Genomic DNA, 120702 nt, shown 5'->3' with positions numbered 1-120702 from the left:
GTCAAACTCCATGGTGACTATCCGTTAACACCTGTTAAACTTCACACAATAAATAAATAAATAAAAAATAAAAAAGTTTGTTTTTGTTTTTTGAAAAATTTGGGAATGCTAAAAAATTGGAAAATTTAGGAATGCTAGGGAACTCTTTCCAGGACTAAATTTAAGGAATTTTATATCCCGGACGAAGACCCAATTTGCAAATGTCAATTGGAGTCAATTGGACGAGCCCCCAATTTCTGTTACGGGGTCCTCTGCAATCTCCTGGTCTCGGTAACCTCCGAACCCCGAGAGGAACCCCGGCAGAAAGATATATATGTTAGTCCGTGTCGCAATCAATCACTAATGAAACCATCCAGGAAACCACCAAAGGAAACAATCCAAATCAATAAGGAAATCACACCCTTGGTTGTCAATGAACAAATATTATATTAAAAGCACACAAAAAGAACCATACAACAATGGAGGCAATCAACCCTACAATCAAATCTTAAGTTGGTAACCTAGCTCAAACTCACTGCACCCCCAGGGACTGAAACAGAGCCCTTCTCAATGTCTCTAGAACACAATGGTGCTCCCGGCAAAGAGGCGATGGCGATAAGGCGGGTAAGGAGATGTAGGTAAGGCGGTGACCGTCACGTGGTCCCAGCCAACCCCAATTGGCGGTGGAAAGAGGATTCCCAAAGACGCTATCCAAACGTGCACATACACCATGCAGTCGCGAACCGCACCATATTCTTCAAAGGCCGCTGTCGCGCACACACATCCTTGGCAAACCACCGGAGGGCGGGACCAGCGGACGCGGCTAACCAAGGGTCCGCAAACGACGCGCGAGGTCCCCGAAATGGCGGTCGGTTCTTTCTCAGGTCGCAGCCTCTAGGCGAAGATTCTCCGGAATCTCACACCTGTACCTGGCTTCGCAGGCTTTTCCACGACACCAGCGATAACAACGATCGCACGAGATTCCTTTCCAGGACTCAAAGTTCACTCTCCATGGACGCTCGACCACGCTGGGTACGGAGCTTTTTACAAAACGCCTCGTTTCACCTCTGCCTCACGCGCTCTTCTTCTTTAACGCCTTTTTCGTCCGGGTCACGATCCGATTTCCTGTCTCCTTTTTACCCTGAGCGCTTTTACCCTTTTAACCACAATAACCATTTCCCTTAAACAACAATACCCATGATACTTAGAACCTACAATAATAATAATAACAGTAATAATAATAATAATAAGTGCCGAATCCGCAACAATAATGATGTAATGATTAATTAACTGGTTCGATTTGGCGTCAGAGTCTGTAACAGATTTCTGTTACCATGGAAACTTGGATAACCTGAGAACGGTTGAAGTGAACCAAGTCAAACTTGGTACAAGTGTGTATAATGATGTAAAGATAAACGGATTTGATTATGGGGTGAAGAGGTCACACTGATATAGGTCACGGCTGACTCTCCACACTGATATATGTTCATATATTGTGATATATGAACCTGTCATACATCACAGTCGCCATGCTCCACCAGTGTGAAACGTTTTTTTTTTTCAGTGTGAAACACAAACAAACCGATCGTTAAATTGACCATCAAATATGGAAAGCATCGGTGTTACGGCTCTTCAAACAATACGGTACGCATAGGCCTTAGGCCTCATGACTCACCTTCGGGTTGCTTCGGACAAATTAAGCCCAGGTTTCTTCATACAGTAGTGTATCGTTTCAGTAGTATCGTTTTCGTAATCTATATATAGACCGATCCGACGGATGGTTCAATGGACGGGGGCCCTCTTTGGACAACGCCATAGTTGGGAGGCGTCGCTTCATTCGGCTTGCTTTCCAGCGTTCCAATTACATGCAGTTACCAGGCTCAGTTCACTTTGCCGAAAGAATATCGATACAAAATATATTTGTTTGTTAGATTCATCGGAGAAGATGGAATCGTGGACGATACGACTGGTCCACCGAGCTATACGACTGGTGAGGAGCCGGTGTGGCAGCCCGCGCGAAGGTGGACTCTGAGGGAAGAATCCATGCGGGGCGGCAGTGATACACCCGCCATGACCTGGCCGTATGGAAGAGTCGATGAAGTGATAAGGAGCCGGTGAGGCGGCCTGCGCGAAGGGACGGAGACCCAGTCGGGTCTACCAGACGAGTCGCGACCCTAGTGATCAAGGAACTTGGGGCTCGGCAGCGGCCACTCGGGGCCTAGCCGTAGTTGCCAGAGGTGGCCGGCCTGGGCGGAGGTGGACTCTGAGGGAGGAATCCATGCGGGGCGGCTGTAGTACGGCCGCCAAGACCTGGCCGTATGGAGGAGTCGATGAAGGGACGGGCACCTAGTCGGATCGGTCAGAGGAGTCGTTATCGTAGTGGTCGAGAAACTCGGGGCCAAGGCGGAAGGGGGCTCGGCATGGCGTAGCATAGGGTACGCGGTTGCTAACAAAATAGGTTTGGTGCAGGTGTAAGTGGAAACCGGGTACCCCCAGGTGCCAGGTGCCTTCAGGGCGGCATGGCCGTGCGCCTACGGCGCCCGGCGATATCGCCGAAAACGGGGTTTGTATCGTGTGCCTTAAGTTGCCAGGTGTCCACGACCGCTCCACACGTATAGAGAAACACTTGAGAACAATTATCACGGACACTTTTCATGTACGATCGCGATGATAGTTGTGCTGGCGCAGCCAGCTGGAGTTGAGTTTGGATCGGGACGCCTCCCAGTAATGGCGGGCGCAAGAGCACCACCTATTGGTGAAGGGGGCACGATCATCCTTATCGGATCGTTCCATAATGGAGCAAGTGTATGTATGTATGTATATATGTAGGCTATCTATATATAATGGAGCAAGTGTTTGTTTGTATGTATGTATGTATGTATGTATGTATGTATGTATGTATGTATGTATGTCCACACTTCACCCATTGGTTGATGGCTGATGGGGGATTGTGATGGGATGGGGGAGGGGGGTAAGGTGATCATGAGTATTGTTAGCTAGGGTGACAGTTGAAGGGGGATTGTGGGGGGACGTGGAGTGGGGAAAAGGGAAGTGAGCTTCAGCCATTGGTTGGACAGCTGACCTGACTCCACCCACAAATGTAACCTGAAATACTTAACCAGAAGTACCCAGCAGACCCAAAAGACCCCCTCCCCCCATCCCACATCTCCCCCCACCAACCCCCCCCCCCCCCCCCCCACCCCCCCCCCGACGACTCAAAATACCGAGAAGTCCCTGAGAACCCAAAATACCCCAAGGACCATAAATACCCCAAAAGGCCCCGAAGACCCAAAAGACTGAAAAGAACCAAAACACCCCAAAGACCCAAAAGGCTCCAAAGACCCAAAATACCCCAAAGACTGAACAGACCCCAAAGACCAAAAAGACCCCGAATACCTAAAATATCCCGAAGACTGAAAAGACCCTGAAGACCTAAAAGACTCCAAAGACTGAAAAGACCCAAATGACCCCAAATACCCAAAATACCTAAAATACCCCAATGACCTAAAAGACCCCAAATACTAAAAGACCCTGAAGACCAAAAGACCCAAAATACCCCAAAGACCCAAAAGACCCCAAAGACTGAAAATACCCAAAAGATCCCAAAGTCCAAAAAGACCCCAAAGACCCAAAATATTGAAAGGATCCCAAAGACCCAAAATACCCCGAAGACTGAAAAGACCCAAAACACCCCAAAGACACAAAAGACCTAAAAGACTCAAAAGACCCCCAAAGATCCCAAATACCCAAAATACCCGGAAGACCTCAAAGACTGAAAGACCCCAAAGACCCAAAATACCCCAAAGACTGAAAAGACCCCAAAGATTAAAAAGACCCCAACACCAAAAAGACCCGAAGACCCTAAAGACTGAAAAGACCCCAAATACCCAAAAGGCCCCGATGACCCAAAAGACCCTGAAGACCCAAAAGACCCCGAAGACCCCAAATACCTAAAAGACCCCAAAGACTGAAAAGACCCAGAAAACTGAAAAGACCCCGAAGATCCAAAAGGCCTCGAAGACCCAAAAGACCCCAAAGACACAAAAGACCCCAAATACCCTTAAAGACCCTGAAGACCAAAAGACCAAAAAGACCCTTAAAAGGGAACCCAATTTTTATTTCTTCTGAAAACTATTGACAATCAATCACAGTCTAATTTGAAGGGGATTTTATTTTATTTGTGAATCACAAAGTGCCTAAAAAATCCCTAAAGTGTAGATTTTCGAGTTTGCCAGTGACATCACATTGTGAACTTACTGTCATCCTGCTGGCGACACTACATAGAGACAGTGCATTCCGAGGCGCTCGGATTCTGATAATGATTGGGGATGTTGGAGGGGGCGGGGTGTATGGGTTGGTCATGGGTATTGTTAGCTGGGGTGATGGTTGTTGGGGGATAGTGTGGGGTGGTCGTGAGTAGGGGGCAAAGGGGGGTTCTGGGGCACATTAAATTTAACATTGAAGTCAATGGGGAAAATTAAGGAAACTTATTGACTCACACCCCTTCTCTCATAAAATTACACCCCTTATTCTCTCATTAAATTGCACCCCTTTTTACTCTCGCCTGAGGCGGGGGTATTGCATTTGAGTCTGTTTGTCCGCACAGAATAAATATGATTTTCTCCGCAACTGTTGGTCCGATTGACAGGAAATTTTCACCCAAAAAATTGCGCCCCTTCTGGTGCAACTCCACCTGTATAATTTTTAGTAATAATTATAATGTCATCGATCACGTGGTTTGGCCGCCATATTTGTTTTAGCACAAAAACCTTTCCGCGGGTGGGATTAAACTGGATTAAACTGGATTAAACTCCATACCTGGATGACCTGGAGATTACCTTTATTGAGTTTTCCCCATTAAATTGGCTTGGGTTCTGGGGCACATTAAATTTAGAGTATACAACTGTCTCTTCATTCTTCTTGTGTTTTTTTGATTGAAGGTGTCTGGGAAAACTTTTCTTCAAGACATCCTTAGAACAGACATCACAATGTTTTGTTTCTCTCTCAAGAGGAGATAGTAGATGAAGTAGATTAAATGTGTGTTTGTGGGTTTGAAGGTGGTTTTTATAATATATATATTCATGATTACAAACGTCGCAATACTTTGTATTCACCATATTTATATAGTAAAACTTTATTTAAACTAAATATCTCGTTTCTTGTATTCAGGGATCTCGTTTCTAAAATCTCTTCTTCAACTCCTTCCTCATCCCTTGCAACCAGTGAACCATCTCCCCATTGAATATTATACATATATTCATCTGGATTTTGAGATATTCTTGTATCTGTAATTGTTTTTCTCATAATAGGATACCAATAACATTTGTTGATGATTTCTAAAAGTTTTATATTTCATAACTTTGAGAAGTTCATTTTTATTTAATATTTTAATCAAGTCTCTATTTGTGGGTTTAGCAATATCAGTATAAGGCCAGGTTTTAATTACAAAATTCCCATGTATATGTTCCAATTCATAAGGTATGTAATACCGAGCACCCTTTTCTTGTAGGTATCCCTGAATACAAAAATTATAATTCTCTTGTAGTCTTCTCCCTGTCATTTATGTATCAGAAATATATGTGAGATTAATATTATAACAGGTAATACCACCCCATCTTCCCACTACCAAATCGGTTTGTACTCCTCGGCTTTCTATATTTATCTCATTACCTTCCTTCTTTGTCATATAAACTAATGTCTCCTTATCCTCACCAAGCAGATAATATTCTTCTTTACGAGACTTAATGTGCCCCAGACTGATTAAAATTATGTCGGTCTTCTAAGTTTATTGAAAAAGACCAATTATACCCTAAATCAGGCATATCATACCCCCATTTATCGATTCGCATATTAACTATATGTCCTTCTTTAAAAAATTCAATTGTAAGCAGATAGTTAAATTTAATGAGGAAAGGTGTATGGTCTGTATAACCAGGTGTTGTGGTTGTAAATTGTACTTGTTTAACAAAACGTGCCGTTTTATTTAAAGATATATATTGCGATAAATCATTAAATCTAATTAAGTCATTAGGGGCTTGGATAATTCGGTGGGGCTTGGATAATTGATTAATTTATAAGTATTTTTCATATTAATATTTTTTGTTATATGTATTATATTTTTGTCGTTCAGCCTGTGCCTTTGTATAATAATTTGATAAATCAATATCCTGAGAGGATTCTCCAAAGATAGAACCATCTTTTCCAACATAAGTCATTTATATTAGATTAGAAATGACATCATAAAAATTTTCATTATTGTTGAGTTGAAATAACACATATAAACATAATTGACCACAACATTTAGAATTAATTTCTTGAACTTGAAATGTTTGATAAACACCATTCTGTAAGAATTGTATTACTTCAACAGGTGGTGGCATACCATAACTATCAAAATAATATTTATCCTGACTATTATGAATACAAACCCAATGAGAACCATTCTGTGTGTCTAAATTCAGAATAATATTCTTTGTATTCTTGGACAACTTTGTTAATTCATCTCTCATACAAATTACCACATTATAAATTTTTAGTTTTTTACAATACTTAGCAAGTTCTACATTTGACGTTGTATTCTTTCCAAATTGTTTAAACCATTTATCCATTTATTTATGAGAAAGATATAATCCATTACCCCGTTTAGTTAGTTTAACACCCGATTGTGCGATAGAAGAAAGCATATCTCCAACTAACAATCTCGCTTTATCAGGTAGGCTTTCAAGTTTTTCCCCCAAAATCTACAATTACACCACTTCCACAAATTTCTTTCTCCAACTCCTTATGTCTTTTGTTACGGATTCGTCACTTCCGCTGTGGTGGTTTTCACCCACTTGACGTGTTTCTGATATCATGTATTATTATTGTTCTCGAAGGGTTTAGTATTCAGGAACAGCTATCTAAAGTTAAAACGGTTAACCTAAAATGATACAGGGATCGTGACCCGGAAAAGGCAGCACGAGAAAAGTCGGAGAAGAAGGCGTGACGTCAGAGCTCCGTACCTAGCAGGGTCGAGCATACCTGGCGAGTGAACTTTGAGTCCTTGAAAGGAATCTCGTGCGATCGGTGTTATCGCTGGAGTGGTGGAAAAGCCTGCGAAGCCAGGTACAGGCATGAGGTTCCGGAGAATCTTCGCCACGAGGCCGCGGCTCGAGTGAGAGCCGTCCGCCATTTCGCCCCGTGCGCTACCTTCATCGGAAAAGGTTTTTGTCGCGTCGGCTGGGCTTATCCTCCGGTGGTTTGCCGGGGACGGCTGTGCCATAAAGCGGCGCTTGAAGATTGCACTGCGGTTCGCGGATTGAACGGTGCATGTGCACGTCTGGATCGCGTCTTTGGGAGTTCCCTTTACACAGCCCGTTTTGCTGTTGGTGTGGATCACGTGACAGTCCACACCTTGCCTACACCTCCTTACTTGCCATCGCCCCGTCGCGTCATCTCCGTTGAGTTATAGAGACATTGAGGGGTTTTTGTTCCAGTCCCCGGGAACGCAGTGAGTTATGTGACTTAATGTTGGTACCACCCTAAGATATATTGATTGTCTGGATTTGCCATCATTATTGGTTATATTATTATTCTGTGGTTTTAAAAATATATTATTGGTTTGTTATACCCATTGGTGTGGTTTCCTTATTGATTTCGACACGGAGTAGTATATATTTTTCTGCCGTGATTCCTCCCGGGGTTCGGAGGTATACCGAGACCAGGAGGTCAGGGAGGAACACGTAACAGAAATCGGGGGCTCGTCCAATTGACTCGTGGGCTCAAAATTGGGTCTGTGTCCGGGATCTAAAAATCCCCTAAATTTAGTCTGGGAAAGAATTCCCTAACATTTCCAGAATTCCCAAATTTGGAACTTGTTCCAACATTCCCAAATTTTTCCAAAAACAAACAAAAAAATATTTTGTTTTTGTAAATTTCTTGTGTGAAGGTTAACAGGTGTTAACAATAGTCACCATGGAGTTTGATGCAGAGATGTTTGCAGTGACCTCTAGTGAAGCACAGTTCAGAGCGTTAGTAAAATTGGACCTCTTGAAATTGGCCAAACATTTTAGCTTGGAGGTCCGAACTAATATGAGGAAGGCAGAGATGCAGACAGTGGTGATACAATCTATGGTGGGATTAGGAACATGGGAAGAGGTAGCCTGGGATTGGTTACCCGAGGAACCAGAAGATGTGGAGCTCCGGAAACTGAGATGCAATTACTGAGCCAGGAAAGGGAAAAAGCAGAGGAAAGGAGAGCTGCAAGAGAACTCGAAGAAAGAAAAGCAGAGGAAAGGAGAGTGGAATGAGCACTCCAAGAAAGGTTAAAAGCAGAGGAAAGGAAAGCAGAAAAGTATAGAGCAGAACAGGAAAGAGCACTCCAGGAAAGGTTAGAAGAGAAACAAGCAGAAGAAAGGAGAGTGGAAAGAGAACTCCAGGAAAAAAGAGCAGCACAGGAACGAGAACTCCAGGAAAGGTTAGAAGAGAAAAAGCAGAGGAAAGGACAGCTGCAAGGGAACTCGAAGCAGAGGAGAGAAAAGCCGACAGGGAGTTAAAGGACCGTGAAATGGCGCTTCAGCAGGAAATTAGACTCAAGGAGCTGGATGTGATGAAAGAACGGGGAGAGGTACCATCCATGCCGACTGGTTCGACACCGTGTCAGAACACCTGGGATGTTGGCAGACATGTGAGGCTGGTTCCACCCTTCAATAAAAAGGAGGTAGCCAATTTTTTTTCACACTTTGAGAAAGTGGCTCAACTGCTAAACTGGCCTGAGGAGTCCTGGACCATATTAGTGCAAAGTTTTCTGGTGGGTAAAGCTCAAGATATTTATTCGGCTTTACCGATTGACCAATGTGCAGATTATGAGATTTTGAAGAAAAACATTCTCAAAGCCAATGAATTGGTCCCAGAAGCTTACCGACAAAAATTCCGCAATGCCAGGAAGAGGGAGAGTGAGACCCATGTGGAGTTTGCCAGAATGAAAGAAACCATGTTTGATAGGTGGTGTGATTCAAAAGGGGTTGGGAAAGACTTCGAACTATTGCGACAATTGATCCTGGTGGAGGAATTCCAGCAGTGTGTCCACGAGGACATTAAAGTACATCTGGAGGAAAGGAAAGTACCAAAGTTGTATGAGGCAGCAACCATGGCAGGTGACTATGCCTTAACCCACAGGATGGGGTTCCACAAGCCTAACTTCTCGCCTAGACCTAGCCAGGGGAGCTATGGTACCTCAGGGGCGGAGAACGAAAATTCATGTGGGCGGCCTCGAGATGACTATGAGGACCACTCTGATACCACGACTTCGAGAAATCAGAAGACAACAGTTCCAAGGCAGACGTATCCTCCGGGAGGCCCGAGGCAGACCACGAGATATTCCTCCAGGCCTACTTGCGCTTTTTGCAAGAAACCTGGACATGTGATGTCCCAATGTTATGCCCTGAAAAGGGAAAATCAGGAGCGGAGTTCGACTAGTACAACTCCAAATGCAATGGCCATTGTGAGAAATCGCCCTCAAAAGGGTTACCAACCATTTATTTCAGAGGGGCTTGTGTCACTGGATGGAGCCTCGACTAAACGGAGACCTGTTAGGGTATTGAGGGACACAGGAGCACATCAATCTTTAATGCTTGAAGGCATCTTGCCATTGTCAGAGGAGACGGCAACTGGTGATAGTGTTCGTTTACAGGGGATTGGTGGCTGTGTTAGTGCTCCACTTCATGTCATCCATTTGGAGTCCGATTTGGTGTCAGGACCGGTCACCATCGGTTTACAAACCACTCTTCCTGTAGAAGGAGTATCTTTTGTTATCAGGAATGATTTGGCCGGTGGTCAAGTTTTTGGTAACCCGATGTTTGTTGAAAAGCCTAGTGTGAAGCGCCCTGAAGAGAAGAGGAAATACCCTGAAACTAAGTGTCAGCACACGCACGGCAGGGATGGAGGCAATATTAGCAAGCTCTTTGTAGGGGGACTGAACTTCAAAACAAAGGAAGATGTTCTGGAGTCTGCCTTCAGCAAATATGGACCGCCTTTGGAAGTGCTGCGGATAAAAGACAGGGAGACACAAAAGTCAAGAGGGTTTGGCTTTGTCACGTTTGAAAACTCAAAGGACGCCAGAGTTGCAGAAAAGGATCTGAATAGCAAGGAGTTGGAGGGTCGGACCATAACAGTAGGGAAGGCATTTCCTAGGTGTCGAGGGGGCTACAGAGGAGGACCACGGAGTAGTAGTGGTGGTGGCCGCAATCTATATTATTATGGAGGCTTCCAGAGTTATGGCAGCTCCCGAAGGAAGGATTATCAGAGCAGTGGCCGAGAAGGAGACCGCTATTCATGTGACTACAGTGACAAGTGGTCCAACCGTGATTGTTAGGAAAGTTAGAAAGAGTTGAAGCACTGAATGCTGCGGAGCAGCCGAGCCAAGATTCCTACACGGATTATCCGTGAACTCCACGTTCCTAAAGGCGTCCATGTTGTGAACTTTCCTACACGGACTAACCGTGAACTCCACGTTCCTAAAGGCATCCATGTAGTGAATATGTCCAGGCCTCACCACCCAACAACCATGGAACCTGGCCCTCAGCTCGGCCTCCCGGAAAAAAATGCTATCGATTTGCTTGACTTTGGATTTTTGATCAACCCCTTAACCTTCATTCAAAAGAAACTAAAAGTAAACGTCAGAGGTTGATGAGATGGAGATTGGCGTTGCAGGGGTTCCACTTGGAAATTGAACATGTAAAGGGCAGGGACAATGTCGATGCTGATGCTTTGTCCAGAGTGAATTAATGTTGGAAATCTCTGTGGGTTGTTCGAAGTTTGTTGTTTTTTTTGGGGAGATATTAATTGCTGCTCACGGGAATTGGTGATTTGGGGTTGTGAGTTTTTTGTGTTTGTTTAAAGAGTTTGCATGCAAAGAAAGTTTTCGCTGTGTTCAAACTTTCTTTCTTGAGGGGGGGAAGTGTTACGGATTCGTCACTTCCGCTGTGGTGGTTTTCACCCACTTGACATGTTTCTGATACCATGTATTATTATTGTTCTCGAAGGGTTTAGTATTCAGGAACAGCTATCTAAAGTTCAAAAGGTTAAAATAAAATGATGCAGGGATCGTGACCCGGAAGAGGCGGCGCGAGAAAAGTCGGAGAAAAAGGCGTGACGTCAGAGCTCCATACCTAGCGTGGTCGAGCGTACCTGGCGAGTGAACTTTGAGTCCTTGAAAGGAATCTCGTGTGATCGGTGTTATCGCTGGAGTGGTGGAAAAGCCTGCGAAGCCAGGTACAGGCGTGAGGTTCCAGAGAATCTTCGCCGCGAGGCCGCGGCTCGAGTGAGAGCCATCCGCCATTTCGCCCCATGCGCTACCTTCATCGGAAAAGGTTTTTGTCGCGTCGGCTGGGCTTATCCTCCGGTGGTTTGCCGAGGACGGCTGTGCCATAAAGCGGCGCTTGAAGATTGCACTGCGGTTCGCGGATTGAACGGTGCATGTGCACGTCTGGATCGCATCTTTGGGAGTTCCCTTTCCACTGCCCGTTTTGCTGGTGGTGTGGATCACGTGACAGTCCACGCCTTGCCTACACCTCCTTACTTGCCATCGCCCCGTCGCCTCATCTCCGTTGAGTTATAGAGACATTGAGGGGTTTTTGTTCCAGTCCCCGGGAACGCAGTGAGTTATGTGACTTAGGTGTTGGTACCAACCTAAGATATATTGATTGTCTGGATTTGCCATCATTATTGGTAATATTATTATTGTGTGGTTTTTAAATATATTATTGGTTTGTTATACCCATTGGTGTGGTTTCCTTATTGATTTCGACACAGAGTAGTATATATTTTTCTGCCGTGATTCCTCCCGGGATTCGGAGGTATACCGAGACCAGGAGGTCGGGGAGGAACACGTAACACTTTCCAATCCTTTTTGAGCTTTTAGTTGTGCCTTTCTTTCATTAGCAGTTTTTACCGCTGCTGAAATACCACCCGTCAATGCTCCCGCCGCACTTAAACCAGCAATTAAAGGAATTAGAAATGGGAGAAATCCTCCTCTCGTCTCTATTATTGAATATTTCTTTAACATAGGTTTTGATATTTTAAATTTAAGTGAGCCAGTATCATTTAGTGTTTTCACCTGCTCTCTTGTAAGCAAAACATCAATTCTTACTGCTCCTTTTCTTTGAATTGTATTAACATTAATAATACAAGTCTTTTGATTTTGAATACAAGACGATAGTTTATCAAGATTGATTTTATTAACATATACATCAGTTGATACTTTAGCACTCATTTATTTATTTGAAAAATCTGTGATATTAATCATAACACCATTATCTGTATTAATCTGCAATTCTGTTTCTTCCAAAAGCAAACAATATGCATCAACTTCTTCACTCTCCCCCCTTTCAATGAAAAGAGAAGTATCCACTCTATTAGACTTTATAGTTTCCTTTTGAGAACTCAGGTCAATTGCGTAGATTGTATAAAGTTTTTGAAACGCAGTCATATCCAAAATGGGCTCTTGATTACCGTTGCTTTCACACACCTTTTGGTAAGACTTGTAGGCTTCCGCATATTCTTTTTTTTCCCAATCAATTTCCAATCTATCTCGCGGGTAAAATGTGCCATCAAGAGAAACCCGGAGTTGTTTCACCTTAGCATTATCACTCAGCGCATTATTCTCATCAGTACCTTTATCTCCATCTGGTTTCTTAAAAATGAGCCATACGTATCGTGGCTTTCCTTGAAGAACACCTAAATTCCACGTGTAGGTAGTTTGGTTCAGTTTAACGTGTTGACATCTTCTTTTGAGGTATGATACATTTAGCGGTTTCTTTGAGTTAAGTCTTTTATTTAACATCTCTTCCGTTTTAAGATTAGGAGTATATTCACTAATATACCAACACAAATCATTAATAACAAATTTATTATTATCACCAAAAGCATTGGCAGTCCCAAAAAGCAATGTATTTACATTATCATTCCTTTGTAGTTGAAATCTAATTTTAAGACCATACAAAACTTTATCATAATCACAAAATCCAAATATACCTTTAAGGGGAACTGCTACGGTAAAACTATTCTCTGCTTTTGTTTCATCATTATACATTGCCTTCCTTTGACTATAACCAGGGTCTGCATTTGTACCCGTTGACATATCAGGAATAAATCCTTCAACAGCTCCCTTACCCATTCTATCCCCTAACGAATATAGTGTAAATTTCATCATTTCAGATGTAGCAGAGACATAATCAACCGCTTCAACCTCTTGTGTTCCAATATACAGGCGAACACTATCAAACATTTTCCAGAAGAAATCATTCACGAGTGTAGCATTAGTATTATTCGCAGCCTTAGTGAATTTAAATTTACACAACAAGAAACTATCAGCTAGATTCAAGTAAGTTTGTTGATTATTTATTTCAAAACTTTTTGTTCCGTTTGAATTCCAGTCTGTTCCTGTTATAGCATTTACCTTAAAATAGTCTTCCTTTTTAGTGGAGTTTGAAATGATAATCGTATCATCCAAATCATAGATACTATCAATCGCTTCCATACTTGTATTTATTTAGTAAAAAAAAAGATGCTAAAACTTTTGAAACCCTGACCCAAGTATTTGAATGATTTTTTGTCGTTCTTGTGAAGATAGTTGAGTTTTGTCTTTTTTAATTTCTTTGATTGCTTGTAATTTATGAGACTCCTTTTGAGCATCTTTTATACTCTTGAAAGCACCTGCAACTGAGCCCACGGCAGAAGTGGTTGAACCAATTAGGTCTTTATATTTAAGAATGGTTGAACCAATACCCATTAGAGTATCAATTATGCCATCTCCTTTATTTCTAAATTGATGCCCCACACCCCGTTGTCTCTTAGGTTTATAGTATCCTCTACCAAGAAACATACCTTCACCCTTATAGTATGGTGAAAGGAACATCCCCTCTCTAATCCCATCTTTCGTAATTATTTTATATTTTCCCAACTCGTGTTTCCTCACAATAACCATTATTTATTTATTGGAAAACTTCACGTAGGTGAATTCTGCTGGATAAAATTTCTTCATTAAAGGAAATCATATGATTATCTTGATCGGTTATCCTAAAATTTATTTTGTATATGGTTTTTCCTGACACAGGTAAATAGACAAGATTTTTTGGTTCCATATTGAATTTATAACCAATCGGGGTTGAGTATGCGCTGAATGAAAATATTGTATTTGTTCTTATTCCATCGTTATAAGCACCATCATTCAAATCACAATGAATTAATACCGAATTTATACCGGACGATATTTGAATGACATTATCACTGTAAAACGTCCCGTTAGTTTCAATATTTTTTGAAGAGAAACCTAATAGCTCTCTGAATGAATTTTCAATTGTGAAATCAACTTTATAATTATTTTTAAGTTTAATAGTTGATTTTGAAGTATGTTTTTGAATATCTATTACAATCTTTTTGGGTCATCACCTTGTTCTTTCATAAGGCGAGAAATTTCAGAAGATATTTGAGAAATCTCGTATGCTCCAGATGAAACTGTTATAATTTTGTATCCGCTTCCTGAATCCTAACTAAACTTGTTATTTTTATCTGTGATATTAAAAAGGGTATTGTAAGTTTCCATTGACAATAAAGAAGCCTCATATTCTTTTGTGGGGTCAAGTTGTAGTGGGTAAGGGAATGAAGCTGTGTAATCACTCGTTGTGAAATCAAAACTAAGAATTGTGCTTCTCATCTTATTTAATATGGAATTAAAATATCTTTGAATTGACATTTATTAATTATTTTCATATTCATCAACTGATCTAAAATGGCTGAGGCTTCATTAAAACAATTGTTGTTCCCAGCCTTCTTACTACCTAACAGCAATAATAGCCTATTAACTAATTGTGATGGGTCATTTGGAAGAAAGCTAACACCCGAACCCGAGGCTAAACCAAGCTTGCTTAAAGCATCAATAATATGTTTTTCCTTCTCATTCTTCTTACTTTTACCAGCAACAGAAACTCCATAATCAAGCTAGTTTAGTAAATCAATATATACCCTATCATCTTCATTTTTCATATTCAATGGTGTATCATAATATGATGATTCTGTTCGGTGCAGACCGTCTTTTGTTAGAAGAAACATTAATCTGGAGGTTAATTTAACATTTGGTTGAGCAGAACTTAAGAACATCAATTTAGCATTAAATATCAATACCTTTTCTTTAACAAGATAGAACTGTGCTGGTTCTTCTGTTGGAATGAGGCCTGCTCTGGTTTTTGAATCCGCCGAATATTCATTGAAGAGCTTCCACAATATAATTGGGAGGTTGATTTACCTCCTCAAGTTGCCGAAATAATCCTTCATCATCATATTCTAATTCTCCTATATCTCCAAGTTCTTGCTCCGTCATTTGACCAAAATCTTTGAGCATTTGGAGTTTTTTTGGAGTATATTCTATCGCAGGAACTAAAGACGAAATCATTTTTTGTTGGGAAGTTTTTTAAAGCGGTTTAAAAATTTATCTTGTTTTCTTTCAAACGCTTCTTCACCCGTTAGTTTCTGTCTGCATTTCTTCTTTATGACTTCCTGTTGTTTACAACTTTTGAAACTAACTCCTGATGTTCCTTAAACTTCTTGCTCTTTCTTGTGCATTCATTTTCTGTATTTATTTATTGAAAAATATCATGTAGTATCTCATCTTGTTTCACAAAAATATATTTATATTTTCCAATCGTGTGTTTCGTGTGAGCCTCAAATTCTTTTTTACTACATAACGTAGAACAATTGTCTCTCCAAAAATTATTTACATCTATTGAATTTAACTTGAATTAAATAAAGGTATTGGCATTGTTTCTTATTGAGCGATGAGGAAGTTGAAAGTATAATTGACTGAGATAAATACAATTACAAAAAGAATGTCTTCCTCTTGTGTAGTAGCTATCCGTAACCGTTTGCTTTCTCTCATTTACACAATCATCAAAGATAACTGGGTTCTTTTTTGATTTATCTAAATCTTGAGGTGAAGGTATATCATCCGTATTATCACTGAGAATACAAGTTATGGGATTTCGTTTCGGTTTTGATTTCTGTGTATCACAAAATAGTTGTATTATATCTTCAATGTTATAATCATTTCGTTTTTTTTGAAGTTTAAATAAACCGATTATATCTTCTTTTTGAAGGCCCGCATTAAAACCTTGTGATAGTAGTTGATACTCGGGTTGAAAACTTGACTTTGTGAAAATTATTAAATTATTATAATCTAAAAAGTTGGGTGTAAGGATCATCTTTAAAAGCAAACAGGTTTTTCCACATCTGCTCGAACCAACTATTAGACATCTTAATGAATTTGGGAGATTTTTATGGTTGTTAAATTTTATCTTGTTTTCCCAAACGGGTAAAAAATCATTCATTTATATATTTGGAAAACAAGTAATCTAACTTTTTTTGAGCTTTTTTAGAAACTCTATATTTTATCCTGAGTTCAGGTTTAATTTCAAAATAATCCATTATTTCATTTATATAGTATCTTGTATTAACATTTCCATTAAAACTATTTTGAATAATAAATATCATTAAACCCCTATACATTTCCTCAATACAAATAGCCTCTTCCCTTGTAAGAAATAGTGTATTATCATCATAATGCTTAACATTCATCTCTCTTATTAATCTTGTAAAGTAATTCATTTTTGGTTCTAATTTAAAAGAGTTATATATTTTTTATATATTTTTTATCATCATTAATTAAAAGATAATCACAGAATAAACATTGTTTATGGGCTTTTGACTCTGTATTTAATCCCACTCTATCACAAGCTGGACAATTCTCTAATTTATCATATGGAGAATTGGGGAATTCAAGAGGCTCAATATCTGGTATATCATTTGGATTTATCATTTTTATATAGTAAAAGAGTACTTAAACTAAAAATCATCTTCACTATAATCGGTGCTTTCGTAATCATCATCATCTATAAAACTACTTTCATAGCTATCGTTAGAACACAAACTCTCAGTATCATAACTGTCTTGCGAAGACAAAGTCTCACTACAACTATCATCACTTTTAAAATCAACAAAATCTTCACTTGAATAATGATTCATATTTAATTAGAAGGAAAACCATTACCGTCTATATCCATATACTTTTTTTCATAAACAGATTGAACTACAACATTTTTTATATTAAAGGTAATTTTAAAATGGTTCCTAACTACTATTGAGCGAAATGACATTTCTCCTGATATATTAACATCTTTCATTTCATCAATATTGACATCTTTGGGGTTATTAAAGAATATAGAAATTTCGCCGTGTTTAGAGCTAATAGTTTTATCCTCCTTTTCAGTAGCTTCAGTAAAAGAGTTTTCTTTTTTGATACTTTTACATCTTTCATTACCTCCTCTAGTTTATTATAAATCTCCATAAATAGTGGTGAAACTTTTGTTATAATTACTTTAATTGACGACTTCCCAAAGACAGAGAATGCTCTTCCTTTAAAAGGTATTGAGTAGCTCATATTATCCTTCATAATAGGTTTAATCCAAAAGTTATTGAAATCATCTTTGTTCAATTTTACATCAGTGCAATATATTTCAGTATCCTTTTTAAATGAGGAGATTGATGGAAATTTGTCTTTTGTGTTTTGAAACATTGTATTTATTAGACAAAAAAGTGTTTGGCAAGAGATTGAGGGGAAAATAATTTACAATAATCTCAAAATGATATGTGGCTCGGGAGGTGCTCAAACAAGAACATTAAGAGAGGTCTATCATTTCATATCAGCTCAACGGTGATACCTAAACCGAGAGTTAAATTCCAATATAACATTTGTCAATATTCTAGATGGTGATTGTTCTTCTAAGAGAATTAAATTATTACCTAAAAATGAAACACAAACATTCGTTGGGTCTCTCTGTGAGTATAATGAAAAATGGGGGGAGTTAATAAGTTAAATGCAGGGAGAAAAAGGGTGTAATTTTTCAAGCCTGGCATGCCTGGCATTTCAAGCCATGGGCAAGGATCAGGGAAAGTGGGCGGGGCTTAGTAAAAAGTGGGCGGGGCATAGGAGGGAGAAAAGGGGCGCAATTTTTTGACAGAAAGGGGGGTGTAATTTCAGTGGTTTTTAAGGCTTTTGTGTTGAAACATATGGCGGCCAAACCACGTGACCAATGATGTCATAATTATCATTTTTATATAGGTGGAGTTGCAACAAAAGGGGCGCAATTTTTTGAGTGAAAATTTCCTGTCAATCGGACCAACGGTTGCAGAGAAAATCATATTTATTCTGTGTGGGCAAACAGACAAACGGACTCAAATGCAATACACTCTCCTCAGGCAAGGGTAAAAATGGGCGCAATTTTTTGAGAGAAAAAGGGGTGTAATTTTATGAGAGAGGCGGTGTGAGTCAATAAGTTTTTCCCTTTTTCCCCATTGACTTCAATGTTAAATTTAATGTGCCTCAGAACCCAAGCCAAGTTAATGAGGAAAACTTAATAAAGGTCATCTCCAGGTCATCCAGGTATGGAGTTTAATCCAGTTTAATCCTGCCCGCAGAAAGGTTTTTGTGCTAAAACAAATATGGCGGCCAAACCACGTGACCGATGACGTATAATTTTTAATAATAATTATGACAGGTGGAGTTGCATCAGAAGGGGCGCAATTTTTTGGGTGAAAATTTCCTGTCAATCGGACCAACCGTTGCACAGAAAATCATATTTATTCTGTGCGGACAAACAGACAAACAGACTCAAATGCAATACCCCCTCCTCAGGCGAGAGTAAAAAGGGGCGCAATTTAGAGAGAAAAAGGGGTGTAATTTTATGAGAGAAGGGGTGTGAGTCAATAAGTTTCCTTAATTTTCCCCATTGACTTCAATGTTAAATTTAATGTGCCCCAGAACCCCCCTTTTCCCTCTACTGTCATGAGTATCGTTAGTTACAGAGATAGTTAATGGGGGATTGTGTAGTGGTGGTCGTGAGTATTGCTGGCTAGGGTGACGGTTGTAGGGGGATTGTGAGGGCATGGTGGAAGGGGGAGGAGGGGGGAAGAGGTGAGTGTGGTTTGGTCGTGGGTGTTGTTAGCTGGGGTGACGGTTGATATTTGTTTTGTTTTTTCTGGAAAATTGAGATGCCTCAAAAACCAAGGCCACCAACCAAAAACCACAAACCACAAACCAAGGCCACCAAGGCCACCAACCAAAAACCAAAAACCAAGGCCACCAAGGCCAAGGCCACCTAAGTTGAACAGAGATCCAGCAATATTACCAAAGGAAATAATCAAGAAATGCAAGTCAAATCAGTTGTATCAGCAGAAAATATCCTAATCCTAAATATCCTAATCCCTTTAATCCCAATAAGAGATGGCAGAAAATGTGTTGTACGCTTGGAACAAGAACGCCCATACGGTCGCCCGTAGGGCGGGTACTCTGCTAGTAGTAATAATAATATAGTAAATGTCGTGGAAATCAAGCTCAGACACGACTTGACCTCTGGGTAGGTTTAATATCATTTTAGATCGGTAATACACCCTGTGAAAATACATACATACATACAGGTATCAAATCAGAGCATTCATGAGCAGCAAAGATAGTTTCCATTTAACCATGGTTAGCGCAGCGCGGCATTTGGGGAGGGGCGTACATACCATTCAACTACTGGATAATGTCACAGTGAGTCCCGCTGAAGTGACCGCACGCCCCGGTTGTCCCGCTCTTATAGACGGCCCCTTCCGTAGCGAGCACCCTGGGTTCACCTTGGATTCCGAGCAAACATAATTTCACTACATTCTCCCCGCCGTTAAAACTATACTGCCGCTCGGCAGGTTGCCCAAGCATCAGCAATAAACGAATGGTCACGTCAATCCATGTCGATGGCAGGGTTACTGCAACCTGTAAGCCGGGATAGCATCAATCCCCAGAAATAGCAGGATTGAGGAGGATATCCCAGTCAAGAAGATATCGAACCGAGCAAGCAGTGGTCATCCCAGGGAGAAGACGATGAGCCCGTGGGTAGCAGGAGTCTTCCCGTGGGGTAGTCGGCATAGCAGCTAGATGGATAAGGTATACCTTAGCGTTACGCAACACATGGCATAAGGTGCGCCTGACGAAGAGCGACTGTCCATTCGTCGCAAGGCAACATGGCAGGAAGGTGTGTCAATGTGGAAGATGTGTAAACGTGGAAGATGTAGAAAGCAGTAGCCCCCTTAACAGTAAGTAAGAGTACTTGACAGGAGGGCGCTACAGTGAGTCATTACAGTAAGCACTACAGTAAGTCTGTACCTGCCCTGGCTCCCAAAAGTCCATACGCATTACAAAACGCAAACTCACACGCAAATCTACCGTTGGCAGCGATCGCACGAGACACGAGCAGCCTCTGAAGGCTGTCTGGACGACCGGCATGGCTAAAACGACCGAAGCCAGCGAAGCGTGCAGAACCCCCGGGATGCATATGGCAATCCTGTCCAGCGGCACAGCGCGCGCGGAGGATCGGATAAGATCGGCAGACCGAGAGAGCCTCGGCTGGACAAACCATGTTTGTCCCAGCGTTGTCCCGGGTGGATGGTCTAGATGTCGAGATGATTGTCATGTCAGATGTCCCGGATGGATTGGCCATCCCCGGATGTCCAACCGATCCATCCATTCAACGCCATCATTGCAAGGCACGGATCCAGCACGGATCCAGCCGGACCGCGGATGGATCGACCATCCACGGACGCAGTGGCACAGAGACCCAAAGTCAGCCATCTCCCCAGATGGTCTGTCCATCCACGGATGGCCGACCAAACCATCCATGCAACACCTTCATGGAATGGCTCGGATCGACCATCCATGGACTCAAAGTCACGCACAAAGACACAAAGACACAAAAGCATCCATGGACGCCATCCACAAGGGCGAGGTGGGAGTCGGTAGACCGGACGGCACCCGGGCGAGCAACAATACCCACCCGGGCCCCCACAAAGGGGCGAGGTGGCCCAATCACAGGGAGGGGCCATGTCGAGAAAAGGTCGCAGACGCAGACGCTCCATGGGTCACGGTGTACCCCAGAAGATCTATCCATTGTGCGTAGGGAGTATTCGCACGTAACCTCGAGCACATGAGTGATACCGGCGCGACCCCAAGGAAGCGCTGCAGATTAGGAATCACGGTCATATGGACATATCCACAAACCGTAAGATTATCGAGGTAGCCGAAACATCTGGTAAGGCACCCGTAAGGCACCCGACCCCACCCCCCGAGGATGCAGCAGCGCGCGGCATACCGAAGACAGACGACCTTCACAGTCTGGGTCAGGCTGAGTCACAATCAGACTGGGCCATAGGGAAACGGAATCAGACGAGGCGTCTCGCAGTCTCGAACTGTACGAGGCAAGAGCTCTGTCCGATAACAACGAGCCCAGAGTCAAGGACGAGCACGCAGTACGGTGTCCTCGTTACATGCGCAGGCGACGAGGGAGTCGGGCGCGACGCTCAATGTCACGAGGTCACCGTGTACTCCCACCGCGGTGACCCTGAGGGAGCGCCGCGGTACGTTGTACACGTCGTTACGTAAAGGACAGTTAGTACATAGAAAGGTAACGAATCCCCGATGAGACCGCGGGAAGCACGCCATTACGCAAATGACGCCGCGATGCTAACGCGTCTAAGATGCTGTAAAGCGTACGCGTGATACAGTCGATGACGTCATCAAGTAGGTCGGGCGTCATGACGAAATGCGGGCGAAATGACGCCGCGAAGCGAACGCGTCTAAGATGCTGTAAAGCGTACGCGTGATACAGTCGATGACGTCATCAAGTAGGTCGGGCGGGTTTGACGGCGAGCTCCAGCCGAACGGCATCCCCAGACGGAGCAAAGCAGCACACCGAAATCCAACGTCTCGCGCGCAGCAGCACCCGAGCGAGCCCGAGATCGGCACACAGCACACGAACCCGGCCGACGGCGAAAGCATCATCTAGGGCGCACCGCGTACGAGGGAAACCGAAAGCCGCGTCTCGGCCCGGTGATCCAGAGCGGGCGAGCCCGCCGAGCCGAGGGGCGAGCACGCCGAGTCGAGATGGCGAGCACGCCCGGCAGCGACAGACCGCACGACCCGAAGCAGCGCCCCGCCTGCCTGGCTGTCGGGTCTAAGGAGCGATCACATACGACGCCCTGAAGTAGCATCGCATATGAGGTGCATCGAGCATGAAGGATGAAGAGGAGGCCTTTCAGTCCGTCAAGCCTGCTCTACACCAACACTACATAAACGCAATATAACGCAATCCAACAGCTTATCGAAGTAAATAATTGGGTGAAACGCGGGGTGTATATAAAAAAAAAGAATGAAAGCATTCGGTCCACATACATTCCATGCACAGCATTTTCACATGGTCGCAGGTGGTTAACGCATACGCCGTTTGATCAAGTAAAACAAAGGACGAAGAAGAACGATCACTTATAGAATACACATGGTAGTCAGGTATACGATCAACCATTAGAAGCATATGCCCGTGTGTCGTGAAAGGCTATGAAGGTCCCGCTCGACGTCCATAGAATCTCGTCCGTGCTGCGACGAGTCCTCGCCAGGGCCCAAGCGAGCCTCCATTGAGGCGTTTCCGGGCGATCCCCTACTCAGTGGGGCCGGCGAGAGGAATCCAGCGAAGACGCGGCGCGCGCAACGGGCGCGTCGTGCATAGTAGGGATTCCATCCAGCGACGGTGCGGCGCGTGATGCGTGTGTAAGAGGGGATCCGACGAGCAGCGAGGAATCGCCGGCAACGCAGAGAGGGCCGCGATCAGAATCGCCGGCCTCACAGAGTGCCCGCGAGAGGAACCGCATGCAAAGGGGTCCATCCAGTGAAGAGGCGGCGCGCGCAACTGGCGCGTCGTGCATTTGTAGTGATTCCTTCCAGCGACGGTGCGGTGCCACGCGAAGGGTGCCACGTGTAGGAGGTGATCGGAATCAGGATGGGATCGCGGGCCTCCCAGAATAGTAGCACGCGATGGGAGCAGTGCACGTCGATTCGCGTGGAGGAGGTGGTTCCACCGAGTATCGAGTGGTCGGGGTGAGCCGGTCGTGAGAGGCACGGCGTGCTTCCGACGAGCAGCGCGCGTTCGCGCGGAGGAGATGGGCCACAGAGTAGCGAGTGGTCGGAGTGGAGCCGGTCGTGAGAGGCACGGCGTGATTCCGACGAGCAGCGCGCGTTCGCGCGGAGGAGATGGGCCACAGAGTAGCGAGTGGTCGGAGTGGAGCCGGTCGTGAGAGGCACGGCGTGATTCCGACGAGCAGCGCGCGTTCGCGCGGAGGAGATGGGCCACAGAGTAGCGAGTGGTCGGAGTGGAGCCGGTCGAGAGAGAGAGATGTGACTCGGAGTAGATGGGCCACTGAGTAGCGAGTGGTCGGAGTGTGCCGTCCGTGTGGAGGCATAGCCGACATGGGAGACGTCATCACTCGCGTAGGAATCTCAACTCGGGCCGAGGCACGCATATCTAGGATGAATCCCTCGGACGGAGCCGTTAGTGCTTCCGAGCTGCGATCGGACGGGTAGGCCGGCGGCTCCAAGCGGGTCCGTCGTTCCGACGGGGTTTCAACCGCAGGACGTTGCCCAGTAGCATCGTGCTCCAGGCATCGAGCCGGAGTCCGCCACGCCTGCTCTGGCGTTCGGGTCGCATGAGAGCAGGTCGCGTTTTGACGACGCGGTCCCGCAAAAAGGCTTGCGACGTCCCTTCTTTCGAGGCAGGCCGGCAGCGAGAGTAGTCGGAGCTCCGTTGCTGGAGCTAGCTCGACGGGTCCTCCGCTGGGCATTCCTCTCCGAGGCGAGCAGTGCAGGAGCGATGACAGGAGAGGGATTACGATTAAGTAATTTACGACATGGCCCCTGCGCGAAGCGATCGATCGATGCAGTCGGTTGGCTGTCTCCGCTGCGAGAGTTGACGCCGGCCGTGCACAGCGCTCCGTGTCGTTACGTAGAGGCGCTTCAGCTCGGCTGAGCGGTTGCGGTGTAAACGCCAATGAGCAAACGCCGTAGCAGATCCTTCAGCGTGTGGGTCGGCTCCGAGAATCAGCACCACGATCATCCGGTGGGCAGCCATTCGGCGAAATAAAATGATATTAAGTGTCGTGGAAATCAAGCTCAGACACGACTTGACCTCTGGGTAGGTTTAATATCATTTTAGATCGGTAATACACCCTGTGAAAATACATACATACATACAGGTATCAAATCAGAGCATTCATGAGCAGCAAAGATAGTTTCCATTTAACCATGGTTAGCGCAGCGCGGCATTTGGGGAGGGGCGTACATACCATTCAACTACTGGATAATGTCACAGTGAGTCCCGCTGAAGTGACCGCACGCCCCGGTTGTCCCGCTCTTATAGACGGCCCCTTCCGTAGCGAGCACCCTGGGTTCACCTTGGATTCCGAGCAAACATAATTTCACTACAGTAAATATGACCATAACACTTTAATCCCAATGTCGTGAATACAAAGTTTATTGATTGAAGCGGTGTATGGTTCATGAATCGATGATAAGCGGTGTATGGTTCATTGGTTCATGGATCGATGATAAGCGGTGTATGGGTCATGAATCGATGATAAGCAGTATATGGTTCATGAATCGATCAGCGGTGTATGGTTCATGAATCGATGATAAGCGGTGTATGGTTCATGAATCGATGATAAGCGGTATATGGTTCATGAATCGATGATAAGCGATGTATGGTTCATGAATCGATGATAAGCGATGTATGGTTCATGAATCGATGATAAGCGGTGTATGGTTCACGAATCGATGATAAGCGGTTTATGGTACAAACAACCGCGGAAGTAAGGAATTCGCCTCGGTTTTTTTAACAGCATGTTATTAACACAACCACTGTGGGATATATAGATTGCAGTAGATCTTCCCTCAGGTCTGTGTAAAACTTACCTCACGGATATCGGGATTCCTCCAAATTTCTTTGTTTAATGTTATAAACAACATTAGTGACTTTAAAAAGCTAATAATGTGTTTGTGGTTTATAGCCGGCGAAGCCGGTGTTGTCAATAAACGAGTACGTATTATGTTGAAAACCTGATTATGCCTTGTAATAGCCCGCGAAGCCGGTGTTGTCAATAAACGAGTACGTATTATGTTGAAAACCTGATTATGCCTTGGCTCGAGAATCCGAAGCGCAGTGGACGCAGCCATCTTGCGGATGCGGAAGTATGCATAACAAATTTAAAACGTTCATTAGGAGTTTCTTTCACCCGTCATCGTTTGATTCACAATCTTATGCACCTCCGATGTATTAATAAAATAATTTAAGACCAACATCGGCCCACACGGGCCTGGTTATCTTCAACAAAATGCGTCACCAAACACCGGACCCAATGAGAGTCGAGCATTTGCAAAAATATTTCTAAAATGAAAGCGCTCAATGGTGGGCGCCATCGACCGGATGCGGAAGTTTGCATAAAACAATTGCGAAAAAGTTCAATAGGAGTTTGTTTCACCCGTCGTTCTTCGATTCACAATCTAATGAAACCTCTAATTAGTAATTAAAATACGTTAAGACCAACCTCGTTATCTTCAACGAAAATCGTCATCAAACACCAGAACCAATGAGATTCGAGCATTTGACAAAATATTATTACGCGTTTCGGAAGGTGAAAACGGCATCAAATATTCTAACATTGACGAATAATTATTTTTTAGAAATCTCGCGGCCGTATGGGATAGTTTTTCACGGCCAGAAATATGGTATAAGCGGTTTACATATTTAGTTTAGAAATACGGATAGTTTTTCACGGCCGGAAATATCCGAAGTTGAGACGGAATTCACCGAATTAATCACTGCAAGCTAACGTCTTCTGGTGGAGGAAGATGCCGTGCCCGGAGAGTCAGAGAACCAGCCCTGGCGCCTGACAGCGACTGAAGTTAGAAGACTACACACTTACTGTGAAAACGTATGTTAAGCCCAGTTAAAAATAGGCCTTAAGCTAGCACATCGTATAGTTACTTCCTTAAGCTTCTTGTGACATTTATTGTATGCAGGTATTGCCATTGGGGAGGACTGTCTGCTCTTCTCTTTTACCAAGTCTTACCAGGTACTGTACCTACTACACCTACCAACTACCTAACCTACTGATGCCATAGTGATGGGTAAAATAGTGGCAAGAGGTTTTGGCTTCGCCGGCTCATTGCGGCTTTGCAGTCGGTACTAGTAGTCGGCGAAGCCGGTGTTGTGAATGAACGCATATGTATTATGTTGAAAAGCCAGATTTTGCAGGATCCGTTGAGAATTTTGAAGCTTTGACGCACCAAATCGCTCCATGGAGGCCGCCATCTTGCGGATGTGGAAGTATGCATAAAAAATTGCGAAAAAGTTTAATGGGAGTTTGTTTCACCCGTCTTTCTTTGATTCACAATCTTATGCACCACTAATTTGTAATTAAAATACTTTAAGACCAACCTCGTTCCTCGTTCCCGCATGCGCCCTGGTTATCTTAAACAAAAATCGTCACCAATTACCGGAACCAATGAGATTCGAGCATTTGAAAAAATATTTCAAAAAGCTTTTTACCACATTTCGGACGCTGAAAACGGCGTCAAATATTCTAAAATTGACGAAGAATTATTTTTTAGAAATCTCGCGGCCGTCGGGGGTCGTTTTTCACGGCCGGAAATGTCCGAAGTTGAGACGGAATTCACCGAATTAATCAAGAAGGAAAATTTTATAAATTTTAATCTCATCCAGAATGCAAATGGTGTCATTTTGAACTAGGTACGGTACCTACGACACCTACCTACTACCAACTACCTAACCTACTGATGCCATAGTGATGGGTAAAATAGTGGCAAGAGGCTTTGGCTTCGCCGGCTCATTGCGGCTTTGCAGTCGGGTCATATTATTTTACAAGCCGGGATACGCCGCTGTTGGACTTCCGGTCTAGGTTTCTTTCCGGTTAGGATTGATTTGTGTTGTATTAAACACAACCAGTCCCCCACCCACCCCCAACCCTCCCTTCGGGTGGAATGGTGTGGGTACAGAGGTGGAGTACAATCATTGTTTTGTATTTACGTGCGGCGGACGAAGATGGTTTTGGAACTGTGTCATGCACACAGCTGGTGGGGGATGTTTTTGCGCCCACGAAAAATCACAAATACACGAAGCACATGGTAACGAATGTAGAAGCAGGTCACATTTTACGAATTTAGAATGCACAGGATCTGTGAATGTCAGGGTTCTACAGTACTGTAAGTTTATGGGAGAACAACAATTTTTATGACTCCGCCGACGTCACTGGAGTTGCTGGAGGCATTATGTTTTCAGGATGTCCGTCCGGCTGTCCGTCCGTCCGTACGTCCATCCGTAATAGGTTTTCGTTACCACAATAACTTGAGAATGGCTTAAAGGATCTTAGTCAAACTTGGTGCAAGTATGTATAATGAGGTAAAGATGAACCGATTCGATTTTGGGGTCAGGTCAAAGGTCAAAGGTTAGAGGTCATGTCAGGTGAAAATCCTGTTACTGCAATAATTTGTCAACCAGCCATGGGATTCTGACCGAAGTTGGTAAAGTGTGGATTATAATGCAAAGATGAAATGATTGGATTTTGGGGTCAAGAGGTCAAAGATCAATGGTCAAACTCTGTAATATGTTTATAACTTAATGTCTGTAATATGTCTATAACTAATTTTTACATTTTTTCATACATGTATACAAAATCGTCGGTTAATTCGTGTCGCGTATTTTGAGGCCTAGTAGGCTACCGTGTCCTACCTTGAGGCTTTGTTTTTCTCTCAGCTGTCCATCGAATGCTGCAATTACTTTCATTCTCTGTTTTTGTCCCAGTCTTTCACCCCATACTTCCTTGTTTAAAATGGCAACTCAAAAAAAAAAAAAAAAATTAAATTCCTTCTCTGTTCTTATTCGTTTATTCGTTGTTCTTATTTGTTTGTTCATTCTTCGATCACGTGTTTCACCCCCATTTCCATTTTCCCAGATAGTTTTCACTGCTCAATTTTAAAATGTTTAAACTTTCCCTTGAAGAACTGTATTCTGTCGTATATTATAACACCTTTTTCTTCTTCTTCTATAAAAGGATGCTTTCGACTTGCTCACCAAATTTTTCATTCCAAAAAAAATTCCATCTCTTACAATTCCTCTTTTCTACATTCCCAAAACTTTCCTGCACTCCACCCCTCCTTCAGCGTCCTCAAACATATTTTTGACTCGAAGGTCACAAGAAACTCATTTTGCAATAAATGTTCGTTTCCCATTAATCGTACACTTTCTAAAATCCAATCTCACCCCTCCCCTCCAAATCTTCCCCATCACCCATTCCCTCCAAAACTTCCCCATCACGCCTCCCCTCCAAATCTACCCCCTTGCCCCTCCCCTCCAAATCTTCCCCATCACCCATCTCTTTCAAATCTTCCCCCTTGCCCCTCCCCACCAAATCTTCCCCATCACCCATCCCTTTCAAATCTTCCCCCTTGCCCCTCCAAATCTTCCCCATCACCCCTCCAAATCTTCCCCATCACCCCTTCCCTCCAAAACTTCCCCATCACTCCTCCCCTCCAAATCTACCCCCTTGCCCCTCCCCTCCAAATCTTCCCCATCACCGATCTCTTTCAAATCTTCCCCCTTACCCCTCCCCTCCAAATCTTCCCCATCACCCATCCCTTTCAAATCTCCCCCCTTGCCCCTTCCCTCCTAAACTCCCCCCACACCCCTCCCCTCCGAGACTCTTCCTCGCTCCTCCCCTCTCACCCCTCTTCCTCAAAGCGTCCTCCCCGCTTCTTCCCCCTTCCAACTTTCACCTTCATCTCCCCCAACCTTCTGCCTCGCTCTTCCCCCTCCTCAAATAACACCTCACTGTGCCTCACCCAATCACCATCAAACCTTTTGCCTGCCCCATTCTTCCCTTTCTCCAAGCTATTCTGAAATCTCTGACACACCTTCAACAGCTCTCCCTACCACTTCCTCCTCTTCCACATCTTACCCTACCTCCTACCCCTCCCCCCCCCCCCCCCTGTTCTGTATCCGATGCTCCCCCTTCCTCTTCATTAACGGTATGGACCTCAAACAGCTGGAGCCTTCGCTCAAACTTGACTGATCTCTCCATACAGGTTGCTTCTGACAAACCAGACGTGATCTGCTTAACAGAAACTTTCCTCCTTCATGATGTCTCTGATTCCTTAGTATCTCTCCTGGGTTACTCCCTCCTCCGGTATGATAGACCTGAGCCTCGTCCTGGAGCTAGGGTTGCTATCTTTATAAAAAAAACTCTCTTCCTCACTCGCCCTGCACTGCCCTCTCTCCACCTCACCCCCAGGAATACCTTTGGCTCGGCTTCCCCTTCACTCCCACCTTTTGTTCATGTGTGTTGTACCGTCCACCAAACAGTGATGACTCCATCTACATCTCGCTGTCTGAGAATATGGACCAACTTCTATCTACCCTCAGAGCGTGGAGGAGGGTTTGCCGTGGGAGTTGTTGTATGCAGATGATCTGGTGTTGGTTGCGGAAAGTATGGATGGACTGGGGGAAGGGATGGGCGGGTGGGGGGAATGTGTGGAGACAAAGGGTCTGAAGGTGAATATCGGAGGGACGAGGGTGATGGCAAGTGGTAAAGCGTGTGGTGAGGTGGAAAGAACTGGGAGGTGGCCGTGTGCTGTGTGCAGGAAGTGTGTCGGAGTGAACTCCATTCAGTGTACAATGTGCGCTGAGTGGGTTCATCGGGAATGTGGTGGTTTGAGAGGGTCATTTACCGGTGTGGCAGCTACATTCAAATGTAAGGTGTGCACAGAGGGAGCTGCAGATGGAGGAAATGTTGGGTTGGATCTTGGAGACGGCGTGAAGCTGGAAGGTGTGAAAACATTTTGCTACCTCGGAGACATGCTGAATGGAGAAGGTGGATCAGACTCGGCAACGGTTGCTCGAGTGAGATGTGCATGGAGGAAGTTTCGGGAACTGAGTGGCATGCCGATGGGGAGGAGAGTGTCGCTGAAGCTGGGGGGAGGGGTGTATGCTGCATGTGTGAGAGGTCTTATGATTTGTGGGAGCGAGACATGGGTAATGAACGTAGAGCAGCAACGAAGGCTGGAGAGGGTGGAGGTGCGAGTGGTTCGATGGATGTGCGGAGTATCGTTGAGGGAGAGGAGGACAAGTGATGAATTGCGAAAGATGATGGGAATGTTGCCTGTGGTTGATGCTGTGAAGAGAAACAGGTTGAGATGGTTTGGTCATGTGTTGAGGAAGGATGAGGGTGATTGGTTGAGAAGAGTGATGGAAATTAATGTGGAGGGAGGTAGAAGACGGGGAAGACCGAGAGGGACTTGGCTAAGGATGGTGGAGGAAGAAATGCGGGCAAGGGGGTTAACAAGGAGAGATGCAGAAAATAGGGCAAAATGGAGAGTATTGTCATGGGGACCGCAAGGCTAACCCCAGCTCTAGCAGGGGAAATGGCTTTAAAATGCATGTTGTTGTTGTTGTTGTTGTTATATCTACCCATCCCAACTCTCTCGTCCTCATATGTGGTGATTTCAATTGTCACCATGCCAGTTCGCTGGGTGTGGGTACCTCTCTCACCAGCCATGGCTCCTCAGTAAAGGACTTCTGCGACTCACTGGGACTGACACAATCTGTCAATTTCCCGACCCGGGTCTCAGTCAATGGAGCATCTGCTCTTCTGGACTTGATTATGACTAACTTCCCTGAAAATGTCTGCTGCTCTTCTTCTGCTCCAATCGGCTCATCTGATCATGTGCTTGTTAAAGTGGACATCTCTCTGACCATTCTCAGAGAGCCTCCTCAGCATCGACGAGTCTGGCATTTCACTCAGGCCAACTGGCACGGTCTTCAAGCAGCCATCAATCATCTGGACTGGTCTCTCATCTCTACCGCCTCTGACATCAACTCATCCTGGGAATTCTTTCAAAGTAAATTGCTCTCTCTCATGCACAGATTTATCCCATCTCGTCTTCAGTTGTCATACCTGTTGTGGAAAACCAATCAGGTCCACACAACTTTAGTCCAACGGGTGGTTTAATTCCATTTAGATCATAACATCATCCTGTAATGCAGGAAATACAATAAGTATACGATGTGACATCACATGGGACCATTCATCTATCTATAATTCCAGTAATCTCTGTGTGTATGTGTGTGTGTCTGTGTGTGTGTGTGTGTGTCTGTGTGTCTGTGTGTCTGTGACCGCTGTTTCTCGACAACCACGGGTCCGATATACTTGAAACTTGCCAGGTATATTGCTGGGGACCCGAGGATGTGCCTTTTCAAGGTTTGAAATTAATCGGAGAAGTAGTTACCGAGCTATGGCGATTTAGCCGTTCGCCGTTCGCTTTGGCTTTGCGAATGGACCAAACCATTTCATGTAAATAGAGGGGGGGGTTCTGTGGTCGTTGCGAATGGACCAAACCATTTCATGTAAATAGAGGGGGGGGGGGTTCTGTGGTCGTTACTGCCACGTGGTTTCAAAGTTTTTTTTTGTTGTTGTTGTTTGCACGCATGTTTTTTTGCACCCACGTACGGGCATGCCCTAGTAACATTCAATGCAAGCAAGCTGGATATTCTATGCTGGCATACCGTTAGCGAGTCTACCAGATGTAACGTGTCACAGGAGAAATCTCGGAGCACCGTCCGCAGCAGCGGGTCTTATAGTCACGCCCCTAGCGGTGTCAACGGGCAGCGAGCATCACCCCCGGGTTCAGTACGAATACGATTTCACTACATTCTCCCCCCCGTCAGAATTATACGGCGGTGCGGCTAGAAGCGAGCGAGCGTCAGCACGAACAGGGTACGGAACGTCAGTCGACCCAACCGTATCGGGCCAGGCGGCGAATTTCTCTGCCAGCACGCGTCCGAAATTCCCCGGGTACGGCATCACGCATCCCTGTGGCCCCGGTGTCGGAGGCGCCATCAGGGTCGGGTGACGAAGGGGGTAACTCCAAGTCGTCGGGCCCAGGTAGACCCGGCGTGGGGAGAGTCGGTAGACTTTCGGCGATGGGAGCGTCGGGAGAGGCCATAGTCTCATAGATGGGTTCGGTCGGTCCGTCCGATTCCCTACTCAGGTCGGCGACCCCGCAAGGGGCAAGGTGACGGACGGAGACAGTAGTCTCACGGCCATCAGTCGTCATCACACGAGCATGCTCAGGATTAGCCTGGAGAATCTGCACTTTGTCCACTAGGGGGTCGTACTTGCTCGCGCGAACCGCCCGTTTAAGGTAGGCCGGCCCGGGCCCAGCGAGCCAACTGGGCAAAGACCGTATACACCCCGTGCTCCTGGGGTGGTGGAAAAGTCGCTCGTGAGGAGTTTGGTTGGTTGCCGTACACAGGAGAGCCCTGATCGAGTTCAACGCCGCAGGTAGCGACCAAGCCCATTTATCGAGGCCCCGGCCGAGGGTCCGGAGGTTGAGCATGACGGCCCTCCAGATAATCCCGTTGAAGCGTTCGATCTGCCCATTAGCCTGGGGTCTGTACGGCGTGGTGTAACTAGAAGCAATGTTATTTTGGAGCAGATAGCCGCGCACCTCCTGAGACAAGAAGACCGCACCCCGGTCGGTATGGACATAGGCCGGGTAACCGAACATTGAGAACAAGTTCTGTAAGCATCGCATCACCGTGGCAGCAGTCATGTCCGCGCACGTATAAGCAAAGGGGAATCGCGAGTACTCATCGACGATAGTGAGCAGATAGCGAGAGCCCCTCGACACCGGCAATGGGCCCTTGAAATCCATCGCCAAGCGTTCCCACGGTCGCGTAGCCTTAACCAGAGTCCCCATGGGAGGGTTATAGAAACGCGGTTTGATTTCCGCGCAGATAGCGCAGTCGCGACAGATACGGCGGATATCGTCAATCGAGTATGGGAGATTGCCACACCGCACAAAATGAGCGAAACGTGTTACGCCGGGATGGCCCGCAGTGGCATGCAGCACCCGTAGGCCCTCCAAAGAGGTGATACCCGCGCATGTAGCCGGTCGTGATAAGGCATCGGCGGCCCGGTTATCCTTCCCCGGGCGATATTTGATGGTGTAACAGAAGTCGGCGAGTTCGATACCAAGCGAGTGATTTTCTCATTCTTAATGCACTGGGCGTGTAAGGTGTCGTACATGAACGCAACACTTTGCTGGTCCGTGATGATTTGGAAGCTCCGCCCGAGTAAGTACGGGCGCCATCGCCGAATAGACTCGACGATCGCATACGCTTCCTTTTCGACGGACGAGTGTCTCCGCTCAGCGGTGGTAAGAGTCCGTGAAAAGAAAGCCACAGGACTCCCCCCTTGGGAGAGGGTCGCCGCGATGGCCTGATCCGAGGCGTCACTTTCGAGGCCGAAAGAGCCGCTCTCGTCGATTGTAGCCACGGCGGCTCGGGCGATGTCGGCCTTAAGGCCTTCAAAGGCCGCCAATGCGGCCGGACTCAGTGGGAAGGTGTCGCAGGCCACGAGGGGGCGAAGTTTCGCGGAGAAACTTTGCACCCATTTGGAGTAATGGGCGAACAACCCAAGGACGCGCTTCAGGGACGCCCGATCACAGCGAGGGGCCATGTCGAGCAAAGGTCGCAGACGCTCCTTATCCGGAGCGACAGAGCCATGGGTCACGGTGTACCCCAGAAGATCTATCGTGCGTAGGGAGTATTGGCACTTATCCTCGTTCATAGTTAAGTGATACCTCTGCGCGACCTCAAGGAAGCGCTTCAGATTAGCATCATGGTGCCCTTGGTCATATCCACAAACCGTAAGATTATCGAGGTAGACGAAAACATCGGTTAAGTGCTCCCGCGCAATGAGGTCATCCATGGCCCTCTGGAAACAAGCGACCCCGTTCGTTACCCCAAAAGGCAATCGCGTAAATTGGTACAACCGCTGCCCCGACTCAAATGCGGTATAGATACGATCCGCCCTAGAGATAGGGATCTGGTGGTACGCACTACGGAGATCGAGAGTGCTATAGACCGAATACTGGGACACCTGTTGCACCAGCGCGTCCATCCCCGGAAGGGGGTAGGCATCCAGCTGTGTAAAGCGGTTAATCGTTTGGGAATAGTCGATTACCATGCGTCTGCGATGGGCCTCGCTGCGCACCACCAAGACCTGGGCGCGCCACGGCGACCTACTAGGTTCTATGATGCCGTCTTTCAAGAGCTGAGCCGTTTCGTCCGCAATGAATTGCATGTCTGCGCGAGAGTAGCGCCGTGATTTCACCGCGACAGGGGTGCAGTCGGAGGTTAGATTGGGGAACAGCGAAAGCGGCTGGACGTCCATTTGCGCTAGGGCGCACACCGCAAGCGCGTCGTCCGCCCCCACAACAAGCGTGTCAGGCCCACCAAACTCCATTACCAGACGTCCATGCAGCTTAAGAAAATCGTGTCCTAACAGAATATCAGCACATAATGCGGGTAAAACCATAAGGTGTACATCAGGGAAAACCCGTCCCTTTAGCACGAGTTTCAATCGGCATTCCCCCTTCGTGCTGAGTCGAAGCCCCTGGGAAGCCATGAAGATCCGTCTCGTAGACCTCCAGATCCGCCATCCATGCCTGAGCACAAGTCGCTGGTCGATAAAACTATCCGTAGACCCTGTATCCACCAAGGCCCGAACACAATGGCCTTCGACCATGAGGGGAATAAGGGCTTGAGCCAGGCGAGACGAGGCTGCTGGGAGTGGGACTGAGCCCCCCCGAATGGGTCGGACAAGCCTCGCGGGTGGATCCTATGCCAGCAGCAGTTTTGCGGCCGTGGCCGGAGTCTGCGTTGACCATGGGGAATCCATTAACGCCATCAGAGGGCTTTCCCAAGCATTCCGGTGTTTCGCGATTCAAAATCTGACAATTCTGACGGGAAAAGGCCTCCGTAGTATTTGAAATCGCCTTTTGACACTTTTGGCAGAAAAAGGCCTCCGTAGTATTCGAAATCGCCTTTTGACACTTTTGGCAGAAAAAGGCCTCCGTAGTATTCGAAATTGCCTTTTCCGGGGTGAGGGCCACCGTTAGCTCGTGGACGACACGAGGAGAACGTTCCGCTGGGGCTTGGCGAGGCTTCAAAGCCCCTTGCGTGGCCCGGAGTTTGGTCAAGGACACGTACTTCGTGCCCGATTGAGGATGAGACTGTGGTGGCTGTCCGGTGACGCCCGCCAAGGACATCTGAGCGCCCAGGGGCCCGCAGAGAGGGGACCTCCCCTTCGAAGTTGGGTAAGGCGCCGGGTTTCGGGCTCGGCTCGCAGGCTCCGCAATGAGCCCATTCAAGGTCGCCGCGCCCGCGCGACCGCGCGATTCAATGAGCCGCGAGCCGCGTGCCGTTTTCCTGCACACTTTCGCGTAATGTCCTTTTTGCGAGCACAAATGGCATATAGCGTCTCGTGCCGGACACACGGGCCGGGCATGGCGTGGCCCCCCACAGAAAAATCATGCGGCCCCGCGTAAGGCCTTGGGTCTGGTCGTAACGGCAGCTGTCAGGACTGGGTCTTCCTCCGGAACATCCCGGAGTTCCGCGAGCAGGTCCGCGTCCTCGGCGGTAGCACTCTCCGGCCGGGCGTGTAGTGTAGTGCCCACCAAGAGGCGCGTGCGATCATAGGTGTTCGATTGCATCCGCGCTTCGGTGTATACTTTCCCTTGCTCGAGTGCCGTAGCGAAGGTCAGGTCGGTCTTCTCTAAGAGCTTGAGCCTTAGTTCCTGGGAGGAGACCCCTGCAATGAAGGCATCTAAAAGAAGATCATCCTGAGACTGCGCGGGAGTCCGTGGCTCCCTGGTGCTGTCCAGCAAGAACTGCCGGAGCTCCTGGGCGTAGTGGTCCATCGCCTCGTTGGGTTGCTGACGTCGCGTTTGCAGCAAATATCGTGCATACACCGGGCTTTTTTCCTTTATGTACAGCCGTTTGAGCTCCGCGATCGGGAGGTCATACGTCGCGCATTGAGCGATGGAATTGTACACCTTGTAGTCGATTTTTGAATGAAGTGTTGCTAGCTTCGCGGCAGCCATTGGCGCGGTCTCAGGCTCGTCGAAATGATTCTCCAATGTTCTGAGCCAGTGCTTCAGTTGCAAGCCACCATCCGGGGCTTGCGGGTCGGCGCAGAATACGGCAACCGCCAGCGTCTTGTTGCCAGCCATGTCGGTAGATATAAATGGAATTAAGTGTTGTGGAAAACCAATCAGGTCCACACAACTTTAGTCCAACGGGTGGTTTAATTCCATTTAGATCATAACATCATCCTGTAATGCAGGAAATACAATAAGTATACGATGTGACATCACATGGGACCATTCATAACATTCAATGCAAGCAAGCTGGATATTCTATGCTGGCGTACCGTTAGCGAGTCTACCAGATGTAACGTGTCACAGGAGAAATCTCGGAGCACCGTCCGCAGCAGCGGGTCTTATAGTCACGCCCCTAGCGGTGTCAACGGGCAGCGAGCATCACCCCCGGGTTCAGTACGAATACGATTTCACTACAATACCCTTCCGCCCGTCCATGGTACACGGAATCTTGTGGTGAGGCTGTTGCCCAGAAACAACTTGCCTTAGTCTCCTGGAAAGCAAATCCAACGGAAGGAAATCTCATTTCCTTTCACAAAGCCCGAAACAAGTGTGTGTCCACCCCCTGGAGAGCCAGGAAACAATATCTCTCCGTTCTCAAGACCGAACTCTCTTATCTGTCTCCCTCTTTCAAATCATGGTGGCGTCTGGTCAAATCTGTTTCTGGTGTTTGTTCCCCCTCCATCCCCTCCCTCACCTCAAACGACTACACGGCTGACTCCGCACGTGAAAAAGCTGAATGCCTCAACTCTGTGTTTGCCTCTAAATCTTGTGTCCCAAACCCATCCCTCTCTGTACCCACCGTACCCAGTCCCTCATGGACTCTGTGTCCTTTCCTCCTGACAAGGTGGAAAAGTTTGTCAACCCTCGACTGATTCTGCAACTGGACCTGACGGCATCAGCCCACGGGTCCTAAAATCCTGTTCTTCCGCTCTTTCACTCCCTCTCTCTGTTCTCTTCACCCTCTCTTTTGCTCAAGGTCATCTGCCATCTGCTTGGAAATCAGCCAACATCACCGCTTTGCACAAAAAATGTGCAAAAACAGATCCTAGCAACTACAGACCAATCAGCCTTCTCCCAATTTATCAGCAAAGTCATGGAATCCATCATTGCTTCGGATATTAAATCTTTCCTCTTCTCCAATGGCTTGATCTCTGATCATCAATTTGGTTTCAGACCTGGTCACTCTACTCTGGACATGCTGCTTCTGCTTTCTCAACAATGGATGGAGGTCCTCAATGCCAAACAGGAAATTAGAGCAGTCTCCCTTGACATATCACGTGCCTTCGATACAGTCTGGCACCCCGCTCTGCTCACCAAACTCTCCTCCTTTGGTATCCATGGAAATCTCGATGCATGGCTGGCGGACTTCCTCTCTAGTCATAGTCAACGTGTGGCCCTGAATGGGTTTCTCTCATCTCCTCTTCCTGTTCAGGCTGGAGTTCCCCAAGGCAGTGTTCTGGGCCCTGTGCTTTTTCTGGTCTTCATCAATGATCTCTCTGACTCTCTTGAAAATCCTCTCTATCTCTTTGCTGATGACTCTACGCTCTGTCGCTCCATTCCTCATCCCTCAGATCGGCAGTCTGCAGCCTCCTCACTCTCTGCAGACTTGGACAAAATCACGGACTGGTCAAACAAGTGGAACATGTCTTTCAATCCTGACAAATCTCACACTCTTACGATGTCTCTCCAAAAGGACCGACTGGACAACCCTCCTATCCACTTTCTGAATAATCCTCTCCAAGAAGTTCTGTCACTCAAGCTTTTGGGTCTCACTATCTGCCATGATCTTTCCTGGGAAAACCACATTTCAAATCTTGCCTCCAAAGCCAGTCGCCGACTGGGCATCCTCCGTCGTGCGAAGTCCTTCCTTGGCACACCTGAGCTCCTCACCACATACAAGGCTTTCATCCGCAGCTCAATGGAACACTGCTCTCCCCTCTGGGCTGGTGCTCCTGCCTCACACCTAGCTCGTCTTCACGCTGTTGAAACCAAAGCGTTCAGAATCATTGGAATCTCCCGCGATAAAGCTAACTCCAAGGACCTTTCACTCACTCACCGCAGGCAGGTTGGTGGTCTTTTGGTCTTCTACCGACTCCTCTCCGGCCTTGCCCCCCCCCCCCCCCCCAGCTCTCTGGGTTCTGTCCCCCAAATATTCCTACAGGTCGCACAAGATCTGCCTGCAACCCTCTTATGGTTAAACTGCCAAAATCAAGACTCTCTGCTCACCTTCACTCCTTCATTCCTCTTTTCTCCCGCCTCTGGAACAAACTCCCTCACTCTCTTCAATCCCACTCCTCCCTCCAGGTCTTTAAAACAGCTGTTCACCACCATCTCTTATCTTCCCCCATCCAAAACCTTGATCTTTTCTACCCCCGCTAATTTCACCCCAAATCCACTTTTTTGAAATACCAACTTCTGTCCTGGAAGTCCTTGGTGTCCTTGTGTTTTATACTTCTCCCACCCCACATCCCCCCCTTCCCACGCCTCCTTCCCCCAAGCCCTCTCCCTCCCACACATCTCCCGATGTCCCTGCTCTCAAATGTTGTGTTTGTGTGCTTCGCCTTCTCTCCCCATCTTGTCTACCGCTCCCTCTTTTTATATATTTTGTTTGTCTGTTTGATTTGTTTGTGTGATAAATGTTAGCTCTTTCACGAGCCTCGATTCTGTATACAAAAAAAAAAAAAAAAAAAAAAAAAAACTTGAGAATAGCTGGAGGGATCTAATTCAAACTTGGTGCAAGTATGTATAATGGAAAGATTAACTGATTATATTTTGGGATCAAGAGGTCAAACGTCAGAGGTCATTTTAAGTAAAACTTATGTTGCCATGCCCACATGTGAACAAGTGATGGGATTTTAAACAAACTTGATATAAGTATATTTTATGCAAAGATGAACCGATTCTATTTTGGCATCAAAGGTGAGGAGTGAGGTGATATTGTGATTTTGGTGAGGTCAGAGGTAATGTTAGGTAAAATGTGATACTTGAGAACAGCTGAATGGATTTAAATCAAACTTGGTACAAGTACTGTATGTATAATGATGTAATAATGCGGGCGGGGGCATATTGGTCGACGTCGTGACTTCGAAAAGTGCCGTCCCAGTTACACTTAGAACGACTTATAACTGGTACATGACCTCACCCAGGACGGGCAACCCCGTATGTGGCGGGAACTCGTTTTTACAGTTCAAACAAGTGATAACTGGCACATGACCTCTCCCAGGATGGGCAAACTCTTATGCAATGGTAACACATTTTTACACTTACGAGTGTGATATTTGTGATGATATATGATGGTTGTGATATTTTTGATATATGATGGTTGTGATGATATATGATGGTTGTGATGTTATTTGTGATATATGATGGTTGTGATGATATATGATGGTTGTGATGATATTTGTGATATATGATGGTTGTGATGATATATGATGGTTGTGATGATATATGATGGTTGTGATGATATATGATGGTTGTGATGATAGATGATGGTTGTGATGTTATTTGTGATATATGATGGTTGTGATGATATTTGTGATATATGATGGTTGTGATGATATATGATGGTTGTGATGATATTTGATATATGATGGTTGTGATATTTTATGTGTGGTGGTTGTGATGATATTGGTGATATATGATGGTTGTGATATTTGTGATATATAATGGTTGTGATGATATATGATGGTTGTGATGATTGTGATGATATTTGATATATGATGGTTGTGATGATATGTGATGATTGTGATGATATTTGATATATGATGGTTGTGATATATGATGGTTGTGATGATTGTGATGATATTTGATATATGATGGTTGTGATGATATATGATGGTTGTGATATTTGATATATGATGGTTGTGATGATATATGATGGTTGTGATATTTTATGTGTGGTGGTTGTGATGATATTGGTGATATATGATGGTTGTGATAATATTTGTGATATATAATGGTTGTGATGATATTTGCGATATTATTTTTTGTGATGATAATTGTGAGCTTTTCTTGGTGATTGTGATATTTGTTTGGGAGCCATGGTGCTTTTTCTGATTGTTGTCATATCTTCTGGTTGTGACAATTTTGGGTTTTGTTTCTTTGGGGTTTTTTGACAACCAAAGATTTGTGATGGTTTTGATGACATTCAGACTGCTCCAACTGTTTCTTCTGACATGCTCTTTTCCTCATAAAATGGATGAATAACGATCCTGAGATGCTTGTGATTTTAAAAAAAACAACACTGAACAGTCACACTGCAATGTTGTGAAGGGGACAGCAGAGCGTCGTCTTTTTTTTCTTTTTGCTTTTTTTTAAATCAGAAAATACGATCTCAAGTCCAAAAATTATTCCTGATCAGTGGTAGCAAAATTGGTTTTAAGTGACTGTTTTAATGAATCTTTACAAACCATTTGTATTGATTCCATTGTGATTGCATAAAGATTGCTTTGCAAATGTGGACATGACTAAGAAAGAGTATGAACAATTTAAGTGCTCTTCTCAATCACCATGTGCTCATGCACACCTCAAATAAAAATACTTCCATTGCAAAACCTGGGCTCTCGAGGAGTTATTAGGTCATACCTGCGAGATGGAAAGACATACCCAAGTGCCTCTCATGTCCATGTATGATACACAGCCCGATTAGGCAAATGCGAACACATGAAGATTTAGAACCATTTACATGCATACAACGTGAAATTCTGCCAAGTTTTAATGGAACCATATCTTTAGACATATAATACAAATGATACAAAGGGCTTGCTGAGCATGCCCGAGTAGGTTGATGCATAACAGTACACCGTTTGTGCACAGTAAATGGATACACATCTTAATAATTTGAAGAGCCACTGCAGCAGCTCTCAAGGATCTTGATCAAAATTCAAGAAATCAGAAATTCCATTGCCTGGACCAGCCAGACAAAAACCTCACTGCAGTGTCTCCACAAAGGCATCAAACTCCTCCATACTGGCTTCGTAAGCTGCCAGTTTCTCAGGAAGAAGTTCCTAACAAGAGGCAAAGAGAAAGGAACACATCATAAACTAGGAAACAAAAATAGATAAAAGTACAGTAAAAATGGGGGGGGGGGGGGGGGAATAGGGACAGCAAGGTGAATAGGGACACAAACTGAAAAAAAGTTCGGAAACTTTTTTGCTGAAAATTGATAACCATACTGATTTGTTGATATTTGGGTTGAAAGTGTTCTCTTGTTTTTTTAAAAAGCAACTTATAGTCCCTATTAACCCCATATTGTTCCGGGTTCGGTTGCGAGAGGACGCTGGCGTTGCATATTCGCCGCTTCTCCGACTGGATGGATGTACAGGGTCTGCTTCTACTTTTCTGACCTGACATCTCACACCTGTCCTGCCTTTTCACACCCGCACGTGCCGCGTGTTCTCCGGCTGGATAACGGAATCTGCTTTTGATGGTACGGAATACGGAATCGAAAGGCCCGCTCCCGTTGTTTGTGGCCGTGGCCTTGTTTGCCGGTGGCCTTGTGGCCTTGTTTGCCGCTGTGGTCTTGATTAGCGGCTGCAGTCGTTTGCCGCTGCGTTTGCCGCTGCGTTTGCCGCTGCGTTTGCCGCTTTGCCTCCTCGACCTTGGCCTCGTACTCGTCCCTTCGCTCCTGCCTGGCATGGCTCTGAAGTACTCCGCCGCAAGGCTTCTTCTGCTCAATACCCGCTCCACCCCATCATGCATCTCTGCCATCAAATCAAATGGACTCCTCCGACGACCCAGGTACATTCACCGTGGCTCCGGTCGCAAGTTTGTTTATTTGCAATCAGGTCACTCCATCCCCGTCCTCTGGTCGGCTCAGCGCACTCTCACTCTTCGTCCCAGCGCACCTGGTCACAGCAACCCACACGATCGCACCTCTTGCCTACGAACCCTGGCTAAATCACCTGAATTCATCCCTGCTGTTCAAAACAACATCAAGCTCACCCTGTTCAACACCCGGTCCCTCAACAATAAATGCCTCATCCTGAACGAATACATCCTGGATAACAAACTGGACTTTCTCTGTCTCACCGAAACCTGGCAACAACCTCTGGACTACTACACACTCAACCTCACCACACCCAATGGATATTCCTACGTCAATAAACCACGCTCGGAGGGCCGAGGTGGTGGAATTGCCGTTATCCACCGTCAAGACATCAAGACCAACCTCATCTCCATCTCATCTGCTCCATCATTTGAACACCTGGCTTTAAAACTCTCTGGTCACACGCAGTCAGTCATGGCTGTCGTCTACCGCCCTCCCAAACCACACCCATCATTCCTGTCTGACTTCTCCTACTTTCTGACCCAGCTATGTTCCCTCTCCCCCTCAATCCTCCTCCTTGGTGATTTCAATATCCACATGGACTCCACTGACTCCACAATAACCACTGACTTCACTGATTTACTCACCTGCTTTAACCTCACTCAACATGTCGACTTTCCTACCCATATCCGTGGTCACATTTTGGACCTTGTCTGCTCCACTGGATTAAATTTGCACCATCTCTATGGCTCCGACCTCACCCTCTCTGACCACTTAGCCATCACTCTGACCATCAACATCCCCGCCCCAACACCAAGGCATTATCGCACAATCAACTTCCGTAAGCTAAACGCTCTTTCACCTACCTCATTCTCATCCACGCTCTCTGAAAAAATGTCCACTTCTCCCTTCATTGACCTCCACACCCCTTCCGACCTCACTGACTACTACAACCACACTCTCTCCTCCTGCCTTGACCAGCTTGCGCCTGTAAAAACCAAAACAGTTTCTTTCACCCATTCTGCTCCCTGGTTTACCCCTGAACTCCACCTGATGAAAACTCGTGCTCGCCAACTTGAAAGACTCCGCAATAAAACGGGTCTCACAGTTCACTCCCAAGCCTACAAGGACCACATACAACACTACAAAGATGCCCTCTCCCGCGCCCGCTCTGCCTACTACTCTCAAATTATCCACTCTGGCTCCGGAAACCCAAAAGCACTCTTCTCGACAATAAACAAACTCCTCCGCCCCCTGAACACCACCACCCAGTCATTCACAGTAGACAACTGCATCTCCTTCCTCTCTTTCTTCCAACGCAAAATTGACAACATCTACAACAGCTTGACCACCGCCGCACCCGCTCCCCCTCCAACCACCTGCCCCCCCTTGTCCTGCCATCCCCTGTCTCGGTTCTCCCCAATCTCTCCTACTGACCTCTCTGAACTCCTCATAGGAATGAAAACTGCCACCTGCACTCTTGACCCCATCCCCTCCAGCTTTGTCAAAGCCTCCCTCCCTGCTCTCTCTCCACTTATCATTGCAACAATAAACTCCTCCCTGTCTACAGGCATCGTCCCACCTTCCCTCAAAATTGCTGCTGTTACCCCCATTCTAAAAAAAACCTGGTCTAAACCCTGACACCCTAAACAACTTCAGACCCATCTCCAACCTACCCTTTCTGTCAAAAGTTTTGGAACGCGCTGTAGCCACTCAACTCAAACATCATCTCTCTGCCAATAACTTGTATGAAACATTCCAATCCGGATTCCGCTCCAACCACAGTACTGAAACTGCTCTCCTCAAAATCACCAACGACCTTCTCCTCTCCTCTGACGCTGGCAACCTCAACATTCTCGTCCTCCTCGACCTCAGCGCTGCCTTTGACACCATCGATCACACTATCCTCCTCACCCGACTTGAATCCACCTTTAACGTCACCGGCACTGCCCTCTCTTGGATTAAATCATACCTCTCTGACAGATGCCAGTTCATCTCCATCAATAACTGCAAATCCCCCACTGCTCCCCTCCCCCAAGGTGTCCCCCAAGGTTCAGTTCTTGGCCCCCTCCTCTTCATCCTTTACCTGTCCCCGCTCGGTCACTTAATCCGCCGTCATGGTCTCCAATTCCACTGCTTCGCCGATGACATCCAGCTTTTCATCTCCACCAAGTCCGTCTCCACCGACACCCACTCTATCCTGACAAACTGCATCACTGAAATAAAATCCTGGCTTCAAATCAACTTCCTCAAGCTTAACTGTGATAAATCTGAAATAATCATCATTGGCCCAAAAACGCTCACAAAATCCACCCATAACTTTGCCCTCAACATCGACGGTATCCCAGTATCCACCTCCCCTCACATCCGGAATCTTGGCGTCATCTTTGACCAAACCCTTTCCTTCGACAAATACACTAAACAGATCACAAAGTCAGCCTTCTTTCACCTGAAAAACATTGCCCGTCTCCGCTCATCCCTCTCCTCCACGGCTGCAGAAACCCTCATCCACGCCTTCATCACCTCCCGTCTGGACTACTGCAATAGCCTCCTCTATGGTTCACCCTCAAAAATCACCAATAAACTCCAATACATTCAGAACTCCGCTGCCCGTCTACTCACTCATTCCCGGACCCGTGACCACATCACCCCCGTCCTTTACAAGCTTCACTGGCTCCCCATCCCCCAGAGAATCCAGTACAAAATCCTCCTCTTGACATACAAAGCCCTCCATAACCTGGCCCCATCCTACCTGGCTGACCTCCTCTCCAGACACACTCCCACCCGCAACCTCCGCTCTGCTGGTACCAACCTCCTGACCCCCTCCATCCGGACCAAATTCAGATCCTGGGGGGACAGGGCCTTCTCCATCGCTGCTCCCACCCTCTGGAACTCACTACCTCACACCATCAGAGACTCCTCCTCACTCACCACATTCAAAACATCACTAAAGACCCACCTGTTCAACGCTGCATTCAACATTCAACCCACAGCATTTAACCCCTGACTATCTCTTCTCCTTCTCCCTCCTTTTGCTTTAAATATTTCCCTATTGATTCTTGTCTTGTCTTTTTGATTCTTGTCTTATATATATGCCGTATATCGCTGCTGTTTGTTTTCTTGATTCTTGTCTTTTTGCAATTGTTGTTTTCATGTATTGTTATGCATTATGTTTTCCACTCTGTCAAAGCGCCTTTGGGCTTCTGGAAAAGCGCTATACAAAATAAATGAATTATTATTATTATTATTATATATGGGTTAAATAGGAATAAATAGGATTTTTATGGCTGTCCCTATTCACCCCGTTTTACGGGTAAATAGGGACAGTCACTAATACAAAAAAAAGAATCATCAAGAAACAATCCTGAGTTTCCAACTTATTGCTAAATTGATAGCTCAGATGGATGCACATAATATGCACCCATAATATAAACCACGGTGCCAATGAAAAGAAATATGGGATAAAAAGTTTCTCCAAACGGTCCCTATTTCTTGATTATTATTATTTTATTTTTTTTGATTTTTATGTCCTGGTCAGGTTAGAATCAGAACTTTAAGCATGTATGGACACGAAGAACCATAATGCTCTAATTTAAATCAAAGTTAGACAGAAGGAGCATTTGGCCCATCATACCTGTGCTATATCTACACCCTATTTACTCAGTGCATAAATTTACTTGTCTTGGATGTTCTTATCTAAAACTAACCAATAACTTCACCAAACCTACAGACACAACAAGGATTTGTGAAAAACGAGGAAAATAATTTGCAGCACAAAATATCAGAAGTTGATCCCTGGAGTGGTTAACCTATGAGGGGTGGGGATGGGGCGGGGGGGGGGGTTCGGGGAGGGGAGATGTTGGGGTTGTGAGAGGAGGGGGGAAGGCAAGGAGCAGTGTGAGGGGGGGGATTATGGGGGAGGAGGACAATACCCGAGAAAAGGTTTTGATATTTAAGTCGCTCTTCCTTCAAATTGTTGCATTTTAACACCAAATACAAGTATGGTCACCACCTACAGAAATGCAGAAATGATCCACAACCAAAATTCCGACATGATCTACCAACACAAAGCGAACATGATTGACAACACAAATGCAGACGTGATCCACAACCCAAATGCGGACATGATCCACAACCCAAATGCGGACATGATCCACAACCCAAATGCGGACATGATCCACAACCCAAATGCAGACATGATCCACAACCCAAATGCAGACATGATCCACAACCCAAATGCGGACAGGAGAAATCCAACACAAGACATCTGAAAGACGACCACACACCTGAGCTATACTGCTGTTCATTTATTATTCTACCTTGTCTTTCGCTTTTCATTACAAGGTTTAATGATGGCCTATACAATGCTTTGATAATTTTTAAAATATACTTGGGCTAAGGCTCATAATAGAGTGACTGACACACACACACACACACACACACACACACACACACACACACACACACACACACACACACACACACACACACACACACACACACACACACACACACACACACATATATATATTGACAAGTATTTGCTCCATCCACAGATATACCAAGAAATGCGCAAAACGCAGTCTTTGCCTTAATAATGGAACCATGCAGAGCAAGGCCCAGACCCCATTTCCAAAAAGAAAAGCCTTACAAACTCGGCAGCCATTGACTGAGAGATGCTCCCAGTTGTGAAGCATGTGAGCTGCGGCGGGTTCTGGAAGCCTCTGTAGAAGGTCCCCAAGTCCATAGGCAGAAAATCATCTTTGGAAAACGCTGGTTTCTACATACAAATGAAACAAGAAGTTTATAAACTCAAAGTACATCATTATTTTTGAAAACAATAACTGATTGTTGTGATAAAGAATGATTATTGCACATTTTAGAATTATAAATGACAGATATGCAAGTGAAGAGGTAAACAAAGGAGGTGAGAGAGTAACAGGTCCAGTGCATAGGGTTCGAATCTATACATTAGTGTGTTTATGAAACACAATGTATTCATATACTGTTAATTGTTCCACTGATGTAAAAACGGAGGAACTTTTTATACCCCACTTCATACAAAGCTCTTTCATTCCTCTTCCCTTCCTACCATCTCTTCATATAATTCCTACCTTCCTATCTTTTGGAAGGTAATACGTTTTTGTAATAACATTAATGCTGTTGCTTGTACGTATGCGCAAGCTTGTACGAGAGGGGGCGCTGCACTGTAGCTGACCCCGCGTGACACCGTTTACTCTTCTGTTGTTTCGTCGTCACTTTGCTTTCGATGAGTGGATTTTTATTGGTAAATGGAAGATGGAGATTCACGACCTCCGCAGCTGTCAAAATGGCTTTGGGGTTTTGCTGTTACTGCACATGTTGGCTGGTATCTGTTCTTCACTTCACGGACGTTCTTTACAAGATGGCGTCATCACGTATACTCGCGAGGCCTTGCTGAACCTGCGTTTCAATGGTATTGGTGGTGCTACGCAGAGAGTTGTGAACTTGGCATCGAATGGTGTTTTCAGAATTAAAGAAAAGAAAAAACGAGGTTCTCGTGGAGGTCTTCGTCAGCGGCTTAAATGCAGAAACCACAAGGTACCACTTCCTGTTTTGACTTTGATTAACTCTCGCTCCATAAATAACAAAACTGATGAACTTGATGCCCTCCTGAGGTTCGACTGGTACTATCGGACCTCATCTGTTGTGTGTTTCACCGAGACATGGCTTGGTGAAGGGGATGATGTGTCCTTCGATGGATTTGAGATGATCAGGGCCGATAGAGTCGCGTCATCGGGCAAGGCAAAGGTGGCGGTTTGTGGATGTTGGTGAATTTTAATTGGGCCAAACATTTTACAGTACGTGAACGGTACTGTTCCAAGGAAGTGGAGATACTGACGGTGTCTTTCCGACCCTACTACCTGCCACGGGAATTTGGTCAATGCACTATTATTCTGGTGTACGCACCGGGGCCGGACTTTAAATGCGCATCGGAACGAATCGCAGAAAGTTACAATGGAGCGACCGCCCGTTCAACGGATCAATCAATCCTGATTCTTGGGGATTTCAATCGATGTGACCTCGATCAGGAACTCCCTCAGCTCGATCAGTATATGGATGTTGCTACCCGTGGTAACAGGACATTGGACAAATATTACGGTAACATTGAACATGCTTACGTGGCGAAATGTGCTCCTGCGATCGGACGATCAGACCATAAGGTGGTCCATCTCTTACCTACGTACAGACCAAAGGTGATACGAACGCCGGTTCCTTGCAAGACGTTAAAACCAGAACGGTGGAGGATAATGAACGTTTGAAGGGCTGTTTCCTATGCACAGACTGGGATGTATTTTTTGGCTTGTGACGACCCTGATGAACTTACTGAGACGATCACAGATTATGTGAAGTTCTGTGAGGATCTCGTGACCACAAAGAGAACCATTCACGTGTTTCCCAATAACAAACCTTGGGTTACCGCTGAAGTGAAGGCTTGTTTGAAGAAGAAGAAGCGTGCATTCCTGAAGAAGGATGACTCGGCCCTCAGGGTGGCGAAGAAAGAATTGCGCTCTGTCATTGGCAAGTGTAAACGGTCGTACAAGGATAGGATTGAAGAACAACTACATGATGGTGATGCTCGTTACCCTTGGAGGGGACTCAGGCATATGATAGGAATGAATGAGAGGCTCAATGATGGTAGATTGCCCACTAATGTTCCAGATTCCAAATTTGTGGATGAATTGAGTGACTTTTACACGAGATTTGATGTTCCAGGAAACCGAGTAAAATGTGAAGCTCTCTGTGAGGATCTAGATACTCGAGCGTGTCCCATACCTGTAATTTGTGAACCTGATGTCGTGAGGTGTTTTAGGGCGTTGAGTAAAAGGAAGGCTTGTGGTCCAGATGACATTAAGTCTGGTATTCTGAAAGAGTTCTGTTTAGAACTTAGTAATGTTTTTACTCGATTGTTTCAGTTACTTTTGGCGACTCACACTGTTCCTATTTGTTGGAAAAAGTCCATTATTATTCCCGTGGCAAAAAGGTTCACCCAAAGCAGCTCAATGTTTATAGACCTGTTGCCCTCACCTCCATCTTGTGTAAATGTATGGAAAAATTGATGGTGAAGTTTATAGCATCAGATGTAACTCCTAAACTGGATCCTTTACAATTTGCAAACAAAGCAAGACGAGGTGTTGAAGATGCCTGGCTCAGCTTACTTCATCTAATCACAAGTCACCTTGACCAGAATGGACCTGTGTCCGTGTGTTATTTATCGATTTCTCGTCAGCCTTTAACACTATGCAGCCATTTACCCTTCTGAAAGTGTTGAGTGACCTGTGCCTGAACCCCCATATCATACTTTGGGTGGAAAGTTTTTTACGAGACCGTCCTCAGCAGGTGAGGGTGAATGGTAGCTTATCAAAGTTATCAATCTTGAATACTGGTGCTCCATAAGGCTGTGTATTGTCACCTCGACTGTTCAGTTTGTACACCAATGGATGTGTGGCTCATAAAGAAGTTTGTAACTTTATTAAGTACGCAGACGATATCGCCATTGTTGGCTGTCTTTCCGATCAATCATCTTTTGTATCGTACCTCGACGAGATTGACACATTGAATAAGTGGTGTGGGGACTTTTGTCTTACTCTGAATGTGTGTAAAACAAAAGAGATGATTTTGGACTTTCGGAAAGGTCACAATCATGAGCCTGTAACCATAAATGGTGATAAGGTGGAAATTGTTAGCAAATATAAATACCTGGGTACCTTTATTGATAACAAGTTAACTTTTGATGGAAATACTGATGCGGTGTACAAGAAATCAATGCAAAGATTGTATCTTCTCAGGAAGTTGAATTAATTTGGTGTTAGCTCTCGTGTGATGCGGATGTTAACAAATTCCTTATTGGTCAGTGTTTTATCATTTAATTTGATTTCCTGGTACAGTTATCTTAATGTGCGGAATAAGTCACGATTGAGAAAGGTCATTACACTGGCATTTAAAGCTGTAGGTGGGCCTTCAACTAGTCTGGAGTCTCTATACTTGTGAGCATTGAAAAGGAAGGTGGTGCAGGTGTGTACTGATGAGTCATTTCTTGAACGGGCTTTTTGAAAAACTGCCATCAGGGAGACGCTTTCGTGTAAGGAGGATGAAGAAGAACATTTTCAAAAGGTCATTTGTACCATGTGCAATTCAAATGCTAAATTCAAATTCCAAGACATTTTGCTGTTTAGTCAATCTTCCATATTTTATATTTATTTTATATTTTATATCTTTTTATATTGTTTTCTTATTCCCTTTGTGTTTTATGTTTTAATGATGGTCAACTTACGGTGTCACCAAAGAATAATTTCCCTGAAAATGGGACAATAAAGATTTATTTATTATTATTATTATCTCCCTCTTCACCCCATTCCCTTCTCAATTTCATAAAGTTAGTACGCATATGTTGCATATTAGCATATGCCACAGAAATACACCTTATATAATCACACCCTAGATGACAGGTGATTTAAACTTGCTTTGCTGTTTCACTTTCTATATGAATGAATGAATGAATGAATGATCGTTTTAAGGCCATTTTTCCCCGCTAGAGCAGGGGGTTAGTCTTGCGGACCCCATGACAATCATGGTTCCCTGTTTGAGGCAATGTTTTTATGGCCGGATGCCCTTCCTGATGCCAACCCATAGTTGCCTCTTCGATGCACATGTTCTAAATCAGGGTACACACCGGGATCATTCATCCCAGCAAGACGGTACTCAATTAGCCGACCTCGGAAGGATGACAGGCTGAGGCAACCCCCCCTGGCGTTAATTCAGCGATCGACAGGGATTCAAACTCAGGATCCCAGGATTCCAAGCCGGCACCCTAACAGCTAAGCCAACACCAAGCTTTCTATATATACTTAAAATAACCGCAAGCAATTGAAAGAAATATCAACATTTCATTTACTTACAAAATGTTTGCCTTTCCTTATTTTACACGAATCACAGAAGATAATTTACATGGATAAATAATCAAACAAGTTTGGGATGATCACCTCACACATCAAATATTACCGTGTCATTCATTAATCCAATAAACTTTCATGTTCTGAAATTTAATGTGGTGTTCTGAGACTGACCATGTCCACAATAATGAAATCATCCTGCAGGTCATCAGAGGTGGTAGAATAAGGATCTTCTGGGGTCCTTGGAGAACCAGATTCCATATCAGGGGAGTCTGGAGGGTTCATCTGGAAAACGGAGCAACAGAGTATTACGAGTGATGATGTACACTCAGTTTCAATGATTTGATTGTATGTAATGTGAGGTTTGAAGTGGTGTCCAATGTAGAAAGAATGCTTGGATGAATCCCACTTTATATGAACCATTTTGTAACATGAAAAGCCATTTTACCATGTTATCGCCATCATCTTGCTCTGGCAAATTTGTCAGGAAGGATGAGAAGGGGGGGTCCAAGCTGGGCAGAGTCTGAAAAACATTGAAGGCGAGCACAAACTGAGTCTGGGGTGGCGGGGGTGGCGACAGGGTCAGGGGATGTGGGGCGCGGTGGCGACAGAATCGGGGAATGCGGGGCGAGGCGACAGGGTCGGGGGATGCGGGGCGAGGCGACAGGGTCGGGGGATGCGGGGCGAGGAGAACAGGGTCGAGGGATGCGGGGCGAGGCGACAGGGTCGGGGGATGCGGGGCGAGGCGACAGGGTCGGGGAATGCGGGGCGAGGCGACAGCGTCGGGGGATGCGGGGCGAGGCGACAGGGTCGGGGGAGGCGGGGCGAGGCGACAGGGTCGGGGGAGGCGGGACGAGGCGACAGGGTCGGGGGAGGCGGGGCGAGGCGACAGGGTCGGGGGAGGCGGGGCGAGGCGACAGGGTCGGGGGAGGCGGGGCGAGGCGACAGGGTCGGGGGATGCGGGGCGAGGCGACAGGGTCGGGGGATGCGGGGCGAGGCGACAGGGTCGGGGGATGCGGGGCGAGGCGACAGGGTCGGGGGATGTGGGGCGAGGCGACAGGGTCGGGGGATGCGGGGCGAGGCGACAGGGTCGGATGCGGGGCGAGGCGACAGGGTCGGGGGCTGCGGGGCGAGGCGACAGGGTCGGGGGCTGCGGGGCGAGGCAACAGAGTCGGGGGCTGCGGGGCGAGGCGACAGGGTCGGGGGCTGCGGGGCGAGGCGACAGGGTCGGGGGCTGCGGGGCGAGGCGACAGGGTCGGGGGATGCGGGGCGAGGCGACAGGGTCGGGGGATGCGGGGCGAGGCGACAGGATCGGCGGATGCGGGGCGAGGCGACAGGGTCGGGGGATGCGGGGCGAGGCGACAGGTTCGGTATTTGCAGGGCGAGGCGACAGGGTCGGGGGATGCGGGGCGAGGCGACAGGGTCGGGGGCTGCGGGGCGAGGCGACAGGGTCGGGGGATGCGGGGCGAGGCGACAGGGTCGGGGGATGCGGGGCGAGGCGACAGGGTCGGGGGATGCGGGGCGAGGCGACAGGGTCGGGGGATGCGGGGCGAGGCGACAGGGTCGGGGGATGCGGGGCGAGGCGACAGGGTCGGGGGATGCGGGGCGAGGCGACAGGGTCGGGGGATGCGGGGCGAGGCGACAGGGTCGGGGGATGCGGGGCGAGGCGACAGGGTCGGGGGATGCGGGGCGAGGCGACAGGGTCGGGGGATGCGGGGCGAGGCGACAGGGTCGGGGGATGCGGGGCGAGGCGACAGGGTCGGGGGATGCGGGGCGAGGCGACAGGGTCGGGGGATGCGGGGCGAGGCGACAGGGTCGGGGGATGCGGGGCGAGGCGACAGGGTCGGGGGATGCGGGGCGAGGCGACAGGGTCGGGGGATGCGGGGCGAGGCGACAGGGTCGGAGGATGCGGGGCGAGGCGACAGGGTCGGGGGAGGCGGGGAGAGGCGACAGGGTCGGGGGATGCGGGGCGAGGCGACAGGGTCGGAGGATGCGGGGCGAGGCGACAGGGTCGGAGGATGCGGGGCGAGGCGACAGGGTCGGGGGAGGCAGGGAGAGGCGACGGTCGGGGGAGGCGAGGCGAGGAGACAGGTTCGGGGGAGGCGGGGCGAGGAGACAGGGTCGGGGGAGGCGGGGCGAGGAGGGCGAGGAGACATAGTGGGGAGAGGGGGCCGAGGCGGCAGTCAGGAGAGAGAGAGAGAGGAGCAGTCGGGAATTGGAGAGGGGACAGAGTCTGAAGGAATACAGTATTATAATCACAAAAGGAGAGATGGATGGGGTGTGGGCGGAGGATGAGGAGGGAGGGGGTGGACACAGAAAGACATTCTGGGATCCTGAAATTCAGTCCAAATTAATTATAAACCATCATTCCTGTGATATGAAAATGTTTATATTTATTAATACTTGAAATTATAGTCTCCAGTGTCCTTATATTCACGATCAAAATGCACTGCACTAACTCTATTGCATGAGAGGAGCTTTCTGGTGTTTTATTGGTAAGAGTCATTACACTAAGATGTGCTACGGATTAGTCACTTCCACCTTTGTTGCTTTATAGACTTGTAGGATTTTTAGTTTCAGGTATTATTGTTGGTAACATTTGTGTGAAATGGAGATGACTTTAGTAAAAGGCAAAAATAAATGTTTATGAAGGAAAAAGGAAAACGCCGAAAAGAAACCGGAAGAGGAGAGAGAGGAGGAGATCGGAGAAAGAGGAGACGGCCATGAGAGATACAGCCGTGAGTCGCATCGAGGCTGCATGCGGACTTTTTTGATATTGGTCGCGAATGAGTTGAGGCTTCCCGTGAAAGGAATTGCCCACAACATCGTCCGATATTGTGATTGCAATTTAACCTGTGTCTCAGGTTTTCTTACCAAGTGTGAGCTATTGTTGGCGGGAAAGCAAGTCTCCATTACAGGCCGATCAGCCATTTTTTTCCTGGAAGAGGCCGTCCGCCTGGCGCTTCGTGTTTTGTCGTTGGTCGCACACAGCCTTTTGGGGGTGGTGCTCCCATATCGACATCATCGTGTGGATCACCGTTTGTTCCCATATTGGCTCAATTCCCATATCGACCTCTCACCTCGCAACTCCTCATTCGCAGCTGCGCCGATACATGCCTGTTCTTATCGTTCTGCACGACTTCGACCTTCACCAAGCGTGGGGATTCGTGCACGGACTTTGGGGAATGTTACATTACATACACGTGTGGCGTTCGTGAGTTTATTGCTTTCAGAGCAATGGGGAATGATGGTACCATCACATGTATCATTCATTTGATGCAAGTGATATTTTCATGGTACTTTCTTTCAGAGTGTTATTACAGTAATACCCCGGCCTACGTCATTAATTGGTTCCATAAGCCGTGACCTAACTCGCTTTTTGACGTAAACCGGGCGTAATGTCTTAAAAATGCCTTAAAATGAAGACAAACACCGTAATTCGTAAAACTAGAGTAAATAACTGGAGGCTCCGCCCTGAATCTTTGCCGCTCCCCGTCGGGAGTCCCTCCGTTGTTTTCTATCGGTCGGGTCTTCTCCTCGAACGGGGTGACCGACACGGACGTGTCGACCGTAAGCTGGCTTGTGTGCCGAGTGGCTCCGCGGCCCGCTTCACCACGGCGTGATTTACCCAACGTGTCCGAGCAGTTTCACCGGTGGTCGTCTGTGACGAACGAACGAGCTCAGGGTTCCGTGAACCCGGCCGCCCCGGGGATCGACGCTCGCCTCCGAGTCGTAGGCGTGCCCCGTCTTTCCTCGAGCGGCCGAAGTGGCTTGCTTCTTTATTTTTGGACGATGCGATATACGCAGAAACGACGACGTACAGGCAGGCATTTGCAAATCCATGCACATGTGCACATGCACACGTCGATCGGTTCTTTACAAGGATATGCATCAACAACAACTTGCTACTCCCTGCACCACAGATGTCAATTTGCAAACAATTTACCTACTCCCTCTACCTAACTTTAAACTACCCTCCCCGGGTATTCGTGAAGGGGTCCATCCTCCCCCATCCACTCCTTCGCACCATGCACTCCACACCACTCAATCCACACTACTCACTCCACACACCATGTATTCCCACACACCAAGTATTCTCTCCATTTATCCACTTGCACCCCATGCAATTCAATCACTCAACACCATTACACATGTCCTCAATACACCACTCATACACTTTCTCCAGTCATCCCAGACCATTGCCTCATTTCACCAAGTTCAACGATAACCAGATTCTCACACACACAACCATTCTCGACCAATGCCTCATTTCACCAAGTTCATTCCAAAGATCCTCATTTGCGCCTAAAGCTCATCCTCATACTCACACACATGATACACCAAGATACACCAATCGGCTTCAGCTTGAAGTCGCCAGTGCAATTACCCCCAAGCATTAGCGTTAGCCGCTCCTTCGCGACTTTGTAGCCTGGCATGGTCTTCTCCTCCTTCGAGATAAAGGAGATGATGATGTAGGAGTGACGTAAAGTCGCACATAATGACGTTCGCTGAACTGAAATTTACTCTAGAAGAGTGGGGTAAAGTCGGATTTGACGTCGGTCAAAATGGCGTAAAACGGGGTATGACTGTATTGTGTATGTGAAAGTTCTTAATACAATTACTTGTTTTGTTCTACACAATTGCATTGGCGTGGTTTTACCATGGTTTATTAGAACACTCAAAATAACAAATCCTTCTGCCGTGTTCCCTCTCGAGACTGAGGGGCACCGTAGCCGGGGTTTGGGGAAGTAATACGTAACAAATGATATAAAATATAAAATAAAATAAAAAGTGCACAATGTAGGCAAGTTCTGGTCAATAGGATAACTCAAATGGGTTGGCTTAAGAATATGGAAATGTTAACCATGATAATCAGGCGTAATCATTACCAAAGGTGCTGCACATGTTTATCTCAACTCATTAAAACCCACCTGCGTTCCGGGTCGACTTACAAAGGCTCCAGATTTACGATTTGCCAGGACTTCCGGTAAGTTAGGATTACTGATCCCAATTATCCGCAAGCCTTCTCTGGATAGATATGGAAGGTTATAAAAAAGAAAAGCAGGAAATCATTAGTGGCTTTTGACACACCACAATTTAGGTGGTACACAGAATGCATTAAAGTATGTATTTCTTTTGATCAAGTTAAAACAAACGGCATGTGGCCTCACCTAGAGGTGTCAGTGAGATCCATCGATGTTTGTTCAGCATCCAAGTCGGAGAGGGCCCAGCCTCGTGTGTTGGTACCATGTTCAGGAGAGGGTGGTATTACCTAAAGAGGAAATTTTGGCTTGATGTGTGTGTGTGGAAAGCAAAGTACGCGAAAAATTCACATCCGCCATGAAACAAGTACGTGGTACATTACAAATGTCAATTGGGAACTTGACTATACAATTGTAATCTGACATGAGCATTTACCAGGACTTGGATTAAATGTTCTATAATTAATCCAATAATTGCATGCTTGATGTAAACCAAAGAAAACCAAGTAAACAAGTAAAATGCTGTCCCTCGATGTCTACCTGAGATGCAGGAGAGGTGGAGAAGGAAGTTGTGCATAGATCTTCTACAGAAACCTCCACATCTTCTTCAGTACCTTTCCTGCAAAATACAAGGAGATAAAATGAAATAAGAAAAAGTGAAAGAATATCTCTTGTAAACTATTGTTATGTTTGTGGGGTAGTGATATGTAGAGTCAGGTAGATTTGTATAGGTAGGTTCTCCGATGATCGTGATAAGAACCACCACCATGTAATAAGTTTTGTTTAGCCGAATGTCGGACAAGTGTATATCTGTCCCCGTCACGAGGGGGCGGGGCATGTTAACTCGCTTAGGGCATAAGGATAAATTTTCCTTTGTTCGTAAAACCTCAGTGATTTATTTCCTTTGTCCCTTTTGGCACCGCAATAGACACTAGCACAGGAAATGCCCATTAATGAAACCATAATAACAATAAAAACTAACCGGAACCCAGGTGACGCACTTGGACTGACAACCCCGACTTGGCAGGCACACATAGCTCAGGCAAGCCATCAAGACACACCCCGAGGAGCCGTGATTGGCTCGGACTTGCTGATTGGCAGAGAGAAGGGCGAGCAAGAAGTGGCGCGCTGATTGGTGGAGAAGTGCCATTGACGTCAGAGGAGGGACGTAAAAACCACGCCCGGCCAGGATTCTTTCTCTTCTCCCTCTTCTCTTGTGCCCTTCTCGTGCTGGATGTGAAAAGAGATGGTTGAGCGCTGACGATTCTCCCCCCTTGTCTGCACGTTCTGGACCTTGGTGCGGGCAGTAGTGTGCCGAGACCTTATTGGGGATTGAGGAGGCCGAGTTGAGAACGAGGAGCTGGGAACAAGGAACGGCGCGACAACGGCAATTCGCTTCGTGCTCGACGGGCCAAGGAGTGATAGGACGCTCGGTGAGGCCCAGCGGTGCACGAATGGGCGGACTGCGGCCTTCTTCCCGCCAAGCACGGAGCCGCATCCGGACGGTGAGTTTGGGGCCGACACTATTCCTGACAGGATACTTCTGCCCATTTGAGCTAAGTGCCATAATTACACATTATTTTCCAGTTTATTCTTCCCTTCGTCTGTGATTTGTGTCTAGTGTGGGGACGTCCCGCATAGGACTTTAGTTTTACCGTCGCGTTTTTCTTTGTCCCGGCATTCCGTTTAAATAAACCTGTTTATTTTTGTACATTTTTAATCCGCCTCGGTTTGAGTTTATTTTCCACAGGTTTGAGGATTGCAGTGGGATCCGTGAAGGTAAGCTCTTCATCATCCCCTTTCCCTTTCTTTTCCCGCGTGTATAAAATTCGCTATTTGAACTGAACGCCCAGGTGTAACGCTCGATTGCCATCTGTGCTACCCTACAGTATTCACCAAGAGTAGTCACACGACACGATCTATCATTTTTCATATGAATTGCAGCATATGAACCCTCTGCTCACAGAACTAGCAATATGTGCCCCTCAAAGCAAATCTCTACAAAAAGAATCAAAAACGTTTAAAAAAAAAAGTACTAATAATAACGTCCCAAATGTTATGCTATAATGACGTCACAGCAAAAAAAGCATGACATACAGTGGGATGGATGGATGGAGAAACCGGCAAATTTAATATATTGTTGCGGATCTCCTGGTCGGCCTTTCCCCTTACCAAGGGGGGATTAGTCCCCTTGTCTTTAACTAGCCGACGGGATCCGGGGCTATGACGTTCCTTCCGGACGGCATTAAATAGGGTTGTAGGCCGAATTCCTAGTACCTAAGTACCAACGCCGCCTAGGAAGCAAGGAAATAAGCCCAGCCCGAATCACGGTTATAGGTGGAAACGCCGAGCAGTAGCGAACCGTGACCCGAGCCGTTAACAATGGCTAAACCCGATCTGAGCGGTTCCTAATCGTGCCACGCTTACCCAATGGAGGAAATCACTGATACGGTCGAATCAGGAAGAAACAAGGAATAACAGATGGTTTATTTACACTATGCACGTATATACAAGGATCGGATGCAGAGACACAGTGCAGCTTAATACAGTCTTATACTTATCCCAGGACACGGGCCCGTTTCACACTCAGACACACTCACACGGGGATTGCAGATGGTCAGGTTGATGGTCAGGGATGATGGCATCCAGGCAGTTCACTCCGGTCCCCGACTCGCACCGCGAAGAAGATGGTCAGGGCGGCAGAAGCTCCCCGTGGATCGTTGGCGCGGATGGGACAATTACGGGGCGAAAGGTAAGGCTGGCTGGGCGGTTACTTGCGGCCACGGTCGCGTACGTAATAGATGGACAGGCGCTATATGCGCTCCCAATGCAAGTTCAATAGCGAAGCGCCACTCCCGCTGAAGTCCTGACAAGGGCAGTCCTTCGCTTCAGTCCTCCGACAATCCTCCTCATACGAGCGCTGTTGCGTAAGTCCTCATACAAAGCGCAAATCGTGCAAGTCCTCTTTAGCACGCCCTTTCCCCACGAGTCCTTTATCATGCGCAAATCGTGCAAGTCCTCTGACCGTCCTGTTGCAACGATTCTTCCGCACGAGTCCTCTCAAGGGCTTTGTACGTGCGCTTATATAGGCACGCCCCTCACGCCATGTCACCCGAGCCCTGATTGGCTGGTGGCCCTTACCGCTGCTGTCTCCCCCACTTCAACCTCGACGCGCACTCCTCCCTCTCTCAGGCCTACCTCGTGGCCATCCGACTAGTTGGAGCGAGCAAAAGGCAGCTAACGCTGCTGGCGGCCAAAGCGTAACAAACGAGGTGGATTAGCCGAATGGGGCGCGGGATCGAGCTTGCCCATAGAAGTGGAATTTGAGGGTGGAGGCAAAATGAACGGGGCCTATCTTATTTATTTTACACAACGCAGATGATACTAGGGAAATGGCCTTATCCTCACACATACTATGACATAACTAATATCCTAAATGGGCCTACGTGTTGGTTGTGGACTAACTCTGGGGGCAAACCTTGAACCTTTAATGATGTTATATGTACACTCTCAAAACCGCAACAATATATTCTTGGAGAGATGGATGGAGACACACAAATGCTTACAAATGTTTCCTTGTGATTCACTGCCAGTCCCATCGAGAATGTTCGGCTGGGCGGGGTCGTAATGTCTGGGTACTGTCGGCGATTATGGTGGTTGTAATTATGTGCCAATTGCATAGCTGGTCGAGTGAGTGCTTTAAGAACAAAGGGAAAAATCAGAAGGGCAATTAAACACTGGGGATTAATCTTAAGCCCGACCTAATTAGCATAGCTCTACCCTTGTATGGAGACACATGAACGCTGACACGGACATTCGGCCTAAAGTGTTCCCTAATTAGTTACATGAAGGTGGGCTTCTTCTTCTTCGTGTCATCGGAGCATTCTAAACCGATACAATTCTATCTGGACGAAGGTAATTCATTAACTATATATATATATATATATATTGTTGCGAATATGGAATTTGGCCTCCATATCCGCTTGTAAATATTCCCCTATTTTCTCCAATACTCCCCAACTTTCCCCAATCCCCCATTCCCTAGTCCCATTGCATGTAAATAACAATCAGTAGAGCCGACCTTCCCCTTATTCCCCCATTAAATGTCGTGCCCAGGTCCACCGCACCACACGTAGACAACTTTCGGACATCTTCCTAGTTATTCTTAATCTATGTCAGTTAAGGCCTCGTTTCCATTAATTATGACTCTTCGTTGCACCAGAATGTGATTATATGGCATCAGTAGTGAGTTTAGGACCCTTCCCATACCTCCTCCCATCTTCTTCCCCAAACAACAACAACAACTACAGCTACAACAACTACAGCTACAACAACAACAACAACAACTACAGCTACAACAACAACTACAACAACGGCGCGCGCGGGGAGTGTGCGTCCTCCCTCCGGCTCGGTTAGCCGCCATTATCCATGCGCTCCACGGGGTTACCACGAAGGGGCTGGCTGTCAGCTCCTCGTCAAGGGCGGAGCCTGGTAAACCCCCCCCCGCACCCAATAAGAAGGGCGGACCGATTCCACGAGGCGGAGCTAACGAGCCGAGGGCGTGTCACTCCCCGCCGGATATACGCAGCCACTTGCCGGACGTGACGTCAGATGCGCCCCCAGCTTGAGACGACAAGACGCCACCTCGAGCGCTGAGAGACCTCCTGCATCTTTTGGGCCGCGCCATCCTGTCCCTGAGCACAAGGTGCACCTTGTGCTGGCCATCGAATACCCGCTTTCCTTGCCATCAAACCCCGTGTGAGTCAGTTTTTGTCCTGTTTCTCTGTGGTCTGTCGGGAATAATATAAGGTTGTGTCTAAGTGCCTGTCTTCCTATGATGTACCTCTTGTAGTTGTAATCTAACCTTCCGCCTTAATATAACCTCCTCCGGAGGTCTTGAGAACTGAACCCCTGGTGTCGTATTGTGTCATTATAACCCAGCCGGGTGTCTTCTCTTTCCTATTGAGCCAGCGTAGCGCGGCTTCGTCGACGTTCGAGTACAATCGGGTAATTTGTGCGGACACGACGGCCATTCCGCTTGGCCCACCTTAACATCAAAGTCGTGTCTGTAACAATTGGTGTCGAGGAGTGGGATTCGAACCCGGGACTAAATTTATTAGGCCCAAATTTTGGGAAGGAAAATCGATTCGGAGCGCGTACTGCGCTCGACGAAATTATAACGAAAAAAAAAAAAATTGGATTTGTTTTACGAAACTCGAATTTTGCAAGTCGCGCTATGGCGGATCAAGACAGCTGGGGTCCGGTAAAGGAGAGTGAGGTAGGGTCGATCCAGGACCAAAATGAGGGACAGGAGGAGAGCGAAGCAGTGAGGGCGGCAGGTTCGCAAAATAGCGCCGTCACGCACGAAGAAGCGGGCGCACAAAATGGCGCCTCGCTGGTCACCGTGCCCGCGACCGAAGTAGCGCCGCTGGGAAGATTGGAACTTTTTTTTATACAAATGACGGCCCTTATGGAAAAGAATAGTGAGCGATTGGAAAACCAAATGGGGGTAATGGGGAACCGGATGGATGCTCAGAGTGAGCAATTGGGGGTAATGAGGGACGAAGCGAGGGCTCGGAGTGAGCAATTGGGAGTAATGAGGGACGAAGCGAGGGGTACTGGTGAGAAGGTAGACAAAAATTTTGAGGGGTTAGACAATGGGATAAAAGAGGTGAGAAATGGGTTAATGGGGGTAGAAAACAGAATGGCCGCTCAAGAGAATCAAATGGAAGGGATGCAAAAGGGGTTAGAGGGGGTAGAAAATAGAATGGCTGCCCAGGAGAATCAGATAGAGGGAGTGAAAAATGGGTTAGAGGGGTTAGAAAACAGTATGGAAGGCAAATTGAGGGACATGAGGGACCAAGCGGAAAGGGAAGTTAAACAAATGGAGCAGCAGATAGAGGGGGTCAGAATGGGGGTAGAGACCAAACTGGATGCTCACAGGGAGGAAATGGAGCAGATGAGGGTGGCATCTGGGCAGGAGATGCAAGTGATGGGAGAAGAGATCAGAAGAGGAGTGAGTGAGGAGGTCGGAGGAGTGCGCGAGGAGGTGAGGCACTGTAAGGAGCACATGGAGAAGGAGGTGAGAAAGGGGACTGTAAAGTTACAAGGGGGCATAGAGGTCCTGACGCAGGAGGTGGAGCAGCTGACGGTGGGACAAACGGAGTTAGTGGAGCAGGTTCAAAGGAACACTGCGGTATTAGGAGGTTTAAAGGCGACACAGAAAGAACTCAAAGATGACTTGGTAGCGACGAAGAGGGAATGTCAGATGGTACGTGAGGGACTGACAACGAGGTTGGACGAGGTGATAGAGGTAATGGAGACGAAGGACCGGCAGGTGAGGACGCACATGGAAACGGTCAAGGTAGCCTTGGAGGACGAGCTTGAGGAGACGTACCGGGGAATAAAAGAGGTGAAGCACAAATTAGAAGAAGTGGAAGAAGGGATGAGCGAAATTAAGAAGCGACGGAGAGGGGATAAGAAAGAGATAAAAGAGGAGATAAAAGAATTGGTCCAAAGTCTGTGTTTGGATCGTGATGATGTGCTCATTAACCGGATGAGGGATTCGCAGGTGATGGAGGAGAAGCGAAGAGGAAGAGGACCCGGTGTAAGTGGTGACCAATATGGTCGTGCGTATGATGCGCCAGGGGATTTAATAAGCTTGGGGGTCGAGATAGACCCGGGTGTTCGTGAGAGGCCGTTGGTGAAGTGTGCGACAGGTCTGGTGTGCGAAAGAGGAGGTGTGCGAGAAAGTCCGACTCTGGGGTGTGTGAGGAAAAAGTGCGTGCCAAGGAGTGAGGGTGCTGGCGAGAGTGAGTCGGTCGTAGCGCGTGTGCGAGGGGGCACATGGAAGCGCGGTGTGGTGAGTGTTACAGAGGGTGTGACGGGAGAGTGTGCGCGAGAAAGGTGTGTAACGGACAGGTGCATGGGGAAAGAGTGCGCTGTCAAAGGCAAGGAAGAATGCACACCTGTGGTGAGTGTTAGAGGGTGTAACGGGAGAGTGTGCGCGAGAAAGGTGTGTAACGGACAGGTGCATGGGGAAAGAGTGCGCTGTCAAAGGCAAGGAAGAATGCACACCTGTGGTGAGTGTTACAGAGGGTGTAACGGGAGAGTGTGCGCGAGAAAGGTGTGTGACGGACAGGTGCATGAGGAAAGAGTGCGCTGTCAGAAGTAAGGAAGGGTGTCCACCTGTGGGGAGTGTTACAGAGGGTGTAACGGGAGAGTGTGCGCGAGAAAGGTGTGTGACGGACAGGTGCATGGAGAAAGAGTGTGCTGTCAAGAGTAAGGGTGAGTGCGTTGTCACGAGTGGAGGTGAGAGTAGTGAGAGTGACAAGGAGAGTGAGTTGGTTGTGACAGGTGAGCGAGGATGTACACCTGGGATGGAAGGATGCACACCTGGAATGGTAGAGCGTGAGTGGGAATGCACGTTGGAGTTGGTGGTGAGGCACATGGTTGGGTGTGCGAATGAGGGCACACCTGTGATTGTCACAGAGGAGGTGACCGAGGAGGGGGCGCGAAGCGGTGTATTGGTGAGGTGTGCGACGAACGAATGTGTGCCAAAATGTTCGGTGGTCAGGTGTGTGACCAAGGCTGTGAGTGGAATGGGTGTACCTGGGTGTGTAAGGAAAGGTACGAGGAGCATGGGCACGGCTGGATGTGTGAGCAAGGAACGGGCTGCGGGATGTAAGCGTCCAGGTGAAGCGTCGACGTTAGACGGGGTAGAGTTTAGAACGACTTATAGCCGAATCAGGCCCTCGGTGCGTGCCGGGCTTCGCGTGCCGCGAGAACCAGCGGGGATCCGAACCACGGCGGTTTCGAAAGAACCGCCGTGCGCGATCCACGCTGGGCCTCGCGTGGAACGGCCGCGTCCGTGCTCCACTAGGCGGAGCGGGCGGCCCGATAGAAAGAGTCGTCATGGCGACCACTTTTTGTTGAGGAATTCCGGCAGGTCGAGATCGGGACATTGGATGGTTCCGTGCCGAGAAGGTGCGTGGGATCTCGGGCCGGGTAAACCTCCTTCCCTGCACCGAAGGCAGGATGCAGCCAGCCGCTGGCACAAAACAACCAGCATCCATTGTTTGGCTTTACGAAGCCGGGCTTTGGACAGGAATTGGCGCACCGAGAGGTATTAGTGAGTCGACTGGGTGATGAGGTTAGTGTTTTGGACCCAAAATTAGAGAAAAACAAAATTTGATGATTGGCAAAGGATTGGCAGTAGTGATTGGCAGATGATGGGCAGTGATTGGCCAAATTTTTGATTTGTTGAAATTTGATGTGCAAAATTGGTAGTGAGAGACCCCCGATGTGGTGGGATGGCAAATCCACCATCCCTCACAGGTGGGGGGCAAAGGAGCAATAGCTTAGGGGGTGTATGGCAGTGAAAACTAGCCCGGGTGGGTTAGGATATTGTGTGTAGGGATCTAGCGAAGATGACAGTAGGTAACGTTAAGATTAGTTAGTGACTGATACCTGTAGTGGGGACGCAGGTAGATTAGTGTGGATTATAATGACGAGGGAGCGCAATAGTTAAAGGGACGACTGGGAAGCGCAAGTTTCAGAAGGGAGTAGTTAGCTGAGATGATGCCGTGTGTGTGAGAATTGAACAGGTGTGATTGCACAGGTGTGCAACTGGACAGGTGTGTGGAGCCGTGTATGAGTAGTGAGTGTGTGGATCAGCGCGAATGCGCTTGGGGAGAGAAGGGTGCAGGTGGCACCAGGTGTGAGAGCACAGGGTGCAAGTACAGGTGTGTGGAGAGAGTTGGAGTAAGTGGTATGGAGTGGTGTGCGTGGTGCGAAGGTGTGGATGGGGGAAGAGTGGACCCCTTTCACGAGTACCCGGGGCGGGTAGTGTAAGTGTTAGGTAGAGGGTACAGGTAAATTGTGGTTGGATATTGGCATTTGTGGTGCGGTTGCAGAATGGTGTTGTGGATGGGTGCATTAGTGTTGTGGAAATGGCTGGGCGGGTAGCCTGTTAGTGTGTGTAGTTGGTTGAGCACTCCACCACTGTGAGGATGTCGGCCAGGTGAGGCCGCAGGTGGGCTCTGGGAGCCGGTAGAGTTGTGGATGGGGCCCGAGGATCCGGAGGACGGACCCGGGTAGCCCAGTGCCAGAGAGGGCACCGAGTGGGGAGAGTGCCAGAGGGCCTTCCCCAGGTAGTTAGGTTAGGGTAAGGAGCAGGTAAGCTCGGAGGCAACTGCAGTGGTGGAGGTGTGCAGGTGGGTAGACCCACTGGGAGAGGTACACGTCGCAGCCCAGAAATTGTACGAGGGCACCGGGAGATGAATCGGGGGAGTGAGACCCCAAATTGAAGAGCACCACAGTTTGGCCAATGGGAATTGGTTTTTAGAACCCATAGTGTAAGAGGGCCAATGGTTTGGCCGGAGAAAGCCCCCGGGTAGTGTAAAGTTGTTAAAGTCATTTAGGAGATAGTTAGGATTGATGAACCTGTCGCACCATACGCAGCCACTTACCTGTGGTGATGATGATGACTCCACACCTGTGTTTTCTTTGTTTGTTGCAGGAAATGAGATTGCTGTGGATTTGTGAGACGCATCACGACGTGGATGAGACATTGGGGTGATTCCATCTCTCCCTCCCTAGGAGGGACTGATGATGAATTGGTAATGGCAAATTTTGATGTGCAGTTGGAGATGGCAAATTTTGATGAGAGTTGAAAATGGCAAATTTGATTGGTTAGGAGGGAGAGAAGACGAATTTGGTTTATGGGAGGAACGGGGAAGACAGTAGGGATGTTTGTCGATTTGTAAAGTAGATGTTTATGGGTAGTGTTGTGTTTTGTGGATACAGTAAGGGGTAAGGGAGGGGCCATGTAGGTTACCTGGTGGGGGGGGGCGTACGATAGGAACGTACCTGTCTCACCTGGTTCCCATGTGCCCCCAGTGTGCATCACCTTACATTGCGTGCACTTTTGCGCCCTTACCACCTTACTCACTTGTCTGCTTCTTTTGTCTCCCACCTCCGAGGATCTGGCTTTGGGGTAGAGAGAGAGGAAAGAGAGGTGCTGGCTGCGCAGTTGTGGGCCTGCACTTTCGCTGTTTGCTGCCGGGATCGATACACCATATGGACCGCAATGTTTGTGGCCACCCACAATGGACCGCAGTTCGTTTGCGGCCAAGCACCACCCGGGGATGGACCTATGGGTCAACGTGGCACCTATGCCATACAGGTGAACCACTTTTAGTTACCACCAAGTGCACCACAAGAAGAGCAAGAGACACCTGCAGGGTTAGGGGTTGTCGAATTTATTTTTATACCAATGAACAATGGTGACTGCACCGATTGGTGGTGGGGTGGTGCTGTTGATGCTCGGGAAGGGTGCTCTGCACGTTATTAAAGGCCGTCGGCCACAGAGCACTCGTGGGTTGGTGTATCGATGCTGGCAAGCGCGCTCTCTCTATGCATAACATCTGCATGTGTTCCTCCAAAAACAGGTCCTGGATCGTAGTGTAAATAGCAGCATAGTCTTGTAAATAATGCTCCCTACCGGCTGTATGTGTAGTTTGCGAATTCTTTCCGGATTCGGTTATCCTGTGGGTGTGTTTCTGTGAGGAGAAGGGTGCAACGTCGCAGGGGGACATATTTACTCATTTGTGAATATCTGTAAAACTGTCGCACTCAGGGTAGAGTTAATCGTAGAGGGAACTACATTGCGTGCCACACTAAAGTAGGTAAAAATTTATCGGGTCGGGACGCCCCGAGGGTAGAGAAGGGTGCAATGTTGCGAATATGGAATTTGGCCTCCATATCCGCTTGTAAATATTCCCCTATTTTCTCCAATACTCCCCAACTTTCCCCAATCCCCCATTCCCTAGTCCCATTGCATGTAAATAACAATCAGTAGAGCCGACCTTCCCCTTATTCCCCCATTAAATGTCGTGCCCAGGTCCACCGCACCACACGTAGACAACTTTCGGACATCTTCCTAGTTATTCTTAATCTATGTCAGTTAAGGCCTCGTTTCCATTAATTATGACTCTTCGTTGCACCAGAATGTGATTATATGGCATCAGTAGTGAGTTTAGGACCCTTCCCATACCTCCTCCCATCTTCTTCCCCAAACAACAACAACAACAACTACAGCTACAACAACAACAACAACAACTACAGCTACAACAACAACTACAACAACGGCGCGCGCGGGGAGTGTGCGTCCTCCCTCCGGCTCGGTTAGCCGCCATTATCCATGCGCTCCACGGGGTTACCACGAAGGGGCTGGCTGTCAGCTCCTCGTCAAGGGCGGAGCCTGGTAAACCCCCCCCGCACCCAATAAGAAGGGCGGACCGATTCCACGAGGCGGAGCTAACGAGCCGAGGGCGTGTCACTCCCCGCCGGATATACGCAGCCACTTGCCGGACGTGACGTCAGATGCGCCCCCAGCTTGAGACGACAAGACGCCACCTCGAGCGCTGAGAGACCTCCTGCATCTTTTGGGCCGCGCCATCCTGTCCCTGAGCACAAGGTGCACCTTGTGCTGGCCATCGAATACCCGCTTTCCTTGCCATCAAACCCCGTGTGAGTCAGTTTTTGTCCTGTTTCTCTGTGGTCTGTCGGGAATAATATAAGGTTGTGTCTAAGTGCCTGTCTTCCTATGATGTACCTCTTGTAGTTGTAATCTAACCTTCCGCCTTAATATAACCTCCTCCGGAGGTCTTGAGAACTGAACCCCTGGTGTCGTATTGTGTCATTATAACCCAGCCGGGTGTCTTCTCTTTCCTATTGAGCCAGCGTAGCGCGGCTTCGTCGACGTTCGAGTACAATCGGGTAATTTGTGCGGACACGACGGCCATTCCGCTCGGCCCACCTTAACATCAAAGTCGTGTCCGTAACAATATATATATATGTATATATATATATATATATATATATACAGACTTGGCATTTAATATGGAATATTTTTTTTTCTTGACTTGGGTTTACTTTCTGAACTCAGTATATCAATCTGGTGAGTTTATTTTACGCTTCGGTGATTTCTTTGTTAAAAGAACCATGTCACTGATTGTCTTTCGCAGCAAGAAGTCAATAACAGGACAATATCACAGGTGGTATGACAAAATGTAAGGACAGGTACATTTGACGATTGGCTTCACAATCGTGTATATAAGGGTTGTTGCGTCCTGTATTAGTGGAAAACAACTGCTGCACATCCACAAAAGTTATTGCCGCTTCCTCTGGAGATGGTCCGTCAACTCGACAATGCTGTTTGTCATGGAGTGGTGGCTTTACGAAATTCTGGCATGAAACAGCGTGCTATTGCTCGGCAGTATGGCATCACTCAAGGTCAGGTGTCAAAGATCCTGAAACGAAATGCTCAGAGGGGTGTCCCTACTCCAATACCGAGGCCAGGACGTCCCCGCAGAACCACAAGGAGAGATGATCGCCAGCTGCACCGGTTCGTCTGCAATGGCCGTACCAAGTCAGCTAATCGGCTTCGGGCTGAGTGGCAGCAACTGACAAATGTGCCTGTATCCAGAAGGCGAGTCAACCAACGACTGGTTCAAGCAGGCTATCGTGCCAGGCGTCCCCTGAGAAAGCCACGCCTGACCAGACAACACCGCCAGCGTCGGTTGCAGTGGGCCAGAGAGCACCGTCAATGGCAGCCAGGACACTGGAATCACGTGACCTTCAATGACGAGTCTAGATTTCTGGTCTATCGTCAAGATGGCCGCAACCGAGTGCGCAGACAAGTGCATGAAGCCTACAACAAAGATTGTATTGTGCCAAGAGTCCAAGCTGGAGGTGGTGGGGTGACCGTTTGGGCTGCTTTTCATGCAGGGGACAAATCTGACCTGGTTGTTCTGAATGGAAACCTGAACCAGTTCAAGTACAGGGCCATTCTGGAAGAAACATTGCTTCCATTTGCTCGTGCAGCCTTTCGAGGAAACTTTGTCTTCCAAGATGACAATGCACGGCCTCATCGTGCTCGCATGATCCAACATTTTCTTGCTGACCGTGGTGTCGAGCATATGGAGTGGCCTGCCATGTCCCGGATATGAATCCGATAGAGAACTTGTGGGCAGAATTAACGCATCAAATCGACAACTTGGACCAGCAGCCGACCTCTGTGCGTGAATTGCAGCAGGCTATTTTCACTGCATGGCAAGTGTTTCCTGTTCAAACCTTGGAAAATCTCGTCAACAGCATGCCTCAACGTGTATGTGCTCTCCTGAATGCTCGTGGGGGTTACACGAAGTACTGAACTGTAATTTTACTGTCTGTAATCCCGGTCATAATTTAACTTTTGTTTTTGATGAAAAAAAATTGGGCTAATGTGCAAAATAAAGAGATACTTCTGGAAAACGTACAGAAGTTTAACACAGTACTGTCCATGAATTGCGTTCGATATCAGTTTACATCACTTTCAAGGATCAATTTATTTACTTCAAAATGTCAAATGTGGTTTTTGTTTCTTTAAAAGGTCACATTAACAAAATCTAGAATAATTTCAACATAATTCTCATGAACTTTTGGTTCGAAGTCATCTTGAAAAGTAAGATCACCCCCACAAGAAAAATATTCCATATTAAATGCCAAGTCTGTATATATATAACAACAGGCATTTTAAGGCCATTTTCCCTGCAAGAGCGGGGGTTAGCCTTGCGGTCCCCATGACAATCTTCTCCATTTTGCCCTATTTTCTGCATCTGCCCTGGTTAACCCCCTTGCCCGCATTTCTTCTTCGACCATCTTTAGCCAAGTCTTTCTCGGTCTTCCCCATCCTCTACTTCCTTCTACATTCATTTCCATCACTCTTCTCAACCAGTCACTTTCATCCTTCCTCAACACATGACCAAACCATCTCAAACTGTTTCTCTTCACAGCATCCATCACAGACTGTATTCCCATAATCTTTCGCAATTCATCATTTGTCTTCCTCTCTCTCAACGATACTCCACACATCCACTGAACCATTCGCATTTCCACCCTTTCCAGCCTTCATTGCTGCTCTACGTTCATTACCCGTGTCTCGCTCCCATAAATCAAAACACTTCTCACACATGCAGCACACACCTTTCTCTTCAGCTTCAACGACACTCCCCTCCTCGTCAGCACGCCACTCAGTTCCCGAAACTTCTTCCATGCACATCTCACTCTCGCAACCGTTGCCGAGTCTGACCCACCTTCTCCATTCAGCACGTCTCCTCGGTAACAAAATGTTTTCACACCTTCCAGCTTCCCGCCGTCTCCAAGATCCAACTCAACATTTCCTCCATCTGCAGCTCCCTCTGTGCACACCTTACATTTGAATGTAGCTGCCACACTGGTTAATGACCCTCTCAAACCACTACATTTTTGATGAACGCACTCAGCGCACATTGTACATTGAATGGAATTCACTCCGACACCCTTCCTGCACACAGCACACAGCCACTTCCCAGTTCTTTCCACCTCACCACATGCTTTACCACTTGCCATCACCTTCGTCTTTCCGATATTCACCTTCAGACCTTTTGTCTCCATACATTCCTTCCATTTGTTCATCTTCTCCTTCAGTCCATCCATACTTTCTGCAATCAACACCAGATCATCTGCATACAACAACTCCCAAGGTAAACCCTCCTTTACGTTCCGAGCCAGCACCTCCATCACAGCTACAAATAGTCGTGGACTTAGTACCGACCCCTGATGCACTCCCACCTTCACCTCAAACTCACCACTGTTCCCGTCCTTCGTCCTTACAGCTTTGCGCGCTCTTTTGTACATTGCAATCACTACTCTGATCAACCATTCCTCCACTCCTAACTTCCTCAATGCCCATGTCACGACTTCACGTGGAACCCTATCGAATGCTTTCTCCAGATCAACAAACCCAAGAAACAACTTATTCCTCTTCTCCATGTACTTCTCCTGCAACTGCCTCACAATAAAAAGCGCGTCCGTCGTTCCTCTTCCTGGCATAAATCCAAACTGCATTTCGTCAATCTTCACTTTCTTCCTTATCCTCCTCTCCAACACCCTTTCCAATACCTTCATTCCATGCTCCAATAACTGTATCACTCGATACGAGCCACAGTCCAGAGGGTCACCTTTCCCCTTGTATAGAGGGACGACGGTACTCAGTTCCCAATCCACTGGAATGCGGCCTTCTTTCACCACCAGATTGCAGATCTCTGTCATTCTCTTCACACCCCAATTTCCCGCTGCCTTCAACATATCTCCCATAACTCCTGTCGGCCCTCCCGCTTTTCTACTCTTCATTGCTTTTATCGCTTCCTCAACTTCCTTCTCGGTTATCTTCTCTGCCGGTCCTAAAACTGGGTTACTCTCTATGTTGCCATCCCATTCATTCTCTGCATTCAACAGTATTTCCATATATCTCTTCCATCTTCCTTTAATTCCATCTGGGTCCACAATGATTTGTCCCACTTCATCCTTCAAGCAACTCACCCCCATCACATCACACCTCTCTTTCGCTCTCTGCTTTGCAATCCTGAATACCGCTCTCTGACCCTCTTCCAAATCCAAGCGTTCTCTGAACATTTTCCTACATGCCTCCTGTGCCTTTGCTACCTCTTTCTTTGCAGCCTTCTTGGCTGCCTTATAACTTTCATGCTCTGCCTTTTCTGCCCCCATAACCTTCGCCTTCTGCCACTCCTTGAACTTCTTCCTCTTCTCGTCAATCTTCTTTCCAACTTCATCATCCCACCACCATGTTTCCGAATGCCTCGGGGGTCCTTCTGTCCATCCACATACCTCACCAACGGCTTCCAACAGACTATCTTTCATTGACATACAACCACTTTCAAGCTCAACCACATCATCCTCAACCATACTCAGCCTCTCTTTTAATGCCTCCCTCACTGTCACCTCTTCCAACCTCCACACCTTCATTCTCGGTTGGTACTTCACCCGCCGAGCTCTCCTCGCACCTTTCACCCTTATGTCGCAGACAACAAAGTGGTGCTGTGAAACAGCCTCCTCCCCAATGGATCACCTTTGTGTCCCGGAGGTGCCCACTATCTCGTCTATGCACCAGCAGGTCGTCAACAGTTGTCGTCGACCCACCTGATGTGTATGTAACAAGCTTATTGTCCTCTTTCTGGAACTGAGTATTACAAATCAACAAATCAGCTCAATAAGCAAACTCCAAAATCCTTTCACCTTCTCCATTTCTCACACCATATCCGTAACCCCCATGAACTCCCTCAAAACCATCCATACTCCTTCCCACATGTCCATTTAGGTTTCCTCCGACCACAACAACTTCCCCATCTTTCACGTTTTCCATCAGCTTCTCTATCGCACACCAGAACTTGTCCTTCTCTTCATCGCTCCGACCAACCTGTGGAGCATATCCCGAGATAATGTTCACAAAGAGCTTTCCAATCATCATTTTCACCATCATCAACCTTTCACTCACTCGTCACACTCCCCACACTGTCTACAAACTCCTCAGAAAACAGGACACCAACACCATTCACGCCTTCTGGGCACCCTTGCCACACAAACTTGTATTTATGTCCCTGCCTACCCTTCACCATTCTCACACCACTTCCCTTCCATCTAGTCTCCTGCACACAACATATGTCCACTCTTCTTCTGACCAATACTTCCACCACTTCTCCTGATCTCCCTGTCATTGTCCCTACATTCCATGTCCCAAACCTCAGAAACCGATCTCCACGTCGGGCATCAGACGTTTCGTCGTCATAAATGGAGTGATTTCGACCCTTGCTTCGATCGGGTTCCCCACCTTGAGTTTTGTTGAGAGGGAGTGGGGTCCCCACGGGGTACTTCGGGCTGTACCCTGCCCATATGTAGTTGTAATTGTCATGGTTCTCTTTTTGAGGAAATGTTTTTTTTTATGGCCGGATGCCCTTCCTGACACCAACCCTTTTAGTCGCCTCTTACAACACGCAGGGATACGGTGTACCTATTCTAAACCAGGGTACACACCAGGTTTATATACAGACTTGGCATTTAATATGGAATATATTTTTTTTCTTGACTTGGGTTTACTTTCTGAACTCAGTATATCAATCTGGTGAGTTTCCTTTACGCTTCGGTGATTTCTTTGTTAAAAGAACCATGTCACTGATTGTCTGTCGCAGCAAGAAGTCAATAACAGGATTATATCACAGGTGGCGTGGCAAAATGTACGGACAGGTGCATTTGATGATTGGCTTCACAGTCGGGTATACAAGGGTTGTTGCGTTCTGTATTAGTGAGGCAGGAGATCACATGGAGAAGAGCAAGAAGTTGTTTCTTGGGTTTGTTGATCTGGAGAAAGCATTCGATCGGGTTCCACGCAAAGTATTGACATGGGCATTGAGGAAGTTAGGAGTGGAGGAATGGTTGATCCGAGTAGTGATGGCAATGTACAAAAGAGCGCGCACAGCTGTAAGGACGAAGGACGGGAACAGTGGTGAGTTTGAGGTGAAGGTGGGAGTGCATCAGGGGTCGGTACTAAGTCCACTACTATTTGTAGCTGTGATGGATGTGCTGGCTCAGAACGTAAAGGAGGGTTTACCATGGGAGTTGTTGTATGCAGATGATCTGGTGTTGATTGCGGAAAGTATGGATGGACTGAAGGAAAAGATGAACACGTGGAAGGATTGTATAGAGACAAAAGGTCTGAAGGTGATTATCGGAAAGACGAAGGTGATGGCAAGTGGTAAAGCATGTGGTGAGGTGGAAAGAACTGGGAAGTGGCCCTGTGCTGTGTGTAGGAAGGGTGTCGGAGTGAACTCCATTCAGTGTACAATGTGCGCTGAGTGGGTTCATCAAAAATGTAGTGGTCTGAGAGGGTCATTAACCAGTGTGGCAGCTACATTCACATGTAAGGTGTGCACAGAGGGAGCTGCAGATGGAGGAAATGTTGAGTTGGATCTTGGAGACGGCGTGAAGCTGGAAGGTGTGAAAACATTTTGCTACCTCGGAGACATGCTGAATGGAGAAGGTGGATCGGACTCGGCAACGGTTGCTCGAGTGAGATGTGCATGGAAGAAGTTTCAGGAATTGAGTGGCATGCTGATGATGAGGGGAGTGTCGTTGAAGCTGAAGGGAAAGGTGTATGCTGCATGTGTGAGAAGTGTTATGATTTATGGGAGCGAGACATGGGTAAAGAACATCGAGCAGCAACGAAGGTTGGAAAGGGTGGAAATGCGAATGGTTTGACGGATGTGCGGAGTATCGTTGAGAGAGAGGAAGACAAATGATGAATTGCGAAAGATGATGGGAATAGAGCCTGTGATTGATGCTGTGAAGAGGAACAGGTTGAGATGGTTTGGTCATGTGTTGAGGAAGGATGAAAGTGACTGGTTGAGAAGAGTGATGGAAATGAATGTAGAAGGAAGTAGAAGACGGGGAAGACCGAGAAAGACTTGGCTAAAGATGGTGGAAGAAGAAATGCGGGCAAGGGGGTTAACAAGGAGAGATGCAGAAAATAGGGCAAAATGGAGAAGATTGTCATGGGGACCGCAAGGCTAACCCCCGCTCTAGCAGGGAAAATGGCCTTTAAAATGCATGTTGTTGTCTGGAGATGGTCCGTCAATCGACAATGCTGTTTGTCATGGAGTGGTGGCTTTACGAAATTACGGCATGAAACAGCGTGCTATTGCTCGGCAGTATGGCATCACTCAAGGTCAGGTGTCAAAGATCCTGAAATGAAATGCTCAGAGGGGTGTCCCTACTCCAATACTGAGGCCGGGACGTCCCCACAGAACCACAAGGAGGGATGATCGCCAGCTGCACAGGTTAGTCCGCAATGGCCGTACCAAGTCAGCTAATCGGCTTAGGGCTGAGTGGCAGCAACTGACAAATGTGCCTGTATCCAGAAGGCTAGTCAACCAACGACTGGTTCAAGCAGGCTATCGTGCCAGGCGTCCCCTGAGAAAGCCATGCCTGACCAGACAACACCGCCAGCGCGATTGCAGTGGGCCAGAGAGCACCGTCAATAGCACCCAGGACACTGGAATCACGTGACCTTCAGTGACGAGTCTAGATTTCTGGTATACCGTCAAGATGACCGCGTCCGAGTGCGCAGACAAGTGCATGAAGCCTACAACAAAGATTGTATAGTGCCAAGAGTCCAAGCTGGAGGTGGTGGGGTGACCGTTTGGGCTGCTTTTCATGCAGGGGGAAAAACTGACCTGGTTGTTCTGAATGGAAACCTGAACCAGTTCAAGTACAGGGTCATTATGGAAGAAAAATTGCTTCCATTTGCTCGTGCAGCCTTTCGAGGAAACTTTGTCTTCCAAGATGACAATGCACGGCCTCATCGTGCTCGCATCATCCAACACTTTCTTGCTGACCGTGGTGTCGAGCATATGGAGTGGCCTGCCATGTCCCCGGATATGATTCCGATAGAGAACTTGTGGGCAGAATTAACGCGTCAAATCGACCACTTGGACCAGCAGCCGACCTCTGTGCGTGAATTGCAGCAGACTATTGTCACTGCATGGCAAGCGATTCCTGTCCAAACCTTGGCAAATCTCGTGAACAGCATGCCTCGACGTGTACATGCTCTCCTGAATGCTCGTGGGGGTTACACGAAGTACTGATCTGTAATTTTACTGTCCGTAATCCCAGTCATAATTTAGCTTTTGTTTTTGTTGAAATTTTTTTTGGCTAATGTGAAAAATAGAGATACTTCTGGAAAACGTACAGAAGTTTAACACAGTACTGTCCATGAATTGAGTTCGATATCAGTTTACATCACTTTCAAGCATCAATTTATTTGCTTTGAAATGTCAAATGAGGTTTTTGTTTCTTTTAAAGGTCACATTATCAAAATCTAGAATAATTTCAACATAATTCCAATGAACTATTGGTTCTAAGTCATCTTGAAAAGTAAGTTCACCCCCACAAAAAAAATATTCCATATTAAATGCCAAGTCTATATATATATATATATATATTCACACACACGCTAGCTTGGCTCGGCTCGCCACGCTCGCCTCACCACGCGTCGTTACGGAGGAACGGGCTTATTTTAGCTGAGGATAATGACTGCACCCGAGTTGCTGTGTTGTCATGATTTACACCAATCATAACACAAACAATTATTTTGCACAAATTTATTTGTAGTGCTTGTAACATTACATTTTATAAGCAATTTAGGTTGAAAAAAAAAAAAAAACCCTCAGCACATACATACGGGATAGGTATGCACAGACTGGAAGTTTGGGACGATTACACCTCACCACCACAAAATTAAAAACACCGCAGCACCACGTAATTCAAAACACCTCACCACAACATAATTTTTAACACCTCACCACAACATAATTTTAAACATCTCAACACAGCATAATTTTAAACACTTCACAACCACAGAAACAAAAGTTTAAGGGAGTAGTGCAGTGACAACCCAGCCACTGCACAGGTGTGTGTGTGTGTGTGTGTGTGGGGGGGGGGGGGGGGGGGGGGGGAATAAGTGATTTTTCAACCTTCGTTGGAATAAGTGATATTGCATTGATGGGTTGACTGACTGCCTGGACGCAACTGAGGTTGTGGATCCATGATCGAGGTTGTGGATCCGCCGTTTGGAGAGGTCCTGGGCTGAAAGGATCGAAACCTCGAGGAAGAACGGTACCCAGCTGATGATCCATGCAGTCGGGAAACGAGTCAATTGCTTACAGGTTAAGGTTCTTACTTTAGGTGGAGAAACTATGTTTGAGGTTTACAATTTAAATAAAGTTGAATATGGGATGTTGCAAAATTAACATCATTTACAACAATCCTTTAAATTATTTATATTTAAGTTTAGGAACAACCGATACTGTACAATTAATTAAGTGCGTGTGTGTGTGTGTGTGTGTGTGTGTGTGTGTGTGTGTGTGTGTGTGTGTGTGTGTGTGTGTGTGTGTGTGTGTGTGTGAATAAAAGAGATATAATTTTGAGGAACAGAAATGAAAAAATGAGATGTGTGTGTGTGTGTGTGTGTGTGTGTATACTGTATATATCTATATATATATATATATATATATATATATATATATATATATATATATATATATATATATATATATATATATATATATATATATATATATAAATAAATAAATATATATATATATATATATATAAATAAATATATATATATATATATATGTATATATATTTTTTCTATATATATATAAATTTTCTATATATATATATTTTCTATATATATATATATATATATATATATATATATACAGTGGGGAGAACAAGTATTTGATACACTGCCGATTTTGCAGGTTTTCCTACTTACAAAGCACGTAAAGGTCTGTAATTTTTATCATAGGTACACTTCAACTGTGGAAGACGGAATCTCAAACAAAAATCCTGAAAATCACATTGTATGATTTTTAAGTAATTAATTTGCATTTTATTGCATGAAATAAGTATTTGATCACCTACCAACCAGTAAGAATTCCGGCTCTCACAGACCTGTTAGTTTTTTCTTTAAGAAGCCCTCCCATTCTCCACTCATTACCAGTATTAACTGCACCTGTTTGAACTCGTTATCTGCATAAAAGACGTCTCCAGACCGTCTCCGACCACAAAGACCGCAAAGACCGACCGCAAAGCCATCTCCAGACCTGTCCACACTCAATCAATCAGACTCCAACCTCTCCACAATGGGCAAGACCAGAGAGCTGTCTAAGGACATCAGGGACAAATTTGTAGACTTGCACAAGGCTGGGATGGGCTACAGGACAATAGGCAAGCAGCTTGGTGAGAAGGCAACAACTGTTGGCGCAATTATTAGAAAATGGAAGAAGTTCAAGATGACAGTCAATCTCCCTCGGTCTGGGGCTCCATGCAAGATCTCACCTCGTGGAGCCTCAATGATCATGAGAAAGGTGAGGGATCAGCCCAGAACTACACGGCAGGACCTGGTCAATGACCTGAAGAGAGCTGGGACCACAGTATCAAAGAAAACCATAAGTAACACACTACGCCATCATGGATTAAAATCCTGCAGCGCACGCAAGGTCCCTCTGCTCAAGCCAGCGCATGTCCAGGCCCGTCTGAAGTTTGCCAATGACCATCTGGATGATCCAGAGGAGGAATGGGAGAAGGTCATGTGGTCTGATGAGACCAAAATAGAGCTTTTTGGTTTAAACTCCACTCGCCGTGTTTGGAGGAAGAAGAAGGATGAGTACAACCCCAAGAACACCATCCCAACCGTGAAGCATGGAGGTGGAAACATCATTCTTTGGGGATGCTTTTCTGCAAAGGAGACAGGACGACTGCACCGTATTGAGGGGAGGATGGATGGGGCCATGTATCACGAGATCTTGGCCAACAATCTCCTTCCCTCAATAAGAGCATTGAAGATGGGGCGTGGCTGGGTCTTCCAGCATGACAACGACCCGAAACACACAGCCAGGGCAACTAAGGAGTGGCTCCGTACGAAGCATCTCAAGGTCCTGGAGTGGCCTAGCCAGTCTCCAGACCTGAACCCAATAGAAAATCTTTGGAGGGAGCTGAAAGTCTGTGTTGCGCAGCGACAGCCCCGAAACCTGAAGGATCTGGTGAAGATCTGTATGGAGGAGTGGGCCAAAATCCCTGCTGCAGTGTGTGCAAACCTGGTTAAGAACTACAGGAAACGTCTGATCTCTGTAATTGCAAACAAAGGTTTCTGTACCAAATATTAAGTTCTGTTTTTCTGATGTATCAAATACTTATTTCATGCAATAAAATGCAAATTAATTACTTAAAAATCATACAATGTGATTTTCAGGATTTTTGTTTTAGATTCCGTCTTCCACAGTTGAAGTGTACCTATGATAAAAATTACAGACCTTGACGTGCTTTGTAAGTGGGAAAACCTGCAAAATCGGCAGTGTATCAAATACTTGTTCTCCCCACTGTATATATATATATATATATATACATATACATACACAGCAATACCCCGTTTTACGCCATTTCGACCTACGTCAAATCCGACTTTACGCCACTCTTCTAGAGTAAATTTCAGTTCAGCGAACGTCATTATGTGCGACTTTACGTCACTCCATCATCATCTCCTTTATCTCGAAGGAGGAGAAGACCATGCCAGGCTACAAAATCGCGAAGGAGCGGCTAATGCTAATGCTTGGGGTTAATTGCACCGGCGACTTCAAGCTGAAGCCGCTCTTGATGTATCATGCGGTGAACCCCCGGGCACTGAAGAACATCCCGAAGGTGTCTCTTACCAGTCATTTGGATGAATAATATGAAGGCATGGGTAACAGTCATAATTTTTGAAGGATGGTTCATCAATCATTTCATTCCAGCTGTCAAGAGCTATTGTCGAGAGAAGAAAATTCAATTTAAATTGCTGCTGATTTTGGACAATGCACCTGGCCATCCCACTAACCTCGGTGATTTCGACCCCAATGTGAAGGTGGTGTACTTGCCACCCAACACCACATCGCTCATCCAGCCTATGGACCAGGGTGTGATAGCGCTTTTTAAGCACTACTATCTCCGCCACACTCTTCGTCAGGCTGTCGATGCAACGTCGGAGGAGGAAAGGCATCAACATCCGGCAGTTTTGGAAAAACTATAACATCTACCAGGCAGTGCTTAACATCAATGCTGCATGGTTGGAGGTTACGCAGTCGGCGATGAATGGGGTGTGGAAGCGTTTGTGCCCCCACCTTGTTAATGATTTCACGGGGTTTGATGCGCCAGTCAAGGCTGTCTAAAAACTTGGTTTCCCTCAGCGCTGACCTGGAGATGGTGTTGAAGGAGGAGGATTTCGACGGTTTGATCGAGGCAGACAAGCAGCCTTTAACTAATGAAGACTTAATGGCGTTGAAGGAAGAGCGCCGCGAAGAGGATGAGCTTCCAGAACCAGAGCCAAGGAAATTCACCGTAGCCAAAATGCAGAAAGGTTTTTACGGTGTTACGGTGTTTGTCTTCATTTTAAGGCATTTTTAAGGCATTACGCCCGGTTTACGTCAAAAACCGAGTTACGTCACGGCTTATGGAACCAATTAATGACGTAGGCCGGGGTATTACTGTATAGTGTACTACTACTACTACTACTACTACTAGTAGTAGTAGTAGAAGTAGTAGTAGTAGTAGTAGTAGACATATGACACAAATTCTTCAAGCGATGATTCCAAAAAAAATAAAACAAACACAAAGAACAAAGAAGAGGAAAGTATCACTGGCTCACCCAGAATGCTTTTGGACATTCACTGAGACACAACACATGTCAGAAATAGAATCTAAATTATAAATCAAACACCACCAGATGCAAAACTAAAGTGTTGGTGTCATGAGAAACAATCAATCGAGAAGCACAACAAACACAAATAAATTCCAGCTCAAGAATTGTTGGCATCACTGAACAAGAGACACAGAGATCATTTTTCTTCCTCACAATACACAGCTTGAAGACCTCTTGATCCTTTATCGCTTTGTACCTGGTTTTAGACTTTCTTTTTAACCTCCCCCATCTCCCCATCCCAACTGGAACAAAAACATTCATCTAATAGTAAGGGAAACATATGAAAATCTGTTAACTAAATTGTTACCAAAAAATTTCTTCACCAATATGTTTGTAAAGGTGTGTAATAACATGTGTTAAAATGTTGAAGGTCAACTCCCGTGGGAAACCCAGAAAAAAAGTTGTTGAATTCGGGTACCGAAAAATTATTTTCGAGAATTTTTTTTTTTTTTTAATCGGCCCTTAAGTAACTTATGAGGGGTCAAATAAGGGTTTTTCATGATTCTGAGTTGATTGTTAACATTTATATTTCACCACAGACACTCCTTTGTGGAAAAATAATTTCTAAATATATCTCATTTTCTACTTTGCAGGACATGGAGTCTAGCAATATGGATGAAGACGTTACTCCACCTGTGCTCAATTGCTTCATCTGTGCACGCTCGGATACACCAGCTGAAAGGCTCATACAGGCAACTCCAAAGGGATACTCAACTTTATTGAAACAAGCAGAAACTGTCGAAAATGTTACTGTTGTGGAACGTATGAAGGAGGCTCAAAAGGAAGGAAAACTGAGGTACCACCAGAAGTGTAAAAATGATCTGTACAACAACTTTGTTGCAACCACCAAGAAGTCAGCTCAAGCATCAAAGGCAGAGAAAGAGTCATCAAAGTTGAAGAGAAGACGCACTACTTGTGAGTTCAGTTCATCAACTGGCTGCAGTTCTAGAAGATCACAGTCAGTTGACCTCCTGTATAAGGATGTATGCATTCTTTGCAACCAACCAGCCCAGCTCTACAAAAATAATCCAGCACAAGCTAGAAAGAAATACAGAGTGCCAGATAATTTGACTGCAGATACACTGAAGGCAAGCTTGCTGAAGACAGCACGGAGTCGCGGGGATGACTGGGGCACTGAAGTCACTGGACGCCTGGAAGGGATCATCGACTTGGTAGCAGAAGAAACACTGTACCATTTGCGATGCAAACTTATGTTTGCGAGAGGTGACAGTTTGTCCAAGACTGATGAGGAAGGAAAAAGGAAGAGAGGACAGAGGAGTATTGATGAGGAGCGAGAGGCAGTTTTTATTGAATTCTGCGAATGGTTAGACTCAGAATTAGAGCATGGAGTAATGAACATGGACCAAGTCCATGAAAAGCTGCAGGAGTTTGATCAGTCACCAGAGAAGAGCCTTTCTTATTCAAAGCATTGGCTAAAGATAAAACTTCTAGAGAAATACGAAGACACCTTGTATTTCACAACACAGGAAAGAAGGGCAGATGTACTCTGTCTCAAAGATGGCACCGACAATATTCTGCGAGAGCATCATGCTAATCTTGACCATGGAGATGAGAAGACTCAGATCATAAAGACGGCACTCAAGTTCATATCCAATGATATTGCCTTGATTGATTTAGGTCCAAAGTCATACCCCACCACACACAGTATGACTGACATCGATAGTCAGCTGACACTTGTTCCTGCAAGCCTTCAGATGTTCTTGAGACCGATTGTCAAGACAGACGAAAGAGTTGCCGTTTGGGGGCAGAATTTTATTAAGGCCTGTCGACCTCGGTCTGGAGTATTGCCACACCAAATGGGGCTTGCCATACAACTTGATCATAGATTTGGGTCAAAATGGATGCTCAACAAGTTCCACCAGCTGAGATACACTGAGTCTTACACGGAGACACAAAACTACAAATACTGCTTCCTTAATAGTAGGAGTGGAGATGATGTTCCAGATACTTCTGGCACTCTTGACACCATTGTGGAGGAAACCGATGAACAGATCAATGATGAGGTTGCGGTTGATGCTGCGCTTGAGGATCAATCAGTGATGACAGCCAAAGTGCCAGCCAGTGAAAGTGAATTGTCAAGTAATGATCAGGTGGTCTTTATGGAGGTTGGGGAAACAAACAATGCAGTCACTCCGTTTGTTGGAGACAATATAGATTTAAACATTGTCTCTATTCACGGAAACACTCCCTTTCACTCAATGGGTTGGATCGAAGTCACCTCTCCGGCACCACCTTTGCCAGATCCACAGACAACAGCAGCTTTCCCCCGGGTGAAGTTGAAGGCACTCGACAAAGCTAAGATCCTGAGAGGAACTGAAGTAAAGATTATTCCATTTACGAACAGGAAACAGATAGGAACGAACGCGATCATGTTTCTCCCCCTCGCTGAGCTTTCCTCCTCCCTGGCTCATGATCAGCCACTCCTCACTCCAGGTGACACACTCTGGGCAGCGGGGTGGGTGATCAAAGCCAACGATCCTGAGTTCCCACACTCCAACTGGAATGGCTGGATGAAGAGAATCCATGCTAATGATGCAAAGCAGAGCACACAGATCGAGTTCCTCCCAGTTATTGAAGGAGACCCTAATGACCTCACCACCATCTTCACCACTCTGAAAGAGTGCATACGGCGCGCTGGGGTCGCTATAGTGACCTTTGATCTTCCGATTTGGCTGAAGGCTGTGAATATAATAAAGCAGCCTGCTCCCAATTATCAGCAAAGTCATGGAATCCATCATTGCTTCGGATATGAAATCTTTCCTCTTCTCCAATGGCTTGATCTCTGATCATCAATTTGGTTTCAGACCAGGTCACTCTACTCTGGACATGCTGCTTCTGCTGTCTCAACAATGGATGGAGGTCCTGAATGCCAAACAGGAAATCAGAGCTATCTCCCTTGACATATCAAGGGCCTTTGATACGGTCTGGCACCCAGCTCTGCTCACCAAACTCTCCTCCTATGGTATCCATGGAAATCTCCATGCATGGCTTGCGGACTTCCTCTCTGGTCGTAGTCAACGTGTGGCCCTGAATGGATTTCTCTCATCTCCCCTTCCTGTTCAGGCTGGAGTTCCCCAAGGAAGTGTGCTGGGCCCTGTGCTTTTTCTGGTCTTTATCAATGATCTCTCTGACTCTCTGGAAAATCCTCTCTATCTCTTTGCTGATGACTCCACTCTCTGCCGCTCCATTCCTCTTCCCTCAGATAGGCAGTCTGCAGCCTCCTCACTCTCTGAAGACCTGGACAAAATCACAGACTGGTCAAACAAGTGGAACATGTCTTTCAATCCTGCCAAATCTCACTCTCTTACTATGTCTCTCCGAAAAGATCGACTGGACAACCCTCCCATCTACTTTCTCAACAATCCTCTCCAAGAAGTTCTGTCACTCAAGCTTTTGGGTCTCACTATCTGCCATGATCTTTCTTGGGAAAACCACATTTCCAAGCTGGCCTCCAAAGCCAGTCGCCGACTGGGCATCCTCCGTCGTGCGAAGTCCTTCCTCGGCACACCTGAGCTCCTCACCACATACAAGGCTTTCATCCGCAGCTCAATGGAATACTGTTCTCCCCTATGGGCTGGTGCTCCTGCCTCACACCTGGCTCGGCTTCACGCTGTTGAATCCAAAGCTTTCAAAATCATTGGAATCTCCCGCGATGAAGCTATCTCTGAGGGCCTTTCACTCACTCACCGCAGGCAGGTAGGTGGTCTTTCTGTCTTCTACCGACTCCTCTCCGGCCTTGCTCCCCCAGCTCTCTCCGTGCTCTGTCCCCCAAATATTCCTACAGGTCGCACAAGATCTGCCAGCAACCCTCTGATGGTTAAACTGCCGAAATCTCGGCTCTCTGCTCACCTTCACTCTTTCATTCCTCTTTTCTCCCGCCTGTGGAACAAACTCCCACACTCCCTTCAATCCCTCTCCTCCCTCCAGGTCTTTAAAACAGCTGTTCACCACCATCTCTTATCTTCCCCCATCCATAACCTTGATCTTTTCTACCCCCACTAATTCACCCCAGATCCACCTTGTTTGAAATTCCAACTTATTTCCTGGAAATCCTGGCAGTGTCCATATGTTTATACCTCTCCCACCCCCCCCCCCTTCACATGCCTCCCCCCCTTCACATGCCTCCCCCCTTCACATGCCTCCCCCCCAAAGCCCTCTCCCTCCCACAGATCTCTCGATGTCTCCATGTCTCTCGGTCCCTGCTCTCAAATGTTGTGTTTGTGTCCTTCCCCCTCTCTCCCCATCTTGTCTACCGCTCCCGATGTTATTTGTTTTATGTGTCTGTTTGTCTTTCTGTGTGATTAATTTTCGCTCTTTCACGAGCCTCGATCTTGTATACAAAAAAAAAAAAAAAAAAAAAAAAAAAAAAAAAAAGCAGGCAAATCTACCCGTCATTCCAAGGTTGGGGTCACGTGCATCTCGGCCTGTGGAGTCTGTAATGGCATTACATGCAGAAACTGCAGTCATGATGTTGTTGAGTCTGAAGAAGACATAGACAATGACTGTTGAAACTTCTGACATTGTGAATGAGAAATAACTCTTGAGTATTATATATGTATGTGAAATAAAAGCTACTTTGTGTGTAAATGTAAAAGTGAAAATATAAATGTTAACAATCAACTCAGAATCATGAAAAACCCTTATTTGACCCCTCATAAGTTACTTAAGGGCCGATTAAAAAAAATAAAAATTCTCGAAAATAATTTTTCGGTACCCGAATTCAACAGCTTTTTTTCTGGGTTTCCCACGGGAGTTGAACTTCAACATTTTAACACATGTTATTACACACCTTTACAAACATATTGGTGAAGAAATTCTTTGGTAACAATTTAGTTAACAGATTTGTGAAATATCTCATAAAATGCCCTTACTATAATTATTCCCTCCAAAGTCGAGAATTCACACTTGCCTGCACACTCCTTTGCTCCTCTTTTATCTTGCCCGTCAATCCAATCACACTGATGCATCTCAGTTGCAGCTCACCTTCATCCTATTTCATCTCCCATTATGTTTGATTGATTATGGTCACTAACCATAATCCATAAAGGCATTGTCTTCTCAAATTATGTTTGTAGTGTATATCCTATTTTCACCTGTTCCCTTTCACCTACCTCTATTTCATGAAACCCTCTGATCCATCTTTTTTCTCTTCCATGAGTCTCTGCTCTGAATAGATTAAAGACCATTTGTAATCAAATCCCATTTATTCTACAAGTGAACTCAGTTTTGGGAGTGGTACAACCCTGCAAGCATTTCTGTACATGGCGGCAAGCCGTGCAATGACTGGACAAACATTATTTCGGATAGAATCTGGACCCGTAGAGAGGACCATCTCTTGTAGTTTGCAAAATGGTAAATTTTTAAATACCGCATCCAATTTACATGTTTAAAAGAGAAACAAAAGATTAGCTGCAGCCATTCAATAGCATACACCAATAATAAACTTTTGAAGAAGGGCAATTACATTCATGTTTTAGCTCCAATGAAGCAACAGCAGAGAGGAGACAAAAGGAGCCAGAAGAGAACACGATGAACAAGAGCTGGAGATCTCGAGATCGACAACTAAACCGTTTAGAACTGCAACCGAAGGTACAGAATACAAGAAACAATTTCAGGCTCAATTATCCAAAGATTATTTAATTTCGAACCTGGATGTACATGGCTGAGGAGAAGGGTCACTTGGTTTTGTTCGCTCAAAACAACAAACACCACCCACCGTGGTGCGACTCCCACCCGATCGTCTGCAGTTCACAGTCAGACAAAGAGATTTCTGAGAACTTGTTTATTGGATGCTTTACTTCTCCTTTTATGAGAGATACAGTACAGTCAAACTTCGCCGTCCACGTTTGCGGTATGCGATTTCATGTATCTGCGCTTACCTATTCGGCACCCTTTCTCGCCATCCACGCCGATAACACCGTGTATCCACGGAAAATTGAACCCCTCCCACCTTAAACTCGTTGGGTTTTCAAGTTTTTAAATACTTTCAATTTTTGGATAACAGTATTTTCCTTAATATAACATTATGTGCTAAATTCGAATACTGTATTGTATAGCTGAAAAAAATAAAAAATTGAAACTTTGCATTCTGCGTCTCGCAGTGCAATGCTACAATTCGGAAAAAATTGCCCCCGCCCACCTTAAACTCATTCGGTTTTCAAAAGTTATTAAACACTTTTAATGAGGATGCAACAGAACAAAAGGAACAGTATAAAGCAACAAAATATTCTTTCTGAAGAAAAAGGAGAGGATCTGAATTATGGTGAAGAAGAACCCCATGATCATTTTCATCATTGTTTCATCGGAGATTCCTTTTGGGGATGCCTTAGACATCACTTGCAACCTCTGCCAGGCCGTGTCCACACACACACACGTTATTAAGACTCCACGGTGCCGTCTTCACCAAGAAAAGTCACAACATAATAGACATGAGGGAACTGTGGGTCGGTCCTGAGAGATAGATCACAATACTGTGCTGTACTGGTATTCTAAGCAGAAAAGCCTTCTTATTGAGGGTAAATGTTACTTATTTGATTTTCCTTTTTCTGCTTATTTGCAGAAAAGTTTGTAAATTTTCAATTGTTCTTGTTTTCCTATTTTAAAGTCTTTTTCTATTATTACTTATTAATGATTTTTGGACTTGAATTTTGTAGGGCTGGAACGTATCTCATATACTTTCATGTTAGAAACTTTGTCATTTGAGATTTTGCCATTGGCAGAGTTTTACAGGAAGATAACCCCTGTGGACAGCGAGGTTTTACTGTAATGACAAAAACAGTCATCATTAATCATTAGTTAGTGTAACTATTTTGTGTGAAAGATTTTCTAGTTTGAATGTGAAAAATCATGCACCAAAACACATACATTACACCTCTGCACCTCATCATGCCTATATCCGATGTTACTCCTCAGCACCGCGCACCTCATCATGCCTATATACAATGATGATAATGATTATGATTATGGCGCAAGTCGTCACTTTCGTCGAATCTCCCCCATTCGTTGGCGTGCTCATTAAGCATTGTGCGATGCTGTATAGGCCAATGCAGGACCCACAGCATCGACCGCAAAGATCACAGGTATAGACTGGTCCTTGTGGAGAGTACGTTGAAAGGTTTTCCTTTTCTTGCCTCCACTGTCTATTGATAGCAAGTCTCCCATATTCAAAGTGGTCAAGGCCTTTGTGGCAAATGTTGCACCAATCTGATCTGTTTGTGGCCTGATGTTCCCTGATGACACTGGAATGGCACAAGACTCGAGTGTAAACATAAGGATGTCCTTATAGTGCTAACTTTGTCCACCACGTGATCGTTTACAAAATTTAAGTTGACTGCAGAAAAGTGCTCTTGGGATTATGTGGTCCTCCATGCGTGTGAGGTGTCCTGACTAGCGAAGCTTGGCTTGTATCAGGAAATACTCAATTCCTTGGATACGACAGCGATCTAGGATTTAGGTGTTAGGTATTCTGGCTCACCAGGTGATGCCAATACTTTTACGAAGGCATCGCATGTGGAATCGATCGATGGCGTTTGATATGGCGACAATAGGATGTCCAAGATCCACATCCGCACAAGAGTATTGATAAAACAACGGCACGATATACATTGATATTGGTGTCTCCAGCTCCCGGGTCTTTCCCCTATTGCCACAAGAAGCCAGTTGCTCGTGGCTCTCAGCACCTACACAACAAAAACTGATTGATAGAATGCTTTCAATTATCTGTAAGACTTCAGTTTTGACCATATTATTTTATTTCTGTTAATGCAAGTAAACAGATAAAGTTATTTTACCATCGATAATAAGAAATGGAATTTATGTTTTCTGAAATAGGATTTAGATATTTTGGAGACAAAAAGGCACAATTTCGAAACGGAATATCACTGGTACGACATATTGTTGCAGTTGTGGAAAGACCCCAGGGTGACGCATTCCACACACAAGGGATCCTTAGTTTAGATATTTCAATAGTAATTGTGCTCAGTTAAGTTACCTTTCCCCTCATAACAGGGACAATGACAGGGACAATATGGTGTGTGTGTTCAACAGGTTGTATCCTCTTCGTGATTCTCTACTTTCCTGAAATCTCTCTCTCTTCTTCAATCCATTCCAATCCCTCTCCCAAACCTCCCCCTCCCCATATCTTCATAAAATCCATCACTGCCTCCCTCTCAAATCTCTCCTACCCTGCATATTCCTTTAGCATACACCATGTGCACAGGTGACAACATCCATAAATTACAATATAGTACAAAACACACAAAGCCATTTCTGTGCTAAGAGTGAGGGAAAACGCCAAATGGACAAGGAAAAAGGCGAGAACAATGGCGGTGGACGAGGGTTACCTGATCAAAGCTCTGAGCGGCTATGGTCCTCATGCACCAATGGAAACACAATACACGAGGGTCAAAGCATGCCACAGCAAACTGTGCTCCCAGAAGCAACTGATCACCACTCCAAGCTCCATAAAATATGGGACATTCCAGAAAACAGTGTTGACTTGTGCCCAGGGAACCGAACGAAAGACGGAAGGAACCTACCTACCTGCTTGCTTGATCCAAGGGACGGAGCAGGAAAAGTTGTGCTGGAGCATGACTCCAAAATAGAACGGCAGCACGAGTTACATAGGGGCATCGACCTACATACTGACCTGCACAATCTTCCTTTCTATTTCTACCTTACAATTCGTCTACTGGAGAAGCACAAGAACAATAAAGAGAGCAATCAACGATTACCCTCTTGACCCATTTGGGACTGACACGCATATCACACCTTTCCTCTACACCTTACACTGCATACGCCACACCTCTCCCGACAAGTCGCATCACACCACCCTCCATTTTCCCCTTTTCCTCCCTCCCCATCACTTTGGGAGAAACATGAGTCCGCGGGTTTGTGTCGGGTGAGCAAAGAGGTTGACCTTACACCTCTATGTGTTTCTCTCTCTTTCTCTCTAATTTCTCCAGAGTGATTGAAGCATGCCTGTCTTGTGTGTAGAAATAAGTTAGGATTGTGTAAGGGGTTCTTTACATGTATAAAGGCTAAGTTCTGTTCTTTGTGACAGGGAATTCTGTAAATACTTGTTCTTGTAAATACGTGCCTTTACCTCCTTCATAAACTGTTTTCAACTTGCTCGATTAGGTGTGTCCACCATTGGCTGGACATAGCATGCAATAAATAAATGGGAAGTTGGGCCTGATTAATTTTCTGCGCTAGAATATCCGACGTCCCGTGCATCAACACAGGATGTTGTTTATTTTAATTTTAATATTAAATTATGTGGTTGAGATACATACATACATATGGTTGGGATACACCACCACGAGCTTAAAATCTTTAAGATTTTAAGGCCACTTCACTGTGCATGACAACCAGTCATAGTAGTTGAGTTCATCCTCAACTCAAGTTGAGTACCAGCTTGCTGGGATGAATGATCCCGGTGTGTACCCCGATTTAGAATAGGTACACCGTATCCCTGCGCATCGTAAGAGGTGACCAAGGGTTGGAGTCAGGAAGGGCATCCACCCATAAAACATTGCCTCAAATAGGGAAGCATGATTGTCATGGGGCCCGCAAGGCTAACCCCCGCTCTAGCAGGGAAAATGGCCTTTAAACCATCATTCATTCATTTTTCATTCCACCTACGGTTTCTCTCGGCTGTATGCAATAAGTAGGTAAAGGTGGGAAGTCGACAGCATGGTTCCCCATCTGGTAGTGGCTAAATAATCGGGAAGGTAACACGAGCTTTGGCACGGGGATCATGCCAGATTTAGTCCCCTCGATTGGCATCCATGGTTGCTTAGCAACCCACCAGGTCACAGAGTTATCCGTTTCTTGTCCGCTTCAGGATCGGAGGTCCGCTACCCCCCCCCCCCCCCACCCCTCCACCCCACCTCCCCGAAGCCGTAACAATATATCCTACAATATATCCTGCATATACATTATATATCAGCACTGTTTATGTCACCATGCCTAAATCCTGCAATACAACACAGCACTATGAACCTTACCATGCATTACACCGAGAGAGAAAAACATAGGAACAAAAGGCAAAATCTCACCTGCTGGACATGAAAGCTAGGTTTGTCCGGTAGGCGCATCCCAGGATCACCGTGCCCATGGGCGTGCCTACAGCACCTACCCGCATACTCTGAAAACCTGCCAAAAACAAAATATAACAAAACAACAAAAAACAAGGACTACAATGCTTCCAGTCACAGTAGATGCTTTCAATAGTGGCCTCGACTGCAGTAGTGTGATATGTATACACAAAATTCCACTGGCTGGAGTAAAAGAAAAAAAATTGGAATTTTACTCAAAGCTTTTTTACCTTCACCGAGACATGCCATTTGTACTTCGCCCAGGTACACTCTAGAAGAAGGAAGAAGAAGAGAAGAGAAAAAAAAAAAAAGAGAAAAAAAAAAGACAAGACAGCAACATTATGCTTATTAGTACACTGCTTGTATTCTCCAGGGGTGAATCCTCAATGTTCTAACATTCCAACATCCTGCCTCATGTAAATTAAACCACAAACCTCAAAAACAGTGCCAGTTAAGGCACACTCGTGGGCTTTCGAGAAATAGTTCCACAGATTCTCCCGTTGGTCTTTCCATGACAGACAAACAACAAATTTAAATCCCAACTACATTCCTGAGCTAACAATTGTCTTTAAACAAAAACAAAGTCTTTAAAAACGCAAACAAAGGAGAAAAACGAGGAGGGTTCCACGGTTTCTTGCGTGATCGAACATCCCAAATCGCTGAATGTTCTCCATCTCCGCACGTGAAAAAGCTGAATGCCTCAACTCTGTGTTTGCCTCTAAATCTTGTGTCCCAAACCCATCCCTCTCTGTACCCACCGTACCCAGTCGTACCCAGCTGCTCCTGGACTCTGTGTCCTTTCCTCCTGACAAGGTGGAAAAGTTTCTGTCAACGCTCGACTCTGATTCTGCAACTGGTCCTGACGGCATCAGCCCACGGGTCCTAAAATCATGTTCTTCCGCTCTTTCACTCCCTCTTTCTGTTCTCTTCACCCTCTCTTTTGCTCAAGGTCATCTGCCATCTGCTTGGAAATCAGCCAACATCACCGCTTTGCACAAAAAAGGTGCAAAAACAGAATCTAGCAACTACAGACCAATCAGCCTTCTCCCAATTATCAGCAAAGTCATGGAATCCATCATTGCTTCAGATATGAAATCTTTCCTCTTCTCCAATGGCTTGATCTCTGATCATCAATTTGGTTTCAGACCTTGTCACTCTACTCTGGACATGCTGCTTCTGCTTTCTCAACAATGGATGGAGGTCCTCAACGCCAAACAGGAAATTAGAGCCGTCTCCCTTGACATTTCACGTGCCTTCGATACGGTCTGGCACCCTGCTCTGCTCACCAAACTCTCCTCCTTTGGTATCCATGGAAATCTCCACGCATGGCTGGCGGACTTCCTCTCTGGTCGTAGTCAACGTGTGGCCTTGAATGGGTTTCTCTCATCTCCTCTTCCTGTTCAGGCTGGAGTTCCCCAAGGTAGTGTTCTGGGCCCTGTGCTTTTTCTGGTCTTCATCAATGATCTCTCTGACTCTCTTGAAAATCCTCTCTATCTCTTTGCTGACGACTCTACTCTCTGTCGCTCCATTCCTCATCCCTCAGATCGGCAGTCTGCAGCCTCCTCACTCTCTGCAGACCTGGACAAAATCACAGACTGGGCAAACAAATGGAACATGTCTTTCAATCCTGATAAATCTCACACTCTTACGATGTCTCTCCGAAAAGACCGACTGGAAATCCCTCCCATCCACTTTCTGAATAATCCTCTCCAAGAAGTTCTGTCACTCAAGCTTTTGGGTCTCACTATTTGCCATGATCTTTCCTGGGAAAACCACATTTCAAATCTGGCCTCCAAAGCCAGTCGCCGACTGGGCATCCTCCGTCGTGCGAAGTCCTTCCTTGGCACACCTGAGCTCCTCACCACATACAAGGCTTTCATACGCAGCTCTATGGAATACTGCTCTCCCCTCTGGTCTGGTGCTCCTGCCTCACACCGAGCTCGTCTTCACGATGTTGAAACCAAAGCGTTCAGAATCATTGGAATCTCCCGCGATGAAGCTAACTCCAAGGGCCTTTCACTCACTCACCGCAGGCAGGTTGGTGGTCTTTCCGTCTTCTACCGACTCCTCTCTGGCCTTGCCCCCCCAGCTCTCTCTGGGCTCTGTCCCCCAAATATTCCTACAGGTCGCACAAGATCTGCCTGCAACCCTCTTATGGTTAAACTGCCAAAATCAAGACTTTCTGCTCACCTTCACTCCTTCATTCCTCTTTTCTCCCGCCTCTGGAACAAACTCCCTCACCCTCTTCAATCCCACTCCACCCTCCAGGTCTTTAAAACAGCTGTTCACCACCATCTCTTATCCTCCCCCATCCAAAACCTTGACCTTTTCTACCCCCGCTAATTTCGGTCCCCTTGTGTTTTATACCTCTCCCCCCCCCCCCCCCCCCCTTCCCACACCTCCTGCCCCCAAGCCCTCTCCCTCCCACACTTCTCCCTGCTCTCAAATGTTGTGGTTGTTTGCTTCCCCTTCTCTCCACATCTTGTCTTCGGCTCCCTCTTTTTGTATATTTTGTTTGTCTGGTTGATTTGTTTGTGAAATAAATGTTAGCTCTTTCACGAGCCTCGATTCAGTATACAAAAAAAGAAAAATCTCCATGGGTCATCATTATCACGCTCGTGGAACCTTATCAATCCCATTTGTACCATGCATTATCTTATAGCTGAGTTTATAGTTTTATTCTCAACGTTTTCCTCTTCCTTTACCGTCCTTTATATGCTTGTTTTGCCTCAATTTTATTTACAAACTTGCTTGGTATCAGTGTGAAAGGAAGAGCTATGTCCAGGCCATTCACTACTATCAACACACATATCTCCATTTGCTTTTTTGTGCTTTAGTCTTCATGTTTCTCTTTTATGAGGATTAAATTGTTGAATGTAAAAAGGCAATAAAGCAAAGTATATGAGTGGAAATGCTGAAATCATTCCATCATGATCCAAATGTAGTATTTTGCTGATATTTTACAAACACTACAATTATATGTTGAAGAAGAAAATAAGACACCATACTGGATGAGGCACTAAAGGTAGGGGCGGAGTGTTTCTTGCCTGTACAAGATGACAAAATCTGGGCCCTGCTTGCGAGACAACTTGTATGCTGGTGTGACCCTCGTCACCGACAGAAGCGATTTCAGCAACAGGGACAAACGGTTGTAGACTGTGTGTGAAACTTTTACATCCCAATCACACCTGTCACAAACACGCACACAAACATGTATTCAAAACTCGGTAATACCACAGCATGCTAGATATATTGGAGTGTCATAAGCACACAAAATTATCGTTCTACCTCAGATTCTGCAACAACAGCCCTTTGCTGAATATAAAAATATGTGCTTTGTCCCCACTTGCTCACTTTCATCGAGGAACTGCTACCTCACTGTAGAGCCAGTATATCATTCGAGCCATATAATTTTGTGGGATCGTGGAAAACAGATGGAATTCGCTGAATTGGTGACTTGAAATGTTCAGAAAACTGAATCTGAAAACTCTTCAGAGTACAAAGTTAAATGTGCTAAACTTATTGCATACGGCATTGCCCGGTGCTGTTCTAATCCTGGTGGCAATTTGAAGAAATCATTTTTCTTTGTTTCAAGGCCAATTTTTTTTTCTTTTTTGTGAGGGCCTAAACACCTCCCTGCACCCACTAAGGAATGGTGCCGGGGATCATTTAATATTACCTTTCACATAGCTACAAAGACTTCAGCACTATAGAGTGATTAATAAAAACAATTCAAAAACTTTTTTTTCAAAAGCTTGTTTTTGGCTAAAATACTCCCCGACCCTCACTAACGAACCCCTGACTCCTCCCCCACACACCCTCCGCCCCCCACGCATATTCTCCGCTATATTTTGACTGAACGCCTCGGAGTTAAAGCTCGTTCGGCAATCCATTTCCTTGGAAGATTTTAATCACGAGGAACACGACAATATTGTCGAACCTGTCGTATATCACAATCACCATGCTGTACCTTTACGCTTTTCATTCAGTGTGAAACACAAACAAACCGATTGTTAAAATGACCAACAAATATCGAAAGCATCGGCGTTACGTCTCTACCAACAAAACAGTACGTATACGCATTAGGCTTCATGCCTCACCTTCGGGCTGTTTCGGACAAATTAAGCCCAGATTTCTTAATACAGTAGTGTATCGTATCAGTAGTATCGTTTTCGTAATAGTAATCATAATAATATAGTAAATATGACCATAACACTTTAATCCCAATGTCGTGAATACAAACTTAATGGATTGAAGCGGTGTATGGCTCATGAATCGATGATAAGCGGAGTAAGGTACTAACCAGCGGCGGATCCGGGGGAAGGGGTGCAGGTGGTGCGCACCCCCCCCCTTCGATCCAGGAGGAGGGTGCAGGGGTGTGCACCCCCCCCGCCCCCCCTCTGCAACGCAACGGCATGGATGTGCTGGAGACATACTCTATGATGACGACAAGAACGACGCACTCACTCAACTGGGGTCAAATGCTGAAACTGAATTCTCTCTGTGGTTCGATCACGCTAAGGCCATAATAGAATCTGTAGGAGGTGATGTCACAATGCTGAGAGTTGCAAAACGACAAATCCATCGTCCATACACTGCAGCCAACACTCCCTTGCTCTTCTACCTCAGAAACATGTGCATTCCATTTCTCGACCACCTCAGCCAGGAAATGGACACCCGATTCTGTGCTGAAAATCGGGAAGGTAGTGATCTGTTTCTGCTGATGCCATCTGCAATAATCGCCGAAACCTGCGACATTCCAGCCCTACATCAGAAGCTATTGTGTTGGAAAAACGACATGGAACTGATAACATGGAGCAGGACTGATAAATGAGCTTAGAGACTGGTAGATGTTTTGTAGAAGGAAGCCCAACAACACGCTTCCAAGCACATTCATGGATCGTTTCTGCACAGTAGATGGAGACGAATTTCCATCCATCAAATTTCCTTCTCCATATTGGATGCACCCTCCCTGTAGGCTCCGATGAGGCTGAACGCTCTTTTTCTTGCCTGCGTCGTCTGAAGACCTACCTAAGAAATTCCATGGGAGAACGTCGGATGGCGTCTCCTGCCCTCATGAACATACACCATGACTTCACCATATCCCCACATGATGTGTGTGACATTTTCATTCAGAAACACAAGCGGCGTCTATTCCAAAATAGCATAATTTACGATTAATAAAATAATTCACATTCCGCTGTCCTATCTGATATATTTTGGGGGAAGAACCTCCTGCCTTGAGCTTCACAACCTCGGTGCATGGCGGTGCCGGGCTTTGTGGGGAGAACCCTCTGCTTTGAGTTTCACAACCGAGGCACATGGCGGTGCCGGGCTTTGTGGGGAGAACCCTCTGCTTTGAGCTTCACAACCGAGGCGCTTGGCGGTGCGGGGCTTTGACCAGCACACAGTCGTCATCGCCATCATTTCACACTATGGGAGTGCACAGGTCTTTTAAATCTACTAGTGAGCCCATTGGTCCAAATGGACCAAATTTTCTTCGGTTTTCATGGCCTTGCAGCATACCTGCCTGCTACAGTGCTCGAGTTGGAATAAATGCTTTGTAAAATATTATCATTGTTTTTGTTATTTATTTAGTAATGAGAATGGCATGCCATGGAAAGACCTATTAAGCTACTCTATACACCTTAACATGGCGTGCGTTTAGAAACATGGGAATTCTTCTGGATTCTTTGTCGTTAATTAGCCTAATTAACTCAGGAGATCATAACAATCACTTCGCGAGAAATACACAAATCAGAAAGTTCCATATCAGAAAGTTCCAGTAGAACTACACAAAAAACATGCCGCACGCATGCACACAACACACACACACACAATCATCATCATCAATTTATAGCAGAAGGAACAGCTGGGCAAGTCGTTTCCCCAGTTCCTCTATCTGACCATTAGTCATCGCGAATCTGTTGAACTGTTGGACCAGGGAAGAACACAAGGAACTGCAGAAACTTCCAAGAATGCATGAAATGGCATTTCTGACGATCATTTTTTTCTTTTTCTTGAGGGAGGACCCCCAGACACCCCTTCATCCCCCCCCCCCCCCCCTCCCCCCGCCCCGTTTTGAAATTCCTGGATCCGCCCCTGCTAACAACTGCTGAAGTAAGGAATTCGCCTCGGTTTATGATAGCATGTTATTAACCCAACCCTTGTGGAGCATTTGATTACAGTATATCTTCCCCCAGTTCTGAAAGTAAAACTTACCTCACGGATGTCGGGATTCCTCCAAATTTCTTTGTTTAATGTTATAAACAGCATTAGTGGCTGTTTAAAAAGCTAATCCTATGTGTTTGTGGTTTATAATATTTTACAAGTCCGGCTACGCCGCTGTTAGACTTTCGGTCTTAGACTTTCAGGAGCAGTTGTTATGATTGATTTTGATTTGGATGTAATTGCTTTTCCATTATATTTGCCCTCATTTCAAATATGTTAATGTTTATTTTTCGCTTGAGCAACGCCAGGTACTCCAGCTATGAACAATTATATACTTTACTCGGGTTACAAATACAAATACAACTTTGTCTGGGGGGTAACATAGGCTATGTGGCGGCGGCCTCAAGCGGTGGTTTGGGGGACCGGGGGAGGGGCATACATTCACTATGTAAATGTGTACCGTGTAGCGCCACCTAGTGATGGTGGCAGAGGGAATTACAATTTCCTTTTTACCTGGGCAACACTGAGGTTAAAGCAGTCTTTGCAAGGGGAAATTTTTCCTCCTTCCCTCCCCCAAAACGGAGGGGCCTGTCAAAGCCACCCCTAGCCCCCCCCCCCCCCAGCCCCAAAAGATGTATATGTAGTACATCTTTCCCACCCCTCTCCCCCTCACCTCCCCCTCCTCCACTCCCTTCCTCACACCTCTCCTGGCAATGTGGCGTACTCCTGCTAGTAGTACATATAAAATCCTGATGCCTGTGGTATCCATTTCAATTACTCTACCCTCAGTCCCAGCAAATCAAGTCTCAAGTATGTAGATTGCATCAGCTTTCTTTTTAAATTTTGTTGCATAATAGTACAACACGACAGACTAACATGAGAATAACTATGGCCAAAGACAGCACCAACTCGGACTACAAATCACAAAAACACACACACCATCGGCCTGTTTAGTGTCCCATCCGAGCCCATTTACCACTGCTTCAAATCCTAAATGCTATGTTAATTTGCCCATTGACTACTAAAATCCATCTCACTCATGTAAAACTACAGGGAGTTTATCCTTTCATAAGCCTTTCATAATGTAATAAACAAAACATGCACATAAAGACATGCAAATATGCATGCACACTTACTTTTCATGAACCTCCAAGCTCCAGACCTCCAAACCCATGGAGTCACCCTGAAGAAAAATACCCACAACATTTACTTTGTGGGGGTAGTACCAAGAAACATAATACTGGTAGTGTGAGCAAAACCGAATTAAAATGGGGGAAAAATGGCAACACAGAGGAAAAAATAAATAAATAAATAATGAAATCACCCAAAAATATCCAACTCCATTTTGTTTTCCACGTCAAATCCAAAAGTGTATTCACACAGCAACGTTACTTCAGAATAAAAGGCAAGTTTCAAGATCCGAGGTGTTGTGAATGCAAAATCATCTAAGGTGTCACACAGCAAACTTGGTGCATCAAAGCTGTGGAGTAGTTAATTCATCTGGGACCGTGGATCGTTAGTAGGGATTAAATCCGAGGGCGTTTGCTGCAATTCTCATGGCAAGAGTAGTCACGTGACTTAAACAACAATGCCATCTATTCTGGCACCAACTAGTTCGGTACCCGCTGCTTGACTAGAATGACATACTTTCACGTTATTGCTAAAATTTAATAAAATGGCTCACCTCACATGTTTTTAAAGATATTTCCACGCACATTGGGAAGCCCACAGCAGGAATCCTGGTGGAAAGAACTTTCTTTGCTTCTTGACTGACTTCAGGAATGTCTTTTATTGCCAGATTGAACTGAAACATGCACATCAGGTTGTATGAATGAGATGGCATTCCTCAAGCAGGGTTTGTACACCTTAGCCTATATAAAATTCCAGGCCATATCTAGGATACATCTAGCATTTTCCAGGCCAGTTTAACCTAAATACAGTCGATTTATAGACATGCCAAGAGTTTTTAAAATAAATTATTAATGTGTCTATTCCTTAGTTTACATAGCTAATCACAAAAATGTGTGCGCCAAGGAAAGACTTTGTACGATGGAGGATGCCTAGTCGATGGCTGGCTTTGGAAGCCACAACTGAGAAATGAGTTTGCCCATGAAAGATCATGGCTGATAGTGAGATCCAGGAGTTTGAGTGACTGATCTTCCTCAAGAGGATTGTTAAGAAAATAGATGGGATGTGGGGGATTGCCAGATGGTCCTTTCAGAGAGATAGTGACAATGTGAGATTTGTCAAGAGTCAAAGACATATTCGAAGTGTTCAACTTCAAAGTTGAAGAGAACAAAAGAGAAATTAAAACTTGAAAATTGTATTTAAGCTAGTAACTTGATGTTCTTTTCCCCCAATAAATCCCACAGCAGGCCCCATTATTCCAGCCACGTTTGGTAGCACTGCGGCCCATGGGTCATCTTAAGGAGGAGATTGTATAATTGGCTGAGATTGGAGAGGAGATTAAAGGATTCCACTGAGAGCAACACCACACATTGGCTGAGAGTATAGGAAGTCAGTCAGTCATGTGTGGAGTTGGACTTGGATGCCATCAGCAGAGAGTTTGAAGAGCAAGGAGGGTTGCTCGACTGTATTGAAAGCTCAAGATAGGTCTAGAGAGACGGCCCTCATTTCATGTCTGACATTAAGAGCCCCCATCCATTGCTCGGAGAGTAGGATCAGCATGTACAAGGTGGAGTGACCTGGTCTGAGTCCAAATTGGTGATCTGATATGAGGCCATTGGCGAAAAGTAAGGATTTCATCATCTATCTATAATTCCAGTAATCTCTGTGTGTTTGTTTGTACGTTTGTACGTTTGTACGTTTGTTTGTTTGTCTGTGACCGCTGTTTCTCGACAACCACGGGTCCGATATACTTTAAACTTGCCAGGTATATTGCTGAGGACCCGAGGATGTGCCTTTTCAAGGTTTGAAATTAATCGGACAAGTACTTACCGAGCTATGGCGATTTAGCCGTTCGCCGTTCGCTTTGGCGTTGCGAATGGACCAAACCATTGCATGTAAATAGAGGGGGGGGGGGTTCTGTGGTCGTTGCGAATGGACCAAACCATTCATGTAAATAGAGGGGGGGGGGGTTCTGTGGTCGTTACTGCCACGTGGTTTCAAAGTTTTTTTTTGTTGTTGTTGTTTGCACGCATGTTTTTTTGCACCCACGTACGGGCACGCCCTAGGATGTTTACACACACACACCCCTACACAAATTTTTTTTTTTTTTTTTTTTTGGCAAGGAACGGGCACCCACGTACGGGCACGTCCTAGCTTATATATAGTACGGGCATGCCCTAGTCTATCTATAATTCCAGTAATCTCTGTGTGTATGTTTGTTTGTACGTTTGTATGTTTGTATGTTTGTATGTCTGTGACCGCTGTTTCTCGACAACTACCAGTCCGATATACTTGAAACTTGCCAGGTATATTGCTGGGGACCCGAGGATGTGCCTTTTCAAGGTTTTAAATTAATCGCAGAAGTAGTTACCGAGCTATGTCCAAAAAACGATTCAACCAATCAGAGAGCAGCGAGCTATCACGTGTGCCGAACGTGGCGAACAGACTCTGCCTCGGATGGCACATTTGAGAGCGTATTCATTTATTTCCCGTCGGCAAACTATGTTGGCGCTATGTTGGCGTTAAACGATGTTTTAAAACTAATTAAAACTAATTTGCGATTCTTTCGCTTTCCTGCGATATGCGACCTTCCGGACAGTCAAATGAGGACGTCACTTCCGGACTTACGTAGCGGCGAGCGGGCGCCATTTGGAGGAGCTGGGAGGACTCAGTCATGATAGAGTGAGCCTGAGTGAGTATATCAAGACAAGAACAAGATCTAGAAGGAGGTATGTACGGTGCGATTCATATAATATATTGTTTAGTTATCGTCGATGAGGAATTTGGGGGCCCGATTAACTGCAGCGCCATCCGAGCTGCGGCGTCGGGACGATACATTCATTGTACGGTAACATCACGCACTTACGGGCACGTCCTATCTATCTATAATTCCAGTAATCTCTGTTTGTACGTTTGTACGTTTGTCTGTGACCGCTGTTTCTCGACAACCACGGGTCCGATATACTTTTAACTTGCCAGGTATATTGCTGGGGACCCGAGGATGTGCCTTTTCAAGGTTTCATATTAATCGGACAATTACTTACCGAGCTATGTCCAAAAAACGATTCAACCAATCAGAGAGCAGCGAACTATCGCGTGTGCCGAACGTGGCGGACACACTCTGCCTCGGATGGCACATTTGAGAGCGTATTCATTTATTTCACGTTTGCAAACTATGTTGGCGTTAAACTATGTTTTAAAACTAATAAAAACGAATTTGCGATTCATTCGCTTTCCTGCGCGTTTGTGCACGCGATGGCGATTTCTTTACCAAACTCCGGAAGCCGTTCGCTTTGGACCAAACCATTTCATGTAAATAGAGGGGGGGGATATAATTTTAGATATAGATATAGTACGGGCAATGCCCTAGTATATATAGTACGGGCATGCCCTAGTCAACTGTGATGATGGATTATTTTAACTTGCTGATGATTTAAAAGCAAGTCCGTAGTTAAGGGGATCGGTTTTTGGATCTTTTCTTTACGTAATGCAGTGATGTTGGCCGATTTCCAAGCAGACTGAAGATGATAAAACTGTCGGGGAACCCAAATGCAAAAAAATTTTTCTTCGGAAAACCATTGAAAATCATTAATTATGGTTTAATTTGAAGGGAAAAACAATGTAGGGAAGTCTAATCCATTTAAATGGTTTAACTGGCCGTGGCCAAATATCTCAAGGACCACATGATGTGCTGACCCGGCTAGTGGCAGAAAACACAGTGAGATGGGCTGAAACGAATTGCAGCAGAAGGCACTGCATGACGCACCGACCCAGCTTGAGGTGGAAGGCATTGCGGGACACGTTGACCCGGCGTGTGCTGGAAGGCACCACATGACACGGCAAAACGCCTTTTGACTCACCAACCTGGCACCATATGACAAGCTGACGTAGAGTGTGCAAGAAGGTACCCAATGATGCGCTGGACAAATGTGCGTCAGAAGATACTGTGTGACATGTCAACCAGGCATGCGACAGAAGGCACCGCCTGATGCGCAGAAGAGTGTCCGAGAAAGCACCACGTCACTCAATGATACAGCCTGTGCCAAAAGGCACCATGTGAAATGCCAACCAGGCATGTGCCAGAAGGAACCACGTGAAACACTGACCTGGTATGCAGCAGAAGGCACCGCTTGACATGCTGATCCTATGTATATTAGTCAGCTCACCTACAGTCGTGGCCAAAAATATTGGCAACCTTGCACTTTTTTCAAATAACTCACAATTTTCTCGAAAAATAAATTGAATTTGACAAAAGCATTTGGTTTCCACAATTATTTATTTCACTTTTAATAATACAGAACCTTTGGTTTTGATTCGGAACTTAATATATCTTTCTTTTTTTTTTTCTTTTTTTTTTCTTTTTTTGTATACAAGATCGAGGCTCGTGAAAGAGCGAACATTAATCACACAGAAAGACAAACAGACACAAAACAAATAACATCGGGAGCGGTAGACAAGATGGGGAGAGAGGGGGAAGGACACAAACACAACATTTGAGAGCAGGGACCGAGAGACATGGAGACATCGAGAGAACTGTGGGAGGGAGAGGGCTTTGGGGGGGAGGCATGGGAAGGGGGGGGGGGTGGGAGAGGTATAAAACATATGGACACTGCCAAGACTTCCAGGAAAGAAGTTGGAATTTCAAACAAGGTGGATCTGGGGTGAATTAGTGGGGGTAGAAAAGATCAAGGTTTTGGATGGGGGAAGATAAGAGATGGTGGTGAACAGCTGTTTTGAAGACCTGGAGGGAGGAGTGTGATTGAAGTGAGTGTGGGAGTTTGTTCCAGAGGCGGGAGAAAACAGGAATGAAAGAGTGAAGGTGAGCAGAGAGCCGAGATTTCGGCAGTTTAACCATCAGAGGGTGGCTGGCAGATCTTGTGCGACCTGTAGGAATATTTGGGGGACAGAGCACAGAGAGAGCTGGGAGAGCAAGGCCGGAGAGGAGTCGGTAGAAGACAGAAAGACCACCTACCTGCCTGCGGTGAGTGAGTGAAAGGCCCTCAGAGATAGCTTCATCGCGGGAGATTCCAATGATTCTGAAAGCTTTGGATTCAACAGCGTGAAGCCGAGCCAGGTGTGAGGCAGGAGCACCAGCCCATAGGGGAGAACAGTATTCCATTGAGCTGCGGATGAAAGCCTTGTATGTGGTGAGGAGCTCAGGTGTGCGTAGGAAGGACTGCACACGACGGAGGATGCCCAGACGGCGACTGGCTTTGGAGGCCAGCTTGGAAATGTGGTTTTCCCAAGAAAGATCATGGCAGATGGTGAGACCCAAAAGCTTGAGCGACAGAACTTCTTGGAGAGGATTGTTGAGAAAGTAGATGGGAGGGTTGTCCAGTCGATCTTTTCGGAGAGACATAGTAAGAGTGTGAGATTTGTCAGGATTGAAAGACATGTTCCACATGTTTGACCAGTCTGTGATTTTGTCCAGGTCTTCAGAGAGTGAGGAGGCTGCAGACTGCCGATCTGAGGGAAGAGGAATGGAGCGGCAGAGAGTGGAGTCATCAGCAAAGAGATACAAAGGATTTTCCAGAGAGTCGGAGAGATCATTGATAAAGACCAGAAAAAGCACAGGGCCCAGCACACTGCCTTGGGGAACTCCAGCCTGAACGGGAAGGGGAGATGAGAGAAATCCATGCAGGGCCACACGTTGACTACGACCAGAGAGGAAGTCCGCAAGCCATGCATGGAGATTTCCATGGATACCATAGGAGGAGAGTTTGGTGAGCAGAGCTGGGTGCCAGACCGTATCGAAGGCACGTGATATGTCAAGGGAGACAGCTCTGATTTCCTGTTTGGCATTGAGGACCTCCATCCATTGTTGAGACAGCAGAAGCAGCATGTCCAGAGTAGAGTGACCTGGTCTGAAACCAAATTGATGATCAGAGATCAAGCCATTGGAGAAGAGGAAAGATTTCATATCCAAACAATGATGGATTCCATGACTTTGCTGATAATTGGGAGCAGGCTGATTGGTCTGTAGTTGCAAGGATCTGTTTTTGCACCTTTTTTGTGTAAAGCGGTAATGTTTGCTGATTTCCAGGATGCTGGCAGATGACCTTGAGCAAAGGATAGGGTGAAAAGAACAGAGAGAGGGTGAGATAGAGCGGCAGAGCAGGATTTTAGGACCCGTGGGCTGATGCCATCTGGTCCAGTTGCAGAATCAGAGTCGAGGTTTGACAAAAACTCCTCCACCTTGTCAGGAGAGAAGGTCACAGAGTCCAGGAGCAGTTTGGTTCGACTGGGAAAGGTGGGAACAGAGAGAGATGGGTTTGGGACTAAGGATTTTGAGGCAAACACAGAGTTGAGGCATTCGGCTTTGTCACGTGCGATGTCAACTGTGTGGCCATTTGAGGTAAGGGAGGGGATGGAGGGGGAACAAACACCAGAAACGGATTTGACCAGACGCCACCAGGATTTGGAGGAAGGAGACAGGTTTGAGAGTTCATTCTTGAGTGAGGAGAGATAGTGCTTCCTGGCAACCCTGAGGGTAGACACACACTTGTTCCGAGCTTGGTGGAAGGAACTGAGATTTCCTTCAGTTGGATTAGCCTTCCAAGAGGCAAAGGCAAGTTGTTTCAGGGCAACTGCCTCACCACAAGATTCAGTGTACCATGGACGGGAGGAAGGGTAAGACAACTGAAGGCGAGATGGGATAAATCTGTGCATGAGAGAGATCAGTTTGCTTTGGAAGAATTCCCAGGAAGAATTGATGTCAGAGGCAGTGGAGATGGGAGACCAATCCAGATGATTGATGGCTGCTTGAAGACCGTCCCAGTCGGCCTGAGTGAAATGCCAGACTCGTCGACGCTGAGGAGGCTCTCTGAGAATGGCCAGAGAGATGTCCACTTTGACAAGCACATGATCAGAAGAACCGATTGGAGCAGAAGAAGAGCAGCAGACATTAGCAGGGAAGTTAGTCATAACCAAGTCTAGAAGAGAAGATACTCCATTGGCTGAGATCCGGGTCGGGAAATTGACAGATTGTGTCAATCCCAGTGAGTCACAGAAGTCCTTTGCTGAGGTGCCATGTGAGAGAGGAACCCACACCCAACCAGGTGGCATGATGACAATTGAAGTCACCACATATGAGGAAGAGAGAGTTGGGATGAGTGGATAGAAGTTGGTCCATGTTGTCAGACAGTGAAATGTAGATGGAGTCATCACTGTTTGGGGGACGGTACAGAACACATATGAACAAAAGGTGGGAGCGGAGAGGAAGCCGTAGCCAGAGGTACTCCTGGGGGTGAGGAGGAGAGAGGGCAGTGCAAGGAGAGTGAGGAAGAGAGTTTTTGATAAAGATAGCCACCCCACCACCAGGCCGAGGCTCAGGTCTATCATACCGGAGGAGGGAGTAACCAGGAAGAGATATTAAGGAATCAGAGACATCTTGAAGGAGGAAAGTCTCTGTTAAGCAGATCAAGTCTGGATTGTCAGAAGCAACCTGTATGGAGAGATCAGTCAGGTTTGAGCGAAGGCCCCGGATGTTTGAGGTCCATACCGTTAATGAAGAGAGAGGGGGAGCATCGGGTACAGGACAGGGGAGGGGAGGAGTAGGGTAAGATGAAGGATGAGAGGGGGAGGTAGGGAGAGCAGTTGTTAGTGTGTCAGCGATTGCAGAAGAGTTCCAAGAAAGGGAAGGATGAGGAGGATGAAAGGTTTGAAGGTGAAGGGATGAGGCACAGAGAGGGGTTGTTTGAGGGGGGGCAGAGGAAAGAAGAAGGTTGGGGGGGTGGAGGTATGAGATAGAAGGGAGACGAAGTGGGGAGGAGGCAGCTTTGAGGAGGAGGGGGGAGGAGGGAGAATTGGAGAGGAATGGTATGGGGGGAGATTTGAATGGGAGGAGTGAGGGGGGAGTTTAGGAGGGGAAGGGCAAGGGGGGAGTTCAGGAGTGGAAGGGCAGGGGGGGAGTTCAGGAGTGGAGGGGTAGGGGGGGAGTTTAAGAGTGGCGGGGCAAGGGGGGAGTTTAGGAGTGTAGGTGCAAGGGGAGGGATTTGGATGGAAGGGGCAAGAGGGGAGTTTAGAAAGTGGATGATTAATGAAAGACGAACATTGAAAACAAATTGGGTTTGTTGTGATTTTCAAGTTAGCAATCCGGTTCAGAATGATGGAGGAGGGATGGAATGAATGTGAATTTAGACCATGTAGTGAGGGAGACGTATAAGATATTGAATTTCTTTTTTTTGAGGTGGAATGAGTTGGAGAGGAAATTGAGAAAAGCCTTTTAAATAGGAAGAAAAACAGCGTGTTGTAAAATACCACTGAGTAAAACACTGAAGGGGAAAGGTTATACATATTTAAATAATATTTAAACAGAACCGTGAACAATCTTATGTGCACAAAAATACCAACGGGGGGAGAGCCGAGAGGGACCACCACGAGTCACGTGAAGGGCAAACGGTGGATGGCAAGGAGTTAATGGGGGCGGGGCGAACAGCACACCTGGACAGAAAATACAGGATGAGTCAACAGTACACGTGGAGAAAGGAAAATAAATGTTTTTGGGTTTTTATCTTGCCAAAACGAAGTTTTTGCAAGATGTATTAGTCAGCTTGTATGTTTGTTTGTTTTTTTGTTTGTGGTTAATCATTTTTTTTTCACGTTTAGATCACTCTGTAGACCACAGTTATTATTGGAAACTCCTGTAACTTCGCATATCAGAGTCCTATAGAGATACCCTTCAGCACACAAAATTTTGAAGGTCAAGGTCAAAGGTCAAGGTCACTTTGTGGTCAATCATGGAGGTCGACGAAACACTAATTTTTTGAGTAACTTTGATCGGATCGTCTCCAAACTTCATGGGAATCTAGTATATGGTCCGGCGCTCAGCTGATTAGTTTTTGGTGGCGATCGGCCTTGACCTTCATGGTTAGCGCTGGAGGTCGAAAATTATTGACCCCAAGGTCAAATTTTGAAATCGTAGGTACCATATCGAGTAATACCTCATATGAATGCCCTTGATGAGTGCTTCCCAGATCTGTAAACAGTTTGACGCTATGACGTCATTTGATGACGTCATGACGAAAAAACGGAATTTTCACATTTTGGCAAGATACGGTTCACCCTGTGGGTGACATATGTTCATTTTTTGTTTGTTTGGTTTTTGGGGGTGGGGGGGGGGGGGGGGAGGTGGGGATTTAGAACGTTAGACAGAGTATTATGTTCGGGGTAGAAGGGAAAAAAACTAAGAGCCAAGCAAAACACGATTAAGATAACAAACACCGACGGGGGTACAACTACAAGGCCGCACACGAGGAGCAGAACACGATTAAATAATTACAAGTTACAGGAAATTCAAACCAAAAGTAACTATAATCAAAACAATAACGCATGGACGATAAAATAACGAGTTGAAATTTGACAATCTATCTGGGGAAAAAAAGAAATGGAAATTCCATTTTAAATTGGAAAATAAAAAGAAATGGCATTGACAAAATTATTGACACCCTCGACTTAATATTTGGTAGCACATCTTTGAACCAAATAACTGCAGTCAAGCACTTCCTATAGCCATGAATGAGCTTCCTACACCCCTCTACTGGTAGTTTGGCCCACTTTTCTTGTGCAAACTGCTCTAGTTCTCCCAGATTTGAAGGGTTCCCTCTCCCAACTGCTGTTTTTAGATCTCCCCACAGGTGTTCAATGGGATTTAGATCTGGACTCATTGCTGGCCACTTCAGAATCGTCCAGCATTTTGTCTTCAACCATTCCTGGGTGATTTTTGAAGTGTGTTTGGGGTCATTGTGTGACGAAAAGACCCAGGACCTTCGACGGAGACCCAGTTTTCTGACAGTGGGTTGAACATTATGCTCCAAAATGCCTTGGTAATCTCCTGATTTAATGATGCCATGCACACATTCAAGGCACACAGGGTCAGAGGCAGCACAGCAACCCCAAAACATCACTGAACCTCCTCCACGTTTGACTGAAGGGAAGGTGTTCTTTTCTTTGAAAGCTTCATTTTGATTTTTTTGTAAACATAGAGATGATGTGCTTTACATAAAAAGCTCTAATTTGGTCTCATCTATCTACAGGACATTCTCCCAGAAGGAGTTTGGCTTGTTCAGGTGTTTTGGAAAACTACAGTCAGGCTTTCTTATGTCTCTATCTCAGCAGTGGGGTCCTCCCGGGTCTCCTACCAACGAACCCCCTTTAATTGAGTTGGTGACGGATGGTGCGAGTTGAAACTGTCGTACCGTGTGTCTGAAGATAAGCTTGAATCTATTTGTCAGTTCATCGAGGTGCTTTCTACACCATTCAAACAATCCTTCACTGCAATCTTCAATCAGGTTTTCTCTTGCGGCCACATCCAGGGAGGTTGGCTACAGTGCCATGGGCCTTAAACTTCCTGATAACATTGCATACGGTGGACACAGGGACATCAAGGTCTCTGGAGATGGACAGGTCGCCTTGAGATTGTTCATGCTTCGCGACAATCTTGTGTCTGGCCTCAGACAATTCTCTCATTTACTTTCTTTTCTCCATGGTCTCGCATGGTGCAGTACACACTGATGCAAAACAGCAGAATGACTCCTTTCCTCTTTATTCAAACTGGTTGAATGAGTGATTTTTTATATTGCAGGCACCTGCAACTCACCACAGGTGAGTTCAATTCCAAAGTAAAGGCGAATCACCTGCTTGAAATCCAAGTATTTCTAACAACTTCCAAAAGGTGCCAATAATATTGTCCAGGTCATTTTAGGAATTCTGTGTGGAATAAGCCAAGGTTTAGTAATTTTTCAGCTTTTTTGTTTTGTTCTACTGCAAACCAAAGAAATACAAATGTGGACACCAAAATATTTTGTAATTTCAACAATTTTCTGGAAGAAATGGTGCATTATTTGAAAAAAGTGCAAGGGTGCCAATATTTTTTTACCACGACTGTATAATATGCCAGAACGCACCACAGGATGTGCTCACCGAAAATGTGCCAGAAGATGTGTAATGCGCTCACTTAAATTTTGTGTTAGAAAGCACCCCATGATCCGCTCACTCAGGTGCCATAAGTCACCATGTGATGCGCTCACTTAGAATGTGCTCGAAGGCACCATGTAACACACTCATTTAGAATGTGTTAGAAGGAATCACAGAGGTACTCATTTAGAATCTGCCAAAAGCACCAGGTAATGCGCACACTAGGTGTCTACCAGAATGGTGCACATGATGTGCTTCATTCAGTGTGCTCAAAACAGCGATACTCACCCAATCAGATCCAGAAGAGGCTGCTGTTGAACAGGTACTGATTTTCTCACCAAGGCGTCCCTGTACTATAACCTGGACAGTCTAAACATAAAACAACCAAATGTAATAATTACACGATTTGGAGGAGCTGATATGCAGGTTTAAAAAAAAAATAGATAGGAAAATTATTTAATAATCCACATGAAAAATAGAAACAGATATACAAACTAGTTTTCCAAATTATCTGAAACCACTGATGCAATGACTAACAAGAAAGAGCAATCAGAGATTGCAGACCCTCACCAGGACATGTTTGTGTGGTGTATTTTGTAGGGTATTTTTGTACAGTCTTTCCTTATTTTGTACAACCCCACTTTCATCAGACACGTGTGACACATGACATCCTCTCTATAAAACTGAATTCAGTATTGTATTTCAAATATATATATTTTAACTGAGGCTGTCCTCTGGGTCTTATTATTCCCCTTGATCTTTTGCATCCTCTGAGTATTTTGGGTCATCAGGGTCCTATGGCTCTTTTGGGTCTTTTGGGTCACTGAGTTGTTTTGAGTCCTCAGGGTCTTTTGGGTGTTCAGGGTCTTTTGGGTCTTTATGGGTTATTGGGGTCCACTGCCTATTCATGGTATTTAAGAGTCTTCAGGTATTTTGGTGTCTTGGTGGTCTTAAGGATATTATGGGGGGGGGGGGGGGGGTCTTACAGGTTATTCAAAGGTCCAATGGTTCTCAGCAGTACAAAGGGTCGAAAGGTACATTCCGATAGTACATAATTAATAGATAATACATTAAATTTCTCCTAATTCTCTTCCCTTCCCACCCCCCCTCCCCCCCAAACAGAGGGACCTGTCAAAGCCACCCCCCCCCCCCCCAAAGGATGTATGTAGTATATTTTTCCCCTCCCTCTCCCCTCACCTCACCTCCCCTTTCCACTCCCCCCGCCCTCCTCCCTCTCCTGCTCCCCCCCCCCCCTGCCCCAGCAACGCCGGGTACTCCTGCTAGTTAATAAAAACCATCTTTAGAGGCCATTTTTCCCCACAAAGCGGGGGTTGGCCTTTTTCGGGAACCGTGGTTGTTGTTGTTTTTCGGTCCCCTTTTTGAAGCAATGTTTTACGGCCGGATGCCCTTCCTGATGCCAACCCTTTTTGCTGCCTTTAACGACAAACAGGGATAATCTGGACTTCATGATCTGGATAATCTGGATATCTGGATCTGGATAATCCTGCTAGTTAATAGATATATTGAAAACTCACATGGCTGAAGATAAATAGTAGTGTCTTCTTCTTCAAACAATACCAACTTCTGGCTGCCAGACCATAACACCAATCATGTTGAAATTTTAAACATCTGTTCCGCTTTATGACTACGACATTACTTTGACGTTTCACATTGATCAATGAAGCGGTTCAAGAAATATAACTTTAAGATTTTCGTTCAATACAATATGGCCACCAAACCATGTGACATATGAATGATTCAAGGACACCATGGTATCCCCAAGGCATATGGAACATATGTGTGACATTTCAATTCGATCTGTTCAGCCGTTCTGGAGGAGTGGCTTTTTACAGGTTTATTCTTCAAAAAATCATAGCCACCAAACCATGTGACCTATGACGTCATGGAACTTTTTGTTCATAATCGGTATGCAATCATGCATGTAATGTTTTGTCTCGATCTGTTCAGCCGTTTCGAAGAAAAATGGTTTTTGGTTGTTTTCTTAAGGCTTTTGTGTTAAAACAAGTACAAAAAGTTTTAATTAAAACAAAAGCCGCGTCGATGTTACACAATGCCTAGATGCAGCTGTGCCGAAAACGTCGATGTTATAGGCACAGGACATTCCTATTGATTCGATTACTTGATGTTATTTTTGTGCAAAGTGAAAATATATCTCGGCAATTTCCCGTGTGTGGCGACGAATTTTTAATATATCTCGGCATTTTCCCGTCTGTTATTTCGGGCGGTGTATGACTGAGCATGCCGCGATTTAAACAAAATATATATATATCGGCATTTTCCCATCTCTTATTTCGGGCGGTGTATGACTGAGCATGCCGCGATTTAAAAAAAAAAAAATGTCAATGGACTTGAAGTTACAGGCCTTTGAGAATTCATTTCGTTCTATAAAGGGCAACTTTCATCGGATTTTCTTCCCGTTTTTTTTTTCAAACGAGTCTAAAACTATGTTGGCGACTGAAAAATGAAATGATATATCGAATTTGATTTGAAAGAAAACTGTGTGAGAGGAAGACACCACGGGCCTACAAAACAGGCCTCAAAGCTATGCGAGTTAATAAAATGGTGGATATTTGTTTATATGAAGGCTCTCCCAGAATGGGTGGAGCTATGGTTCCCAGAATGGGTGGAGCTTTGAGGTTTTGTCTTCTCTGCAAGAACAAGAAGAAGAAGAAGAAGAAGAAGAAACGGTGGTAACAACAACAACAGCAGAGTGCACTCTATGAGCAGCGTCTGCGACGCGGCTAAAAAAGACTATACGGTGGCCAAACTACGTGACCGATGACGTCATTATTTTTTTTTCTCCCCCAATTTATGCATAGCTGACACTCAAGAAATTTCAAAGAAACACGAGATGACCAAACAAAAAATTCAAGTATCTAGATCCAGATTCGAATCTTGACCAAAATCTAATCGTTTCGTCCTTGTCACACAACACAACACAACACAACACCTCCACCAAATATCGGCTGAATCCGTCCACAATTTTTTTTCCATCTATCCTGTTCACAAAAACAACTAAACAGACAGTAATGAAAACATACACCCCCACCCCCCCCCCCCCCCCCCCCACCTTCAGTGTCGGTGGTAATGAGCTGCATGTAAGTGGTAAGATATGTAGTTATGGAGTGGAGGGGTCTGAACCCACGATGATGGCCAGAGGGATATGAGGGTTGATATGAGTGAGGGACTCAAACTCTTTGGCCATACAGAGCAATTATATGAGGTGGTGATTGTGAATGTTCTTCCAAGATGATGCATCTGGGAGTTGAGATGGCACGTTGGAGACGTTATAGCAAGTTGCAGGTCTCTTCATTTCTGGGATGACTTCGGTAATTGAATGAGTGGCGACCTGTGTGTTCTTGTGTCTGGGTGGCATCAAAATGAAGAGGGTGTCTCTGATGTTAAAGTGGTGTTAGAAGGGAAGTATTTTTGTTTCTGCATGAAGGTGATCTATATCAGTTAGTTGGGTGCAGCCTGTGATGATCGAGTGCTTTGTTTTGGATTTGTTGAAGTTTTAGTGTGTTTAGTTTGGATATGGTGAGAGCCCAGCTTGGGCTGGCATCGTTGATAGTGGTTCGGATAAACAGTATGTAAGAGGAAAGGTCGTTGGAATTTCTGATCGATCTTAGATCCTGGTGTTGGCTTAGCGGTTAGGGTGCCGGCTTGGGATCCTAGGATCCTGGGTTCGAATCCTGGTCATCGCTGAATTAACACCAGGGGGGCTGACTCAGCCTGTCATCCCTCTGAGGTCGGCAAATTGAGGACCAGTTCACTGGTAATTCCCTGTGTGTCGCAAGAGGAGACTAACAGGGTTGGCGGCAGGAAGGGCATCCGGCCATAAAACATTGCTTCAAAAAGGGGACCACGGTGCCCGAAAAAGGCCAACCCCTGCTCTGCCGGGAAAAAATGGCCTCTAAAGGTGGTTCTTAGAATGGGAATGATTAGGGCCCGTTTCCATTTACTCGGGATAATGTTGTGAAGCCACGAGCAGTTAAAAATGATTGTTAGCACTTAAAGGCCGTGTGTACCAAGATGTTTTAGGTGTTTGTTCGATATGTTGTCTAGACCTGTTGCGCATGAATTTTTAAAGTTTTAAGCATCTGATATTTGTTTTGGAGTGAACGGAGGGGTTTTAAGTTTTTAATGCTGAGTGTTATTTTGCATATTTGTTCAGCTACGCATCAGTTGTCTCTGCCAGTGGGTCTGCAGCTTATGCATGAGTAGCGTTTCATGAGGAGAGTGGCTTGTAGTTGAATGGTCGGAATGGAGGATGTGCGAGTGCTTCATGGGTTGGGGTTAGAGTAGTGCTGGATGTGTGAATCTTTTTGATTGTTTGCCAAAGTTAATAAATGAGAGAACGGCAGACGTGGAGAGAGAACTGTTCAATAATGATTCAAAGTGTGGTATATTCGGTGGAGAGAGAATGGTTCAGTAACCATGGAAGTAATCACAAAGCACACCTTGAATGCAAAGAACTTGAGGAATTTCTCCAAATCTTTCTTGTCTTGCAGGCTGATTTCTCGTGTCCCATCCATGGTCATGTGTGTAGTTTGGAGACAATCTACCTGCACAGCATGACATTTCCAAGTTAATAAACTCAAATATTTGAGTATTTGAGTGCGCAGATGGGCACAGCTGGCGCATGCGCATTTCCAAGTTAATAAACATTCATTAAATGTGTATGGCAGAAACACTTATATTCAGGCTTTGTTTTCATTCTTCAAATCATTAACTCTCGTGTATAAATTCGAAAACCCTGCCCGAAATCAGCACTTCCCTTTGTGTACTCAAACACCATGAGAACAGCACCATTCTCACCTGGACCGATTTAGATAGCTTTTATGCCATACAGCAACCTTTACCCCTCCATACTTACAAGGACTCGACACGTGATGGTTACAGTTGAGAGTTCATAAATGATTTTAACAAACAATCTTGTTCATCTGAAGATCAAAATAAATGAGGCCTTCTCCACCATGAGCAGCTCAAGGCAGGAGGCAGATTCCCAACAGATAGAAAGTTGGTGGGCTCTCAATTTTAAATACAGACTCACATCTGGCCTCCGTCCTCCTGCCCTCTCCGAACATACGCCTTCCCCAAGCCACCACAGGTTGCACAAGTTCTATAAAAACCTGCATCCGTCTTCCCCTTCAGCTTCCCCCTCTTAGCTTCCTTCTCGCCCTGCATATTCTCAGCTCAATTCAGCCTGGAAATTCTACCACAGAAACCTGCACTCTCTTTTTCACAGATCCATTCTATCTCTTCTCCAGTTATACTCTTATCCCAGCCCATGGTACACTGAAACCTGTGATGAGGCAGTTGCTTTGAAACAACTTGCCTTCTCTTCCCAGGAAGCAACCTCAGATCATTTCATCAAGCCCACAACAAGCCCAGAACTCTCAGAGGATGACTGAGCAAAAGAGAGGATGAAGAAAATTGAGAGACGGTGTGAAAGAGCGGCAGAATGTTGCACAAGAAAGATGTTGTACAGACAAACCTATCTTATGTTGCATAGACAACAACACAACAACAACATGCATTTTAAAGGCCATCTTCCCTGCTAGAGCGGGGGTTAGCCTTGCGGTCCCCATGACAATCTTCTCCATCTTCCCCTATTTTCTACATCTCTCCTTGTTAACCCCCTTGCCCGCATTTCTTCTTCCACCATCTTCAGCCAAGTCTATCTCGGTCTTCCCCGTCCTCGACTTCCTTCGACATTCATTTCTATCACTCTTCTCAACCAGTCACTTTCATCCTTCCTCAACACATGACCAAACCATCTCAACCTGTTCCTCTTCACAGCATCCATCACAGGCTCTATTCCCATCATCTTTCGCAATTCACCATTTGTCTTCCTCTCTCTCAATGATACTCCGCACATCCATCGAACCATTCGCATTTCCACCCTTTCCAACCTTCGATGCTGCTCTACATTCATTACCCATGTCTCGCTCCCATAAATCATAACACTTCTCACACATGCAGCATACACCTTTCCCTTCAGCTTCAACGACACTCCCCTCCTCATCAGCACGTCACTCAGTTCCCGAAACTTCTTCCATGCACATCTCACCGCAGCAACCGTTGCCGAGTCTGATCCACCTTCTCCATTCAGCATGTCTCCGAGGTAGCAAAATGTTTTCACACCTTCCAGCTTCACGCCGTCTCCAAGATCCAATTCAACATTTCCTCCATCTGCAGCTCCCTCTGTGCACACCTTACATTTGAATGTAGCTGGGGCACTGGTTAATGACCCTCTCAGACCACTACATTTTTTATGAACCCACTCAGCGCACATTGTACATTGAATGGAGTTCACTCCGACACCCTTCCTGCACACAGCACAGGGCCACTTCCCAGTTCTTTTCACCTCACCACATGCTTTACCACTTGCCATCACCTTCGTCTTTCCGATATTCACCTTCAGACCTTTTGTCTCCATACATTCCTTCCACTTGTTCATCTTTTCCTTCAGTCCATCCATACTTTCCGCAATCAACACCAGATCATCTGCATACAACTCCCATGGTAAACCCTCCTTTACGTTCTGAGCCAGCACCTCCATCACAGCTACAAATAGTAGTGGACTTAGTACCGACCACTGATGCACTCCCACCTTCACCTCAAACTCACCACTGTTCCCGTCCTTCGTCCTTACAGCTGTGCGCGCTCTTTTGTACATTGCCATCACTACTCTGATCAACCATTCCTCCACTCCTAACTTCCTCAATGCCCATGTCAATACTTTGCGTGGAACCCTATCGAATGCTTTCTCCAGATAAACAAACCCAAGAAACAACTTCTTCCTCTTCTCCATGTACTTCTCCTGCATCTGCCTCACAATGAAAAGCCCATCTGTCCTTCCTCTTCCTGGCATAAATCCAAACTGCATTTCGTCGATCTTCACTTTCTTCCTTATGCTCCTCTCCAACACCCTTTCCAATACCTTCATTCCATGCTCCAATAACTTTATCGCTCGGTACGAGCCACACTCCAGAGGGTCACCTTTCCCCTTGTATGGAGGGACGAGGGTACTCAGTTCCCAATCCACTGGAATGCGGCCTTCTTTCACCACCAGATTACAGATTTCTGTCATTCTCTTCACACCCCAACTCCCTGCTGCCTTCAACATATCTCCCACAACTCCCGCCAGCCCTCCCGCTTTTCTTCTCTTCATTGCTTTTATCGCTTCCTCAACTTCCTTCTCAGTTATCTTCTCTGCCGGTCCTAAAACTGGGTTACTCTCTCTGTTGCCATCCCATTCATTCTCTGTATTCAACAGCATTTCCATATATCTTTTCCATCTTCCTTTAATTCCATCTGGGTCGACAACGATTTGTCCCACTTCATCCTTCAAGCAACTCACCCCCATCACATCACACCTCTCTTTCGCTATCTGCTTTGCAATCCTGAATACCGCTCTCTGACCCTCTTCCAAATCCAAGCGTTCTCCGAACATTTTCCTACATGCCTCCTGCGCCTTTGCTACCTCTTTCTTTGCAGCCTTCTTGGCTGCCTTATAACTTTCATGCTCTGCTGTTTCTGCTCCCGTACCCTTCGCCTTCTGCCACTCCTTGAACTTGTTCCTCTTCTCGTCAATCCTCTTTCCAACTTCATCATCCCACCACCATGTTTCCGAGTGCCTCGGTGGTCCTTTTGTCCATCCACATACCTCACCAATGGCTCCCAACAGACTAGCTTTCATTGACATCCAACCACTTTCAAGCTCAACCACATCATCCTCTACCCTACTCAGCCTCTCTTTTAATGCCTCCCTTACTGTCACCTCTTTCAACCTCCACACCTTCATTCTCGGTTGGTACTTCACCCGCCGAGCTCTCCTCACACCTTTCACCCTTATGTCGCAGACAACCAAGTGGTGCTGTGAAACAGCCTCCTCCCCCGGGATCACCTTTGTGTCCTGGAGGTGCCCCCTATCTCGCCTACGCACCATCAGGTAGTCAACGGTTGTCGTCGACCCACCTGATGTGTATGTAACAAGCTTATTATCCTCTTTCTGGAACTGAGTATTACAAATCAACAAATCAGCTCCATCAGCAAACTCCAAAATCCTTTCACCTTCTTCATTTCTCATACCATATCCGTAACCCCCATGAACTCCCTCAAAACCATCCATACTCCTTCCCACATGTCCATTTAGGTCTCCTCCTACCACAACAACTTCCTCATCTTTCACGTTTTCCATCAGCTTCTCTATCGCACACCAGAACTTGTCCTTCTCTTCATCGCTCCGACCAACCTGCGGAGCATATCCCGAGATGACGTTCACCAAGAGCTTTCCAATCATCATCTTCACCATCATCAACCTATCACTCACTCAAGTCACACTCACCACACTGTCTACAAACTCCTCAGAAAACAGGACACCAACACCATTCACGCCCTCCGGGCACCCTTACCACATAAACTTGTATTTCTGTCCCTGCCTACCCTTCACCATTCTCACACCACTTCCCTTCCATCTCGTCTCTTGCACACAACATATGTCCACTCTTCTTCTGACCAATACTTCCACCACTTCTCCTGATCTCCCTGTCATTGTCCCTACATTCCATGTCCCAAACCTCAGAAACCGATCTCCACTTCGGGCTGTACCCTGCCCATATGTAGTTGTAATTGTCATGGTTCTCATTTTTTTGAGGCAATGTTTTTATGGCCGGATGCCCTTCCTGACGCCAACCCTCTTAGTCGTCTCTTCCGACACGCAGGGATAAGGTGTACCTATTCTAATCCAGGGTACACACTGGGAAACGTTTAAAACATGGAAATTCTGGGGGGTTGGGGGGGTTGGGGGGAGGACGGCATCAGCATCACGGCTGCGGTTTAAACATATTTAAACAAAACCATGAAAAATAATCTGGGAAAAGTCTCTAAGTGAGGATGTGGATTTGAGAAAAAGGAGCAGAGGTGGAAGAAAAACGAGATATAGGGGGCGGGACACAAGTCGAGACGAGGAGGAGAGCGAACAAGCACGTGTCCGGGAGGAGAGAAAGAATTAATAAAGAATTTTCTTTTGCTTTTTTTTTTTTGTTTATTTGTTTGTTTTATCTTTAAAACGTTGGACAAAGGGTAAGATGTTCACGTGAGAGGTAGGGGGAAGAAAGGAAAATCAAAGAAACAAGCAAATACTATGAAGGAGAGAACTTATATTCACAAAATACTGACCGGGGGGAGGGCCTATCCTATGTTGCACAGACAAACCTATCCTATATTGCACAGACAAACCTATCCTATGTTGCACAGACAAAGCTATCCTATGTTGCACAGACAAACCTATCCTATGTTGCACAGACAAACCTATCCTATGTTGCACAGACAAACCTATCTTATGTTGCACAGACAAACCTATCCATGTTGCACAGACAAACCCAACCATGTTGCACAGACAAACCTATCCTATGTTGCACAGACAAACCTATCTTATGTTGCACAGACAAACCTATCCATGTTGCACAGACAAACCCAACCATGTTGCACAAACAAACCTATCCATGTTGCACAGACAAACCTATCCATGTTGCACAGACAAACCCATCCATGTTGCACAGACAAACCTATCCTATGTTGCACAGACAAACCTATCCTATGTTGCACAGACAAACCTATCCTATGTTGCACAGACAAACCTATCCTATGTTGCACAGACAAACCTATCCTATGTTGCACAGACAAACCTATCCTATGTTGCACAGACAAACCTATCCTATGTTGCACAGACAAACCTATCCTATGTTGCACAGACAAACCTATCCTATGTTGCACATACAAACCTATCCTATGTTGCACAGACAAAGCTATGCTATGTTGCACAGACAAAGCTATGCTATGTTGCACAGACAAACCTATCCTAATGTTGCACAGACAAACCTATCCTATGTTGCACAGACAAACCTATCTTTATGTTGCACAGACAAACCTATCAATGTTGCACAGACAAACCTATCCATGTTGATATCCCTCACTTATGATCTCAGGAAAAGTAAAGGAACATTTGCAACGCTGAACAGCATTTACATTCCTTATTGCAGTAACAACAACTAAGCGCCCAGGCCTCGCCTCATACACCCTCTTAAACCCCATTCATAACAATCTCCCCCCTACACTCCATCCCTTAATATCTTCCATTTCCTCAAACGTATTTTGTTCAATGTACTTCGAACATGCTGACGCGTACATTTTAATTAATACATAGATTGTCTGAAATGTATATACAGTAAGGTGTGTGTGTGTGTGTGTGTGTGTGTGTGTGTGTGTGTGTGTGTGTGTGTGTGTGTGTGTGTGTGTGTGTGTGTGTGTGTGTGTGTGTGTGTGTGTGTGTATAAATAAACAAACCTGAACCACCGGTGAGAACGCCGTTAAATCCCTCTATTCCATCTGCCATGCGAGCTCCATCTTGTTTACGTGGCGGAAACAAATCTTCTTTAGCGCTACTAGCCAATAGGATCACGCGAAAGCATACATTTACAAACCAATAGGAGAATACGAAACGGAACGGCCTCTACCAATAGGGAGCACGCCTCCGTTTACACCCTCAACCATTTGAAGCACACGAAACTTAACACTAACAGCATTCAACCAATAGGAGCACGTTGAAACTGCAAGCTTGGCAAAAGCAGAGGAAACGACGACATCCGCCTTTGCACCACTGATGTCGATCAACTGAATGGGATCGCCCTACATTGGATCGAGCGAATGTGAAGCCGAGCGGCGGCCATATTTGGACTCCTAAAAAGCCATCAGACGTAAACCTTCAAGGCGTGCTTAGGTTTCGCGAAAGCTATCACTGTATTTTATCGACGTCACAATTATTATTTCTATAAAATGGCAGCAAGCCAGCGGGAAACAGCCCCACATTTTGTTCCATTGTTTGTGGCTGTAATTTCTTTATTTTGGAATTCTAAGAACGGGGAAGTAGTAAAGTACGTATTTCATTGACATACCACTGATTTTGGTTGCGGAGGCAAAGCCACAAGAATAACAAGATCGGGAGCAGGATTTTTGGGGGTCTCAAGATGGCGTGCGTTTAGCTCGACAAGAGTTCCTTTTTCGACAGAGTTGCGACAACCCCAGATTTTTCCGGACCACTCATGTCGCAACTCTGTCTATAAAAGAACTCAAACCTCGACATTCTGCCTTGCCAGCCAATCCAGTTAGCGTATAGAGATAAGTGACGTTATACATGAACGTAGACAAGCACGACATACGGCTGCCGCACTAAGCACTACGACAGATAACACCGACATGTATCTCCTCACCGGATGGACCGTTCGTTCACAATGTAGCGAACAGATTCGTTCGTTTCGTTAATTTCGGGCACACATCAAAGTACCTGAGAAGCAATGGCCAGCCGCTTCCACGCTCCTACTGCCAGGCAAGGCGCTTGGCATTGTTGACGGCACCACATTGGTTCCAGAGCCGTTCAGCCCACCTCAGCCATTGCCGAACCGCGCGTTGCCGAATTTACATTAATCGCCTTCACAGGATGCACCGTCAAATCGCAACATAAATATGCTGATAATAGGATTATGAGTATTCATTGTTTTGGAATTACATTTATCAGGTGTAAGAGTTTCGCAAAAAGGTAATGAAATCCACCCAGCGATGTTGTAAAATATACACTGCTCAACTGGATTAGGATATCGTCGCTTCCTTCCTCTACTAGAACACGTCACTTGAAAGAAAGACGGAATTAGAGAGGACATCTTTCAAATTAATGAGGAATTCATCATTTAATAAGCTATTTAACAGGATCATCAAATAGTTATTCGGACGGATCGTGGTTTTTAAAGGTGATCCTGTTGTGCCGTGATGCTCGGATTGACGTCACTCCCTAAGGGCCAAGAGGGCACCGACGTGTGACGTCATGATGCCGTGACAACGCTGGTCTAGTCCGAAAGAAGAGGTCCTGGAGATGACGCGCACCGAAAAGGAGGACTCAGTTTTCACTCCCTTTGTTATTACAGAAATTGAAAATTGTCGGTCATATGTGTCATCGACATTTGTCAGTTTGTCCTGTTTGTTTGTTTGTTTGTGAGCGCGATAACTTGCGAACGCTTTCACCTGTCTTCGTCAAACTTTACCAGAGGATTCCGAAGGACAAGAGTGAGGCTGTCAATGTTAGGTTAAAGGTCAAGGTTAAAGGTGGTTTTTAAAGGTCGTTGACCCAACATAGCTCTCTTGTTTGTCTGGGCGATATCTCAGCCATCCTTTGAGCGAGGAAGCTGAAATTTGGGCACAATAGTGAGTATGTAGCAGTTACCTTATTCACATGTCGCGGTTAACTTATCCGCATGTGACGGTTACCAATACCATATGTTTGGTCTAATTCACGTGCACGGGCTTTTGGTTTGTTGGACGTGACGCACGCGCGGTTGTGGGAGCCACGCCCTCCGAAGAGGGTTTTGGCTTCATAAAAGCTGTGACACTTCCGTTCGCATTTGGAGTGTGCTGGGTTCTGTATGAATAAACAAGCTTTGAACTCAACCAAATGTCCTCGTTCTCTCGCCTTCCGCAACTCCTAAACTAGTGACC

The 120702-nt window shown here is 46.0% G+C and overlaps 1 protein-coding gene across 6 annotated transcripts; it reads right to left on the bottom strand.

Moving 5' to 3' along the window:
• Positions 1-40312: 40312 nt before the first annotated feature.
• Positions 40313-119838, bottom strand: ATG13 (autophagy related 13). Of its 6 annotated transcripts, none has more exons than XM_078783382.1 (16): positions 119501-119838; positions 112611-112715; positions 108418-108498; positions 97772-97891; positions 97224-97270; positions 92964-93104; positions 90147-90187; positions 89878-89974; positions 85468-85560; positions 56164-56242; positions 55813-55913; positions 55573-55669; positions 51090-51164; positions 50816-50926; positions 46360-46488; positions 40313-40947 (listed from the first exon to the last, which is right to left on the bottom strand). In XM_078783382.1, the coding sequence occupies exons 1-16, from the start codon at positions 119573-119575 to the stop codon at positions 40870-40872; spliced, it is 1470 nt and encodes a 489-aa protein (XP_078639508.1). In that variant the 5' UTR covers positions 119576-119838; the 3' UTR covers positions 40313-40869. The 6 variants fall into 6 exon arrangements, with proteins under 6 accessions (XP_078639508.1, XP_078639509.1, XP_078639511.1 ...); XM_078783383.1 differs by having other exon boundaries at positions 112611-112711; positions 119501-119590; XM_078783385.1 differs by lacking the exon at positions 119501-119838 and adding an exon at positions 118504-118719.
• Positions 119839-120702: the final 864 nt, after the last annotated feature.

Source organism: Myxine glutinosa, chromosome 8, assembly GCF_964187855.1.
Source record: "Myxine glutinosa chromosome 8, kmMyxGlut1.1, whole genome shotgun sequence".
Classification (NCBI taxonomy): domain Eukaryota; kingdom Metazoa; phylum Chordata; class Myxini; order Myxiniformes; family Myxinidae; genus Myxine; species Myxine glutinosa.
The sequence above is the reverse complement of the archived record's forward strand: the minus strand, read 5'-3'. Positions and strand labels throughout refer to the sequence as shown.

What these genes read in the sequence shown, in the direction of transcription:
- ATG13 (XM_078783382.1), bottom strand. Translation starts at nt 119,575, where the DNA reads ATGTGGTGCCGTCAACAATGCCAAGCGCCTTGCCTGGCAGTAGGAGCG. An exon ending in TATCTTTAAAAACATGTGAG is followed by an intron (nt 97,271 to 97,771) that starts GTGAGCCATTTT and finishes ATTTTTCTTCAG; the next exon opens with GGTGACTCCATGGGTTTGGA. An exon ending in GATCTCACTGACACCTCTAG is followed by an intron (nt 55,670 to 55,812) that starts GTGAGGCCACAT and finishes ATATCTATCCAG; the next exon opens with AGAAGGCTTGCGGATAATTG.